The sequence below is a fragment of the Chelmon rostratus genome, chromosome 5, assembly GCF_017976325.1.
Source record: "Chelmon rostratus isolate fCheRos1 chromosome 5, fCheRos1.pri, whole genome shotgun sequence".
NCBI lineage: Eukaryota > Metazoa > Chordata > Actinopteri > Chaetodontiformes > Chaetodontidae > Chelmon > Chelmon rostratus.
Genome location: NC_055662.1, coordinates 8433493 through 8577671, shown reverse-complemented (window position 1 = coordinate 8577671; position 144179 = coordinate 8433493). Strand labels below are relative to the sequence as shown.

At 41.6% G+C, this 144179-nt stretch overlaps 4 protein-coding genes across 4 annotated transcripts; all 4 read left to right on the top strand.

The window, feature by feature from the left end:
• Positions 1-15269: 15269 nt before the first annotated feature.
• prdm8b (PR domain containing 8b) lies at positions 15270-21371 on the top strand. The gene is made up of 4 exons (XM_041937758.1): positions 15270-15331; positions 18027-18251; positions 18912-19143; positions 19570-21371. The coding sequence occupies exons 2-4, from the start codon at positions 18033-18035 to the stop codon at positions 20829-20831; spliced, it is 1713 nt and encodes a 570-aa protein (XP_041793692.1). The 5' UTR covers positions 15270-15331; positions 18027-18032; the 3' UTR covers positions 20832-21371.
• Positions 21372-38067: 16696 nt separating this feature from the next.
• Positions 38068-50000, top strand: fgf5 (fibroblast growth factor 5). Its single transcript, XM_041936373.1, has 3 exons — positions 38068-38278; positions 41526-41629; positions 49626-50000. The coding sequence occupies exons 1-3, from the start codon at positions 38068-38070 to the stop codon at positions 49998-50000; spliced, it is 690 nt and encodes a 229-aa protein (XP_041792307.1).
• A 6530-nt stretch (positions 50001-56530) lies between these two features.
• cfap299 (cilia and flagella associated protein 299) lies at positions 56531-129289 on the top strand. The gene is made up of 6 exons (XM_041937945.1): positions 56531-56638; positions 59365-59507; positions 72746-72836; positions 113467-113609; positions 124930-125059; positions 129197-129289. The coding sequence occupies exons 1-6, from the start codon at positions 56531-56533 to the stop codon at positions 129287-129289; spliced, it is 708 nt and encodes a 235-aa protein (XP_041793879.1).
• Positions 129290-134372: 5083 nt separating this feature from the next.
• On the top strand, positions 134373-142270 carry bmp3 (bone morphogenetic protein 3). The gene is made up of 3 exons (XM_041936962.1): positions 134373-135032; positions 136335-137260; positions 139228-142270. Exons 1-3 carry the CDS (start codon positions 134756-134758, stop codon positions 139417-139419), a joined length of 1395 nt encoding a protein of 464 aa, XP_041792896.1. The 5' UTR covers positions 134373-134755; the 3' UTR covers positions 139420-142270.
• Positions 142271-144179: the final 1909 nt, after the last annotated feature.

Here is a 144179-nt window from a genome sequence, read left to right as displayed (position 1 = left end):
AAATATAGCAATAAAAACTGTTTTAATGTGTGATAAAAACACATTTTCACCATTTAGGCTTCAAGTAAAAGACAATCAAGACCATTTATGTCAAAGCTTTTACAGCTGCTTTTTTTATAGCTCTTTAAATTTGAAATATGTTAAAAATAATTTTTAGTGTTTGCTAATGCAGTGTAAGTAATCCCAATTTATCCAGCAGACAAGTAAGTCTTGAGGACATATGGGCTAAAACAACTGATCAAAACTCATAGTCTTTTAATTTGTCATCAGTCAGTTTCTAGGAACTTCTAGCAGCTTAAAAACAAGCATTTTTTCCAATTCACTTGAATTCCTGCAGGAGTTCCTGCTGGGACTGCAGCCAGAGCAGCAATGTGGCACAAATGTGTCACTTCGACCACAGCTGCATCTGTGCTGCACGTCTCTTTGGCCACGTGCATTTTCACTGGCGATTTTGCACTTGCTGCTCATGAGCTTCCACGATGGCGGTCCTCCTCACTCACAGGCCTCCTTCATGTCACTGTCAAAACAGCTCCTAAGCTCTCGGAAACATCGCTTTTTGAATCCACCCTTTGAAAATCTCTCACCGGACAGGTTACAAAAAACCATCCCACCCTGAACAACTGTCTTCAAATCTGCACGGGTTTCCAGTTTTAGTTTTAATTCAGTCTTTTAGTCTCTCGGCCCTGACTTCTCATTCTCTTTGCTGTGTGTTTTTGTCTCTTTGAGATGAAACTTTGATGCACTTATGAAACGCAGAGCTCTCCCTGTGCAGGGAGTCTGAGAGGGGCCACACACACAGCTCGAATGCCCTCCACCCAGCAGCTGCGTCCCACTGTTTTTGCTTTAAAGGAACCCTCCACGCCTCCACACACACGCACACACACACACACACACACACACCCTGCTCTGCTCGCTGCCGGCGTCCGCCTGCCGACGCCCGTTGGGGCCCGGCTGTGTGTTTGCCGCTGCTGGCTTTGATTCGCTGTTTTGTGCGCCGCTCCTGCAGTCGTCCCGGGCCACTGCAGGTTTGGAGGGGTGGAGATGGGGGTGTGTTGGGAGGTTGGTGTTGGTGGTGCTGACAGCCCCTCCTCAAGGCATTCCACATCATTTGTCATCTTCATCTCACATGTTTTTCTTTTCTTTTGCTCTCTGCTACATCAAAACAGCCCCCGACCCTCCTCTCCCAAAAATGTTTCAAACGGAGGTTTAACATTAAAATTGGTGACATGAGCTTCACTCACACAGGACTGCTGTGATGTGGAGACCTCATGCAATCCATGCAGTATCCTACAAACTCTGTGTTCAACAACGCATGTGCACAGAGTAACGACAAGAGGTAACAAAAGTAAAGATTTTAGAAATGATTACTTAATGCTTTCTGGTTTGGATTTTTAGGGTTGTTTCCACTGCTGCCTCCAATTATAACTACAGGGGGAAGACAGAAATCCATAGAAGAAGTACAAAATAACATAAGATTTAAATTCTTAACACAGAGGTACGTCTGTATGTAAAACAGTGCTGGGGCCACAAATAAAATATTTTAGCACACTCTTCGAGAAGTTTAATTTCTAGTAATTCTTAAATTGTGATGCGTTAACCTTTGTTTCAGTCTAACAACCTCTGATAATTATTTAATTGTCTGAATATTTTAGAATTGATCATGTCATATTATGTACAAAACAAAAGAAAATACAGTAGGACTCACTTTCCACTTCTTCCAAATCAAAGCTCAAACAATCTGTTTTTCTCTGAATGTGCCAACCTCAAAGGCCAGAGGATGAATAACACTTCTCAACCTAAAGATCTTCTATCACTTTAATATCAGAATTCTCTGAATTTCATTTCAACTTTCTGATTTTGCTCTCAGAAAAGATTGCCACCGTCAGTGTCACTGGACGCTTGAGGAAAAAATTTGTGAAAGTCACTATATTCACGTGTAATAATAATTAACTTACAGCAACTTTTTCCTACGTTATTATGGATTTAAGCTCACATCACATCTGACAAGGCTCAAATTAGTGATTTATTAACTACAAGGTTATGTGAGACAAAGCCAAGTGGAGCATTTGAAGAGTTTGGAGGACATTGCCCTGCCCTGACAGAGGCAGACGAGCAGCTCTCTGCCTGAAGTGTGTTTTTGTTTGTTGGGTTGTGTATGGGAGGATGCCCTGAGGGCAGAGGAACCTGGAACATTAAGCCTTGCCATGGCGGCTCAGCGCAGCTCTGAGCCTTGAGCTGCTCTGGCAGTTTGCCTGGGGTGGAGGTGGCAGCGGGGGTGGCACAGGTTTGGAAAAAGGCCCCTCAGCTCGCTCCTCCTTCACTCTTCTGGGACACACAAGTGCCCTGCATGTCCGAGTCGGTGGAAATGTTGTTGTCGCATCATTTTTGGAATCACGGATGCCACAGGAGGGAAGGTTGGCCTATGTGGCCTTTGTTTGACCGTGTTCATCCGGAACAGAGAGCAGCAAGTATTAAAACATTTGGAAGAGGGATACAAATGACCAGGTCGTGTTGAGTGGCTGGCCGGTCTTCATGATGCGGACAGAAAATGTGTCTCCGTCCCTTTGAAAATGGCCCAAAATAATCACCGCTGAGGCAGACGCCAGGTTGTTCCCCGCTCCTGGGAAATGAGCTGAAAAGCAACAAACAAACAGGATTTAGATGACAGAAAGTCATCAAAAGGGAGCTAGATCAGTGCTGTGTTTGCGTGCTTCATGGTCAGTGCAAACTGGAGCTGTATGAGAGAACTGTTTGATTAGCGAAACAGCAGAGATAACGAGAAAGAAGCCTTCGCTGGCCAAATCGTTTTTAAAGCTTCTGTGAATTTGTGTCAAGCTTCCCATCCGCCTCACTTTGAAAGAATCGTCATTTTGTTTGAGGAGGAGAGGCAGATCAGGGGATACTGATGTACGGCTTTATTATTTCCAGCTTCGTTTTTTTCAGCTCAGCTCAGCTTTAATGAAGTTGAGCCATTGTTCGGTCGAGTGTTGGAGCATTGGCTGTTGCACCTTCACAGTGAACGGGTGCCAACGTTAGTCATGTACAATAACTCTATGAGTATAGGCACAGCAGTCTAAGGCTAGTGGGTTCATCCCTTACTCCTTCTCACACAGGGTTGAAGATTTAAGTCTACACCCACTTACTATGTGGACCCCACTTCAGTCTCACCTTGTGAATAAGTTGAGCTGGGACCAGACAATTAGCTCCCCAAAACAGCTTTTTCTTCTGACAGTAAAGGGTCTTGCTACAGCTTTGAGGGCTGTGTCTACACTCAGAGAATCTGGAGTTACGATACATAACTAATGTTCTATTTCATATCTCTTTGCCCTCTAAAGCTACGAAGCAGGATGTGGTCCAAGCTCCGCTGGGTCTGTCCAGCACCCACGAGCACAAACACACCCACGCCACAAGAAATCAGTCACCAGTCCATACCTCGCCAATGTGTCAGAGCGCGATAGCACATCGCAGCACATCATATGCATACAGATGGCAGGAGAGAGACAGTACAATACCTGATATTCACCTTGAGAGAATGAAACTGGAAAACAACATAAAACCTACTGCTGTGAGAAGCGGAGACGACAGCATAGAGCAGAGCAGGAGGGAAAACGGCTCTCCATGCACCGAGAGGCACAAGGAGGAGAGCACAGTTAAAGCCCCCCAGATAACAATCAGTCTGACAAAACAATACAGAGTGCGTCATGGAACAGGGAGACATCCACAAATAGAAACAAATTAGAGAGCACTGGCAGTTAATAGATCATTAGAATTACAATAAGTTTTCTTTCCAATTGAACATCTTAAAATGTGAGTGGAAAGTATTGTCCTTGAAACTGCATTTATAACATTTTTTTCATTGATTCAAACAAAGCTTAATCATGTCATGTGATATGCCAGCCCACATTAAGAACAAATATTACTGAGGCCACTATGGAAACTTGCAGATATCCAGGGATTCACGTTACAGATGTGACTGCTAACCATACCCGGTCCAGCCATATGCTGGGTTTCAACCTTAAAGCAAACCACTCTGTATGTTTTCAGAGTATACGTAGATAATGTAGAAACGATTCTCCCTCGATGGATTCAAGAATCCGGCCCGAGTGTGAAAACTGTGACGGACCCAAGACCATTTTTCTGGACCCCACCCAGGTGTGAGAGCAGCTTTCACACTTGAACAATTGTACCAAATTCTCAGGGCGAGCAGCCTCGGCTTCAGTCAGCCCAAGTGTGAAAACGCCCTTGGAGCCATCACACCTATACACTTTACTTCTTGGAAGAGTTGGCTTTGTTACATATGTGTATTTGATCCATTTAGGTTCTTACAAGCGCTGGAGAACAAAATCATTTAGAGACCAGTGAGAAGTTCCTCAAGTTTAAATGGTTCAATCATTGGCTGACACTGACCAACAGCTTTCTAGCTCATGTCTCTTTCTTATCCGCAAGCATGGAGATGTCGGACGTCTTGTGTTGCAGCTTGGTTTGGAACATGAGTTACAACAAAAACGTGTATTATTGCAAAAACCTTTGCAGGCTAGATAGCTAATTAGATAGCTAATTAGGAGGCTTTAGTTCATTAAACACCTGAAAAACGTACCTGCAAATGTCCAGATTTGATCATCGTGTCAGTGCTAACCAAATTTGATCTGTCCCTGACCAAAGGAACAAGGCTTTAAGCTTAGCTCCCGAGCTGTGGTTCTGGGCCCCCAAAACCTCAGTTTTCTGATGACAGTACTTGCACAACTTACTCACTCAAAAACAAACTTTGCAGATGCTACAACTTGTGCTCAGGCTCCATCTGCATCAGGGACGAGGCAGAGAAGCCTGCTTAAATGGAGTGCAGGCGCCATTTAAAGCAGCAGGAAGGACGTTGAATCGCTACCAGCTACAGTAGCAGGGGGATGCTGTGGTGACCCTTCATCTTTTTTACACCTTATAAACATGAGAGGAACCTTTAGCCTCTACACGCATGGAGAAACGTGTGTTTACTCTGGGTTGTTTACAATGCTGTTGGTGCAAGAGATATTTTAGTGGTCACATGAAGCCATTCATTTGAAGTTGGCAACCGCAGCATTTGCTGTTTTGCACCAAATGGAAATGGACTGGATACCACACCAATCCAGCCCACAAGTATCAATATTAGGACTGAGGGTGGATATATCTTGGAATGTGCCAAAAAAAATGCCCCAATGTTTAATTTTCAGTGTTCTCCAGATGTGGCAAAATGCAAGAAGAAACATGCACAAGTGAACCTGAGTTCCTGACGTACTTCCTCAGTTTATTTCCTGTGGTACCTACGACTGTTTATTCGAAAAGGGGCAATTGTGGCTCGCCGCCCCTGGTGGCTCAGCTGTCAATCAAGCACATACCAGCCCGCCCACTCAGAGGCTTGGAGGCCAATGGATGGGAGCGGCATTGTTCACACTCGAGCAAACAAACTGAACAGAGGTAGAATGTTAGTTGGTCTGAACGCAGCTTTAGTGTCTCTTTGTCTCTCTCTTTCTTCTTCTCCTCTGTCTCGTCCTTCCTCTCTCTATCGCTTTCTCTTTGTAGTTAGAGCACCAGAAGCTGTGGAGAGAAGAGTCCAAGCCAGCCAACAAAGCTATTGAAGCATTCCTCCCCCCTCCCTCACCCTCTTTCTCTCCATCCCTCCCTCTCTGTCTCTCTCTCTCTCCCTCTGTTCAGGCCTTGCTGTGTTTTTGGCAGTTACTACTGACCATCATGAACATCATTGCCAATTTTTGTGAAAACTGGCACATATGGCAGCTGAAGTGCCATATGCCATACAGAATATTTTTTGGCCGTTTCCCCCATTTGTATAATCGCTGGATCCGGTATAAAAGTGGCTCATTATTAATTCATTCCTTCCCAGTTTTTTTTTTTCCCCTTTTCAGTTCCCCTCTGTGTTTTTTCTCTTTTTTCCTAATTTCCCTTCATTTTTTTCCAGATCCATTTGATGTCTATGAGGACAGGAACGACAAGTTAATTTAACGTGCAGTGTGCGGATTAAAGGGTTTGGTTAATTCAAAGCTAAATGTGGGGATTACTGCCAGTGCGGAAGTCCATCTCCATGCATTAATCTTGTTTGCATTCAGCACTACTATAGCACAAATTACGTTTTAAATGCTTTACATCAGAAATAAATTGGTTTATCCCAACAACAAACTCAAGTCTTGTGACATTTGATGGCTGGAAAGAAAGTAATTTTAGATACTTTCCTTGATGTTATTTACTCTGCTTTACGCTGCTGCTTTAAGTATTCTTCTATATTTTTATATCAGCAACACAGACCAAAACCAACAAAATGCTAGTACTTTGTGATTTCTCTACCCCAGTCTGTGGCTCTCCCCTCGAAGAATACTGAAAAGGCAAGTCTGTGAAAACAGCTTTTAAATATAGTTTCATTTTTAAAAAAAGCTCCTTAATTGTCTGAACTACCTGGGCACTGTAGTTTTTAGGAAACATTATTCAAAGAGGACTAAAGAGTGCATTTCTTGGGAATTTTTTTTAGCGCCGGATTAATACAATGGTTCTCTGGTGAGTGTGTGTGTGTTCATGCAACATTGTGGCTCAATAAGGTGTTTTTAATCGCGCAATGGAGGAATAAGTGTGTCAGACGGTGGATGCACACAGTATTTGAGAATAACGTTCAGTGTTGGTCTTTCCATGGGATTTGTTGATAAAAAACATCATCTCCACATATATCATCGACCTCATGCTTTAAAATGATCCTTTGTCGAATCAACTCGCGTCTGTCAGTCAACGCACCTTCTGGGCTTTACTTAACCGCCCAGCTCTTCTGGCGTACTCCACATGCGCCAAAAGAACGAAAAGCAAAACAAACATCACTTCCTGTGTGACAGAGGATGATTTAAGCAGCTTATTTAGGAGCTATCTTGAACTGGCTGAAGGTTGAGTCACTTTTGTGTTATATCACTGAGTGAGTGAGCAACAAGACCGACGTGCATTCATATAAACTTGTGATTAAATGAGACAAAACCTCTTTTTACCGCTGCCTGCACTTCCTCCTCTGTCTCACATGAACAGCTCTCACATTCTTCTTCCACTATCTCGGAATTGTCTCCCTGTGTGTGTGTGTGTGTGCGTGTGTGTCTTTCTTTGACACTCACACACAAACATCCCACACTTCCTCCTTGCTTTTGCCTCAGAGTCGCTGCCTGTCTCTTCCCTCTCCTCTTCTGCCCTCCATTGGAAAGAGACTGGAAGGTCTACGCTGACTCCCACATTCACAGTCTCAGCGTTGCCGCTCGTCCATCATCGCGTCAGCCTTTCCTCTCTAACTCCTCTTCATCACATCTGGACTGTGTCTTACAACACCTCCACTCTGGGTCCTCTTGTTCCTTCATCTAAACAATGATGATGTCACTAATAGATGGTCAGGAGATACAGGGGCTGGGTCGAGAATCACTCCCTGCATCACTCCTTCACCACTTACTGGAACAAACAGTCAGCTGTTTGCAGTGCGATCCCAATCTTTTCTTTATGACACGTTGAAATTTAGTGACTCCTCATCATCATTGCTTCTGAGCTGCGAGCAGGACAACCACAGTGATATTTCCCTCTCAGGGTGACTGTCAGTTGAATCATTTTAGAGGCAAATAAAAGCAGAAACCCGACAGTATTTAACAAAGAGGCAAAAAACAAAAAGAACACAAGTTTGTGCAGACATCCTGTTTTGTAAATCATCGTGCAATCTGTCAAATTCACCCTCTGGTCTTTGTATGGGAACCACTATAAGCAGCATTTAATTGAGATTTTGGCATCACTCACTTTCACACAGTGTAAATCATCTGAATTTGATTTTATTTATGAATGTAGAAAACACATTCTCTTACTTATTTCCACTAATATCCGACACGGTCACCAGATGTTCACGGACAGACACCAAACGTGACACAAAATTGAACAGCAACACCTTTAAAACTCAAATTACATCAGCACAAACTAGACCAAAGAATGAATATCTGGATCAAATCAGCTAAAAGCAAAAAAAAAAAAAAAAAAAAAAAAAAAAAAAAAAAAGGCTTAATTTAAATTTCATTAATAGCTGTCAGGGGCTAAATTGTGAAAACCCCTCTTGTTTTTGACAAGTTGATATTTAATTGCAGGCTGTTCCACAACATGGCACTAGTATATATATATATATAGTTTCCACATTATTCATTTGAGGCTCTTCACATGAACTTTCCAGCCCTGGTGTTACAGCCATGCTGAGTATGAACCAGTTATCTGTGCACACAACTATTCAAGAGTGTGCAGGCTATGGATATTGAGCTGTGCAGACAGGAGTCTCACACTTGTTTAATTCATCAAAGGCAAAGCATGACATCAGCAAAAAGAATATGACAGGCTGTATGGAGAATTTCTGAGGACACTTTAGTGTGTACAATTACAGTAGGTGGCAAATAAGCAGGGATTTCTCACACAGACTGGGAATGAATTTTCACTGTGATGATTTTTTTTCATTTCCTTTGGTAAGTAAATTACAAGTCGACAGTGACCATTGTAAAAAGATTTATAAAAGACTGAACCCAGGAAACTGATCTGAAAATCATTTGACATCTTCCACATTTCCCACACAGCCCCAGATACAGAGCAGCAGTCCATAAAAAATAAGACAAATACATTAATGCTGAAGGTCGTCCAGTTTTTATGTCCGAGTGCATAAACAAACACCTCCTTTGTACTCCAGACCACACCTTACACCCTCCGACTGCAACCACACATAGAGGGTAATTGTAACAACAAACACTCAACACAGATATCAAACTGAGCTTTCATTTAAAGTGAAGTGGAACAAGTGGCAGGCCTATGTTACAGGAGTGTCCCTGACTGAAGACAGTATGTTCATAACAATATCAAACAACTGACGATATCAGCAACGCCTGAATTTCATTTATTTCTACTTTACTAAAAGGCCTCCTTCTCTGAAATGTTCTGCTTAACATGCTTACAAGTGCGCTGGTTTACAGTGGGAGCTGTGAGGCACAGCTGCAGACTTTCACTCACTCACCTGGGTGTTACTGCCTTGCTAAAAGGCACCTCAGCAATAGCAGGTCAGGAAGATATTTGGCTTTGTAACCAGCAACAATTCCAGGTGGAAAAGAAAGTGATACAAGTAATTTGGCTCTTTTAAATAGGGTCCATTTTATTAAATTTGTGTGTGCGGCTTTACAGTATGTGTGTGTGTGTGTGTGTGTGTGGTGTGTATGGGTGTATTGGACCATTGAAAAAAGCATATTCCATCCCACGTATCAAAGTGGAGGTAGATTTATTAAACAGCTTTGTGGGAAACAATAACTGTCAACATGTCCGCAGCTGAGGACTCTGATGTCTGGGCGAATAACCGTGTTCTTCCTGTGATGTGTTTACCCGTCGAAGATCAATGCATCAGTCTCCCGAGCTGCTTCCCCCCCCCTCCTTTTTTTTCTGAAGCACAAAACACTCCTAATATTTGATGAGCCGCGGTGACAGTACGTCCGGGACGCGGCGCTGCCAGTGTCTGTCTGCTGAAATCCATTTGGAAAAGCTTTTGTTGTCATTCTCGTGATACGCCGAATGAAAGGGAGGGGAATTAACTTATCATTACCGCAGAATTTTGCATCACAAGGGGAAGATTAAAGATAAAGTTTAGTTTAGAAGTTGCTCTGCTTTTTGTGAGGAAATATTCCAGAACGCCTGTTGATCCATGATAAAAATATGATCCTGTCAGAAACTCTCTCTATAATTGATGGCGAGGCATTTACAAGCACAAGATTGTTCCCGCAAGATGTTGCACGATGACGGTGAATTAATCATGGCGTGGGCATCGACCTACGGTTCTCATGCAGTATTTACTCGACAGGTAATTTGGCCTGATAGGAACTTCAGTTGGTTAATGCAGGAAAAGGTCACCAACTGTTCATAATGTCAGTGTTCATTTTTTTGAAGCTTCGTGCTAATTGTCCTGGTTGCTCTTCCCTTTGCTCATGCACACAGTCAGTCATTTTCAGTCGAACCGGATGCTCAGAGCACTTTTCTCATGTTGATGGATGAGATATGACAAAAGCTTTGTCGATCTCATCCACAGTTGTCCCCATTTCTGTCGCCTTTGTTGAATAATTTTTTTTTTTTGGCTCTGACACATGATGGTGTCCACATTTTTGGACTGGGCCGACAGCCTTCAATAAGAACAGCAGACTTGTTGAAGAATTCAGAGCGATTTATAGGTTTGCAACCAGGCTACACAGTCATAGGCGCCCATCACTATCGCCAGACAAGATATGACAATTTACATTTGATGATGTTTTTTTATGTGGAATTCTGATGTATTTTGAATTCTCACTTTCTACAACAGTGCACTGAAGATAACAGAAAGGAAATGGTTATGGCCAGACAAACCACTGTGTGGTTAAGGGAAACTAAAACGCCTGGTTAAGGTTAGAGGAAATTGTGGTTACAGTTTTTAAAAACACGGGCGCAGCAGGAAGAAAACGAACAAGTTTTTAAGAAATGGTGAATGTCAATTAGTTTGCAGCGGGTTGCATGAAAGCATACATGCCACTTATTGATGTATCACCCAGCATCGGCACTTTTTTGCCTGGCTACGCAACTCTGTATCAAAGCAACCACATTCTCATTCGTGGTCAAGTTAGCAAAAATAAATATGCAACGTGCAGATAAACTTTCAAAATAAAGCTTGCTGAGAAACGTTTCAGGTGACGGTTGCACTTTGGTGAGGTTTAGGCCCCAAAACTACTTGGACAGGTTCATGGTTTGGGTTGAAATACGTATGTTAGTTCCGTAAGTTTACTACGTTACATACATGCGTGATGTCAAGTAATTTAAGAAAATCAACACTGACTTTGGGTTTCATGTGGGACATGAACCGCAGTCTCCTGGGTGAAAATCCTGTGTTTGATCCACCCATCCACCCCTATCGCCTCCATATGTTGACCCTCTCTCTCTTTGTACTGTGTTCTTCCTTTACTCCCGTCATTATCGCCCCCTGCTGGTACTGCTCCTTCACATACAGGTGCACTTCTCACGCTTAGGCGAAGCAAAGTGTGAGACTGACACACTGTCCTCTAGTGGATCAGCATCTGTTGCACGCTTTGGCGTGATGTTGGGCTGCACTGCATAAAGGAAACTCTACTTCCTGCAGTGGCACTGAACGCTAGCCATGCATGTAAATCGTGAAGGACAGCGTCATCTAATACAAACAGAGGTTAATTCTCAGGAATACTGGGCTGGTATATCTGTGTTGATCTCAACCATACTCGTCACCATTTTTTTTGGCGATTTTTCTGTTGTTATTTTGTGGCGCTAGCATTGGACGATGATGCTCACACTCGTGGCCCTGCCTTTGAGCGTCGTATTGGCTTGGTTCTTTTTCCAGCGAGAAAAACAGCACGTCGGACCTGTTTGAGCTGATGAAACAGTTGGAGGCGTGGACAGTGACTCAGAGGTTCACTCGAGCAGGCTCGAGCATGTACGTCATCAGCATGCTAACATTCAAAAGGCAATGCTAACAGTTAAATGGCATGCAAAATGCTAGTACGCCACAGTAATAGAAATGCTAGCAGGTTAACATGCTAATGTTTTTACTAAATGTTAGGCTGCTAAAATGCTAAAAATCACATAAATATCCACCTAAAAATGATAAGTAATTCTTAACCTGGCAGCATTCAAATGCTAACAGCTAGCATGCTAGCATTAGAATGCCTAAAAACTTTGTGTGTGTTTTTTTTTGTCTCTGAACAGCTCTCAGTCCCTCTCTTGTGTTGTTTCCCATCTTTATCTCAACAAATTCAACCCCTCAGTAGTGAAATGTGGGAGCACTGACTTCATTGTCTCTGCCTGGAATGGACCCAGAATGTGACCGTGGACTGAAGGGAGGGGGGGCTCAGGAGACAAAACTGCTGTCAAACGATCCAGATGATTCACAGACGCGCCGCTCGCTCAACTGCAAATTTCTGTCCTTAAATACACACACATGCACAAACTCTCCCAGCAACATCACACACACACACAGACTCCCTCTCTGTGAACACACTCTCTCTCACACACACACACACGCTCTCATCTATTCCCTCATTTCCTTCCGTGAGAGATATTTTAACTTGTTTGTTGAAACAGCTTTTATTCTCTTGTCTTCTTTCTCGAGATTTCAGCGCAGAAACTAAACTTAGATATAAAATCTGAACACATCCGATAATCACATCCGTTGATCAGAATGATTAGAAAAACCAACCATCTCGCACAATAGAGCAGCGATCAAATGGGATGCCCGGGAGTTGACTTAACTATAATTCACAATAATCCCCCTGAATGAAAAATGTATTTCTACTGCACACTGTTGTGAAATGAAATTAGGCTTCTACAATTATTTCAATAAGTAATCAAGAAAATGCTTTGAAATGTGGAAAACTGAAAAAAAAACAACAACAAGGACTCAAGTGTCAGTGTCGCTTGTATTATTTTATAGTACAACATCTCATCACTTCCTTGATTTTGCACGGTCTTCTCCACACGTGCACACTTTTCAACGCTGAAAATGATTTCGCTGAACTGGATGAAAATCCTAAACATGCAACTGTCTCCGATGTTCCACGAACACACAGCTCGAGGCCAGAACGCGGCGTCTCTCAGCAAGCTGTGACAATATTTTACCATTCGTGGGTTTGTATTGTGAGTGTGTTAGTGTGAATTCGTTCCTTCTCCACAAATTGTTTTGTACCGATCATTCGGTCCGTGACAGGATGCTTCAGCCTCTCTTACTTCACCTCAGATTCGCCTGTAACACGCAGCGATCTCAGGGCAGCTGCAACATGTACTTTTCCTCTTTTTTTTCTATTTTTTTGTGAAAGCAGTGTGGGAGGTTGAGGATCTCTGTCTGGGGATGGAGTTTCACAATAAAGGAAACACAAAAGCAGCAGACAAGCCAAAAAAAAAAAAAATGGAGACAATGGCAAAACAAGAACAGCCTTGACAGAATCAGCCTTTTTGGAAATATAATATACACATTATTGTAGATATTTGACCTTAATTCAGGAGGAGTTGATTTGTTTGATGGCCTGTGAGCATCCCAGCCACTTTCACCTCACGTTTCCTGCCGCTGCATCGTTTTAGGACTTCTAATGAGTTCGAGTTGGGTGTCAGCTGCTGCTGAGTGGCTTACAGCCACGATAAAGAAGATCAGCAGTGTCGTTTGAATGGCAGCACGTTGGCCCACAGCACTTCCCTTTCTTTCATTTCTTCCCCACTGAGGCGCTGATAGCGGGTCACTGAGCGCATCCCTGTTTTACTGTTGCTGTTCTGGAGCTGACAGTGACCTTTGACCTCCCTAGTCTTGCATTACATCACAACTCTTGTATCAGATTTACCGTCATCTTTTGAAACCGTGTTCCTCCTGTACCTCCTGCAAAAAAAAAAAAAAGAAAAATAGATAAAGAAGTCCTCTAGAGCTCCTCTAGTTGTGCCTGTTGGTGTTTTTTCTCGAAAAAAACTAAAGTGTCTCTTTGTGCCACTGAATTGCAGAATTTGACAGAAATAGTACTGATGACTGTTGAATAGTACTTTGAGCAAAAATCATGCAATACACTTAACACATTATATTCATTTGGATGAAGAGTCATGTTGACGAGGGGTGTTTAGTCGAAAATGATAATTGATAAATGTTATTTGGAAGTCATTTATTCTGTGTTTTGGTTTTCAGTTCACTTGTCAAAACAGAATTTTACACTTTTCAGAAATAAAAAGCTCGATCTGCCCGAATACATTAATGGTAAGAAACTTTAAGCCATGTGAGATAGAGGACACAACACTGATGGTCTCACTGATTTTTATGTCTCATATAAAAAGGCCTGACAATTATTTGCCTGTTTAAAAAATGGGTGTACAAGACATGCACAACTTTCGATTTTAGAAGTCTTTTATTTTTACTTGATTCAAGTCTCAGTATTGTACATTAGGGGGCTGAAAGTGTTCTCATTCCTGTTTAATTTTTGTGAATATTTGCTAACATCTCGTCATTGTTAGCCTTCAGTCTTAAAATCAGTTGCAATGTACAAAACCAGTACATGAATGTTAGAAATGTGAAGCTCAGCATACATGTAATTAAGCTTAAAGCTAAATAAATGAACTACAGCGTATTTTAACTACATCTCAGTGTGCAGAAGTGCCTCCTTGCAAAGACAAAAGTAATTTAAAAAGAAAAAAAAAAAACTCCCAACATCAGTCTTGCACCTGACCTGAAGCTTTTCTCTCCTTTCCATCAAAAATATCAACCGCTCACTCAATGCAAATTATACACTGGCGCCCCCTAAATGAGCCTGAACACAGTACAGACAGGCGGCGGCGGTCCGCCGTGAGGCTCCCCGGCATGCAGAGCCGCTCTGGCCGCGTCTACGGCCGCCTGGCGCGGCGGAGGGAGCTCCCGGCGCCCCGCTGCTGCACGCCCCGGATGTCCAAGTCCAAGAAGTACTTCAGATGCGGGTTAAAGCCACTGAGGAGTCAAGTTAATTAGGAGGCCTACATGTAAATACATCCTGAGTGTCACCCCCAATTTTTTTATTTTTTTATTTTTTTTTGGGGGGGGGGGGCTAAAGTGAATCATTATGACAAACGTAATAATAATAATAATAATAATAATAATAATAATAATAATAATAATAATAATAATAATAATAATTTGAAAAATGTTGTGTTTTGACTATTACCCAGCTGAAATTACACATAAAATGTCGAGTTTTTTCTCCAGCGTCTGACTCTTTAAATGCCACTTTCTTCTAATACAACCACCAACTATTGTGATTAGAATTACAATAATAATGGGAGGGGGGCAGGGGTGGTGGTGGGCTCTTTATCCCTCTCCCCGTCCATAAATCGCATCAAATGACAGTCGGCCAGTGAAGAGTTAAAGGGAGGAGACGGAGAGTGACACGCCTCATTGGGTAGATTATGTGCCGCAAACAAAAAGTGTGTGTCGGTGTGCCAGTCAGCCAGAGCATCGGGCCCCATCTGCACGCCTCTCTCTCTCTCTCTGTCTCCCTTTATCCGTGCGCCTCTCTCTACCCCGCCCGGTCGCTTCCAGTGTCGACGAGTATCTGCAGCACTGTCACTTTCACCACACCGGGGGGGGGACATGTACTGACACTACGGACCAGACCGGGAGCGCATCACCATCTCCATCACCTCCATCGCCGCGTCAGCGCATCCCCCTGCTTGTTTTCGGGGCTTTTTTTTTCTTCCGGGGGTGCAAACGGGTTTTGATTCGCAGCATCGCACGCAGTCCGCTTGTGGATTATTGTTCCTCCTCATCGACGGAAAGGTAGGTGTGTGAAACGCGAGGCTGTGTGTGGTTTTGGATAGTTTTTATAGGAGGAGATGGGGGACGATTTCTGGGTTTGGTGTTGCGCGGCACACGCAGCCGCACGTCCTGCAGGCGCTGAAAGCGGCGCAGAAAGAAAGAAAAACAAACCCAAAACGCAGATGTGCCGCGGACAAAACCCGCAATTCAGTCACAGCGCTGATATAGGACAGTTTTCAGCCTGGCACGGCTTTAGCAGATGGGCTAAACACCCCCCTACCACATCTCTTCTCACCCCTTACCCCACCCGCAGTGGGTTTGAATGGGAGGGTGGCTGCTTTCCTCCAGTTTCTGGATGTGCAAACATTCCGCTCTTTATCTCTTTTCTCTTATCTGAGCCTGTCCAGTGATTCATACCATTCACAACATTTTGCGATTTTCTTCCCTGCGAGTCGCCTGTTTTTGCTCCTCTAAAACATAAAGAGCTTCTTTATGGCACCGGAAAGAAATCCTTTCTGCTCGCAGCGCAGCGTTAAGAGCCACTTTGGAAAGGCACCGTGCGCAAAATGTTCCACAGAGACCATTTCTGCTGCTATTGAGCCTCTTAGAAAGGGGTGAAAAGCTGCAAATCAGCGGGATTTGAAAACTACTTTTATCATAAAGTATCCGGCCCATTTAGCCCGTTTTTCTCCTTTTAATTGCTCAGACCAGAGAGGAAAATCAAAGCCAGAAGCAAAACCAGAGGAGAGCCTTGCTTTTTCTGCGCGTGGAGCCACAAAACCACAGCCGATACTGGTGACGGACAGACGGCAGCTCATCCTTCCCCTTACTCATCACAGTTATGAGTGCAATAGTTCAGATCAGCCTATTTATTTCTGAAGGGGATCCGTTAGGTGCGCAAATTCCGGCCGCTTCCCGATTTTGCGCAGCAAGAAGCAAACTTTTGGCTCAACTGTGGATTTTTATTTTATTTCATTTATTTTTCTGATTAATCGGTCGCTTGATGTTGCACAAGCTGTGTCACGATGGAAGTTGTCTGACTGATTCATGGTGATGTTATAAACTGTTGATAGGAGAGTTAACCGTCAAAATAAATCGCGCAGTGGCTAAAATAGTGCACAATATCTGTGCCATAGGCCCCAAAAAACAACAAATGTTTATGAATTATTATTTTACCATGTGCAGCGTCCAAAATATTTGATGCAACTAACAGTACAGACTGGAATTTGAGTATTTCAGTAAGTAAGCAATTCAGGAATCACTTTTGAAGGAACAGGCCTACTTTTTCGGGATTGGCGGAGCGCTTTCTGACGGCACTGAAAGCCTTTTGAAATTATTATTATTATTTTATTTTTCATGTTATTGGAGGGTACAGTGAGCCGAATTTACGCCTGAACTAGTGTGTATCAGGTGCAGGTTTCCGCGCAGTGTTTGCGCTGTATTTAACGGCGGAGGGGGGGAGAGGAGGGAGTGGAAGAGCCACAGCCGTCTAAACACACACATTCAGAGGTTAGAAAAGGGAGAAAAGAAATAATTAACTGGTCGTGCTGCTTTAATTACAGTCTCAGAGGGGAACGTGGTGGATTATGGTAATGAGGCGGCATACGCTGCCGCTTGTAGAAAGGAGAGAAAGGTTGGCTGACATGAAATCACTGACTTTGACAGTCCACTTGAAACCCATTGGACATGCTCCCTCCATTGGACATGCACGGACCTCTCTCAGAGAGCTTTCTCAATTCTTTCTTTTATCATGAGGAATGAATATCCTGTAGTGACGATTTTAGACAAATAAACATGTGACAATAAACCCGGACAATCAGAGGAATATTTCATTTTTAAAAATTTAATTAAGAAAATATATTTTTAAGTACTATGGGTAACATCGCTCCCGAGGACCACACAGAGTCACTTTAGGAATATTGTAAAAAAAAAATATTATACCTTTTTTTTCGTTTTGAATGCCGCCAATCAAAACAAATCCAGCTGAATGGCAGTGGGAGCCCACAGAGGCCTACTAATGCCAATATTAATAATAATGTTAATACTAACGCTAATACTCATTATAATAATTGAGAGTCTCAATCAACAGTTTATCTAAAATAATTTAAATAATGGTTTTAATAAATATGCATACTAATAATAATAATAATAACAATAATAATAGTAATAATAATAATAATAACAATAATAATAATAATAACAATAACAATAATAATAATAATAAATAGTAATTATTCCATCAGGGTTTTTACTATTGTTATTATTGTTATTATTATGTTTGTTATCATTATGTTTCTATAATTGACAACACTGGGAAAACCATATAATCAAGATGCTGAAGGTGATGCCGTCATGAACTTATTACGGGGTTTGAATTAATTAGAAATGCTGGCCAAAAAGAAAAAAGAAAAAAAGAAATGGGCCCCAAATGACGCCCCTGACAGCTGGTTCAGCCAGTCTGTCTAGGAAGAGATTTATTTCCCATCAGCAGGGACAGCGGAGGGTAAAGCCACTGAACAACCACTTCGGGCAGGCTTTTATTTTCCGCCGAGAAGAATTCAGAGGAAATAAACAATAGTGACAAACGGCCCACATGAATTATCCTGATGTCGCACCGTTGCTGTTTTGGGTGTTTTTCTTGTGACGCGGCTGCTGGTGGCTTGCATTCACTTCCCAGCAGAAGCCTCACGCCTCTTGCCTTCCCCTGTCTCCGCAGTGTGAAATGGAGGAGTCCAGCTCTCAGAAGTTGGTGTGGGATGGGGACGCCAAAGCGGTCCAGCAGTGTCTCACGGACATTTTTACGAGCGTCTACACGACGTGCGACATCCCGGAAAACGCCATCTTCGGCCCCTGCGTGCTGAGCCACACGTCGCTCTACGACAGCATCGCCTTCATCGCGCTGAAATCCACCGACAAGCGCACAGCTCCGTACATCTTCAGGGTGAGTAGGTCCTTATTCCTCTTTTATTTCTTCACACAGCCCCTTGCTTTTCTGTTTTTTAATTAGCCCACACATTTTTTCATTTAAATTTACAGATTTGTCCAGTTAGCATCTCAATGGGCCTGTCAGAGCTCCTTTCATTTATGCTGTTTCTGCTCCAAACGCAGCAAATATATCATTACAGATTTAGGCCTTTGTACCATTTTGCACATAACTGGAGCAAGAAGCTTGAATTTGCAGCAATACTACAACAAGGCCATGTTAAGTAGATCTTTTCAGTGTTAATCAAATATAAAAGCCACTAACTCCTGTTAACTGGTACAACATCCCACCTACACAAGTCATTTAATACTTTATTGAGTCGTGAAAAAAAATAAGAATTTTCTTTTTTTATTTCTGCAAGAAGGGAAGAATCTGCCAATGCATTTAAGATTTTTTTAATTAAAAAATAGTTTCTTCATATTAGCAAATTGTGTCATACGGCCTTGTTTCAAGATGTGGATTTGTATAGAAATAAATATTTGGTATGAAGGGGTTGAGTGATTTTCTGTGCTTTTAATTGCAGTAATATATTTTTTTTCATCTTAAGGAATGAAGTAAGATTTTGAGGCTTAATATTTGCCTGACAATGAGTGTGATGGGTATGTATGTTGTGTACAGGTGGACACGTCGGCGGCCAACAGCACCTCAGAGGGCTTGATGTGGCTGCGGCTCGTTCAGTCCGCCCGCGACAAAGAGGAGCAGAACCTGGAGGCCTACGTGAAGAACGGCCAGCTCTTCTACCGCTCGCTCCGCCGGATCGAGAAGGACGAGGAGCTGCTGGTCTGGTACGGCAAAGACCTCATCGACCTGCTGCTGCTCAGCTCCAGCAGAGCTCCTGCAAAGAGCAAAGGTGAGTCGGCTGAAATCACATCCTCGCTCCAACGTAAACTGTGTTGTAGTCCATGCTGAGCGCCTGTTTCAACCACCAAAATAATGACAATGTCATTTGTTCGCTTTATTTGGCTTCACAATCACGCACATTTTAGCTCTTCATCTTCTCTGAACATGCGTTCTCACTTTGGAATTGTTTTCATCATTTGTACATTTGGAATTTAATCTCTGGCATTGTTGCACAGGTATAATGGTCAGTGCTCCAAGGACAAATATGCACAGTTTTTGGCAACTTTTATAATGTCTGAATTGTAATTGTACAAATTTAGTGTAAAATAAAGTGCAAAGTTAATAGTTCATCCATTATTATAAGACGCTGCAGCAGGACAGCTTTAGGATAGACTCTTTTTCACAGAACTAATTTCCGTCTCTCTCCTCCTCACAGGTTCGTCCCACCACTCATGTCCAGACTGCAGTCAGCGGTTCCAGTTTGAGTTTCCGTTCTTGGCTCATCTCCGGTTCCGTTGCACCAAAAGACTGCAGAGCATCACAGGATCCGACGAGGAAACCAGCAAAGAGAGCAGCACCGAGCGACCAAACACAACCCCGACCAGGACCAGTCCAAAGCTGGGCCGCTCCGAGGGCTTCAGCAGCCCTCAGGACGGCAACAAACCCTCCACAGACTTTCACAACCTGGCCAGGGATCTGGAGAACAACCGCACCAGCCCGCCAAGCGACAAGGAGGCTGAGATCTGCAGCGAGAGCTCGGGGAAGAGGAAGTTCTCAGAAATAGAGGACAGGGAGTGCCGAGGGCCCAGCCTTCCACAGTCCAAGTCTAAAGACGAGCTTGCGACGTCTGCACAGAACTACAGAGGAGTGTACGGACTGGAGGAGAACCACAGGTCCTTCTCCCCGCCGAGTTCCACACACCTTTCTGAGGGCAAGCGCAGCGCCTTCACCGAGGTCAAGAAGTCACCCCAGAACCTCAAACACCACAGCGGCAACAAAAACCTCCAGAGCTCCAACTCTGAAAACAAAGATGGTGGTCGTCCCAGCAGCAATCCATCAGAGAAGCACCTCAACATCAGGCAGGTGCTGTCGGAGACCCAGCCGCCCCAAACCTCCCCCATGGGCAGCGCTTTCACCTCTGTTAGCCAGCAGGGTGGCGGCAGCGGTGGAGAGAGGAAGAGCGCCTTTAGCCAGCCGTCTCGCTCCTCCTTCTCCCAGATCTCACCGCTGGTGATGCCGCCCAAGCTGCTGGACTGCCACCCAGCGGTGGGCGACACCATCTCCTCCAGCAGACTCTACCAGGCCGACCACCTCGCCGCCAAGCTACAGGGAGCAGAGCTGGGTGCCAACTGCCCTGTGCCGGGCGGCATGGCCAAGCAGAACCCCTTTGTCTATGCCACCGCCTTCTGGCCCAAGAACTCTGGGCCTATTCAGCTTCAGATGCCCTCGGCGCTCACCCTCCTGCCACCCTCCTTCACCTCCCTGTGCCTGCCGGCCCAGAACTGGTGCGCCAAGTGTAACGCCTCCTTCCGCATGACCTCGGACTTGGTTTACCACATGCGATCCCACCACAAAAAGGAGTACACCATGGAGCCTCTGGTGAAGCGGCGGCGTGAAGAGAAACTCAAGTGCCCCATTTGCAACGAGTCCTTCCGGGAGCGGCATCACCTGTCACGTCATATGACCTCCCATAACTGACTTTTACAGACTAAGAAGGGAGGGACTTTTTTTTAACAAGGAGGGACTGTGACCCTGCCTGAATTTAAGCAGTCTGACTGGAGATAGGCCACTTCAAAATACACGAACACCCCTTGCACTTGTTTTCACTTTGGACTCTTCTAATTCCTTTTCGGTCTGTTTACTTTTGCTCCCCTGTACAAAATGTCATGTTTTGGGTGTATGCAAATGCGTTTCGACTTCGAAATGAATCTATTTATGAAGCACTTAAAAGTTTGAGAATAAGGGAAGATTTAAATATGTCTAAATGTACAGTAAGTTGTATTTTATATCATATAAATGCAAATATAGAGAAGAAATACAAATGTAGTCACACGTCATGGTTTACAACGCAGCAAGTTTTTTCATGTCTATGATGAATATGGACACAAATTGGGGATATTATGTCAGACTATATTTCAGAGTGCATGTAATATTAAATACTATTGATTTAAGATGCAGTCTATACATTACGATGTAAATAATTTGTTTTATTTGAAATACAAAGTGTAATATTTTGTGTCAGTGGGGAATAGTTTCAGTGTTTCTTCCTTTTGCGGAAATTTACTACTTGATAGTTTATCTAATCATGTTGAATGCATTGACAATAAAATAGCTTTATTTTCAACTGTGGCCTTCCTGGATTTCTTTTCAAAAACTGCAACAGAAATATGATTTCTTGATGCCTGAGACGATTGGTTTTCATTCTGCATTTACAGAACAAGATCAACAGTATATTTTTATTTTATATAAAATGTGTATGAAGTCCGAATATCTGATTTTTTTACAACTAAATTTGTATTTGATTTTTTCACGCTAAACAAATTCCATTGAATATAAAGCCAACCAATGAATTTTAATAAAAATACAATCACCATATCGTATATACAGTCCAGATAAAAGCAAATATGATTAAAAAAAATAGAATTTGTGGTTAATATGGTTTGCTGTTATGTTAATTTCCTTTTGAGAATAAAAGCATGAGAACCGGCTGTCGCGCCTATAATTATCATTATTATCATCATCATTACTGGCATACTATTAAACGTGGACATGAATCCCTATGCTAGTGCTGAACTTTCCGTTACAGTATTAAGACGGAAAATGACATTTCATTCCTGCAGATGTGACGTTTCATCCAGTGTCGTGTTGAAAACACACACTGTCGGCTGATCAGAGAGAGGAGGTGATGTGATGCAGAATAAAACAGCAACAGCACGTCTGCAGCTCGCATTCATTTCTCATTAATACTCTGCATTCATTTCGCTTTGTAACGATGCATTTAGTTTGTGTGAAAGCACAGCGCTCATTAAATCAAAAGACCAAAGGCTGCACGCGCAGCTCTGACTTTCTCAGGAATCAGCTGATAGTTTAGCTCTTCCGGTTTTTAACACACAAACACTTCACAGACTCCTCTGTGCTGTGGTGAGGACGGCGAGCTGACCAGTATGAAGCTGTGATAATTATTCATATCTGTAGCCGACCAGCCGCGCGTGACCCCGGTCTGAAAAGCTTTCAGGTGAAATCCTGACAGACAGTGAAACGCTTTCCAATTTAAAAGCTTCATTTCTATAAACAACACGGACTAATAAAAGTGTGGGAATGTCTGCTGATCAATAATAATCGTTTACTGCTGTTAATATCACCGAATGAAAACAAAAAAGAATCTGGAAAACATTTCAGGACATCGCTGAAATGAAACGTGGAAAATAGTTCAACAGCGCCATCAAGTGGTCGACATGTAAACTGAAGGAGGAGAGATCAGTGTTACAGCAGGTGGGAGAGATTTTACAGTTCAAAACAATATCGTTTCATGCACAAAGGCAGCAGTGTACAGAAGATAAAATCAAAATTCAGGAGTATGTTTTTATATGAACTACTTATTGATCAGAATTGGCATATGACTAAATAAAAATGTGTTTTATTCTGTAAAGAAAAGCATCAGAGTGCTGATAATCATTTCTGCAGTTCTGCCACAGAAACTAGATCTGAGTGAATCAGAGTTCATTCTCTCGCCATGTTAAACCTTTCATTCTGAAAAATGCACGCCCTGATTCAGTATTTTAAACAAGAAGCTGTATGAAACATCACATTTGCAGCAATGGCAATGTTATTTATATATGAATGTACACATTTTAATTTAATAAAATGTTGCTGTTCATATTGTTGTCAGAATCATCACGAGGCTAATAGTCTTGATTATGATGAACTGAATTTTAACTCATCTTTAAGTGCCACAGACGCAGAAACATAAATATTGAAATATTTATAAATCAAGAGAAATACTGGCTTGAATATGATGTGGGACTCAAATCCATTAAAAGCAACCAAGAGGTCAAAGGTCACAGCTGTACTTTCTTAGCTGATTTCAGTTGACAAGTCTTTGAAAGTTCATTTAAAGCTCAATTTTCAATTAATTTTTGATGGTGATACACCTTGATATTAGTTTGACGAAATCCTAAAAGTTCCATGGATGAAACAAAGGAATCATTTCCTTCCTTTTCCTGCTTCCTCCAAAATGCCGAAAAGCTGTTTTGGACATGTACAACAATAAGTTACTGGTAGTTTGAGAACTTCATGGCTTGGAGGACATGAAACCCACCCTTAATCCAAAAGAAAAGCGAAAAGTAAGGAAAAGAAAAAGAAGAGCATAAAAACCTCAAGTCAACCATAACGGTCATCCAATCAGCAAGCTTAAAACTGTGTTGATGGCTCCACTAATAAAATCAGCTTGAAGCAGTTCACTTCAGATGCAGGGACAGTTTTGGGTGAACTCAGCAGCTGATATGGCAGCATGTTCGCAGTAACCTGCAGCTCTGATTTGCCTCTCAGATGGATTCTTCCCCTTCGTATTGACAGCTGAGGCTCTTGGGTATTGTAGTATTTAAAGCCAGCATCATACCAAGCAGCAACAGAAAAAGACATGTTTCCTCAGAGACAGAAGTTGAAATAATTAAAACTGACGGCCACAACATAAACCTACAGGAGACCTTTGTGGTATTTCTACCACGAGAAATAAAATATGAGCATTTTGGAATTAGGGTGAGCTGATCCCTTCAATCTGATGTGTGTCACACAGGGCGGGAGAAAACCCCCAACAGGAGCACAGAGAGCGGCGTGAGGTGGAAGTGAGACGTGCTAGCAGCAGATAAAAGCCACATAAAGAGGTTGAGGTTGAGAGGAGCGGATGCGGCGCTCACATGATGATAAATCACAGCACTGGCCTGCACGTCACACCCCATCTCGCACCAACACACACCTCCCGTGTCAGCAATCCGATCAGGTCAATCTCACCACAGAGGCATGTGATCGACGAGACACACACACACACACACACACACACACACACACATGCACGCTCCAGTGATATTTAGTGCCCTCATGCTGTGCTGCTTGTGTCATCGTCCCTTTTGTGCCTCAACTCAGCCCCCCCCCCCTCGCCACATTTGTCACTACATCACTCAGCGCGCAGCGGCGTGGGACAAGTTTATATCTCTGCTAAGCTGGCACTTCCATTTGGCCCCCTGCCCCGGTCACACCACGTTTTTACATTTCAGGCATTTAGCTGATGCAACTGAAGCGAGCAGGTAGAGAGACCTCAGCTGGGTTCAGTGTCTTTCCGAACTACACTCAGGATGCAGGTCGCTGGATTCCAACAGGTGACCTTTTATGGTTACGGTACAGGCTCAAAAATTGCAACACCAAGTCTGATACCTGAACTGTGTCCAGAATACACACTATATGCTATTAATATACACCGGTAGTATGAGTAAGTATACACGAGGCAGGGAATGATACGAGACGTGTGCCACAGAACATCAATCAAACTGGTTGTGAAGCTGCTACTGATGTAAGATTTAGAAAAAGCAAAGAGAGAGAAGGGGAGACATCTTATTAGTGGCCATGCTTCCAGTTCTGAGCACTTCCTCCATGTCCTGTTTGCATGGTTTCAGTTAAATGTTAACTTTTTCTGCATGAAACCCAGACCCTGCTCTTTCCCTAAGCTTAACCGCACAACCATCAAACGTCTGATAACGCTGCAGTCACTGCAGGAGGACGTTGCATTGCAGGGCTGGATGGTGTGGCGAAAAACAAAAGAAACAATTTGTCTGTGAACATTTCAATGATGCGTTCAGGGTCAACATTCTGTGGCTTCCCTCATTAAGGTCGTAGAAAGCATAATCTGACCAGCATGGCGCTCCCATCAAAACAAATGCGACGTGGTTGGAAATCGTTGCCAGGAGACAGCGTAGCTACACATCACCACCTTCACAGCAAACCTGATATCTGCAAGTGTCACTCTCCATCAAGGTCAAGGTAACCTTTATCAATCCAGATAGCGAAATTCAAGGTGCAGAAGCACACAAAGGAGTCAAGAAACCAACAGTCGCTGCGTTTCCATTACAGTTGTTCGTAAAATAAAAGCGATATTTCTGAAATTTCGGCAAAGTTTTCAAATGCTACTTGCAGGTGTTTCCATTGAACAGTGTTTTCCGAACCAGCCGAAGTTCTCTTAAATTCTTGGACATCCCGCGAGATTTAATTTTGAGGAAGATGGCCGAAAGTGTTATGCATCTGCTGACCTCGGTGACGTGTAAATGCGAAAAAAGTGTTTCCACTACACTTTTGCTATACACTTTTATATCGACACGTCTGAAAAACCACCTCATGAGAGAGTAAAAATGTTTATAAAATATTTGAGAGGATTTTCGAAATATAGGTGTTTCCATTACCAGTTTTTTATTGCTATATTTAGGATTTGCGCATTTCTAGGGGCAATGGAAACGCAGCTAGTGTCGGGGTCCACTGCAGCACTGCAAACCCTAAAGGTTAGCATGTTTTCACCAAAGCACCAAGTGCAATTAGCAGGAAAGACAATCATGCCTTCAGACGGCTTCTCAGCAGTCGCAGAGTAACAGGAGCTTTTGACCTTGTCCCTGAAGCATCTTCTTCTCGCAGCGAGCTCCAAACAGAGCTGCCCTGTGCACACAGCGGGTTCAGACGGCCAGCTAACGAGGCCGTGAAAGAAAAGCGCGGATCAAAAGTATCAATTTCACACAGCGAGGGCGCGCCGGCCTGCAGGCCGCGATCTGTTTTTAAGTCATAATCCAGGGTTTGCGCGAGCCAGCTCCCCCTGCTGCTGTCTGATTAGGATATCGCTGTCACGTCATTATTTTCCCGGGGGGCTAAATATACACGGACAGCATCGTCCTCTGTGCACTTGCACTATTTCTGACCCACAATGCACTCAATCTACAGGTCCGCTGACAGGGACAAATTTACACATCATGTCCACTCTGAGATGATCCCTGTGCGTCCACATGCCTGTGACCGAGTGCCTCTCCCTCTGGGACTCTACCTGTCTGCAGGGCACGTCTGAGTCTTGGATTCTTCACATTGTGGAGATGGCGAAGACTCCGGAGTTTCGATATTTAGGTTACACCTGTTTCCCGGCTTCAAACCCCTCTCTGCCTTCTGCGGAGGAGCGTGGACGCAGAATGGATGCGGCACAGTTCACTGAAAACTTTACAGAGAGGATGAATGCGTGCGGCTCAGCTTGTTAACCGCGTGATTCTCGTGTGATCCTGGAGTCCTTTGGTCGTTTTTTCTCCATCTGTCTTTTCACTCTCATCATTCTTGTTTCAGTATCAATCGCACTGGCGTCGTTCAACTTTGGTTGCCAAACTCACTCGAGCGTTTCGCTGCCTCTATTTTTTTCTTCTGGGGTGTGACATTTTCACGAGCCACTCCAAGGGTATATATAGGCCTGTGCTCGGTTGCCAGTTTATTAGGTACAGCTAGCTACAGCTTAAACAGTCAATAAATTCTACCATTATGAGCGTTAAATGTTCAATTTTGTTGACCTCATTTAAATTGCAAGGGCAGACTAAACATAAGAAGCACCTGTCAGTACATCGCAGCACAGTTCAGCAGCACCACAGACCACCACCTCCAAAAGCACCGGGAAGTTAAATCAGCACTTCAAATATGAGTTCATTACACTTGCAAGCATTTTATGTATTTTTACCCCCTTTTTGAATGATTTGTGCACTTTTATACAATTAAAGTATTACAAAGCTATTTATTTTATAAAATAATCAATGATTAAGTTGACACTAACAATACATATTACATATATGTATATATCTATACATATAATACATAAGGACTGCAGCAACAAATTGAACAAAAACTACTTAACAGATGTTAATTTATTTATTTAGTCAAACATGAGCCAGCTACGTCAGGCTGAAGGCTTTTCATTAATCCTTTGTAAGGATGAGTATGCCGTAACTGCACATTTTAACATGTTGAAGGAAAATCTAAATGAATCATAACTGTTGGTGTAAACTTTCAGCCACAGATATCTTGATATTTTTATCAGGCTGCAATTAAGTTGCATTATTTGCAGCATTTTAAAGAAAAAATCTTTAAAAAAAAGTTTTTAATTCAGCTCATAAGTTTATACAGTGCCTGGAACTTTGTTAGTGCTTTAGTTATTTGTACTGTATACAGCACATTCAATCTGACAAATTAACAATCCAACATACATTTTTCTAATTTTATACTTAAATTTCCATGCAGCGCTTTGAATGCTTTTTGTAAAGGAAACATTTTTGCACATGGTGACTATCTCAGTTTTGATCAGTGCTCTTCCTGTATTTACAGCTGTTTGACGTCCATGATGTAGTGAGTGTGTTTCATGCAGCCGGAGCTGATGACTCTGAATATGGTCGGATTACTTTGTTACACATTCCGCTGCTGCTTTGAAGTACATCTCCATAACAGCCATGGCATACAGTTTTCTTGGAGGCCGGGTAGGCATGCTGCCCTCACCCCCGACTTTTGCAGCCCCCCCTCACCCACCCCACTTCTTCATGTCATGAAAGTCAACCCAACTTTGTCAGTCACAGTAATGACCGGAGCGCAAGGCAGGGCTCAGGTTGAGAGTTGGCCCGTCGTGTGCCCGTGTTTCCGGACCCACAGCTAAAACAGCAGAGGACATCTTATTTACAACCAGCAGCCGTCCACTTTAAGCACACGCACACACTTACGACCATCTCCTCAGAGGCGGCAGAGGAAATGCATGCAAAACTAGGCAGAACTTAGCTTTTTTTTTCACTGCTGAGAGCTCATTTCAAATCTGTTTTAATCAGCTCCTGGTTAGAGAGCCAGAGGACAGGCAGCGGTGGAAGGAACATTCAGATCATTTCCTGAAGGGAAAGCAGCAGCACAAGTCCGACCTTCAGAAACATCATCAGCAAAAAACACACTTTACTGCATGAAATAAAGGAATCACAGGTGTAACAGTGGCCACACACTTAGCTCATAAAAGCGTTTCATCAAAGACTTTTTGGTAACATTGTCACAATGTCGTTCATTTGGTGCTTCACCAGATGTCATTACTGAGATGTTTAAAGTAACATTCTGTATAAAATGGAGTGAAACAACTCCAAACAACTCAAAATCCATCAAAAGCTATCAAATGCAATGGAGTGAAAGGAATAATATGCTTAATGAAGTGGAAGTAGACAAAGAAAACCTACGTCAAATTGTGCTTTAAAGGTTCTATGAGGACACTCACTGTCACTAGATGTCGCACTAGAGCACCAACATCAAACAAACGTGCACGCTGGCTACAGCCTCCACCAGACTCCATTTACAAAATCAGCAATTTTACTTTGCCGATCATTGTAAAACACATTTCATTCAAACTTGACAGAAAGAAAATTAAACCTCACCAAAACCGTCTTGGTTTGTCTTTTTCACCGTTTCAACAATCACCAACTCTGGTTTGGCTAAAATAAACCTTTAATTCACTGAGTTAAATGTGTAAATATTCTGGGGCTTTGCTGAGTGTTACGTGGGGAGGACCAGAGCCGCTGCTGGCCAGCAGACAGCTACTGAGCGCCGGGCAGCTCCGGAGGAGAGAGTCGGAACTTCTGGAGGAGTAAACACCCTGAGTCACCGTTGACCGGCGGGAGGTGAGCTCTGAGTTCATTATTGAAACTTTTGGGATTATAGTGTGGATTTATCTTCACTCTCGCTTGTCAACCTGTCTGCAGCAGCAAGCCGCGGCGGTGCAGCCTCCAGAAGACACACCGGAGGAACATGACAGGAAGGACCCGGGTCTCTGGTGAGTGCTGAGTTCAGTCAGAGGCTGAACTGGACACAAAACACAGACACAGACACACCCTTGCTGCATTACTTGTTAGCTTACATGTACAGTAAGGCACTGGGGCCGGTTCAGAAGAGTAAACACATATGATGGTTAAACTCTCTCAAGTACCATGAAGTTAAAATTCATATGATAGTCTCAGACTGTCAAGCCTTTGTGTGTGTGTGTGTGTGTTACAAACATGCTTGGGAACTCGAGTGTGTGAGCAGGCCCAGTGAAAGGTCCAAATGAAGACGTATGATGGTGCAGGGGTGGGCCAGATGCAGAGGTGGATAATGGATTAGTGAAGATCAGTGTTGTTCAGTCCGGCTGTTTCCTGTGAGGAAAAACAGACCAGATTTATCTTCTGTCCTCCATCCCATGGCCACCCAAGGACCACTTAAAGGAAAAAGATCTAAGTCTGATGTGTAAATATCTTCAGAAGGGATTTTCTGAAAGGGAAAGAAAAATGGATGTCCCACTATGAGTCGACCAGCACAGAACAAAGAGAAGAGTCGTTGTAAACCTGTGACCTGCAGATCTGCTCCAAATGTTTCAGAAGAAATTACCATGAATGTCTTGCAGAAGTCCCTTTGTTTTCTTGAATCCTCGTAGAGCTCCTGTTGCACTTTGGCTCTGGTTTGGAAAAGTAATTCCTCTCAAAACATTTTTTTAGGCATCGGGAACGGTCTGGAAACTGGCTGGCTCAGAGACGCTGCAGACTTGTGTGATGATACACCAATTTGTTTCTAGCTGCCCGCTCGGTTGCAACAACAGATTTTGTTGTACTTGCGAAACAATCTCAGGAAGTGCTGAAAAAAAAAAAGCATGCACGAACATCAGCTCTCTCACTAAATGCAGCCCTTTTCAGGATGTCTGCGTCTTATGTCCTGAAAACCTGTTGGCCACAAAGAATCGGTCTTCAGCATGGCTGACGACTTTGCCTCGCCTGTAGTGAGGTTTTAAAAAGCCAAAAGGTGACACTCATTCACTCTGAGTAGATTTGAAAGGTTGCTGCAAAGAAGAGGGAAAAGACATCAAAACTTCCACAGAAACAAACTGCAATTCTGGCAAAAATAATCTGTCTACTGTGAAAAGCAGGTTGTGTGTGAATCTATCTAAAGTGACTCCAAGGTGAGCATGTGTGTGTGTGTGTGTGTGTGTGCAAGCAGTCTTTGAGTTCATACTCAACATATAAAGTTTAGGTGGTTCCTTCTGTAAATCTAAAAGGCAGGAGCAGCAGAGCACAATGTTAGTCTATATAATCTATTTAGTCTTTTATTCTGAAGGCAGTGCAGGATATGAGCTGTGACAGCAGAGACGCCACAATAACGACATGAGACAGTGTGCCAAACGACAAATAGCACTTCTGTGGCTCAAACATTTCCACATTAAAGGGTTAAGACTGAGACCTAATGTCATTAAAGCACAGGTAAAACATTTCTGATGCGCTCTAAAATATAGCCATGTTTTCAGATTCCAGTCACATGGACACATAAATGTTCTCAAGGCGAGGATGTTTGCTCATCACATCACTCGAAGTTGCAGGTTTTCTGATATTCCAGCAACATGTTCAAACATCTTTAATGATACTTTATTGAATTTTAAGGTCTGCTGGTACTTAATTAATTGCCACCGTGACCTTTGATTAAAAATTAACCAAACATGTTTTTTTTAAATCATGATGTTTCAGGTATTTCAAATATTCTCTAGCACTAATGTCACAAATTCCAGGAGAACCACACAAACACGCTGTCAGGCACAAGCTGCAGCTCCGTTCCTTTCTGCTGGATGAGCTCCAAGTTTAGGATTGCGATCAGCTGCTCTCAGCTGTTTTCACTGGGAGCTGAAGACCTCCAATAAAGCCTCCACGGGGGACATTTCATCACCTGAAATCCAACCGGCACACTCCTCCGCCTCAGCCTCGGGAATTGGACCCGAGCTCTGCAGGAACCGGAACCTGGTCTGGGACAAATACTGCTGCTGTGTTCATTCATGCACCTCGACCCTTTGCTATGTGAGTGCATAGAATACTGTTCTGAACACATTTGGAGTCACTGTTTTCTATTCTTGGTCTGCATGGAAGCTGCAGGGCTGGCTTCAGTAAGGCAGACTCATTCTAATGGTTCTGGACACAGAGACTCAGAGGCAGAGCAGTTGAAAACAATTGTTTACTTGGAAAGTTCAAAGTTGAATCCAACATCAGGTAATCAGTGACAGCAAACGAAGCAGGCACGCAGCAGGCGAGCAAAACCGGGAACAGACTGTGGTCAGGAACAAGAGCTGGCCCGCTAAGAACATTAGATGATCTGACTATTGGCCAGGGAACAGAGCTGGTGTATATACAAGGGAGTCAATAAGGGAATGTGGAACAGGTGTGCTCGTGGGTGAGAGCGTCAGGTGACTGGGATTGTTGGGAACACAGTGAGGACAGGACAGGTGTGGAACAACAGGTAAAAAACAGGAAATAGAGCAAAAGTGTGCAAAACTATTGATATGATGTCTGTGTTGCAGAAAGCCAGTTTTTATGTCGCACAGGGCTTAGTTAATCGAATGGATAATCAATCAAATTGCAGATTTCCTTGCTGTAGGATTCATAAAGGAGTGTCTTATCTTGACAAACTGTTTTGGCAACAGTCAAAGAAGAGGAAGAGTAAAACTAGAGGCCTGAGCAGAGGCTGCTCAGGTGCACGGAGGTGAACTCTGTCAGACTGTTTTTTTTCACACAGCTACTTCTATGTGTTCAAAGTGCAGGCCTTTGTCCAGCAGGGCCCCCCATTAGCCTGTTGGCACCGTGTCTCAGCCCTTCACATACAAGCATTGAACTGCTTTGTATGAAACATGCAGATGAACCTGCTCTCATGGGATGGCGTATATACGGCGTCCCGCGTTTAAGGACATTTCACGTGTCATGTCTCCACATTTCAAGCTTTTATTAGCAACGTGTTATTTAACACTGTCCACATTTTATTTCAGAAGCTTTGTACGTGCACGAAAGGACAAAGTCACGTGATCTTCATCAGGTGACCTTTGTATTCATGGTAAGGTAATAGTCGCAGTTTGGTCAGTGGTTAGGTTTAGGCACCAAAACTACTCGTGTAACAAATACATTATGCAGGTTAACTTATGAAAGGAAGATAAAAGAAGAACAAACTGACTTCTGGCTTCACAAGACATTTTTTTTCATGATGACATTAAAATAATAATAATACTAATGTCTTAAGACACTGGCATGTTATTCATACATCATTTGGTGATACCAGGATGTACAGATGCCTTCAAATGCTCTAAATTGTGTTTTAGGTTTGTTGATTTTCCTGCTGTTAAATGAGTACTTGCTCCTAAAAAGGTTTGCAAATTCACCTGATTCACTTTTTCTTTATTCTTAAAAAAATTTAGACATACAGTTTTTCTCCTGACAGCAGCAGTTATCAACAAATTCCTGTCCTTTTCTTCTTGATACACACACACACACACACACACACACACACACACACACACACACACACACTCTGGCCTCATAGCCTTGTTTTTATTTTTCTCTTTGTTGTCAGTGAAGCCTCTCCACATGAACTCATGGTGACTCACAAACAGTCATGGTCTGGGCACATTTTCCTTCAGGGGGCTCCATACACAGCAACGCTTATTAACAGTAGACCAGACCCCCAGCACACACACACACACACACACACCCTCCCCTCCTCTCTGTGCTGACAGGTGGTGTGTCTGTAACAAGTAACAAGTCTCTAAACAGGTGTTGCTTTGTGGCTCCGCCAGCAAGCCGAAAAAAACCCACAACAAACAAGCAGCAGCATCTCCGTCCTGCTAATTACTGTGTGAGCGCTATGTTGATCGCTTTGGTCTGAAGTTTATTCTGAACGCCCGGCTACTGAGGCCAGGCTTTGCAGTTCAAATGCACGTCTCACATCCCCCCTGCGACTCTCCTCTCTGCCAAACTTTGTCCTCTCATCTCTCCGTCTTTCAGGACGGGCCTTGAACGTCGAAAGCAGGAAGGTTCAGGGAAAGCGGGATCTGTCGGAACTCAAAGAGGTCGTCCGCGGAGAGGGAACAACATGGCCGCTGGTAGACGTCGGACGCTGCAGACGGCACGTCGGCCATGCTCCGCAGGGGCCGCTGATGGTGGGAAGCGCTGACGGGGACGTCCCACGGTGTGTTTGTGGATTCAGCGACACTTTTGACGTAACCCCCTTTAAAGTCAATACAGTGTGCTGGCAGTAATTTGTTTGTGTGTGCAGATGAAAATGACCTCTTCACACTGCAGGGCATGTGTTCGTTCTTGTTCAAAGCTTTAGTATAAACACTGTAAATCATATATGAAGAGGGCTGATGAACGTGAAGGGAACTTGGCTGACCCCTTCAGCCGCAGCAGAGGACTCAGCGTAGCCACCACAGAAAAGCCTGACGAACCATCTTAAAATATTGGGTGGCCAAAGAATCTGTACACACAAACTAAGTGTGCTCGAGTAATTCGACTCCCACGAAAGGGCTCCGAGAGCAAAATAATATACAACGATCTGAGGCACAGCTCATTAATTCTGACCCGTACATGCAGGACAAGCAAATGCTCAAAGTAATTCATTCGTCCACATCAGTGCAAATATGAAAGTGGAAAACCTGCACAGTGTTAACGATGAACTTCAGGGGACTCTCACTTTCCTCAAGATGTCTCTGCCATTTACGACCTCGCCACTGCCCCGTGATCACAGCAAGGCCCAACTCACTGTTCCCTCAGCTTTCTGAAGGCAAATAGTACATATAAAGCTGTTGACACCCATTGTTTTGTTCTGGGTTTTGCCACCAGAGATTTGGAGTAGAGAAGCCTCTGAAACGTATTGTAATATGCGTTTGCAGCCACTGAACACCTGGGATCTGAGTATCAGGTACCAGCTCGGTATCCCAGGAATATCATCCACGATGACATATTCCCAGCAGCACAACCAACAAGTCCTTCATCAACATTTTAGATCATCATCATCGTCATTTGTTTGTTTCATCAGGTCACAGGCTCTGGTTAAGGTTTAGTTGGGCACAAATATGACTTTGCTGGGTTGAGGTTAGGACCATTTGCCATCGTGGTTACAGTAATAAACTGTGTTTGTGGTTAAGTTGACTATCGGCAGGGAATGACCAACAAACAGTTTTGTCCTGTGTTGAACTCACATTTTCTTTATTGTTGTGCATCTGTGTTATAATAATGTCACTTGTACTTGAATGTAAAGGTGTTGTTTTATTGGCCTGAACAGGGTCAGACAGGTTTCACTGCAGGCTCTCACAGCATGACACCTGATGACTGATACCTGACCATAATCAAAGCACAGGTTCAGTGTGTCAGGGCGGAAAAACACTGTCCCTTTAAAGTAAAAAGGTTCTGGTTTGCATCCCACTCCTTCTTCTCTGATGCTCCTTCTGGATGTTTCAGCTCCTCTGCATTTCTGTACCAGCCACCTTGTGACTCGTTCTTTCAGTCAAAGCTCATGACTGTAGCTGAGGGATTCAAATGTAGATCATCCGGTAAAAAAAAAAACACTTGTTCTCTTTCGATCGCATTGATCTTACTTTCCATCTTACCAGCACTCATCAACATGGCCGCTACGTACCTGAACACCTCCTTTTGGGCATCTTCTCCTCTGTTTAAATGGACACGTCCTGTTCAGTGAAACCTGATCACTGTTTTCTCTTCTGACCAATATTTCCATTCAAACTTTGATCCAGAGCATATTCTCATAAGCTCAAATGAGATCTGTACCTTTTATTACTCTTTATTTTTAAGAAAAGCGTCGTAGGATTAAACATATAGCTCAAAGGACTTTTTCTACAATGATGAATATGCAGACTATTCCAGCACCGCTGGACATCAGAGCCGTATTGTCATTACATCGATGATTGAGGCCTTGGTCGGTGCCCTCAACCCTCAGATTGATCACCATCTCTGGGCTCAGACGGGTCAGGGCCGCAGCAGAACCTGCTGTCTGCTGTTTGCTTAGACTAAAAAGCTGCTAAAAGCTGGGATCAATCGGGCGGGGGAATCAATCAGGATCATCCGTGTTTATACGACTGGGGAGGATTACCTCACTGTTACTGGAATGGCCTCACAGGAATGACTGGCCATTAGAACAGTGGGACTAAACACTGGCCCGCTGTTTACATAAAAGGTAATGTGGGCCCGGCCTCGGCTCTGTGCGCCAGAGACAATTAGGCCCCTATGCAGGCCGTAATCCACCGCCGGGCGCGAGGTAATCAAATTCAAACATAGCCGGGCCCCCCGAAAACAATGAGGGAGGGGATTACAATGAATGCATGTGAAGACAGAAAATTAATAAGCTTAACACTGAACACGTGCTACAGTGACCAACATTCAAGGTGCACAGCCTCAGATGGATGTTTTTTAAATGAGCCGTGTTTTAGCTGTTTTAGTTGATGAAGGAGTTTAACTGAATTGAAATTCTATTTTGTGTGCTTTTTTATTTTTAGATCTCCTGATTAAGCAGCTTTACCGGCCAGTGCAATTTATTTGTTGTGCAAATGATGATCAGCTGACTTTACTAAAGCAGCTCCCTTCAACAAAGATCTTAAGAGCCCCAGCAGAGTGTGATGGCTTGTTAAAGATTAGCTTCTGCCTTACAGAGAAATAAACAAAACAAATGTTGAAGGAGAAATTCATCTTTCTCAACATCTGAACCAGTGCTAGCGTTCCTCCTGCCCGCACTGGCCATGAAGAGACTTTATTTGTTCCAAAGGCTGATCTTTGTTTGGCAAAGTCCTCTCTTTGCGCGTAGGGTTCGGTGTGGTTTAAAGGAAATGTGTGTCCGACATGTTTCGGACCATCTCTAAAGGAAAAAGTGTTTACACCTGCTCCGAATGGCCACGCTCAAGGGCGGATGAGCGTGAGCTGTCATGAAGAGGGGCGACAAGCGATGAATGAATCAAAACAGGGAGAAAATGGCCCCCTTTCAGACAGTCTCTGCTCAGAGAAATTCATGGTGTTGAACTCAGATGCACACATGAAAAGTGACGGGATCATGTGTGAAGAATGAAAAGGAAGCATGAGAGAGAAGTTCTGAGAGAAATTCTGCCTGCTTCCTCAGCTCTGCACACCGGGCCAGTGGCCGTGGAAAATGGGCTCGATTGTTAAATTATCTGTTTTGGAAAACTGCAAAACTTGCCAGATGCAGAACTTACATGAACTTACTGTATGTTTGAAACTTTGAGAAAGCGTCTGGAAACTGGACAGAGCTCTGGTGTAAAATTGCAGGCACCACTTCCTGCCACAGTACAATCATATAAACGTCGGTTTTAAGACAATATTATGCCTTAATTCACCTGTACTTCCATTTTTAACATTTTCTAGATGGCTCATTTAGTCAGCAGACAAAAGCAAAGGTGTTAATAATAACACTGACAATGTCTCTGTTCTATTCAAGCGTCCCATTAAGCTGTATGACCGAGAGCCACAATACCAGGACTCTGACACCACTGCAGCTAAATGGAATTCAGCTATTATTAATTTTATTATTTACACCTGTGCTTTTCCTTCTGTCACATGTCAACATGTCTTTCGTTTATAAAAAGCCTTTCACGTGAAATGCTGAAGTTTAGGGTGTTCAAAGGGTTTTGACCTGCAGGCCTCCATTTATTTCTCTGCAGGTTGTGGTTTGATGTCCTGTTAATTCCCTCACTAACAGCCACTAAGACCATCAGGAACAGCAGGTGCTGATGGGATGATCTATGGATGAACAGTTTTGTGTCTTGCTCAAAGGCACGTCAGAAAGAATCTAACCTGTGACCTTCCACCAGCTTGCTGCTAGAAGAAAGAATCTCCACAAATGACCCCTTTGCTTCTTCCTTCACATGTAACCAGGAAAGTCAGTCAGTTTTTATTTTTAGACGCTTTCTGCATTTGTGTGATTTGCGTGTTCAGCATCATAACTGAGACGAAGTGGATGCTTCACGTACAGAGCAGGAATCTGTGGAGGTGACTGGATTCGTCGCGTTATCTGCCATCTAAACACTGACTTTAAAGGACATTTTGGTGTTACTGGTTGCTAGTACAGGTGAAATTCTAATCTGGGGCATTCAGTGTTTTGCTCAAGGGCACTTTCACAGGTCACATAGCTGCTGCAGGGACACCCAGAGCAGAAACTGCCAACCTGAGTACTTATTTAAATGCTTTTGAGAGGATATAACTCTTGGGTTAGCGGGGTCTTATAAGAGAAAGGACAATTCTAATTAAATCAATTAAATTGCAAAGAAAAAGAATTGGGGAGGGAAGGAAGAATTGTGTTTTTAAATGATGCATTCTTCCTCCTGTCAATTTATTTTTGTGGAATACTCCACAATCTGATAATGACAGTGTCTCCTCTGCCACTGTGCACTGCTCAGAATACATTAGGCAGCCTGACGGACGCGTCTCCTGTCACCATGTGGACGTATCAGATGATAAGGTGGACTAAAGCCTATAAATACGGCTGAAGGAGTCTCCCGGTGAGCCAGCGTTACCACTCTGCGGCACCACCTGATGATCTCCTCCTGAGTGAACCTCACCGTCCTCCCTCCTGCGTTCAAACGCTTCGTTATTTCGGTCCAGCTCCTCTTAAAAGGGAAAAGGCGCCGTCATGAGAGCCACTCTCCATGCCTTTTCATGAATGATTTCATCGCGTCCTCGTTCTACTGAAACGATGTCTCCCTGTGCGTAAAATGCCGCGCTTAGTGCGTCCTGGCGCGGACGATTCCTTGGAAAATGTGCGGTGTCAGTCGCGCTGCCTTCACGCCCCGCTGCTGTGGATCGGTGCTGAGCAGGAGTGGCATCTCGGCGACAAAATCTGGATGAAAGAGCGTCCTTTAGAGCTCAGGCATGCATCGAGTAGTGAGATCATTGGCGTTATAAATATCCCCGTGCCAGCAGAACAACTCCAGCTACTGCAGCCGGGGTAATGCCCAGGAGCGCTGCACGCGTGTGTGCGCACGGTTTCTGGTGCCCAGACCTCAGGAGCGACACCAAAATGCTAGAAGTGGCCTAGCGAGTGTCTCCTTTTTGGAAGAATGAATGTTCCTCTTTACCTTCTCACCGTCGCTCACTTGATTTGCGCCGCCGCCGGAGCACAGCACGTCTCTTTGGAGCGCCAACTTCTGGAGGAGGAGATCAGGTCGGGACGCAGGACTTGCAGGCTCTACTGTAGGGTTGGCATCGGCTTCCATCTCCAGATTCATCCCGACGGCAGAGTCAACGGCAGCCATGAGCCCAACCAGCTGAGTAAGTCATTCCCTCCGGTTCCACGGTGCACGGAGCAGCCGAACTACTAAATTATAAACGTCTGACGCGCAGATGAATCCAGTGCGCCCCGCTGAGAGTGCGCACTCGGACCTACATCCCTGCCTGTGCTCTTATTGATCCCCCTCAGTTTGCTGTTGTTTCTAATTTAAATGCCATCCCTGGAAGTTAGAACAATAATGATTTACACAGGAAGAGTGTAAGGACCGCGCTCCTAAACTTAGGCTGCCTGACCCTGTGAAATATCTGCGCAGCGGCCATCTGGTTGACGAGCCTTGTTTGTGTCTCTCCGGGATGTTGGCAGGTAGACTATTTGTGGAAGTAACAGGTGCAACATTGAGACACCAGGATGTGTTGCATTGCCAATCAGCGCGATTGTCATCACAACAGCGTTACTCCACACACTGCAAAAAATATCCTCCTTAAAATTTAGACCATCGTCATTATTGTCTTGTTGACTCTCCAACCTGCAAAACGAGTTTAAATATGCTTTGGTTCTCATGCGAGTTCAATAATTTAACTGTAATGAAATGCGTCACAAATAATCTTAAGTTGATAGACAAGCATAATGTTGTGCTTCGTGGAAATACCCTTTCAGTCTTTACTTTGCAGTGCAGGCGGCTGTAATGAACAAGGATAGAGTGACCAGATTGGTTTGATGTATTTCTCCAGGGTCCAATAATTTAAGAGGCAGAGCCCTAACGAGGCTGATGCCAGTATCAATAATCAAAAAAAGAAAAAGTCAGCTGACATTCATTTTTGTACATAAACACACAGCAGAAACAAACATTTTTTTTAATTGTGACCCGAGACGTCTGTGGTAAGATTTGTTGGCCAACTTATCAGATCACATCCTGTAAAAAGAGGAAAAAATCCAAATATAACTTGTGAATAAGAGACTGAAAATAATCAGTGGAGCGAGATCATCTCCTGTTGAAACAAATCCAAAGACAACTGACAATGTTTTAGAATAAAGAAGATGACAAACCTGAAGGCTTCATGTTTAAACTGAAAATGATTTCTCTCCATTTGAAAACATGGCCTCTTCACTCAGATAAAAAAAAAAAACAGACATCAACACCCCAAACCAGACTCAGCTGCTTCACCAACACAGATACTGTTCAGCACACAGCAGCTTTTCAGCTGCATTCAGAACAGGGCAAATCCAGACAGTGAGCCTGAGCTTTGACTGGAAACCGCAGTTTTCAGATGTTGTCCTGTGTGTGAATCCTGCCCTGCGCCGTCTAGGCCAGAAGACTGAAGTCATAAATCAGATTTTCAGTTTTTACTGCACTACCAGATCCCCCGTCGCTCATCCGCTGACGAAACAGCCAAAGCTGACCATGAAAGTGCACTTGTGCCTCCATTTCATGGTCCCCTTTAGAAGAGTTGTCAGGTTACATGGATTTCAACAGGACAGCCATGTGGATCTGAATCCTGCATGACAGCGCTGGAGACGAGCAGGAGACGGGGCGTCTTGCATTTGTAGCGTGAAGATTCTTTTGCCATCACACTGCTTTCATGCAGAGTTCCTCAGGTAGTAGTTAATACACTGACAATATTAATTTGGGATGACACTTCTGTTTAAGTTTCCTGTCGTGTGGCCTCTCATTCATTCTGGGATACCTGACTGATATTGGTGCTGTACAGCAGTCAAAGGGATATATTGGTTTGACAATATTGTGTCAATATCAGCATTTTATTAAATGTTAGCGAACTCTGTCTTGTGTGGCCATGGCCAGTTCTTCCTTTGAACCAGTGTGTTGTTATCCTGCATGGAGCAACAACTAACTGACTGACTTTTATCAGTCTGATTTTCAGTTGACAGCTTCAATGTCCGACAATCCCCCAAATGTTATTTCAAAAGAACCCACATTGGCACAAGTCGCTGTTCTGCATGTCTGCATAACTCCCGGGTGAGTCAGAGTGCCAGTGCAGAGCATTACATTACAAGAATTATGCTAATAGATTTTTTAAAAAAGTAGGCTTTGGAAGAAAAGTTCTGATGTTCAGATTATATTTTCGTCAACGTAAAAGCCAGAATGTTTATGCTAATTGACCCAGCGAAATGTGAGTGAGCTGCAGTTTCTGCAGGAATTATTCAGGTCCGGCAGCTGCGTTCAGGTTGTGGAAGAATGTGGTTTTGGTTAAATGTTAAGGATAAAAAGGACAACCCTGATTTCAAAAAAAGTTGAGACACTGTGTGAAATGCAGCAGCGGCTTTATGAAGTGTTTCTGAGCCCATGTAGTAACATCCTTCATACAATCATGTGTTTACAAAGTGTTGAACCTCGCTCCATCCTCGCTTGTGCACGACTGAGCCTTTCCAGGATGCTCCTTTCATACCCAATCATGATACTATCACCTGTTACCAATCAACCTGTTTACCTGTGGAATGATCCAAACAGGTGTTTTTGGAGCGTTCCACATCTTTCTCAGTCTTTAGTTGCTCCTGTCCCAACATGTTCGAAATGTGGTGCTGCATCAAATTCAGAATAAGCAGATATTTACAAAAATCGATGAAGCTGATCAGGTCAAACATTAAATATGTTGTCTTTGTACTGTTTTCAGTTGATTATATGTCAAAAAGGACTAGCAAGTTATTGCATTCTGTTTTATTTATGTTTCTCACAGTGTCCAAAAACCACAGTTTATCTTTTCTCCACCGCTTTTGGCCACTGAACAGCCTTTCTGAAGCATCTGGGGTTTAGGGGCCTTGCTAAAGAGCACGCTGGCGGTAGTTACTGAAGGAGGGCGATTCATTTGTTATTCTTGTACACAAACACCAACGAGCCAGTCTGTGGTTCAGCCTGGTGACCCACAGGGGTGACCCTGCCTCCCTGAACTCTCTGTGAATGTTAGCCCCACAGGCAGTGTCGAGTTAACCACTGACAAATTTGTGCTTGCAGACGTTAACAGCCTGCAGTGCATGTAAAGGTATTTGTGCCGAATGCAGCAACATGTAATTTAGATGTACTACCTTGTTACTTATAGATCGCAGCCAATTTGCCTGACATTTTTTGTTATTAAAATTCATTGTGGTTGGCAGAAAAGGGAGAATGAACATACTGTGAGATCAAGATAAAGCCAAAGGTGCAGCTGAATTGACAGCAGAGCCACTCTTTCATCCAGACTGTAGAGGAGCTGCAACTTATAGAAAATGACCAGAGGAGTAAAAATACACTTACGTCACCCATCAGTCATCAGAGCGTGTTGTTTGTCCACCCAGGTGTCCTGGAGCTCTTTGCGGTTTCTCAGGGGGTCATCGGCATCAAAGGGGTCTACAGTAACAGATTCCTGGCCATGAATAAAAGAGGAAGGCTCCACGCCACCGTAAGTATCCCCGCTCTCCTCTGTGTGTCGGCCTGCGCTCTCAGCATGTACGCACTTACTCTCACAGTTAACTGAGTGCTGGAGATTTGTTTAAAGCTGCTCTAATTGATTGCTTAGCCATCTGTGGGGTGAAGAAGTCCTCAAAAAAATCTATTGAACACATATCCTGACACAGGTCCTCCTAAAGCTGCTATTGCTAACAATTTAGCAACCAGTTCCCTATTCCACATCAGCTTTCCACTGGAGTCGTGTTTGTGTCCTCACGATCACGTAAACTTAATATTCTACTCAAACGTCTGAGAAAATATCTTTCTCTTTAGCTGCTGAACACCCCATCTGCTAGCAGTGGTGGAAAGTAGCTAATACTGTACTTAAGTCCAATGTTGTGGTACTTGTACTTTAATTGTATTTCCATAATCTGCTCATTCATACTCAACAAGAAATGATAGAAATATTAGGCAAATACTTTTTACTCCTCTACATTTATCTAACTTAAGTTACTAGTTGCTCTGCTGATTATGATTAGAAATGCAAAATATAATAAAGATATAAATAATGATGTGTTATTGGAGGATAAGGTTAGAACTAATTGATCCCCAGGGAGATACTGAAAGATATCCAGCAGTATATGAAGTAATTAAAATTAGATCCACCTTTGCCAGCTGCGACAAAAAAAAGTGATGAGCACATTAATGCATCACTAATTCTAATCCAACAACATAATATACATTAATCTGCAATGGACCGTTCCGCATCAGGTGGTAAATTGGAAAACATTTACAGACACATTTATTGTCAGCATAAAGAATACAGATTATCTACTAATCTCTGAATTGTCTTTTTCCTGTTGTGTGGGGGAATGAACGTACAAACGGCCATGATGGCAGGCTCTCCTGCACGGTCTCCCCATGACGGCAGTCATGGCGTTGCACCTGGTTGTGCATATGAGAGGCGGCAATGGTCGCTGACAGAAGTTCAGATCGTGTCTAAGTCTTGGAAAGTTCCGAAAGTTCTTCTCCTGCCGTCCAGTGCTCACGTCAGCGAGTTGTGGGAGGAGGAGACGATCCGAGAAGCACTTTGTTTGAAGGATGCTGACAACATTATTAGCTTTTCAGAGCTCCCAGCAGCATCTCATGGTCAGATTATTTTGTCATACATGCTGTTCCCAAAGATCAAGAATGAATTCCCCTGCTCAAAGTTTATTATTGTTTACTTGTTTTTTGCTTTGGCGAAACACTGAATCTGCATCTCATTTGCTGCCGACGTGATGCCAGTCTCTGCTGCGGCTCAACTCCTTTTGAACTCATGAAATGGGTGTATGTCTCCATCAAAACCTTGCGTAGTGCATCTATATTTGTTTTATTTATTAGTTTGCGTAGCTCTGCATCTGTGCCGCATAACAGAATCCCCAAATCTGACATCAGCATGTCATGGCATACTGCTGTAATCTTTAGCCACAGTTTCGAAGACTTTCAAATCCCCCCAAACACACAGTAAGCCCAAATCTGCCAACAGCAGCTTGGCCTCGCTGCCGTAAGCGGGCCCCGCCGGCCAGCCGGACGCGCTGACGAGTCATCTGCGGGAGCCTTGCCAGGCATATAGATAGAAGCGGCTCCCTATTAGCATGTGTTAATGGGAAGAGCAGATTAAGTCCTGTCTGGGACGGCTGATAATATACAGAGGAGCGAGCCACAAAGTGAAGATCAATATGTCGAGTAAACAATCAGCCAGGCAGGCAGCCACCGGAGAGCCGGAGAGGCTGTGAGCTGCCGTGGGTGTGAATGCTGAATGCTGCGATTTATGCCCCCTCAGCTCCCGGTATTGTTTCACGAAACCGTCAGCGGGGAAGGATGTGCCGTCTCGCCTCCAAGTGCATTCTCAGCCACAGCTTGCTTGACATCTACTAATGCGGCTGTGAGCCGTCCGGCCGCAGATGCATATTCAGTTATATACGCGCACAGCAAAATTACAAACTTTCTCAGGGTCAAAGCACATCCCAAACAAAATTTAAATATCAAACTGGGCAGGATAATAGGAGAAAATCATGCAGCAAAGCAAAGCCGCGCTCTGCAGGGTACTGCCTCCAACTAAAACCTGATCATGGTTTTTGTTCTGCTGGAAGTTTGGGGTTTGCTTTCTTGTGGTCCAACATGTGCGCAATCCGGTCTCATCTGCCCCTGCGTCTCCTGTTCCGGACTGTCAAAATGTCACAAATAAAACTCCAACTTCCCACATCCGCTCCTTTTGCACTGACTCAAAGGTTGATCATTTGTTGTTTGTGGCTGCGTTTGTTGCGTCTGGACACAGTCAGGCTGAAGGTGATGCCTTTAGAGCTGTGTGCAGGTTCCAGCATGAAGGGGCAGGAGGGATCCAGGAAGTGGCGTTAAGACGAGCCCCTTAGTCAAGGACAGACGCTACATTTATTGAAAAGCCTCCAGTAGCAGAACTCATTATTTATCCTCATGATCACAGAGCAGGTTTAGTTACAGACACCTCCACAGGAGCTGCCTGGCTCAAGGGCATGTCAGCATGGCAGAGTCTTGCCCGCAGCTGAAGGGCAGTCAGCTTTGTTTTCAGTATTGAATTATCAGCGACACTTTCTTATGCAACCCACAATTTATTACAATTGTTTGGTTTGGGTTTGCTGTGAATCTCAGTGTCAGAGTTGCTTTAAGGGTGGGGATAATCTCATTGTCTTGAAATGACTCAGTGGGTTGGGCCTAAACGACTGTTTTTCTGGCTGAGTAACATCAGACTCCTCCCAAAAATAGGAGATAGAAGAAAAAGCCTTCATTCGTTTAACGAAAAACCACTCCACTCATGTAAGTTGTCTCATTGTCTCGTGGTCTCATCACAATTTATTGTCTGACAACTAATGACCCCATTACAGTTAAATCTGCCATGGATACTCATGGTCCTTAGATGTGAAACAATACTTCCTTACACTTTACACTGGTGGACAGCTTTAAGTACAGGGGCGAATGCACCCAAGATGTATTGAGAAGCCGTTGAGATCTGATGGCTCAGACCAGGACTCAGGAGGCCATCTGGGCCACGTGTGGCCACATTCTTTTAGCTGTGTGTTTGCAAATGTGTGAGTGAGTGAGTTCTGTTTCCAAGTGGTCACTCGAGACACGTGGAGACGCGTAACGCCAGGTGTGAACTGACATGCTGTACCTAGAACTGTCCACTGGTGATCGGATCACCCAACATGCATGTTGAAGCCAGGTGTAAACAGGGCCTCAGACCTTTGCTCTAGTACCACCATCAGATCAATATTTCCAACACTTCAACACTTTAGCCTAGAGTATGACAAGTTAATTGAAATATAAATACCAAAGAATGAATTAATATTGATAGTTGATACTCGGTTTCTCCACAGGATGCATCATAATGTGATGGTGACCTGCTGACTTTTTCCCTCTGCTGCCACAATAAGGTCAAAAGTTCCACTTGTAACCAAAAATCTAACTCTTATGGGCTGGAAGTTACTGAGCACATTCATGGTCCCCACAGGATGAACAGCATCCCTTTTCCACTAGCAGTACCTACAGGACGAATTCCTCGTGATTTGCCGTATTACTGTAAATGCAAGTATAACAGAATTGTCAGCATGATGAGTGTGAAAGTTAATTTCTTACCTTGGCCCTAAGTAGTTTAAAAATTCAAACTGCTACAACAAAGTCCACTGGGTCCACTTGCTTACTAGATCTTGGTGGAACTTTACTCCACATCTCATGGCTGTCGGATGAAGTTTTCTCCATGACAACTACGCAGGTTGAAAGCTCGACATAAAGTTTGCAAGTTGGCTCTGAGTTAAAGGTCCAGTGTGTGTTAGTGTAGAGGCTGCAGATCGCAACCAGCTGAGTACACCTCACCTCACCCCTCCCTTTCCAAGCAAACCGACCTACGGTGGCCGTGAAACCTGTGTTTGGTTTGTCCGTCCTGGGCTACTGTAGAAACATGGTGGTGCAGAGGACCTGCTCCCTCTGTAGCTATAACAGCTCCGTCTAAGGTAACAAAAACACAACAATTCTTATTTTCAAGGGATTATACACTAATGAAAACATACTAATAAATATTAAATTCCATTTCTGTCATATTCTGCCAATAGGTCCTCCTAAATGTTACACACTGGACCTTTAAATATTCTTGTATGAAAAATGTCACTATGGTGTTTGTGCCATATAACACTTGGCAGCCTCTAGAAACTGACAGCAGGCATATAGACCTTTCTTATTTATTATTTAACTTGCACTTTTATATGCAGTAAAATTCAATTTTGATATTTTAATCAGAGTTTCTCTTTTTTGCAGTACAGCCCTGCTACTTACTGTAGGTACTTTGCACTCTGAGAGACTGGCTCTCTGGCACCAGCCTTCCAGTTGGGGCTTATTTTTGCCTCCGGAGCTGCTCTGCCTCAGAGAAATATTTGTATAACTAAAACTCCAATCTGTGGCTACAGCTGCACTGTGCTATTTAACCGCCTTGATGATTTGGGGCGGATGTAAACCTCGAGGGGTGGGGGGGGGGTGGGGGGGCACAGACAGGCTCAGGCCTTGTGTCGGGGTGTCAGGTGACACCATCAACCTTATCTTGTTGCATCGTCTGTCATATTCAATATTTAGATGTTTTCACAGTGGCAATTTATTGGCTGAATAACGGGCGAGGAGACAGATGCACATTGCTCTGCACGACCTACTCAGCAAGACACCACAAACATAATCTTTTGAAAGGTGAAAGGGTCACCTGCATTTGTTGAACAAACAGTAAGAGAGCGGGGGAGAGAGAGAAGTGACACAGGGATTATACGGCTGCAGAAAATGCTGATAAAGCACTCAGGATTTTATTGGTGAAACCATCTGGATGAACTCATATTTTTTATTTCTGTCATTTGTTTGAGATATGTCCCATTTTCATCAATGATGCATTTATACTGAGGACGCTTTTTTTAAAATCAGATCATTATGTGTTGCACTTTCCCAACCACTTCATTACAAGCCCAGTTCCTTTAGTTATAGTAAAGCTATAATAAAGCTTTAGTGTGATCCATTTACTGTTGACACTTTTGGTTTTGAGCAGCATATCTCAACAAATATTTTATGGATTGCCATTAAAAGTGGTTCAGACATGCATGGTCTCCAGAGGATGAGTCCTACTGACTTTGATGATTGCATCCTAATTACAATGTAATCATCCCCTCACTTTTCCTCTAGTGCAACCAGCAGGTTGACATGTTGTGGTTTTAAGTGAAATAGCTCCCTGAGAATTTGGAAAATCATTCATTCACACTTTTCAATATGCTGTAGCTAAAAAGTCTGTTGAGTGTTTTTCAGCAGTTAGTTACAGACACATTACCTATCAGTGCATCAGAGTGGAGTAAGGGAGTGTGTTTCTAGCTCAGTTTGTGGTCTCTGATTGTAGTTGAACTGGAATTAATGAAATACTCTATCCATCAGTCTGTAGTAGTGGTAAGAATGAAAAGGGCACATTTGTGGAGAAATTTAGTTTGGGCAGAGGAAAAAAAGCTAGTCATCAGTAACTTTCCACCTCCGCTCTCGATACAGCTAACCCCTGAGGATCATGGGAAAGGTCCCTTTAAAAGAGTGTGACCAATCCAGCAGGGCGGGAGCCAGGTTAAACAGCTGTACAAGCATTATGATTTTAACAATAAGATCTCTGGAATCTGACTGCAGCCATTAAATCCTATGAAACACAGCAGGGGCCAAAGCTCCTTCCTGGTATGCATGCGCATGTATGTGTGTATACATGCCTGTGTGTGTGTGTGTCTACATCCATATATGCTCCAATGGATTTGTTTCTAAATGTGTAATTCCCTGACTGGCACCAGAGCTGGTATGTCGCTGAAATGCAGTGTTCTGTTAAATCATTGCAATCCACCCATAGCAGTGACTGCGGAGGTCGGTAAAGTTTTCTGATCATTTTTAAAAACAACAGCCAAAAGGAACAGTCGGTCACTTTGAATAACTTAAGGGTTTGTGCCGTTCTGCTGCGGCCGCGGCGCGCTCTCTTGTGACTGGCATGTTTACCAAACGCTGTAATGGCATCATTTTCTGCTATGCTTCACTCTTCAGCAAAGCAGAACAGTTTGTTTTATTTCAGAATGGCAGGAGGTTATACAAGGAAGTCGTACTGCAGCAGGAAAGCAGGCATCCCTTGGTACATGTCAGAGTTTCCCACCCGAGATATTTTTAGGCACAAAATGGGAACATTCAATGAATATCTGCATCTGCGTGTCTGAAATGCGGTGCAGCAGAAGTTAATACTGCATGCCGGTGTCGTCTTTGCATTTTTACTCAGCACACGTACATTGTCCCGAACATTTTAGTCGAGTACGTTTGGTTTGGTACACTATTTACTTCAGTTGGGCAGGTTTGGTTGAACCTCTGACCCAATAATTTCAGTCTAATATGGTCTAATTACAGTTGATTGTTGATTGCTTGTGGAACATAAATTTAGAAGTTACACCCGGAAAGCTTTTGGCATTATTTTGGTGATTTTCTGCAGGCCAACCTATGATGGTCATATTGGACCAGCAGTGGGGTGCATGGGGAGATTATTATCAATGATTATCATATTATTACTGCCGATTCATGTATAATTAGCATTTTAATCCACCTCTGCTGGCCAGCCCACATAGCTAACATGTAGGTAGCATCATCAGCATTACCCATAGAAAATAGAAGCCACATCTGAAGCAGCCTCACAGTACAGTACAGTAAGGCAGAAACCATGTTGATACATCAAACATGCTAATTTCTTTTTATAGCATAGTCTAAGTGATGCAACCTTTTCCTGAGATACCAGATTGATCGCACTGATCATGATTAGAAAAACACCAGCCCGCATGTCTTCCGTTAGAAGTTCTTCTTGGGTGAAGTTAATGCACAGGCCACGATGACTTTTTCACCAGTGCAAAGCAGGCTGTGCTGCTGTCAGTCAAAAGCATCTCTGTGATAAGGAAAGTCATTTAGATGACTTTGAAACCCACCCCCAAGATGAAAGCAAAAATCTTCTGTTTCCTCCGAGCAGCTACACCCAATCAGATCACAATCAGATGATATTATGTTGAACAGCAGTGGGGCTATGCGGTGTGCAATTACAGCTGGAGATGATAGAGTGTTTTCTCACTCTGAATTTGGTTGTAATTATGGTTTTACAAAAATGATCCGGCTCTGCGTGATTAGGAACCGGGAAATTTTTGGATGTTTTTCCCTTTGGTCATTATATACAGTAATCGGTCTAACGTCAGCCGCCCTTAACGTTCTCATTTTGTTGCTATTGTGTGAGAAAACAGTATTCGGCCGTTCTGCATAATTTTCAAGACAATTTAATTCAAATGGTTTTTGAAACACTGTTAGATGGTGAAACAAAGCTGTCCCTGATGTAGACGTGCTGTGACACACTGCAAATTTAACAAGAGATTTCAGCACACAGACTCTGACTCGTGCAGCTGTACACTATCCAGTCACCTGTATTTTACATCTCACAGGGAGGACAATTTATCTAGAAGATCACAGAAAGTTTCTGTAGCAGCATGTGGGTATGAGCATGTGTATGTCTTTGTGTCAGATCAGTATTAACAAGGCACCAGCAGGGAGGTCAGCTCCCAGATGCCTGTTGGTGGGAACTTTCTTGTAATGTAATAGGAGCCATTTCTTTTTCTTTCCGTGACTTAAAGACAATTATGTTAGCAGCAGCTAACAAGAGAAACATGGGGTTAGGTTACATGGTAGCATGCAAACAGAGTTCCCACATGTTCCTGAGCCTTGTTTAGATGTGGACAGAGCCAATATCATGAGTTCAGAAAAGGAACATGTGGAACAATTTACAAATTTAGCAGTTTTAAAGGTTTGTTAGTTAGAAATTAATCACAAATAGTCTCACTGATCTAAACCAGTGAGCTCCAAATTCGATGCGATTAAAGCCACGAGGTAACACCTGTTAATGCCTGACATTTTCCCTTGTTTTGTAGGAGTGGTTCACAGACGACTGTAAGTTCAGGGAACGTTTCCAGGAGAACAGCTACAACACTTACGCCTCACTAATCCACAGGAACCACAGGACTGATCGCGAGTGGTTCGTGGCCCTCAACAAGAGGGGGAAAGCTAAAATGGGCTCCAGCCCGCGGGTCAAATCCCAGCACGTCTCCACTCACTTCTTGCCCAGGGTCAGCCTGCACGACAGGAGCGAGCGAGGCTTCACCATCACAGACAGGAGCAAAGAGAGGAGGAAAGCCCCGCCACCGCCGCCGCCGCCCAAACCTGCTGCGGCGAAGGCCAACGTCCATGCAGGAACAGCGCCGAGACGTACGCAAGTCAAGTACTGGCCCAAGTACCGGTTTGGATAGATGTCAGAGGGTTTGACTCCATCTGGGGAACACAAGGTTCGGACATTGGACGTATATATAAGTGATGGACGAGCTCGAAAACTGACAATGGTCATTGATCACATTCAAAGCATTCCGGGTATCTATGAAGCGTGTAAAAACCCTCAGAGGGCTGCCAGGTACGACTGCTGAGCTTTCTTTGCTGAAGCTGTGATCATAGTTGGGAGTTGTCCTTCCACTCGAGTTGATGATGCTCTGTCCTGCTTAATGTTATCCTTTGTGCACACGGTGAACTTCAGCAGTGCCCCAGCTTGAAAAATGTCTTGTAAAATCAGATGTTGTCTGAGCTGAAATCTTACGCTTTCTGCGTATTCTTGAAATGATGACTTTATTAGTTGGTAAGGGACCGTACAAAAATTATCAAGAGGTAAGTGCAGACTGAATTTCATGGGATAGCAGGGGAGGGTCTTTAAGTTTTTTCTCACCCCAGATTTATATTTAATTTCTGTAATTCCTTATGCTGATGGCCAACAGTGTCTCTGACCTCAGTTTTACAATATGTCAGTAGATATATTATGAGGAGGGTTTTTCTGTCTCAAGGAGAGGGTTCAAAAGAGATACAATTTTTATACAGTCCCTTAAGTGATGCAATTATGAACCAAAGTAGAATTGTATGATTTTGACAGATTTTGTAAAGTGACAGATGACAAAATATATGACAGTCAAACAAAACATTGGTTATGGATTGTAGCTTTAGTCCCTGAGAAATAATTATATTACAAATATATATGCTCTCCCTGATGGTTAAATGATGAATTTGTGTCTGAAGTATATTTTCTAGCCAGTTTTGAGACATGAAATGCTGTCTCAAGCCTGGCTTGGAAAGTGCTTCAGACATTTCTTCTCCCTAAATATCCACACCGACCAACTTTTCCCCCTTCCTAACACCAGATTTGCGATAATCAACATGAAAACGTAGATTGGATCTCTGGAGATTACTCCCCTCCTCCTGGACAGCTGTGAGGGATCAAGGAGAAAACTGTCCATCAAAACTATCATTTTAGCGACCGGCTGTCCCCCCAAAAAATCCAGAGTCATGACCTCGAGGCATTCCACCCAGGAGGAGCCTGCGCCGCCACCGCGGGGATAAAGATGCCGAGAAAGAGCGGTCACTTGTTTTGGGGAAGGTTGGGGCTTTAGGTGTATCGGATGGCAGACAGCCGTGGAATGGCCCTTCAGGAACAAACAGACATCTCTGGGGACAAAGGCAGGGTTTGGCTGTAAAGTACGCAGCTTAGCCTCCCCAAGACCCTGAACTACAAATCAAATGCTGTCTTTAATTTAGTTGAGTTTGGGGTACATTTCGAAAGAGCATTCAAAGAAACCCTAACGGACAATCTGCCAAACTACTCTGATCACATTCCTCTGTGAGAACCTGTGCATTAACCTACGGGAGTACATACTGTCACATGTGACATGTGTTTTAACAGTTGAGATGGAAACCTCAGAAATCTAAAGAGCCTGTTACAACAAAGTGTAAAACATGTATCTACACCCTTTTTTATTTGCATTGCAGTCGTAAAAATTGTGACTTAAAAAGGTTGTGTAGGCTAATGGATGTGTTTTCTCACATCTTCACACAGCATTATACTGCTTTTATTCCGCAGTCTGACTCAAAAAGATGCACATATGTGTTTAAGATTGATGCAAGGTTGACAAAAAGTTCTGCTCCCAGGAGTTCTGCTTCCTGCCCCGAACCCGGTGAATGGCAATAAAGTTTTGGTTTTTGTGTCACGTTTAGGTCATATTGTTGGGTAAAGCGACATGCTTGGACTGGATTCAGTCCGGGTCATTTTCAAAAGGAATTTATTACAATGAGTCTGTCTCTCTCTGTATGACTCTGCTAATAATCTGCTCTGCTGCGAGTAGATATGCAATGCCCATTAGTAAGAGGGAGGCGAGAGTGTATCCACTGCACTGCATTAGCCTGGCAAGCTACAGTAACAGGCTGTGCCGAACTCTATTTACTGCACAAACATCCATCAAGACTGCATTACAATCTAGATGTGTGTATCCTTATTATTAAAACATTGTTGATCTGTATCTTGAACTACATCTGCCAAAAAAAAACACACAAAACTGACAATCGTGGGACTAAAGTACCAGTTTATCAGACACAAGGGAAATTTTAAAAAATCTACCAATCTTGCAAGATTAAAAATTCCTTTACAGAATTTCTAGATCTGCACCAAAAATTAATCCATTGTTCCTACAACAATTTGTTTAGCACACTTTTTGAATCAAACTTTGGTAAGAGTTGTTGAGATGCCCTGCAATTTAACAAACAAACAGGTTGGAAACGAAACCTTGTTGATGAAAATTCCAACACGAGACCACCATCATAGAGGGGAAGAGTAATATAAGTAAAAATAAGCAAAATGCCTCTGCAGTAAGGTTAATACACAGGTTAACACAGAGGAATCTATACTGTGGCCAAGTGTTAGCCAGTGTTTTTGTTTTTGTTGGGCAAAGTGAAAGCTCTGTGCTCTGGGGCCCTGATGGACTGTAGATATCTTGATGCTGTTTGTTTTTTAATGATCCTCTGTGTTGCCATCATGTGTCGTCCTCATACACATCCCAAAGAAATATTTTTTGTACCAGAATTGTTTTTTTTTATAAAAACATATGTATGAAAAAGAGTTTTTATGTAATATGACTATTAAAAAGCAAATATACCAGTGGTTATTCATGTGTGCTGTGCTGTTTATAACATTAGGGAAAATGCAGTTACATGATGCCAAATGTGCTTACTTGATTATTCAGAGAGATTCTGCTATCGGAGTATTTATATGCTGGATGAGTTTTAAGAGTCCACCTTCTTTAAATGGCTGATTAAATGTACTGCAGCTTGTAAGAGTTTCAATTAGACGTTTGTGCTAAAATATACAAGTGTGTCATTGAAATCCCATAAAGAGACTTTGGTCACAGAAAGAGTCCAGGATCATAGTGGCTGACTAATGTAAGACAGGTGTGTGTGTGTGTGTGCTGACAGGACTGTGTTGGCTGAGGTTCTCAAAATCCTCTGAGGTCATGACAGTTTTTACTTTAGTCTAAAACAGGCCTGCGAGCTGATTACTGACCAACATTCTCCATCTTCTTTTACATACTGTATGGTTGTGAGTGGGATTCCTCCACCCCTGCCTCTAATGATTCAGTATTTAGCTTTGTTAATATTTTGTGTCACTATATCACAAAGAGAGATTTTTTTTGTTTTATCCTGCTCTCTTAAAAGAGGAGGTCAGAGGTCAGGACCCGCACCGGGCCTCTGCTGCATCAATTTTTGCGTTGTCTTTTAGTTTTATTTGCCAACTTTATATGGAAGTGAAGACATAATCGCTCCTCTAATTGTGTTTCATCATGGCTGTGTTTACCACCTCTCTCTTTTTTAAATAAATGGTGCAAAACATGATTCATGAGGTAAATCAGACAGTACTGGATACATAAATTATGTCACACAGTGTCTATGAGAGTACTCCAGGTGCTCATCACACGCACATACTGTCAGTGCAATACTATAAACTAAGCACATTTAAATTGGATGAACATGGTGAGCATATTTGGTGCATTACATCTGTTTAGACAAATGTATATGGCCTAAACAACTTCAGCTTCATAAACAGTTGAAAAGCCGTGTGAACAGCTGTGGAACAAGTAAGAAGTTGTTTTTGTTTTTTTAATTGTATTTGAATTGATCCAGGCCTGGTTGACTGAGGAATCAATGCTTATTTTTGGCACAATCATGGCTTCACAGTTCCACATTTACCATCTGTTGTGTGCTTGCTCAAGAACACCATGACGATAAAAGATAAAAACAGATAACAGAAAACAGATTAATTTTTTCTAATTAATCTTGACCGATTGGATTGCCTCAGGACTACATGTTAGTGTAACCAATCCTAAAAAAGAATTATTGATTGGCTTATGGCAAGCCCAATCAACAAGGGGGGAGCACCACAGCAACCCTTCACTTGAACCCGGAGAGAAGCAATCAAACCTGAGAGGTTGTACATCTTAAGATAACCCCTTCCATTACATGTGACCTCCTGGGGAACCTGCATTAACTCAGTTACTTCTTCCACTCATCTCTTTATACTCACAATATGTAAAGTATACTATATCCAAATCTAAGTCTAACCCAAGAGTATATATATTTGCATACAGTGTGAAACAGAATCAAGCTGAGTGAATGTTTTATCCACTGCTCCCCCTGCTCACTGACTGCTATGCTCCACCCACAGGGGCGACATAGAAGCTAATTAGATGAGGTATTAAATTTTGCTGCAGTATGAGAGGCAGATTAACATGACATTTGAGGTATTTAGCTGGAATTCTTATCCAGACTGATGAACTGTGGAAAAACAGGATCAGAAGCCTGTGTTCGAAGGTAGCCAATAACATTCCAGTCATCTCAGAGGAATAACATACACTCTATTTGTTATGTATATTACAAATATCCTGTACTCAAAGAATTTTGTGTGAGCTGAGCACAAACTTTGAAAGACAGATAACATGTTGAGGACAAGGTTCGTACCCAGGTCACAAAGAAGTAGACTTTAGTGCATTACGAATATCATTTAAGTACAGAAAAGTCATTACAAGCGCACTTTTAATGTTTGGAATGAGAAGACAAGCAGGAAGCAGACATGTCTCCTGGTGAGGAGTGTGCTTTTCTTGTTTTATTATGGTCATAACACCTTTGAAATGATCATCTTCGACGAGCTAAGACCAAAAAAGAGTCGACGGCTTGCTAACATTAGCCATTAAGCTACTGGACACAAGACCAAATATGGATGTCCTGCCAAACGCCTGAGTGTACTGAATTGAGCAAGGGTCCGCATAATCGCTGACGAATTCAGCTTTTCTTTTGCAATGGGAGCAATACGCTATTTCCTCCTTCGGATGTTGCCCAGTCTCTCTTCAAAATGTGTGGACAAAGGTATTTGCTGTCCTCTGGCTACATCATGAAAAGACCTGCTACAGAGTTTAGATTTGCTCAAATCTTCAAGGATCAAAGTTCACTCTTGACTTTGGAGACAACAGTTGAGGTAAAAAAACTCACTTATACTGACGCACTGTGTTAAAATGCTGAATTGTGCCAAAAGTGGTCTGATCATTTCGAAAACACAGCTGAACTTCGACTGTAAGTACTGTATATTTGTACCTTTTCTAAACATTCATCAGAAAATCAGGTAACATGAGTGAGAGGAGGGAAGAGAGAAAGAGTAATCACCATGGAAAAGATTGTTCAACACAGAATAAGAACAACAGTTTGCCGTTTATAATTCATACCGGTGTTAAATAATGAAGCAGGTCTTTATATCTAGATAAGGAAACGCTTGGTGACCTGAGAGACGAGATGCTTGCGTGACTGTCTTTATTTAAAGTTGATCTTGAAGGAGCAGGTTCCCTCGTTAACCAACTTACATCTTTGCTCCTCTGCCCGCCAGCCTGGCCTGCCATCTGCCTCCGCTTCCTTTTGTCTTATTTGTCTGTCTGCGAATGCTCACGTTGCCCATAAGCTACTTGGCGGCTGCACGAGAGCACATTCATTACAGCGTTTTCAATCATTACCTCACTTTCCGTGGACGTCATTGCAGAGCCATTAAAAGTCATGCTAAATGAGAAAATTTAAACATAATGATAATAAAACACGATAATGACGGCCAAGAGTCACAGTATTTCTGTAAATGGAGCCGAGAACATTCACACTGAACGTTTTATTCTGTATTTTACAGTCGGTAAAGGTCCCGGCTGTGTAGATTTGCCAGGATGTAGGGACTGACATCATGGGACTGCCAACTTTAGGTCCAATATGAAGTGTAAATTGAGTTCAGTGTAGTTCATCATGCATGCATACGGTACAGACATACAGTATTACAGAGGACCTGCAGTACTTTTTACACATGTGATACAGGGATTACTTATTTTTTATTTAAATGAGTTGAAGTCAATGATTTACCAAGTTTATGCTCTTAAAGAAGAGCCACTGTAATGACTCTGCGCAAACATGTTTGTATTAAATTGTTACAGCAGTGGTTCCCAACCTGGGAGATCACAAACCCGAGGGGTCACAAGATGATTGATGAGACATGAAAGAGACAAGAAAACATATGATAGGTGTGATGTGTCACAGGCCTTGAAAGCTCTGCCTCTGGAGCCCCTCTTTGTTTTTGGGGTTAAAGCTGTTTAACCAGTTTTGCTGCCAAACCATTTGCTTCTTTTGAATTTCACCTTAAAGTCTGTAAAAAAAACATTCTGTATGAATTATTTCTGAATCTATTCGTGATAGTGAATGAACAACAGTTCTTTACCATGTGTAGTAGTGTTTCGTTTTTTTTTATTCCCATGTGAATGTAAAGAACCTCTGCTATTGCTCGAATTGGGGGGCGTGGCCGTGTTGACTTCCGCTTCCTGTGAAGTGGCGGGAAACTGTATGAGTGACAGGTACGGCGGTTTCTATGGCAGCGCATTACGACACAGAGCGCAGGAAGATGGAGTACAGCACCGCCGGTCGTTTCCACGACTCTTTAACACAGTTTAAAGTTTACGAAGATTATCTGGACTCTAAAGTCACGCCAATGGATTTATTTTGCTTAAAAGTGAGTCACTCTGGTACAAACTATTGACGTTAGCCCTCCATGTCGTCCTTGCTATCTGTCCCTACGTAACCCTTCTGTTCTGTTTCGTACACCACGTATATCAGAACCGCATTCACTAAACTGCCACTTAAAGATTATCTTGATCAACCTGCAACCGTACACGTTATTTAAACATAATTATCGACTTGTCAAAATCACCACGACCCCTTGTTAAATTCGGCAGGTACGGCAATCTTCCAACCAGTTCTCACTGATCGTACAACATCAATTCGTTCAGATTGTTTGTTTTCTAGGCAGCAGCAGCTGAACTTTTATTTTTCTTCGTTGACTTTTTTATGAACGGAGTTGCCGTTTACTAAGGGAAGTACTTCCCGTATTGAACATTGTATCCTCGTTGTTTATTGGGGTTTTTATGAAGTATGCCTGTCTTTCCAGTAATGGTTTAACTAAATTTTGAATGGGACCTGGCCTGTGGTTGTCTATATTCGAAACGACGCATTTATCGGCTACTCTTTCTGTCTTAAATGTGTCTATTTTAAAGTACACAACTTTGTTATTCGTTTTCTGGACAGTTTCTATCAACACGCATTAACATTTGCTGCATTAAAGATGTGTGTATGGAGCCGCACACATCGCCATGGCGATGTCATGTTGGTGTAGTGTATGCGGTCACACGCTAGGTGGCAGTCACACACAGGTGTGGTGATAGTCCTTTGGTCTTACCAAGAAGCTTCTTAGTGAATCCTTGGTCCAATGTTGGTTTAGGTGATCCCGTTGTTTTGCAAAATTTGCGTTCACGACAAGTTTTAGGCCCACTTTGACCAAATGGTCTCCCTCCTAACCACAGTTATTCTAGCGTGACCATTAGGATTCCAAATGTATGGTACCATAAAACAATGGGACTACAACTCCTGATAACACCTTAAAATGATTTAGATTGTCTAGTTCCAAGGATTCAGAAGTCTTAAGTATCTCTTTTGCAAATGCTGTTGTACCTGAAATGTGTTCACCATTATGATCAAAACATATTGAGAGCACTGGCTTATTATGAAGGGGTGATTTGTAGCATCCATCCATCCATCTCTTCATGTCAACAGAGGAATTACTCGTTTTTATATGAGCTTTCTTGTTGATATTTTCAGGGTTTTGCTCTCAGATATATTCTATCCGGTATACAAATAAGCTTGAATTTGACTTGCTCATCAGAAGTAGCCAATTGTGCTTTCGCCCAGCAGATGGCACACTTGCTAATGATATAAGTTTCTGCTGTGGTGGCCACTTTGTTTGAACACCTGTGTCCACACAGAGAATAGAGCAACTCATATCTTGCCTGATAATCAGCTGCAGTCAGTCATAATCAAACTCAGTCACCTCTGTGTTGTGACACAACACAGTCACCACAGGTCATCTAACCTGTGCACTCATGCTGATAAGGCCCAAGTTCTGATAAAGCAGCTAATTATAAACCTATTTTTCCTGTATGATGTTAGTTAGGGCTTGTCACAAACTATGACTGTAAACTCAGAAAAGTGGCTAACAAGGTTTTATTACAAAGTCAGTATTTCAGCTAGGATAGATGTAGAGTATTAGTCCAGGTCCTGGTGTTGACTATAAGCAGCAGCTCGCTCAAATAGACATGTTCAATGAGCCTTGAACACAAAGACAATGATTTTCAGGCCAATTTTAGTACCGGCAAATGTCTGAGACTCATTTCTGGTGAGCCACATCAAAGTTGAAGGAAAATATAACTTTTCCTCTCGGGTGCGGACGTAGGCCCGGCTGCTGGGATTTTGGGTAGGAGGACATGTGGCCGAAGCTTTGATCTGACAAGCCACAGGATTTGACAGCAAGATTTGGTTTTTAGATGATGACTTTATGGCTTGGCTTTAATGATGGTGGGTCTGCGAATGGTGATTGGAATAATGTAGCTAGCAATCCCTGCACAAGCACTGACACATGTGCACTCGCTCTCTCTCTCTCTCTCTCTCACACACACACACACACACACAATTAGAAAATAAATAGACCTGTGCACGTAGGCATGACATCACACTAAACCCCCAAAATGAAACTACATCTGAAGCTTGTGATGTTGCAGAGCAGGGTATCATGTCCATATTTTGTGGAAGGGAATGAAATAACAATTTTAAACTAAAGGCCAGCATGCGGAGTAAATCCAAATCTTCCTGGCTGACAGAATTTCAAATTTCATTTGTCAGTACGAAGTGGTTATTGCTGAACTGGACCCAAATCCAGGATGTTGCAGAAACTGGATATATGCTTCGTATGAAATACTCACCGATTCATCGGTTAGTGGACAGACAGAAAAGTAATTGTTTAATACGTTCGTCAAGCGAAAATGCCAAATCTCTTGTTCCATCTTCTAATATATGAGGATATGCTGCTGTTCTGTTTTCTATCATACTATATTGAATGTCTTTAGGTTTTGAACTGTTTGGCAGCCAAAACAAGCAAAAAGACATCACATTGAGCTCAGGGAAATTGAGATAGGCATTTTTCACAACTGCTGACATTTAATAATAGTAAAAACAGTAGTTGCACTCCTAAAGGGCTCTCCAAGAGGAGCAGTGAGAAAATAAATCACAGCACTCACAGCTTGCCATGCCAAAATTCAAGACTGACAACATCTGACAATCTTCAGCCCTTGTCAGGCCTTGTCCCCTCTCTCTTCGACTGACTCCTCTCCTTTCCTTTGCTCTTTGCAGAACAGGGAGTTGGCCCGTAAGCTGGTGGAGCACGGCCTCAAGGGCACGGTCCTGAGCAGGGAGGAATTTGAGGAGAAGAAAGCAGCTGCACACTCTGCAGAGGCTGCGAGGAGCAACACGTTCTACAACAGGACCCGGTCAATGTGAGTTAAATTCTCACCACCAGCCCACCATGCTCACTGAGATGTCCTCCGCGTGACTAACACGGGAGACAAATTCACACCAGCCACCAGCCAAATGCTAGAATGTCAGGAGGCTGTGTTATATTCTGGAAATTAAATTTAGCTGTTTGAACGTCTGAATGTGGTTAGTGGATTTGGGGATCAATCAGTCAGTGTGGTTCAGAGAAGAAAAGTTACTCTCCCAGTGTCTGCCTCTATATGTTAGTGTTCTGTGGTTCATTGTATTGACTTTTCATTCAGCATGAAAGAATAATATTTTAAATAAGTGATCCTCATTCTTCTCCCTTGTGGCGGGGGCTGGGAGGTCCCTGTGCATTAGTTTGTGTACTTGTGCTGTGATGCCTCAGCCACTTACAGTTCTTAACCAGATCCTGTATCTCTGGCCATATGTATGTCAAAGGATATGACAAAAAATGTGGCCTGGACCTAAATTTTGCAGTTTTTTAATTGAACTTTTCATATAGTTGATGTTTTTTTTCTGGACTGTGGATGTGTTTTGTGTGATTTCAGACACTGGCGTGCTTTGATCCCCTGTCAAACTGTTATTGAGCAAAACACTGGCTAGCAGCTTCCAGACTGCCGTTGTAGTCCTGACCTCTGACCTCCCTGTGTAAGAGAGGCAAGAGAAACCTGCCCTGTGGAGTCTGATTAAGTATAGGATTATTGTTATTATTGTAATGCTGTACAGAAAATAGCACTATGTAGTCACACTGGACGGAAACCGTGTTCAGTGCTAAAACTGCAGCATGTTTTTCTGAAGTGGCTGAGACGGTGTGTTGCTTCAGGTGCTGGTGAAGTCATCACAAAGATCATTTTATCCCCCGTTTAAACGATTGTGGGGTAAACAGTAGAATTATGCCATTCCTGTTATCACGTACTGTATTCTACCAGGACTGCATTGTGATTGTACTACCTTGTGTTTTTATTTTCCGGGCCCCTCTGTGTCAGGATCCTACCTCCTGCAGTGGTCTCGTTAAAATGAATGAAAGTGTGATGCGATACATGCGATTGCATACAAAGTCAAAGGAGAGATGCAATTAGATGCAAGTTCAGATGTCCAGTCTATGAAATGTTAAAAGATAGTGATAAAACCAGTCCATTCCTAATTTCTAAGATTCCACTGTGCCTTCGATTTGCTTCCGACTAGCTGACTAAAGATTTTCAATATTTTAACATAGAACAAAGAAAACAGTACATTTTCACATTTGAGATGCTGGAGCTCCAGATTATTTGCCATTCTTCCTTGAAAATTAAGTGAATTAATTAATCATTGACTAATTGCTGTTATAATCCCACAATAGCTAAAATTTGACCGTCAGCACCCTTGTGACAACACAGTGAAGCAGCTCACCGAGTGTGTTTTTGAGACGGGGTTTCTGTCCTCCTGCGGTGAGCGGCAGCAGCAGTATCAAGAGGAAAATGAAAAATGCTTTCTTGGCTGAGGGTCTGCTCTGCTAATGAAAGCATGACAGCTCATAAAATCTGAATCTTTCATAGCTGTATCCGGTGCGGTAGTGGTTTGAGCATCTTATATAATCCTTTAGAATTGCATTTTTCAAAGAGACAGGGTAAATGGGAGTAATTCATCAAATTAAATGAACAAGGCTTTCATTTGAAAAAGGGCTGCCCATCTGTCTAAATTCAAATAAAAGTGGTTAATATAAACAAGCTGGATGACAAAACTACAAACTGGAGTCCTCTATAAACTGCCCCTCCTGAGGAAAGTGATCACAGTGATGTTGTTCTCATTCTTGATAAAGCCATGTGGTTGTGGTATCTCCTTTGATGACAAGCCAGAACAGACTCCAAATAAGACTGTTCACCACGCACACACACACACACACACACACACACACACACACGCACACGCACAATCACACACTCAGGGTTTTGGACGTATCCAAACATTTACCTGCTAGGTGTTGAATTTGATTGAATCGTCAGATGCTTATCCAAACGTGCAGATGTCTCGCTGTTGTCCGCCCCCCCTCGCCAAACGTCTGTGAACATCAGTGACACTGGTGAAATGGGAGCCTCCACACCTGCAGTTACAGTGATATTAGGCCACAAAGCCTTTCATCTTGTCCCAACAGGACCCAGGGAAATGTTGTACGGGAACATTGGGATGTTGTATACACAGCGGTCTGTTCCTTCTCCAAGAACTACATCCATGTAGGGACTGCTTCAAAGGCTGTGATCCTCAGATGTGTTTGTATGGAGTGCAGGATCACAAACTCCACGTTGACAACATCCAGTCAAATTGATTTTAAATGAATACTCCACGGAAAATCAAACTAAAAGTTCATAAAAACACGCCTTTATAACACTGTCTTTGTCTTGTAGACAACATTTTACAAAAGTTCTGTTGTTAAATGATAGAATAAAGTAGTTTCTATAGAAGTTTTGATGTGTTTTGATATCTCCAATGGAATTTAATCTAAATGTGTTCCTCACTAGAAAAGTGAATTAGATCATTAGTGATTAATCAGTTTCAGTTCTTCTCTCAGAGACACCTTTCAAGCCTACAGTAAATTTATATTTGACGTTCAAAAATACATATTCAGATGAGTATTCCTTTAAAATTTTGCCACAACCATTACAAAGCCACATTTGGCTGTAGGACGTAGTGCAAAACCTCTAACTTTGTCTTAACCAGGCACATGTGTTTAATAAGTGTCAACAGCACAAGTTTAATAAGGGAGCGCATTTGTTTCCCTTTTGCCTTTTTAAATTCAATTTGACAGGAACCGTGTACAAGAAAGCATTACCTTGAAAAGATGTTTTGTGCCAGGTTGAAAACACCGGTTGCTTTCCATCTGCCCAGGCCATCTGAATGATTTTTGTTTTGGACATTAAAACACCTGTTGGAGAAACTAAAGACAGACTGAATGAAAAATGTGGTTCAAGTTCAAAATAGTCTCACAATAGCCCCTCCTGGCTCACTCCGCTGCGTGATTGCCATTATCAGTTATACAGTACCTTGTTTTCCGTCATCGCTCTGCAGTAGACAGATGAAAATGGTCTGTTAATAATCAGACATTGTTGGGAGAGACATCACTCGTGGCAGTTTCACCGTCTGTTATTCTGAGCTGGCCCGACCACTGCAAGTGGTTTTTGAGGTAATTAACCAGCAGGGTTATGTTATTTTAAAAGGAAAACACTTAATTGAATATGATCCAAGTCTAGGTAAATGATAGCTTATAACAAATTAATGTATAAAATCATTTGGAATAACCGTTAAATAATCATCTGAAACATCTGCTGCCTTTGAGATTTTCTCACACTTTTGTCAGTCATTATGTGAAGTGTGGGTAAAGAATTTTAGTACATTTCACCTGCTGTTTGGATTATTTGCCCACTGCCAACAACCTGTGGGTGACTATAAGCCAACATATTTTTTTATATAATTAATAGCTTTCATTGCTTTCCCACGCTGGACATCTTGCAAAAGACCTTGACAAGACAGAAAAAATAAAAATGCACAGCATTTGCAGACTTTTTCCATCAAAAGTGGCAGGTTTGAGCTGTGCCCCCCCCCCTCTGTGTCTGAATGCAGATTGCTCTTTCCTCTGTGGTTTCATGATTGGACTTCCACCAAAAAAACTGACCCCCTGACCTCCTGTTATGGTCACATTGTGAAAACACCAGGCCCAGGATGCAATGAACCACCTGCAAAGTGGCCGAGCACAATGAGTACAGTGTTGTGAAAAGCGAGTGTGGCCACAAACACTGGCAGCTGTACGGCAAACAAACTAACTGTAGTTGTTCTTTGGCTAGCAAAGAACAAAATCTGGCCAAATGGGGAAAAAAAAGTGATGTTAGGAATAACCATCCGTTTGGATTTGCATTTATTTGTGCCTCTTTTCAACAAACGGTAATCTTTGTTTCAAAAACATGGACTTCCCTACAGACATTTGCACCTGCATACTCACCCTCTCATGGCACTGGGTATCCATGCTGTTTTGAGAACGCCTTTTTCCTTCCCTGTAGGCTTTAACCTATGTCTCCAAAGGCATGCCTTTTTTCACTGCTCTGTCACTGCTCTGTGTTTTTTTCCCCCTTCCTTTCTCTTCTTTTCAACCTCCCTGTGCTCTCTTGGAGACCTTTAGTGCCTGCAGGTGTATAAATAGAGCTGTTTTCAATTAAGGGCTAACCTCGCCTGTAGCGTGCATCTGATCAATGAATGCCCCTGCACCTGTGGTAATAAAATACCAAGGGAGTGGAGATAGTGCTGTGAATGCTAATCAGATGTTGCCCTGTTGTTGCCCTGTCTCATTTTTAAGGACACCACGCTCCTCCTGACAGCTTGGCTGTGAAAGGGGGGGGGGGCTTTGCCAGAACATCACAAAAAGACCAAACAAAAACCGGTGCTCTCATCGGACATAAGTGAAATTCAATATGTGATTGAAAAAGGAAACTTGGATGAATGGGATGCTTAGTCAGTTGTGTGGTTGTTTGGTTAGGGGAAAGTCGAGTGGTTAGTCAGAATCAGCACCTGGTTGCAAAAGAACACGGTTGGGTCCAGTAGCAAAGTTTGTCTGACAAAACTCAAGTTTTAGTTAGTTTAGATTATCCATCTTTGATTTTAGACATCAGAATAACTTTTATTACTTAAAATGTTAAAGGTTGAGTTTAAATTGATCTGAAAGCCAGAAATCTGACTAGTTTTTTTGATACTGCATTCAGATTTGCTAAGATGCTATCAAACACAAGCCCAACAAAAGAAAATGAGCATCGTGCGTTTATTCCTGTGTTCCAGCGGTGAGTTAACAGTTTAGGCTTGTAGACTAGAGTCATATCAGCACCTCAGGATTTTAGCAGAACATGAATGTCTTGTTCTTTTATTAGATATTCCAAACCACGTGAACTCCTCAACCTACCAGATGTTGGAGATTGTTTTCTGTTTAATGCAAACAAAACTTCTAATATGGATATGTTAGACGTTTTGATGGTCTTTTGTTTTATCTCAGATAAGAATGACAGCTGATATAAAGTCAGAGACAAACAAGAGGAGCAGGGGAGCACTGCTGAGCAGACGTGAGGCCTCAGTTTCCTCTCTGCTCCGGCTCTGGCTCGGGCCCAGAAGTCCATGTCAGCATATGTCCTGACCTCGCGTGCTCACGGCAGCCCTGCGAGGTTTCCATCAGGCTCCCCGCGAACTCCCCACCGTCCCAACCACAGCCATGCTCATTGTCCATTGTACTGCAGCGTTTTTACAGTCGGCCTCAAGAATTCTCCGCTCCCTAACTCTCTACTCTATATTAAAAGTGAGCTATCACTTGCCGTGCCAAGTAAAACCAGTGCCACGAACACGCACAGTGAATACATTTCACTGCGGATCCAGCCTCCAGATGCTTAGCAAAAATAAGATTGTGGATGTGACTGACATGAGAAGCCTCACGAAGCTGATCCCAGGCTCATTTTTAGCCAGCCAAACCCCCGCCGCTCTCCACGACTGCTACTCTGGTGAGGGCCCTCGGGCGACGAGGTTTTGCAGTCTCTATTACATGTGCTGTCAAGCCAATTGCCTTCCTTGGACTTTGTGATTTTGAATGGGTGTGTAACTTTGGAGCTCTCCCCTGCAAGCTCTGTCCAGAGACACACATCCTGCCAGGCTTAAGCTCGCCACCACATCCCACCACACAGCACATAGATCAACATACACACCAGTTTAGGAGCAGCTGGTGCAGCAGATAATAAAGAACAAGCTGTCGTTTGGCCTGCACGTTTCCACATTTTAGAAGTCATTCCATATTTCATATTAATGGCTTGATTAATGAAACGTCTGCCCTCACTCACTGGTCATATGGGAGACACCTAAAAACATATGACTTATTTTGACAAAATAATCCTGACTCAAGGCCTACTCACCAGCTGTGTCTGGAGCTCTCAACCACAACTCAATCACAGTAAATTTTCTTTAGATGTGGCCTGGTGGATGTGATAGCATTTTGATGCAGTGTGTTCTCTGGGCATTTACACCTTGCACTAACACTCATTTATCCTTCAAAGAGATAAGATATCCACACACATGTTGCATGTTAGGAGGGTTGGATTGGATTCAAGTCAAACTGGAGTTGTTACCTTCGAATCTGCTGATCCAAACCCTAATCCTTTGTTACTCATGCATTCAAGTAAAACACAGATTTCCAAAGCTAGTTGCTAGAACAGGTATCAAGAACTGGTTTATGTGAAAGGGCTGCAAAATTTTAAGAGTTAAAGTTAGTTAAGTTTTTCACTCCTAAAGGACATGCAACATTCTAGCTAATGTTTCAGAAGTCAGACTTTTGGCTTTGAACATATTAATTATTTCACCTGATGTTAAATGAATGTTATTAATATTTTATCCAGCTTTGCACAGCGTAAAAATTTCTCATGAGAAGTAATCAGTTTGTCTGTCCTCTCACTTTGTATACCCCCCACCAAAACTGAGAATGTGATTTCAGAGTGGTTTGAGTTTTTTTACATTTTGTTTGAGCCCACCACTGACCAAACCTGGATACAGGACCATCTCCTTTTTATATATCAGGAAAATGAGCATTGTGTTTCAATGTGGCCTGCCATCAAGTTACCCTTGGAATTAACAAGTGACGTTTATCATTTCAACCATGAAAGCAACAGCTAGCACCTCCTAAAAATGAGAAGCTGCCACCTGAATGTTTTGTGCACGATGCTTAGGATTGGCTTGGGACGTCCGTAAATGCATTTTTTATTGAAATACAGAGTGACAGTTACAGTGAATGTCAATGGTGTTGCACATGCAGAGTGAAAGCAACCAGGAACAAGTACAAACTTTCGATTGGCCAATAGTGTCATGACCCTCTTCTGCAGCACGTCCACCAGAAGAACATGCTGAACTTTGTTTGTTATAACTTACTCTAGATCCCACTTTTCTTACAATATTGAGCATAAGCTGGGACCCAAATGATATATACTGTACACTCAGGAATGTATTGTATATAATATTGATTCTGGCCAACATGTCATCTTTAGATCCAACTGGTCCTACAGTAATTTCCTCTTCTTGAGTTGCTATAGACCTAGTGACTGCAACAACCTCTGTAACATTGACTTACTGGGAATTTCTTTCATTTTCACATCTCCCATCTTGCCCTCTTGGACTCTGAGTCTCTGATGTTTGATCAAAAGTGATAGAAACCACTTTGCTTTTACTAACACCAGTACACTGCAGCTGAGTGCTCCTGATGAAGGGGAGGAAGTGGTTTCCACATCATATAGCTCTTCTCATCAGGCTAACAGGCCAAGCTGTCATCTTCCCCTTTGTACTTCTATGTGCTGTAGATGGAGGACCCCTATGCTGGAGTTAGTGGCCTGCAAGGCTCTCCCTGAGGCAAGATCTGTAGGGCAAGGTCTCTAAAATGTTGTTTAACTATTGCCACCTTGTTTTAACTGAGTTTGGAGTGTAACTATTACTATATTTACATATATACAGTACACATAGTTATGGTCAAGAAAGTTGAGTTCCAACTCCTGAGTAGTTCCAGTAGAATAAAACCAGAAATATGAGAGACATGTCAGAATTTCATTGCTAAGGACATTCCTCACTAATCAGCATACTTTTAAATGATATCATATGTGTTGCTTTGTATTACAATGTAAGCTAATAAACTGATGAGGAAGAGCCCACTCTGTTAACATGTGCAAGACAGATAGACATTCAGGGACAAGGGCTTGTTCTCCAATTTTAGGACTTATATTGGAGTAGATTTTCCTTTCCAAAAAGTTTCTTGTAGCTCTATCCAAATCAACACACCGGATTTCACTTATGAACATGAACCATACTTTCTTTCTCTCTCTGTTTGGACTACAGTATCCGTCACTGAATATAGAAGAGTTGTACTGCATGTTCCCCAAACGGAATACATCTAATTTTGCTTCAGTAAGAACTCAGTATAAAAAAAGATGACAGTGACTCCCTTTGATCCACATTCAAAGCATGCACTGCTCAGGCAGGCAGTGCACAATGTGCAACCACCCCAACCCCCGAAAGCCAAGGTGGCCACAATATACAAAGAAAGCTCAGGTAGAATATCATGTGTAGCACATGTGTAACTGATACATTCAGCTCATTGTAATCAGAGGTGACAGAGGATTTTAGAAAAAGCCCAAAATAAAGTAAATTGTCATGCTGTGTGGAATTTCCCTTGACGTCCACCAGCCCAAAATAATATTTTCCATAAGATTCATTTTCCAAAGCACTCTGAGGAAAAATATTCTGGTACAGTATGTGTTGTTTCTTAAGAAATCACTGTATTATTGAAAGTTCCCATCTGCCATACTGCCGAAAGCTGCACGCTAATGAAAGCTTCAATCTGTTAACCTGTCTCGACAATAAAAGAAACAATTTCAAAGCGCGACATCTGTTAACCGTCATGAAATGAAAATCTCTCGGAAAACACTATTTGTCCAGTTGCTGAATATTTATTTGCAAAACAAAAGCCACAAATTAAGAAGGAATGCCCCCCCCCCCATTCCTCAAAGAACTTCTTAATGACACTCTGGGAATTACTCGCTGTTGCAATTTTTTTGCATGTGTGAAAGAGGGCACAACCTGGTAAAGATCAAATCTGGGGCTAAGGGTAGTGCGCTTAACTATTCTGAATTTCTTAACCATTGCATGCAGAAAGTTTAGTTCCTCCTTTCAGCTGTGCAGTCAGATAATGAAATTGTCTTTGAGTCCAGCAAAGAGATGAATCGTTGTTGCAGGTCTGTGACACTTGATACAACATTCAAGCATGACATATTCAGGCGACTGTGACTGCTCAGGAGGTAGAGCGGTGAATCGGTGTGTGTGAGTACGTTAATGAGCAGGTGGCCTAGCTAGCATGTGTGTGAATGGGTGAAAGCAGGCTCCTGTTGTAAAGCACTTTGAGTGGTCAGCAGTCTAGAAAAGCGCTATACAGTCCATTTGAAGCACAAACCAGAAGGAACATGCAGACAAAGTTTTATGCAGCCATGCCATTTTGGGAAATTTACAGCTACTAAATAGCAAAAGTACAGTATGTAATATTTTGTATCTTTTACTACAAAAGCATCAAAAGGTTAGGTCACAACCTTGGTCAGATTAGGTATCAAAAATAGGTTTTGAACTCTGACCACTTCCAAATTTCCAAGAAATGGGCAGTCGTCAAGAAACTTGCATTTTTGTTCTGGCTGTCAGTTCCTGAAAGCGAACTTTGAACTTGCAACATTGCTGTTTTTTCAAAATAAAGTTGCCTGTGGTTTGATGTGCAATGATAACAAAACAGGTTTCTTTCTGTTCTGACTGAAGCACTGGCTCATGGAGTAATCAATTTAGCTTGTTAATTACATGGCAGAAACTGTAAGACCTTTGCTTATTTTTATACTCCTAAATCAATAAGAGTCATCAATGCTAAAAGATGTTATCAATACAAAACATGAAATTCAGAACATGCCGGATAGGGTCAGATAAAGATGTACTGAGATACTGAGAATGAACAGTTTAAAACATCAGTTCAGGAGGTCCGGGATGAAGGCCCCTGGCTTTAGGTTTGGCTGAGTACATTTCACTGTCATGCTTTGTTTATGCATGTGTAAACACACTTGGAGGATAGTTGCTGTACAGTAACAGCTGTTCACCTCCAACCGAGGCGGACAAAGCGCTACAACTCTCGTTTACGACTCAGTGAACAGACAACCAAGAAGCACATTGGTTGATTTTTATTCAGTTTTTGGTTGTGTGACATTTTCGTGCCATAGTTATGTAATTTGTGAAGTAATTTGTGAGACTGACTGGAAAACACAGCGATGACAAGGGCTGTCACAACTCTTACTGACTTGACTTGACTGGAAGAGTAGTCACTATTGGTACCTAGTGTAACAGGGTGTTGGCTCTGCGCATCTTTTTGTGACATTGATTTCACGATTTCACAAGAATGCTCTTGCTTTAGGCTTTAGGGTTGCAATATTTTTTTTTGAAGTGATCTATTTTGCATAAAATGTTTGTGCCTCACCACTGGTTAGTTTTCAAAAGCTACTTCGTCAGTTTTCATGAGAAAAAATTGTTTGTCAGCATCTTCCAAAGCAAAACAATATGTACAATATACTTCCAAAAATTGACTAGTTAGTATTTTCTGATATGCAATTTATAATTAAGGGTTGATTTATTGCAAGAAATGATCATATTTGAAAAGGCCAACATTAGCTGGAGACTGGACGTGAATTGTAGCCTTGTAGATTTGTGTGCCCATCCACGCTAACCTCCTCCGTAAGGCCACGTTCAGACCGACTTGAGCAGTAAAGTCCAGCAGTAAAGAAAGTGAAGCAAGGCTAGGTGTCCAACAGAGCTTCTAAATTTAGATTTATGTTTTTTTGTAGTTTTTCCCTTTTTAAACTGGCACAAATAGTTTTTTATATCTGTTGGACAGACCTCTTAGGCAGATGTTTTTGTTTTTTATTTCTATAAGCCAGATGATGACTGTTCACATCCCTTCCTCACTTCGTTTCTGCTAATTCCAGGATCCACCTGCCTTGACCACAATCCAAAAACAAGACACTTAAAACACATGGCTAGATCATAGTTAGCGTAATACCCAGTCATTAGCCTCTAATAACCATCATTTAACAGTGAAAGTCTTGTTATCCCTCCTAAATGAGGCTTGATAAGAAATTTGTTAATTGACGGGAAACTCAAACTTGCAGCGGTCCATGTGTTTTGCTGAAGTATTATTCGCTCTCCGTGACTGTGTGTGTTGCTTTAGCTACTGGATGGGGTAACCCCAGTCACTTGCCTCCTCAACACCTGTGTTTACTTTGGGGCCTCAGCCCCCATGACCCAGCAGCAATCCTTCACTCACTCAGAAGATGGAGTGAGGTTCCAGCCTCCAAATATGTGCTGTCTGTGCACTTTTACCACTGTGTGATTCCTCTAAGACTTTCGTTATGGGGCATGGGCCAAACTACTAGTATAAATTACAATCCCTTTCCAAATTCTAGTAAATTTAAACATTCAGATCCTGTTCTCTTTTACTGTAATGTTAAGCTAGGCTAAGAGCAGAGATTGGCTTTGGCATTTGTCTGTGCTTGTTGTGGCTTTTTTAAGTGCTTTGGGGATGGAAAGTGGATTTGAGGAGCCATTAATGTAGAATATAACTGAACTTGTCTTCTCTTTGGACGGTGAAGCAGACAGAACTGGATTCAGCAGTTTTGAATATTCCGCAACATAAAGATGAAAGAAGCAGATTTATAACTAGGGGATTGCTGGTTCGAACTCACAGGTGTTTGCAGGGAGGTTTGGGATTTTTACTTCCTCTCACAACCTCTGTGAAGGGCTAAACATTCAACCTCAATGCTATTTTGGTACAGAGCAAGTGTGGCCATAGCAGCAAGTAAATGGTAAATGGACTGCTTTTATATAGCGCTTTGCTAGCCTACCAACCACTCAAAGCACTTTACAACACATGTCAACATTCGTCCATTCACACACACATTCATACACTGCTGGCAGAGGCTTCCAAGCAAGGTGCCAACCTGTTCATCAGGAGCTACTTTCTATCCAAAGCACCCCAAAATGACACTATTTGCACCCATTCACACACAGTCACACACCGATGGCACAGCCGTCGGGTGTCATTTGGGGTTTTGTGTCTTGCCCGAGAACACTTTGACATGCAGACTAATAAGTGGGCGACCTGCTGTACCTCCTTAGCCACAGCTGACACTAAAAACTGTCATTCCATATGTGAGCAGATTCATTATCTTGTTTAACTTTTTTTGATCAGATATTTCCTGATTCAGTTCATAATCTTGCACAGCTTTCTTGTACAGAATTTCCTCTTCTTTTGCTAAATGGAAAAGGGGTTTTTGTAGAACATGTTTCTGAAAGTAAGGTATCAAAGTGAGTATTGTTTTGTTACTGCTCCTGAAACTGAAAAGGAATAGTAGCAATGCTAACACAGAAGAATTGCAAGTGACACCCAGCACTACTTCTGTGATTTGATAGTCAAAGGGTTCTTAAGCAAGACACTTAATGCTCATCAGTGCCCGTTTTAAACCAGTAGATCAATTGGTCCCACGCCGGTAGTGTTAAAAAAGGGCTTGCATGATATAACTGCAAATATGCCAGTGCTTCATTACATTAAATAAATGTGCAAGGACAAAAGAAAGCGTCAATTCATGAACATAGCAACAAATGTAAAAGAATATTCAAAGCAGATCATCATTTCAGATGTCTGAAGTCAGAGGTGTTCTATGTATTATCCACTGTGCTGTAACTTTGATGAATGGCCTTTTGCCATCGTCTTTCTTTTTCTGCATTCTAAACCACAACTGAGAGGTTACCAATGACCTGTTTACTGCCTTCAGGATGTTAACTCAGTGTGGATCTGATGAATGTTTTGCACAGTCAATTCTGGATGCATGCCAGAGTTCTGTTGCTCGTACTGCAGTGTTAACTGTTCAAATATTAGTGCCAATGTTGTTTCAGGTGTGGTTACATTAGTGTGCGCCAAAACCATGTTTCCATGGGAACAGGCCAGCCAAAGTGTAGAAAGCTGCCACAGCGTCATATAAAGTCATTAAACTCTGATATGATTAATATTGCTCTGCATCCTGAAATTAGCGAAGGCAGCTGTGACATTCTGACATTCTTCATGATTTCGTTCAGAGTAAAAACATGGACTTATCAACAATTCATGATAATTTCTCTTAAAAAATGGTTTTTGGGAGTGTCATGGGAGCTTAGCAGCTTTGTTGAAGCCTTGTGTACTGGCACACTAAATGTCTACCTCATGACTTTAACTGCATGTCATACACACTTTCTATTTGATTTTGGATATTGTTAATTAGTTCAGGAATTAATTAAATAGTACTTGAATATTTGATTAATCACACCGTAATTAAGCCCTCATTGTATTGTGCAGGCAAACAGGCTTGCAAACAGCCATAGAGACATGGAAAGGTATCTGGTACAATGTCTCTCTTCTATAATGTCAAAGTAGAAAAAAAAAAGCCCCAACATTTTACTCAGTCCATTTCAGCAAAGAATGTCAGTAATATTAGTTAATTGTCAATGTTTGAGCAAAGATGGGCCTAAGTACCCTGAAGCTACAGTATGTCCAAGGCTGAAAAGCTTCCATAAAGAACCTTTAAGGCTTCATGTGACTTTTTTTTCAGGTTAAGAGAAACATTTCAAACCGTTTGAGTGTTGTCTTTTCCAGGACACTGGCAAGTGCAGGAAAAGAACTCAAAGATAACTTCCTGAAAGCCCTGGCAGAGCGAGAGGAGGCCAACCGCAGTGGGAAAATGACTGTGAGTACATTATTACAGCACTCCAATTGCTACGTAATGGGATTCCCCTCAAATATTTCTGCAATTCCATTAGGATGGGAACAAAATCCATACTGTGTCAAGTTGACTGGAAATGCCCCCCCTGACCCTCCCCAAATGCAATGAGAGCCAGTTGCCCACCCCTCTCTCATCCAGGAAACTGCAGCTACCTTGTCCTAGGTGCACTTTTCAGATTGAACCACCAAGACCATTTCTACACGGGACTCGTGAGGAGCTGAAGGGTTTATTACCAATCTGAGGAGTATTTATCACTCAATATTCCCATTGTCTCTCCTTACTTAACCTGACTTAACTCTGAATTTTCACAACCTAAACTGTTTGATAATTCTTGGTATTAATATCAGCCTTATTTTCAAAACAGCTAGAAAATTAAGCAGTAATAGATATTGAGTACTAGCACTTACTCGTACACTCATTATTCTTTATAAAATCAATGACATAAGACATAAATAGATAAATAAGACATATCTCATCACCTGCAAGAGGTGTAAGGGTCAGAGGTATTGTCAGTATAATGGCAGGCATAAGTGGGGGCCTTGGTGAACTCATGCTACAAAAAGGGATGTGAAACACCACCTTATGGGTGAGGAAAGAGTTGTACGTTGGTGCTGCTAGTAGCACAGTACCAACCAGGTATATTGCGGCTCATGTATATGCACAGAATCCTCCAGAGTTGGCAAGCAGATGTTGAGAGATAAGGACTCCCTTGCCCATCTATCTGGCAGAGATCACTGAGGTTATCTAAAAGCTTTGCAGTGTTAAGGTGGCAGGGATGTATTAGATTTGGCTTGAAATGCTGAAGGCTCTGGATTGTATTGGGCTGTCTCAGTTACCACACCATTTTAATGTTGCCTAGAACACGGGGGTCTGCCCATCGACTGTTTACATTTCCTCTGTGGACTAGGAGAAGTCTTATGACAATGTATGAGTTTCTCTGGGAGGTACTCTGGGGAAACTAGAGTGCCAAGGCAGTTACCACTCACTGTCCGGCCCTTGTTTATCTACAGTGAGAGCCGTGTCCATATTGTCCGCAAATGGGCAGTTGCAGTTGGGTCTCATCACTGATTCGGTTCATGATTTTCATGGACAGAATCTCCAGGTGCAGCTGATGAGTAGAGACAGCCTGGTTGGCTTTATCAGACCGTGACCTCCAGCACACACTGGGGCAGCTTGCAACAGAGTGTGAAGCAGTTGGAATGAAAGTCCACACCTCCTTAAATCTGAGGTACTCTGCCAGAAAGTGGTCACAAAATGCCTCCTTTGGTTTGAGAGAGATTTGCTGTCCCAAGTGAAGGAGTTCAATTATCTTGGATGATTGAAGTGATGGCGTAGCTTCGCCTTTGCACTCAATTCTCAATTTGCCAGTTTGTCTATGCTCTAACCATCAACTATAGTAATGACCGAAACAATTAGATTACGAATACAAACGGCCAAAATCCGATTCTTCACAAGATGAACCGAGACTGAGAGCCGATGCTCCTTCACTGAGGTGGTTTGGACATGTGATCAGGGCATTCTGGACTTGTCCACCTTGCTTACACATCTGTCTTGTCAAAGTCAAGCCTCCAGTGAGGTGTTCTCGATTCATGGACAAAGCCTGCATGCTTAATTAAACTGATCTGAGAGATTTTAACCTCTGACCATGAAGCTGTCTATTTTTCCCACAAATGTGAAGAACACCCTTCTCTGGCACTACTTGCAGTATTTGATGGATGGAACATGTACCATTTGACAGATTTAAGCACATGTAGCATTGTTCTTCAGGGAGTATTAGAGTTGATTGACTTCAAATCATTCACTTATGACATGCTGGCATACAAAAAAAGGAATTTTGTTTGACCTCCATTTACCTGCCCCTGTGGGCTTTGCGATTATGAGATCACATGAAGTGCATGCAGTGGAGTGGAGGCGGTAACACCAGAAGTTTTCCCACTGGATGTTCTCTGTGTAAACAGTACCATGCAAAAGCCCCCCTCTTCTTTCGTTCAGCCCTTCATAATTTCAGCCATTTAAGAGATATAACTACAGCTTTTTCCTTTCAAAGAAACCTCCAGTGAAAAATTAAGTGATTTGAAATGTCTCTTCCTGTATACAGAAAGGAGAGCCAGAACAAAAACAAGCTAAATATCATGTTGTGTATTCCCAACATTGTTTTGCTGACATTATATTTTCCCACCTCTTCTTATTTTTCATCTCTTAAGAGCTTCCTTTGCTGAAAAATCAGATCGGGAAGATGTTTATTTTCCTTTGAGCCCTGCTCTGTTTAAAATTGAACCCACATTTGTGCGCTTAATACCTCTGGTCTTTGAAACTGTTTAAGTAACAGGTAATCACAGTTTGACAGGGCTTGACCTCATTGGTATATTTACATTTGACAGATGTATTCCAGACATCATTTGCACATGTGTGGGCATATAATAGAAAGTGTTGTACCTTCTTTTATACATGCTTTAAATCCATATTGCACTGTATGCATATTTTAAAATATTTTAATTGTAAATTTCTGACATGTATTGATCCATGTGGTATTCATACATATGTTAGACCTGCTGTATTTTCATACTGACATCTGCTAAAAATTGCTAACAGTTATGCAGTATGAAGAAGTTGAGTTTGGTTTGGATTTCCTCCCTCTGCTTTCTATTGCAACTAAAACCCCCTTCATCAAAGTGTCAAATTACCCACGTTAATCTTTGATAAGGTTCAATAATAAGACCACCCAGCATCGTAAGGTATCTTTCATGCTGATCACTGTGGGCTTTCTTAGGGCCTTTTGAAACACATGACTCAAGGTCCTCTCTGCCGCGCTCCTCAAACCAGAGGATCATTCCCACTAACACTTTCCAGGAATTCGTATCTGCTGCATTCTAAAGCAAAGCAGTCCTTACAGTCCTACACGTTTTTTTCATTTTGTTTGTTTGCACATTATTTTTATTTTGACATTTAAGTCATTCTATCGTGGATACTTGAACAGACCCACCAACTTTGTAAAAATGTATCAGCCAGTCTTCCTTCATGGTCGAATGTACATGATAAGTAGGTTTTAAACTCATCTGAAGTCTAAATGAAACATAAATGGGCAAATTTGTTTGATTTGACTTTACATTTTCACACTGTCTTCATTGTAAACTCAGCCAGTGTTTGCTGACACTGTCTCAAGTATCACCTGCTTAATTTATCATAAAGGCTTTCATCATTGTTGTGAAGGACTGTTAGGACACAGAAAATCATCAATTCCAGGCGCACAATGGACGAGGAAAAGAAAATGCTTAAAGCTGAGTTATTGGCTCTCCTTTAAATGGATGACATTTTCATTGTCATCTTCCGTCTCATTCATCAGAGGGGTCACTCTTTTGTCCTCCTTTCATGTCATGCTCAGCCTTTCAAGTCAGGTTGAAATTACACCTGTCAGTTAATACACTTGTCAGGTTATTCTGTCTCTTCCGTCCTGGCCCACATGGCATTACAAAAGATTGATAGCAGACATGACTCTTGACGAACAGAGCTCATCTTCCCTTTGTGCACAGTCCCTGCCCCCCTCCTGGTTCCCCCTGTTTAGGACAGAGGCAAAGGAATTGTAGGAAGTGAAGCCTATTTTGCATTCAAAATAGTGACTTTGATGCATTTCTCTACTTCTAGTTTTCTCATAAGCACTCAGTTTTGGTCTGTAGAAGGAGCCCTCCACTATCTCTCTGATCAACTGAACTTGTAAAGCTTTCAGTGCCCTGCCTTCATTGTGCTTTTAGCTCCCCGGCCCTGTTGCGAAAGCTGCTTCACTGCCAAAAGTCACACACAAACAAAAGCTGCACCTGGGCAGCTTTGGCTTTATTTGCACTGGGTAAGAAGTTAAGTTTTTTATCAAAACCAGGTCACACCTGCACAGGATGCCTGAGGGTGTCCATTGTTGAGAGGCTCACATCTGAAACTGAAGGTGTGTTGCCACCACCCACCCTGCTCCCTGTTTGTTTTCAGTTGTTTGTTGAGAGGCTCTGATGGTATCATTGGGAAATTGCAACATATCAAAGTTATGTTGAACTAATGAACGGGCACAGACAAAAGCAGTTATACATGACGCAGTGAGCCCATTTTACTGGCACTTGTTGGGTTCTTTAGCCAAGAGTGATAGACACACACAGATCATGCCTATGGCATTAATTAAATATATAAAAGAGAATGGAAAAGGTATCTGCACTTAGATTGCAATACAGACAGTGTCAGATTATCATGGGATATCTGGGTGCCAAATTTTATTTTTCTTCAAGTGAGTGCAGTAGTTCACGAGAAAATAGCAGAAATGTCTACATTTGACCTGTCTGGCAATGTCAAGCTACAGTTTTAAAAGTTCTTGCATCCTCACTTGCAACCAAATCTGCACTACTTAGCCTACTAACCCCCCACCAAGTTTCATTTGAGTGTGACTGTCATTTAAATGAACATTACTGCTGAACAATTTTAATTTAGTTTGCTAAGTTTTTTTTTTGCATATAAATTAATCTGCCCAGTTAATGCATCATGTTGTTAAGTGCTGCTACTATGACATCATAATGTGACATGGCTTTATATTTTACTGATCTGCGTCATTGCAGAGAATTTGGACACATGGACGTTGGTTGCCACATGTAGCAATGCATTGCAATTGACCATTTAACTTGTAACGCTTTTAAATATATTATTTAAAAATGTGTCCTGTCAACCAAACCACATTCCTTTAACTAATGTTAATTTAAACACAAGATACTTGTGCTCAAAAAGAGGATTCATTATCAGTGAAGAACCTTGGAGCTCTAATCTGCCTCTATACCTGCCAAAGAGCAGTGATTCCTAACACGTCTCTGGGGGTCATCAGGTGGAAACCTCCCCTCAACGGTGTTTCGCCTACTTAGTCCCACTACACCTCCAGGAGGCTAGGCAGTGAACTCCGGCGTCCCAGAGTCACCCCCCCTAGTGCCAGTTCACACTGCTCCTACACAATCCAAACAGCACTGCCACGTTCAACTGACCCAGGCCTGTTTAGGAGATGCTCCAGGTAGTGGCCAGTACCGATGCTACCATTTCTTCCACCATTACACTCACAGTATGAGATGAATGTGAACAACACTTTGTGGTTCAAGGAGCTCTACGAAGAAATTTCTTGGCAGACATAATGATTGATGATGATAATATATTTATCAAACGTTGTTAAATCACTTTTATTTCGTTACAAATGCTTTTTTGAATGACTTAAGAACACAATGAACCCTGAAAGTAAATATTCACTGCCCTCAAGAGGCTAATAAATATGTTTCTTATGTTATCATTAAAGCCATCACTCACTCAGTTACAAGAGGGAACTTCATTAACACAATGCACCTTGCAAAGTGCCTTGCCATAATGACTGAATGAGTATGTTTGCTCTCAGCTCATTCCCAAGCAGCAGGGCACTCACAGAAGTCAGTTTGTTGTGTCAGTAATAAAGAGCAAACCGAGGGCAGTCGAATTCAATCTGTCGAACTTTGTGAGCAGGAAAAAATAATAAAACATCACTTCTCCCAAGACACACGAAACAGTTGTCTCAGAAAGCACTCATTCATGTGTCATAATGATGTGAGAAACTGAACAATTGCTTGAAACAATGAAAGTGTACTGTATTTGAAGAACTATTGAAAGTCAAAACAACAACAACAATCACAAAAAAAGCTACTAAGCTGCCCAGTTACTAATGTAAGCTTGTGCACAATATTTTCTCAGAACGAGTACGTTCATCAAGTTGAATGAAGGTGTGAACAAGGTGATATATTTTACTTTGCGCCAGTTTGGAATTCCTTCACTAAAATCGTGGCTTTAACACCCAGGTATGGTTGTATACTCTGCATTCTGTGCATTGTTCCTGGAGCATTTATTTTTACTATACTAATTTGCTCTGCTTGCTTTTCTCTGCTGCATGTGGGGGGTTTATTTTAAGATATGACACCTGATATGCTGCAGAAAATGCTAGGAGCTAGATTGTGAAACGTATAACGTATAACCTATTCCAGTTGATGAATTACTTTATTTTTTTTAAATAATGGAGATCTAAGACCTTTTGCAAAATAAACTGGTCTTGACTTTTGTTTTCCAGTTACAAATACAAATAAGGTCACAAAAATATCGGAAAACTTAACACTTCTCATGGATTCTACATAATTTAGACTGAAGAAGAGTATTGTTTCTTGTGTTCTCTGCAAAGCTCACTGTTTAAGCATCAAATTCAGTTTGTTTGCAATTTTTTCTCTCTGCATTACACATATGTATGCTATTTCAAATATATTGTACAATCGCATCTAGGCTTATGTTTAGTGGTTTTGATTGGTGACAGCCAATAGCTAACCTGGCCAAGAATAATATGTATTTGATGCTATAATATAATGTTGATGACTGATGAGTAGTTTACCAAGAGACAATAGTAGACCAATGTGGACAAATTTCAACTTTTAACTTATATTTTATTCTGGAACTGCTGACACTACTCAACCTACTGTCATTTAGTCCAATACGAATACTTTTTTTTTCAATTAAGACACTGAACAAAGCTCTCTATTAATTGATTTTTTTCCTCTTTAATTTTACTCTTTTGTTCGACTAATTTGTCTGTTAAGAAATGATTTTCACTCTCCCACCCTTTCAGTTGTGGAATTTAGCTGGTTGGCCTGTGCTGCGTGTCTCATGCCCAGAGGGGACATCCTGCATAAAGGAAGTGTTTGTCTTTGGTCTGTGGACCCAGTGAGTTCTGTATTGATAAGCTCCTGTCGCTATAGATAATAAGGTGGTCAGTCATGCAGCCCAGAGATCAAGTATAGCATTGAAATTAAAGAGGAATTCCCAGCCCTATTGCATTACAAGCTGTGTGTGTGTCCCTGCTGCCCAGTCCCTTTGTCCTTGTCATGGGCAGTAAAAATAACAATGGCAAGTTTGATTTCAAAGCAGCAGGACCAAGGTGGACAGCCTTTAGAAAGGAAAGAGTCCTGCAGGGCTATCATATGACCTTGACTTGAATGGTGTCACAGAGTTGTGGAGAGGTGGGGATAAGGCCCCAACAGTTTGCAACCATCTATCAAGTGGACAAAAAGGACTTTTTGTCTGAAGAGGCATTGTGATATTTGAGAATCACCTAATCAGCATCTATTTTCTTTTTTAGTTTTAAGAGTTGATTTCTCCTTATACAGACACAGAAAAAAAACCCTGCATGATTATAGCCTAAAGTTCATAAAATCAGCTCTGTTGTTCTATTGTTTTGGCTCTTGATTCATGTGAGTCATGTGGCCCCTTTTTTTCTGAGCTTTTAAATGTCATACTTTCTCACAGTTGCACATCTTGAGGAAAACCATAACCTTTAATTGTGAAATATTACTTTTGGCTGATTACAAGATGTAGATTTCATGGCTAGTGTCTTAGTCTATAAAAAGAAAATGGATAGCCAAAGCCTTATGTGTTATGTTAGTCCACACAGCCAACATGGCAGCTGTGCCCTGTCTCTCAATGCACCATATCTGCCACTGAGGGATTTGGAAAGGAATGAGGAAAAGAAAGATTAAACCGCCCTCATGTTCTATACAATTATCTTTTGGAGCCCTTAATACATGGCAAAAGATAATAATAGAATGAGATTAATCTGAATTATATATCTTATTATTTGAACCATTGAGACAGGGTTTCCTCTGTGAGATGCTGTTGGTATCAATAGCAGAGCTTTGACATGCAGTATTTTCTCAAATGAAAGCATGATTAGTTGGAGTTGAAGTTACCAAAGCAGTGAGAACATGCCGTGGGCCATTTGGAAGCCGTTTCAGGGCGGATTAAAGGTTTGTTTACCCATGAAATCAAACGTCACACAGACATATCCCAGAATGCAAGTGGCACTGCTCACCTCACTGTTTTGCCACTGAAAGCCTGGACGAGCCCCACTGTAATGATTTCTCCTGCACCCCTCCCTCCTGTGAACAGCTGCTATTGTCCAGAGACATTGCCCCAAAAATGTGGCCCCTGGACCGTTTTCAGAGCAAATGAAAATGGATACACTTAATCTAATCTCTCAGGATTTTTTTTTTTTTTAAACACAGTGCATTTAGTGGATTTTTCAAATACATTGGGAGCACATTTGAGCCACCAGTGGACCGCCAAACCATCAAAACATTCATCTTGATTTGCCACTGGGAAGATGGGGAATCGCATAGAGCCGTCTACTTGGTATCAAAGGAAGTCTTGCATTAAGTAGAGGCCATCTGGGAGTCTGGATAAACTACAATTGCTCTTCGTCACCAGTCTGTACGAGCTCTCATTTGGACACAGTTGAAGATTTATTGTGAAATAGATTATTGAGTGGATTACTTTATTTTCTTTTGGCATTAAGGCAGCCTTTTGTGCTTTATCTTGGATTAATATCTCTTAAATCACAGGCAACAAAGACTGTAGATACACAGAAACCCAACATCCTTGCAGACCTTTTCCACTGCGTCATCTTAACATCCTATAACCTGGGGCTTCCCATAACCTTTTGAAGAAACATATTAACTAACTTTCTAGTTTATTTTACAAGCTGTGACTTTTTGGATATACATCATTATAAAAACAAACTTTTGACTTATTTTTATGTGGTGTTTGGTGTGCGATTGATGTAAGCAGCTTTGAGTCAGACAGCAGTGTACGAAGTGGCACAGATACTGATATTATTTGAGTGCCTTTGTTGCAAACTGTCTGTCATGCAAGGAAGTTATTTTAACAGTGCATCCTATTTGATAGAAGTTCACAAATCTACAACCAAAGAGGGAATCTTGATGCAGAACTTGTTAAGAAAAAAAGACATGAAAGTTGCCAAACCATGGGACGCTGCAGCAGCTTTTTAGAAGGTCAGAACAATTTGAAACCATTGGGAGGGAAGATTGATACTAAGCCATTTCAGTCAAAGTAGACAGGGCTTAAGTCTAAGTAGGACTGATAATAAAACAGGTTTAGTCATTTTAAAAACTTGAAGGTGGCAGCAGGCCTATAATATGTTCAGTTTGCTGTGACTGTTTTCCTTTGACATGTCAAGGTCACAGGCCTCTCCCTGTCTGAGATACTAATATCGCAAGGTTGGAATCATTCATTGCTGTAAGTAATCATTTTTTACAGCCATATTATCTTTTGCATTCCTTTCATTTGCACTTTTCATGGTCTCATGAACCTTAGCATGTTTTTCCTCTAACTCCCATCCATGTATTAGGAAGACACAGGGGGCTTGTGCTAGTTGTATGTTGGGGAGGATTGAACATCTGTGTTAAATACAACCTAAAGGTTTCTGGCTTGTCCCTGGAGGAATGTGCACCTGCCATATGAAGGCGGTGTTTTTTTAGACTCCTTAGGCTTAAAATCAACACTTTGTGTAGCAGGTCCTATAATAAACCTGCTCTACTGGGAAATGTTCTCAAGAAAATAGCTTTTAATCAACAGTAATGGACAAAAACATTCAAAAAACATCGTGCATCAAAACGGATGCCCTCAGACTATAACATATTCCTCAAATTCATTTACAGCCCCACATTCCAAAATAACAAGAGATATTGTTTCAGTGATGCAGCCAGTACATTTTAGTCATACATTGCTGCCTTTGTTTACATTTCTTCTGCGTCCAGTCTTTCTTCCATCATCCTTTTTTCCTCCAAAACAGTGATTAGACTGTTCAGTTTGTGTCTGGACCTATCTTCTTTCTGGCCTCCTGTCGGGGAGGGAAGCCAATGGTTACTCACAGTCTGAACTCTGAGGCTTCAGGTGCAGTGTGTGTGAGACTTATCTGTAAAGTAATTTGTAACTACTGTTTATTTATTTTAAAGAAGAGGATATAGATAATATAACTGATCTAACGGAGGAGGGAGAGCACAAATCATCAACTGAGTCCTCGTTGGGGTAAATTTAAATGTAAACTATTCAAATAATGCAGGAAAGGTCTGTTTTACCACCAAATTTTAAAGATGATGATTCCACGACGTGATGTGCAGTGTCTGTTGGCTCCTGTTCAGGATCAGCTCGATCAAACTGGCCTTCCACGCTCCTGAAGTAGATCTTGAAGCCATTCTGCAGCTCCAGTTCTCAGCCTGTGAAAAGCTCTCTGTTGTTTCCTTTTGCCTCAATGGTGAAAAACTCAGCCTCTGTGTGCAAACTCCTTCACACTTCACACTATGCACTATGTGTATATTCTTTAAGCACTACTAAGGTTCACTAGGTAATCATTTTGGCTAACAAGGTAGCCCCATGAGCGATGAAGGAATCCATTTATGGTCAAAACATTGATACCCAATCTGGGAATTCAGCTAATGCTTATCCGCTCTTAGCAACATATGGAGCACATTCTTCAGAATCTTCTTTGTTTTATCACTACACACTGGACTGCTCTGGCTGTGTATTATTCCACCTGAGTAAATACTGGACAGCATCTCTCCTACTTAGAGCAGTGCACATGTCTTCCAGAGGCGTCCAGGCTTCAGCCCATGTGCCTTCTCACCTTGTCGTCAGCCCAGTAACAGTCTCATCCCTCCCTCCCATCTAAGAGCAAGTCCAGGAGTTTGTGTTTTTGATTTGTATCCTGAGAGACCAGCTGCTGTTGATGGACACTTTCTCATCAGGTCAATGTCAGTGTGTCTCTTTCTTTCCTGCGTGCAGTCTCACTGAAATGCCTAAGATTTGAGCTCATGGTTTAACTTTCAAGCTTCAGATATCTAGACAGGCCAAATTCTCGGCATATTTTCATGTCATTGTAATGCATATTAACACATGTATGAGGTTCTTGCCAGAGAGACATGTGGATGGTTTGAGTCTATTATCAAATACAGCGGATTTGGATTTGGGGCTACCTGCTATTAAACAAAATATATAAAATTTTGGGGCCTGTTTTCATTAAGTTAACTTATTCATGTACAACACAGTGCCACTAGAAAGTTTGTGAGTCCTTTAGAACTTTCTGTATTTCTGCATAAATGTGATCTAAAAATGTGATCAGATTGTCATTCAAGTTCTAAAACCTTAATCCTTAAAGAGGACCAGTTAAACGAACAATACAAAAAATGTATACTTATTTACTTATTAATTTAGTCAAATTATGCAACATTAAAATCTCTGTTGGAAGAGGTTTGTGAACCTCTGGGATTACCAGTTCATGTAAAGGGGCAATTGTAGTCAGATGTTTCTATCAATGAGATGGCAATCAGGTGTGAGCCTAGCACTCTCTGGCCTGTTGAAAGAATATTAACTTGGGTCTTTACTATTAAAGTTTGGCCTTCACCACACAGGTGGAAGTGCGCCATAATTCAATCAAGGAGATTTCTGTGGAGCACAGACAAAAAGTTGTTGATGGTCACCAGGCTGGAGACTGGTTACAAATCCTAAGAAAGAATGTCGTCTTTGCCAATCCGCTGTCAGGCAAATAGTGTACATTACAAAATTCAACACCATTGTTAAGCAGCCAAGGAGTGGTCGTCCAAAAAAAATCACTCCAAGAGCAAGGCATGTCATAGTCCAGGAGGTCACAATGAACCCCAGGGTACCATGTGAGGATCTACAGGCTTCTCTTACATTGGCTGATGTCAATGTTCAGGACAGACACTGAAGAAGAATAGTGCGTATGGCAGGACAGCAAAGAGAATGCCACTGCTGTCCAAGAAGAACACTGCTGCCCATCTAAAGTTTGTTAAAGACCACATGGCTTCACCAGAGGGCTATTGGAAGAATCTTTTGTAGACAGATCAGTCTAAAATAGAACATTTTGGTTTGAATTAGAAGCATTGTGTTTGGTGAAAATCAAAGACTGCATTCCAGCATAAGAACCTAATCCCAGCTGTGAGGCACCGTGGTGGCAGTGTCATGGTTTGGGGCTGCTTTGCTGCCTTGGAAACTGAGTGGCTTGCAATCATTGACAACTATGAATTTTAGATTGTACCAGCAATTTCTACAGGACAATGTCAGAGCATGCATTTATAAACTGAAGCTCATCAAAAGATAGGTCATGCAGCATGACCCTAAACATACAAGTCAGTCTACCATTGATGGTTGAAGCAGAAAAAAAAGACATTTTGGAATGGCCGAGCTTAATCCAATAGAAATGTTATGAAATGACCTGAAAAGAGCAGTTCATGCAAGGAAGCCCACCAACATCACTGAGGTAAAGCAATTTTGTAAGGAGGAATGAGCTAAAATTCCTCCAAACTGATTTGTGTCAACAGTCATAGAAAATGTTTTGGTTGAAGTTATTGCTGCTTAAGGGGGACACCAGGTACTAAATGCAAAGGTTCACATACTTTTTCCAACAAAGATAATGTTGCATAATTCATCTCAATAAAAATGAAAAAAAAAAAAAACACAATATTTTTGTGGTATTTGTTTTACTTTGTCCTCTTCATATATTTTTAGGACTTAGATGAGGATCTGATCACATTAGAGATCACGTTTCTGCAGAAACAAAAACTCTGAAGGGTTCACAAACTTTCTTAGCACCACTGTATGTCGTCAAAGTACTGTACCTATGAAATACACTCAAATCCTTCAGAGCATAAGGAATTAGGGACAGAAGTGCCAATATGGGGTCTTAAAAAGCAAAAAGCACAAAAATACTAAAACCAGTATTGCTAAATTACAGCATTACTAAATAGTAAAACCAGCACCACAGATTAATTACACAGGGCCTTACCCAAAAACGTGGTAAAACTAGAAAAAATAAACAGTAATAGCGTGAAGCTCATGTAAAATGAATCAAAACCTTTGTATTATGTTGAGAATTTATCTGACACTCCTATATATCACATATAGGTGTTGAAACAGATTTTGCTTTAATGAGCTTTGTTGGAAGGCAAACAAGAGTGAAAATGTGCCCGCCCATATTTGTCAGAAAAGCAATATGTAACTTATTTATCTTATGTCAGATAGTGAGCTCTGAAGACCTGTTTGTGGTGTATTTTGAATGCTTCAGTATAGCTATATATGACTTAAGAGTTGGGTAGTCTCACACTGAGGTGCAATTTTCCTTAAAAACATTATAGCATTTTAGGAATGTTCCTTTTTGCCCAGGTGATTCATGTTACATTTGTGGGCAACAACATTGTGCATTTTCTGATCCATTTTGTTGCCTTTCTTTCAGTCCAGGTTAGTCCAGGTCCACCAGAATGACCTGGTTGGTTATTTTTAAATGGCATTTATTAAGAAACTCGTCTCTCTCTTTTTGACCGTGACATTTTTTTTTACTTTCTACCGTGTCATATGTTTAAAGCAGATATGCAGTGTCAAAGGAGAAGAGGAAGCGAGGTGAGGTGTTGGCAATGCCTTGGAAACAAAAAAGCCTAACTCCTAAACTGATGTCTAATATCTCTCCACTTTGCTCTCACATTATTTTGGTTAGCTGTGTCAATAGCACATGGCCAGATGCTTTTACATTTTGTTTACATGTTGTTCTAAACATCTGAGAAAGATCCTTCCTGGGAAGAATCTTCAAACAGGAAGTGCTACATTTTCTGGCTCCAGTAACTGGTTTGGTTGGAATAAATAGGGGAATAACTTGGACATTTGCAGCTGTGCTTAGGCTGAACAAATGAACATCTGCCTAAAGAAATCCACACTTATCATCAGAAAACCCGAGAGAGAATATATCAAACCGCTGCTCGTCTTTGATTTTGAAATCACTTTTAAGTCCAACACAGAAGCCGCTGGTCTCACAAATCACCAAATAATACTGTTTACTCCTGGAGCTTACTACAGCACATTTTTTGTCTCCACTCCAAATCACACACACATGCCCAAGCTAACATTTACCCACAGTTACCACAGTGGCTGGCCAGAACTCACCTGCTGCTTTAACTATTTTCTTTAGTTACCTACCAAAGTGGCTGGTACAGAAGATAAACCTCTAAACCACAGCCAGAATTGCCCAGTATTTAGCTGAAGGCTGGTATTTACCTTCTATCCTTCCCTCTTGGTCTTTTTCTGTTGTGTGCCCTTACAGCACTTCCAGCTCCACTTTATTTATCAGATACGTATTTCCAGCCACCATCTGGCTCAGCTGATATCACAGTGGTGGCCTAGTCATAATATGGATACCCCTCTCATTTATCTTATCCCCTGTGACAACAAAACAAAACACAATCTACTCATCTTGTCTTAGCAGAAAACAGTATGATATCAGCTAGCAGAGACCAGGAAAAGGGTGAAATAGATAAACATGTTTGCACTACCAGACATGTAGCATGGCTCTTATTGTTAGAGTTGTCTTAAATCACAAGCCCCCTTTATAGTTATTTCAGAGCCACAGAAAGCAGAGATCAAACAAAATCACAGTCTCTATTATTCTTTTCCTCTTGCAGAGCTGAACTGAAGTGCATTTCATGGTTTGAAAAACACAGTAAAAACACTGTGAATTCCTTGTGCTGCAGTGTGACAGCCGGCGATTGCAGGAGTCTCATGGCAAGCCCAAAGGGGGAGCTTCTCAGCAGAGCTGCAGGCCAACTAAAACAGAATCATGTTTGAACACCTATTTCCACTGGGAAGGGGGGAGGGGGAGCTCTGCAAGCTTTAATCAGGATCTTAAAACAGGCAGGCCTTTGATAAAGACCCCGCTCTGTACATTTATCTTATTCCTCTGAAGGCTCTGCTGGCTTATGTCGTCCACTTTGATCCTACTTTTTGAAGCACGGTGTCGGACATATCTCTGCTGCCAATGACACACTGGTCAAGTTGTGATGTACGAAAAAAAAAAAAAAACAGAACCCTGACCCCACCTTCCCCTCCTCACCACTACATCCAAATGCATGAGTGTGTGTGGTATGTTGTACCTCCCACGTTTTTTTTTCCTCCTGTATGGAAACAGTGCCATTAATTTTCTGAGCGCTGTCATAAACATCACCTCCTGGTTAAAGGGGAGCTGTGACAGCGTGCTGCCCCACAATGTGCGAGGGCAACAATATTTGACTTGGACGTGTTCCTGGTGATGAGGCCAAACCCTGCAGCAGGCCTCTTGGCAGATGTCATGCCTGAGTGCTTTGGAATAATGCTGATAGGAGCTGAGCTGGACTGGACTATACCCATGACAGGCTGGGCTTTAATCTGTGCATCAGCATTCACCAGGCAGTGGCACAACACCTCTTCTGCATGGACTTAACTTATCATGCAGTTAAATTTCCATCAATAATCAGACTGATTTATTTAAAACAATGGCAATCAAAACTACACTAAGCTGCTGAAAGCTTACAGTTGCTGCACTGAAGATTCAGTGTCAGATAAAAAAAACCTTTTGAGTGCTGGAAATGATGCTTTAGTGACATCAGAAGCGGTTTGTTTGGAATAAACACAAGAACTGGCGACTTAGCTTGAGCAGCTAAAGCCACAATGACTGCACAGCTGAAAAAAGAGCCATGTGTACACAGAGAATTAAAGTTTATTATTCCAAATCCTAGGTAAAATACAACACAATGCTGCCCACACCTATCCGATTACAAGGTGATCTTTGCTGATGTGAAAGCACCACAGCAATGAGTGGCAATCTGGAATGAATTTACTATTTTTCGTCAGTCATCACCCTTCCCAATGAATATGGATTTAAGAAATCCCAATTGTCCCAGTTCACAGTTCTTGAAAAGTATCAGAGCCAAACAATGCAGTTGAAGACTTTGAGGAAGTGCAGCCAGGAAGACAATGGGAATATTGAGAATTCCTCTGCGTCATTAGGGAAGACCAGGATTAGCAGAGACTTCCTGTTTGCGACTAGCTCGGGGCCAGACCAGCCTGTGATGTTGGCATTAAAGTGAGACGATAACCTTTTGAAAGGATACCTTAAACAGGCCAGCCACAGGGGACATGTTTTCTTTCCCATGACACATTGAGCTGCCACTTAACCCACATAGAGCAAGTTCAGCCCACCGCCTTTTCCTCCCCCCTCAGGGCCAACTGACGGATCATAAAATGATACTAAAGAAAGAGCTTGCAAAGAGAAATTTACGATAATGGTTTGTAAAATAACTTTCAAATTACAAGGAGGGGAGGGTCTCTGTTTTGTGTCACAGTGAGGTGGTCACTACAGTACAGCCATCTTTTAAGTTACACAGGTGTTAGTGTCAGTGTCTATGTTTTTTTTCTTTCAACCAACAGGCATACATATTATTCGAATATTCTATTCAACAGTTAAATAATTCCTGATCAGTGGCTGCAGAAACTACCTGCCTGGCACCAAACAGAGACACCAAACTGAGACAAAGTTCTCCTGAGCGCATCTCCATCAGCAGCTGGTGGAGACCAAACCAGAACATTTTACAGTTGAACTTGTCTGTGCTTTTTGGGGGTCAGCTATCTAAGTGTTTTTCTTTTTCTCTTTCTTTAAAAAAATCAAATCAAATTTAATTGATGTAAACTTTGCAGTTTACACTTCTCAATAACAAAGAGCTCAAATGAGCCTTTTTCAGAACCTACTGTACCTTTTAGGGACAAACAGACATATTTGCTACAAATTTATACCTTCAAATGTAGAATTGGATACATGAAAGGTTACATCTGGTCTCACAAGTGTTTGAAATTGATGGTACATCTGTGAACAATGTACTCTTAAGTACTCCACTTATGCCACAGTAGCTAAAAATGCACTCCCTGTCTGAAACACATTTTCTAATACATTAAATACATTGGAGCTGCAGTAACTGCATGAAGTTAAATCTTAAGAAAATGTGGGAATTATGGTGAATTATGGGAAAACAAATTGTGTGAAACTACCTTTGTAAAACTTGATAATCAAAAAAATGTGGATATTATGCTGTGAAACTACCCCTCCATTTAACTTGAAACATATTTGTGAACATTTTGACCCTGTTTTAAAGCTTCAGCTGTTAGGCATCATGTTTAGATCTACAGCTTTCACCTCGGTGTTTACCATTCATAGTATAAACAAGTCATCTGAATTTCTAAACACTGATTGGTTCTGAGTTCTGAGAGCCTGACAATATTACGGAAATGTTTTCGCTGGAACGTAAGCCTGTGTTAAGAGTGAGTTCATCCAGGCATTTAACGTTTTAACCTTCGCCCAGAGTAAACACAACTAACAACCACTTCTCTAAATAAACACAGACCCTTACATAAAAAGGTGCTGAGGAATAACTGCAGCAGTAGCCTAAAGGTTAGCGGTGCAATTGTGACCACGAGATCAGCAGTTTTAAACCCTGCAAAAGGCTGAAAAAGACAACTATGTGGGGGAAGTCTATGGCCAATGCTCAAGGGCACCTTTTAATTAGTACCAAGGTGCCCTTGAGCAAGGTGTTTAACCCCAGTGCTCTGATGAATCCCCCTTTCCAGTGGTACAATACTGCTCTGTCTTAAGCAGCTATCACTGGCTGGCTGCAGATGACTATGATTTCAAAAATGAATGTAATTGAATGGAGAAGATGCAGTCAATAGTTTTGTACATTTTTTGTCCAATTTTTCTTCTAAAAGCACCATTAGTCACACATAAAATACTCGTACTTTATATTGGTGTTTCCCATTTATTTTCGTGTCAGTTTACTTTATGAGTCGGAGGATTTTGCCCAAAAACAATTTTTCGTATTTTGTTGCATACACAGAGATATTAAACACAAAATACATCCATAAGTCTTAGTAGAAAATAACTGTCAACATGTTTCACCACTTTAAATGTTAGAATGTTGTGTATGAAAGCAAATAATAGCCACAAAGATGGGAAAAAATAAATTATTCGCACTTTGAAAGCTGTATTCAGGTTGCTCAAATTCAGTAAGCTCAATTCAAATCTAACCACACTGGAAATAAGTTTCGAAGTTGTACAGCTTAAAATGGATTCTGTAGTTTGGGGGCATCCTATAAACAGAATCCAAGCTAGTTATCCAGTAAATTTTTCTGGTTAGATGCATCACTGCATCTCACTCTGACTTTTGGAAGTAACATATAGTAACACAAAAAATAGATAAATTAATAAATTCTAGATTTGGGCTAAACCCGATTTGGTTTGCTGTCCAAACAAATTCCATGTATTAGAACACTCAATACACTGGATATGCATATTGTAGTAAAAGTATTTGATCAAATTATGGCTAAAAATATCTTCATTTTTCCCTAGCATGAAGCAAGGAGTTAACTGGAAGTAAAAAAAATATGACAGTGAATGCTTTGGAAATCATCCAGTGTTGAATATTGATGTAAAAAAGGCATAAAAAACTCTGAATATATATGTTTAGTGTTGGAATTGTGGCGTGATGTTTGGGTGATTGTATGTCTATTGAGCACAAGTAAAAAGAAACTGAGTTATTGCCTCTCTGATTGTTACTCACAGTCCTGTGAACAGTTCACTCTTCTTGACCACCAAACAGGAGGCTGCTGCCTCATTGAGATGGTTGGCATTCTTGGTACTTTCTCTGACATGTTTGGTCTGTAACGAACAGGCTTTGAAAGCTTCTGTCAACGGCAGAAATGCCTAATAACGTAGAAAGAGTTTGTCTCAGGTCAAAAGAATTAACCTCGAGTTGTGTGCGTGGCTAAACTTGGATAAGAGTCAGACAAGGAGCATGATAGTCAGGTCTTTCAAGATTTATTTTGGTTCCCTCCCACTCTTAAAAACACACTTCAGTTAATTTTGCACGGCCTGCTTGGTATGTGTAAGATTTCCTCCTCTTCCCACCACACACCCTCATTGTTCCCCACATAAGGACACTCAGCATACTTTCAGATTAGCTGAAACTGAGGCTTTGGGATACTGTGGCTTCACTAGCAGGACACGTTTGCCTTGTTCCCTTCTTGATGTTACTCTGTGGCTTAATGTTGTTTTAAAGGGACAGACCACTGACGTGCCTTTGCGATTTGTCAGATGTATTAACTTATGTCTAGGTACACGTTGCATTATGTATGGTTTAATATATATGCTGAATTTTGATTCAAGAAATTCATCCTGTGAAACAAGAAACTGGCAAATAAAACAAACGAAGTGCTTTACAACACTTCACCTCAAAAGAATGTTAGAAAGTAAAAAATCACAGGTCCTTACATCCAAACAACAAAGGAAGTTGTTTGTCAGTTCCCTCCAAAACCGACGAAAACTCTGTGTGACTTTTCAAAAAATGACTCATGAGTGTTCTCTGATCTGCCACCTCTGTGGTTAAGGTTTAATTAAGTTTACAGAACTAAAACCATTTTTCAAGGTTAGAAAAAGGTTGTGGTCATGGTTAACAAAAACAGCGCTAACTGTTAGTTGGAGACATGGCACTAAATGTAATCTGTGCTGAAGTCACACACTTTGTACCCCGAGCCATCCATCCCAACTTTCTTTCTAACACTACATGCAGGCACTTGTGGCTGAAACTGGTGTGTTTTATATGTACAACCATCACAAATTTCACTTGGATTTCAAAAACAACACATTGTTTTGTTTCGGTAGTGTCAATAATTAGCTAGCTCTGTTGCTGCAATGCTACACCAAATACAAAAATTGGACAAGGTTTCTACAAGCAGCAATGTAAGTCAAAGCAGCTGAGCATTGTGATGCTAGGCTGCAGACCACTACCATTTTTTTGTGTGTGGAAGTATGACTCATACTGTGTTAAAAAGGTAAACAGAAGTTAAAACAAATTGGAATATCGAATTGCATTACATATTGAATGGGAACCCACCTGTTGTGATAGTGTCTAATCGGGAGCTAAGCATATTGTCCTAACCCTACTGTGTGAAAAAAATTAATCTTAGAGAAAAATGGTAGCATTGGTTGTTTGTTCAAATGAATAGAATGACTTAAATTCAGTCTACGTAAGAAGGCCCTCTAGTGGCCATGTGCTTATGGCGCTCACAAGCAAAGATGGACGGAGGATAACATTGCTCTAGAACCACAAAACCTCTTGGCCAGGAGGTGGATGGATTGGTCAACAACATGATGTGGAAAACCACTATTCGCATTGAGTTTCCTACCAGTGTTGGTTTCTTTTAACCATGACAGGGCTCTTTCCCTATCCTTTAACCAAGACGTTCATCTTTAAACCACGGTCATGGTTCCCTAACCATTTACTAAGTACTTTTGGTAACCCAAACAATGATATTTCTCTAGCCTTAACCATTTTTTTTTCTCAACCTAACCACACCCTAACCACAGAGATGGCAGATGAGGAAAAGGTCACATAAATAATTTTTTGCAATTTGCATGGTTTTGATCAGAAAACGCTGATGTGGGTTATTTGGAGAGTCATCAAAAACAGTGTATTTTACCATTTAGTTTGGCGGACCTGGCAGCTGCACTTGAACCATTTGGTCTTTCCTTTGAATCCTCTGTACATCTGCCATGCTGATATATATAATCTGAACATCCTTAAACAATTACAGCACTTGAGAGTACTATGTATGCAGCACAGTCAAACTGTATAGAGGTCTAAACTTTGAAGTACAGTATTCCAGCTCTTTATAGGCATATCTCTTATATTACCACATGCAGTTTTCTAAACATAGTTTTCTTTATCCTGAAGCCTATCTGCATCTTCAAAGGCCTAATCATAACCTTCTTCTGCTGTGTTTATTTCTGTCCACTCAACCTTTAATTACCTAACGGAATATCAATCTCTTGCCGGTCTTTCATTTCTTAGTGTTTGACCACCTAAATAATTATCTGCATTTAGCCACCAATAAAATCTTACCACATTTTTTAGAAGTATCATGGATGTAGATATAATTGAGAGACTGAGCTTTCTCCACCATCCCTCTGACAGAAAGTGGTTATATCGGAGCATATTAATGTCTGAACCAAGGATGGTCATACTGTCACCTCATTTACTTCTTCAAATAGTTTGTCTAAAAAGAAACAAGACTTAATTACAAGGCATGTCTGCAAATCTCCCTATTTGAAGTTCACAAATGTCGCTGTATGTGAGCCATAAGAAAGCTGACCCAGTCCCTTAAGTGTTGCTACACAGTGAATTACCTCGTGCATTGCTCTCATAGTCAACTTAATAATGCTCTGCAGGAATCTGCCTTTAACAAACACTTCCAATATTGACTCCATGAACAAAGGAAATTGAATTTAGTGCAAACATTTTCCTTAAGCTCTGCCCAGCCCATGCCCCAGCAATCATTTGTCTGTCTTAAGAACTGATTGTGTTATGTACACTTTCCCTTTCAAAGCCTTACACCTGTGGCTTTGTCTGCCTGGGAATGTGTCCACAAATATAAGGCTCTGATAACGCTGCACCTGTTTAGTAAGTTATTTTAAGCAGGGTAAACAGCAATCACAGAACAACTCATCATTATGCTGTGAGCAGGGCTATTACACCGATCATGTGTGTGTTAGTTTCAGTTCATAAGCATCTAATTCTTTATACAGCTGTGAAAGCTCTGTTTGATGTTGGACCAGGCAAGGTTTTTATATTTATGAGCGCAGTGGTGAAAAGCCGTCTTATGGCTTACAAAACAGACAAAAACTATACTGATCTTTTATAAAGAGGGGCAGAGAGCAAAGTTCAGACATTTTGGTCTCAATCAACCTTCCTCTGTGCATTTTTCTATGAAAGTACACCTGTGTAATCATCTTAAATCATAGCTCAACAGTCCCGTTCCTACTAACTGAGATGCAATAGATTCAGCCTGTTTCCTAAATGTGCATCTGGTGGTGAATGTCTACACTCCAACAGCAAAGCGATAAATTAGAATTTTTGAGAAAAGTAAAAAACATCATGGACTGGTCTGTCCCGAGAAGGTAAGACTTAACAGTATAAGATCTTGTACTTTTCTTCTCCCTTTAGCACCCTTTGAACTCGAGATGTATGAGTGAGATGTGTGTTTGCTAATGGCACAATTCTGTCTGGGAGGTATTTGCTCTAACTTTGCATCCTCCATGTTTCTGCCATAACAAGCCAAAGAATCAGAGCAGTACATACCCAGCCTGACCCAGCACCATTAAATCTTGTCCAAGCCCGACCTACCCCAATTAATTCCAAGATGAACCTAGCCCAGCCTAATCCATTCAGACCAAAGCCCGACAATGAACTAAATATTTTTTCTCTGAAACCACATCCAAAGCCCAAAGTCAAGATTTTAACTGTCGTACACACTTTGGTACACTGTTCCCATTCTCGCTGCTTTTAGTGAAGTTAGCCCATCTATTATAAAGCATTAAGTAACAAGTGAACCCACTGTTTCTGTCATAACACATGACAGAAACAGTGGGTGACAAAGTCAGTGGACAATTCTCTGTGGGTTCATCGCAACGAGCAACCCCTTTCACATATAAGTAGTCATGTGATCCACCATAAATGTAAAAATATTGAATGTAGCAGCTTTAATGTCAAGTAGTACATTTTATTTTCCAGGCCCAAAATCCAACCTGACTGTGCAGAATGCATGCAGTAATGTGTTGCAGACGTCTGAAAGGGATAGCTGTAAAGTCAAACTAGCTTGACTCACAGTCAATTTCATATGAACTTCAGTGAAGAGCAGAAGTGCTGACCAATGATCTTTAAAGCGTCATTTGTATTATAAAGGCCCTATTCCAGTCCCAAAGCATATCATTTGCACATTTGGCGTTCAGCTGACATTTAGAGCCTGTTCCAGTGAATGAAAGGGTTTGGCTTCAATTTAATTTGATGGACATATGGGCCATTGCAGGGATCACGCCTGTGACCTTTTTAGTTACAAGGTGGTTGCTGTAACCATGAGGCCACCCTGCTGCCTTTAGCACGCCGGTGGTTCCTGGCTTGACTCTGTTATATTCTTAAATGTTAACAGACTTAATACAGTGGAACTCCATCATGTCACATGCAGTGAGTGGTAAGAAAAGCTGGCTCTCATTAGCTCCTGGACTGGAATCAATACTGTGTGTGTATGTACTGTACATGAATGTGTGTGTCTTGTACACATGCAAAGGCACATTCAGTTGTGTGTGTGTGTGTGTGTGTGTGTACACATGCATGCGTGTGTGTGTGTGTGTGTGTGTGTGCGCTTGTGGTCCATGTGAGATCAACGTTCAGGGACTTCCCCTCTGTTTGGAGCTAATCCCTGGCTGCACTGCCCAGATTAATGTGCAGTGGGAGCAAGAGCTGACAATTAGAAAAGTGCTTGTTCACTTCAAACCCTCAAAGAGAGGCCTGCTGTGACAGACACACACCACAAATGTTAACATTTCAAAAACGGGGATCCTGGATACGGAAAATGTTGAAATGTCTCGGAAGACGTTTTGTAATAATGCATGGCACACATGCTTTGAGCAGGAAGTTAATTGTTTTATGTCTGCAAATTACGTTTTGGTCGACTTGCAAAGATCAGACTAATCTCCAAACATTTTAGGAGGAAACTGCGCCCCACCCAGTGACTTTGAAGTCTGTTTTTTGTCAAAGGATTGACAGTTTAGGCTAAAACATGAAAAGTGGGAACAAGGAGTAAGTAGAGTTCATGGAAGGAGAATGTGTGTGCTGGAGCAAAGACTCTAATTCATCTCAAGTGGATTCATCATCTTTCCAAAGTCACACAGTTTTTTGTTAGATCCATGTGGTCAGTGCACAGGGGCTGTAACCTTTGCACACATTGCTACTGATTGCTTACAATTTTGGTGATCTAATAGTTAGACAATAAACCAATTCATTTTGGAAAAGGCCTAAAATGCTTGATTTTTTTTAAGCATAATGTAATAAGAATTTTGTTTTATTTTGCAGTGCAGTTCTGACGTATTATTTTAATGTACAAATACTGTAAGGTTATAAAGCATACAGTGCATGCAGTACAGCATATACACTACCTTGTTGTATACTGTATATATCACATTTTTAATAACACACTTGTACAAGGACCTCAGATCCACATCTACATCTAAATTATCTGCTTCAACATGCAAATTTAGTTTTTTCCACCTTTCTATGCTACATCCAAAGAACAAAAGGAAATTTCACTACTTCTGTCAGTTTCACGTTACAGGCTTTTTCGTTAAAAGAACAAGCCTTTTAAACGTATACCTGCAATTAATTACTTGTGAGGTTATAAAATTTAGAGTACAAGTAAATGAGAGTGTGTGGCATTCTGCTAAGTGAGAGTTTTTTGATCATACACAGTTGTCAAGAAGACTTAATGAAGTGCGAACACTTTATTTAAATGTTCACACGTTATAAAATTAGAAGCAAATAATGGCAAAGCTCAAACATCAGAGCTGTTATGTTCTAATGATATTAATCTTGTTTAGCATTGTGAGACTTAAAAACCTGTAGCACAAAATCCGTTTAACATACAACTGTATTGAAGTCTTTTGCACTTTTCCCTTTTTCTCCCAGTTTGGAAAGTCAAGTCATTGTTGCTGCTGATTCTCTCTCTCGACCTGGAGAAAGTGTTGACAGTCATGTGTTCCCTGAAAACCATACGCTGAGTTTATTTTTCTTGCTTCTGATAATAGATTTTTCCCATAAAATCGTAGCCTCACACGTGATTCTGAATTAAAGCACGGTGTTTGGATTGTGGTAAACGGTATCAAGATGAAGCTTTCTAAGCATTTACTATGTGGCTTCCTGTATCAGAGGATGCAAGATGTTGAGGAAATGACTCTGAGATTCAGTCATTTTTACAGCTTTATGTGGTTGGTCATGGACTTAAGTAATGTGGCCTTTTTGACATCCTGCACCGGCCGCATTCAGACAAGAGGGCATGAAGTCTGGCAGAAATAAACACACTGCACTTAGATGATAAAGCCTTATGCCTGTACTAATCCTTGGGTATTTCTTTTTTTACTTATTTCACACTTAACAATGGTAGATATGTTGTTTTATTTATCTTGTTTACATTACCCAAATATCTCACTAAAATAAAGTTAAGACCAATTTGAAAGACATTACAGTCTTTGAAGCACCTTGTTGTTTACTCCAAAGCTAAACCATTGTTCTCTCCTTTTAGCTATCAGGCAGTCCCAGGAACAACCAACCACATCAGTGTTGAATTAGATTCACAATATTTCCAGGAATGGCTACATAATACCATCCAACCCACGTACAGACCACATGCCCAAAAAGTAGGGGTGCTGTGTGAAACATATATATAATGTAATATAATTTGACATATAATCAATTGAAACAGCACAAAGATTTTATATTTAATGTTTGACCTCATCAGCTTTATTGATTTTTGTAAATATCTGCTTATTCTGAGTTTGATGCAGCAACATGTTTCAAACACATGGAGACAGGAGCAACTAAAGACTGGGACAAAACACCTGTTTGGATCATTCCACAGGTAAACAGGTTGATTGGTAACAGGTGATAGTATCATGATTGGGTATGAAAGGAAAGGGAAAGGCTCAGTCGTTCACAAGCGAGGATGGAGCGAGGTTCACCACTTTGTGAACATGATTGGATAAAGGATGTTACTACATGGGCTCAGGAACACTTTGTTAAACTGTTGGTGGTGAACACAGTTTATTTGCCAGTGCTTGTATTCTGTTTTTATTAAAGTTTTACACAGTGTCCCAACTTTTTGAGAATTTGGGTTGTACTTCTACTCAGTACATGCAGCACAGAGAGGCTGTCCTACACCACAGTTGTGTCCACACAGACATGTAGTCAGTAAAAAACGTGGGAAATAAAGACACTAACCCTCTTTCTCTCACTTCATCTGACAAAACTCAACCAAACTTTGTCCAAGACAAAGAGGGAAGGAAAATAATAATGTCTCAGGGGCTTTCTGGTGAGTGTGTTTTCACAGAGGTAATTCAGAGGACAACTCCCTCTCAACATCCTTGTTTTTTTTTTTTCTCTCCACTGCCTTCTGATTTCCACACCTGAGCTGAAGTGAAGGTTTACACCTGTGTTGGCTTCCAAGCAAATCAAAGTACAGATATTGAATATTTCTCATATAAACCCCCGTTTGACAACCTTTTTTCACACCCCCTCTTAATGACGTAAGAGGCTGCAAACTGTAACCTCCTGTACTGACAGGATCAGACAAACTGGCAAACTTGGCAAGGCATCTGCGAGGTTTCAGTGCAACACATCAAAGAAACATGCGTGTTTGTTTTACATTAGTGAGGTCTTTGCTTTTAATTTGTGAAGCTGGAGTGGATTTGAGTTACAGAGGAGTTGCAGGACCGGGAAAGGGATATTGGACAGGTGTAACATCTGTGCCGTTCTCGGAAATGTAATTATGGTGTATTTGAAACTGTCAATGATTGGATCACTAATGCAATTAAATCCTTAACCCATTACACACTGCATGTGGTGAAGTGCTGTTTGACTGGGTTAACTGAGGTTTTACTTTCTCAAACCTTTGCATTAACTTTAACCCTATCTCAGTGTTTAAATCTTTCTGTTGGTCTGGTATGATGAAACAAATTCATTTTTTACGCTTTCCTCACAGAAGCATCTAACATATTATTATTATTATTACTTATTATCTCTCTGATGCAGCAGACTAGCTACTGTTGTACTAGATTAAAAATAACATGGAAGACTGTAGTTTCAGGTTTAGTACATCAGCTGCTTTTTCTCCACTTCACAGGAATTTGTTATTACTCCTAGCCTTGAAGACCACTGATTTTTTCAAGTGTGTGCCTTGACTGTGTTTGAGAATGTATGCTACAAAACAGAACGGTTCTAGTTTTGGTACTGGCGTCTGTTGTATCATGACAGTTACTGACAATTGATTTAAAATCTTGTGAGCTGGTGTCGGTGCAATATTCGCAATGAGAAGAGTTAAGTTCTGTAAGCTGTAGATCGTGAGTCATCCCTGTGGAAGGTGCTGGTTGCTCTTTAAATTCCAGCAAGTGTCGGAGTGAAAGATTGTTATGTGTTTACTACTGCCGGATCATCGTCATGTGGTTACTGTAGCCAACGTCTGTGCCTAAAGTTGTAACTTTGTGAGCCCGTGGGCACTGCTGTATCTGTTGAGCTACAGATGCAGCTGACCAGTGTAACATGTATTTGCCTCCACTCAAAAATCTGTTAAAACATCCGCCTCAAATAACAGGAAGGGAGTGCTCTCAAAAATAAAGTTGTTTGTGGCAGCCTTGTTCGTGCCCACTAAGGGTACTGTGTAATTTTTGCATAGCTGCACTGTGGGTAACTCCGTACAATAATTTGAACCACATTATAATGATTTGTCTCCAAGGTGATAGTGACAAGTTTTCAGACCCACCAAGATGAATTTGTTTCTGTTTCCAGTCGAATGACTTGCAGGATGTTTGTGATGTGCAGTTCAACATCAGACGTTGTCGTCATCTCTGTGTTAAATCAGCTATACAGATGCAGCCATTGAAGCATCATTTCGAATGTATACTGTAGCTGTGACCCAATTACTACATGCTAATTCAAACCTGTAGGTAGTGTTCCCACTGAAAAAGTAACAAATGAAGTATTCTCAGGTCCACATGCATGCTAAATGCATTTGATTTTTGACACTGGTGTCCCTCAGTGCATTGCACAAAGAAAATGGGAAGCTAATCACAGCTGCGAAGATTTACAAGTAACAGATAATACAGCTCCAGGAACTCCTTGAATAATAATGGAAATAATAATTTTATAAGTTTAATTAATTTTAAAAAGTACATTCAAGGGCAAAAAAAAATGACAATCTAGGAAGCGTGGCATCCTTATACAGCACAGAAGTCATAGGAAGGAGGTTGGGGGGAATGACGACGTATAGAAGGACTGGGCTCAAAACTGGTGTTCACATCCCGTGTATAGGGTGATTGTTTAAGGTTAGAAAGCTCATGGATTTGGTAAATGTTTTACGAGCTACTACCAATGCAAGATACAGTAGATGCAGGACAAATTCAAAACCCTTTAACTGCTCTTTCCATTGTACATAGATGTTAAAAAGCTAGACCTGTGTTGAAACTGATTTTTCCAGAGAACCCAGTAAAGTGATGATTGACAGTCTTAACTTTATTGTTCATTTTGTAGCCTATCAGTTTCAATGAAAACAATCTTGTTCTTCCACAGTGTTGAATCAGTTGTCACAGATGATATGGTGTCTACCACAGATGGTTACCTTGTTTGCATGCCCTCTTTTCAAACAGATGTATGAGAAATAAAATCCTTAACACAGCTACGGTTACCTCAAGGTCTCGCCTTTGTTCCCCCAAGAAAACACGGTAGCTTACATTCTGAGCAGCTCCCCACTGAAAAACAAAGACAAGAAAACCTCAAGACTTTTATGTCTGGCATTCACGAACAAATTCTCAGGCGCTCAGATCTTAATAAATGCTTGCTTTACAAAGCACACAAGCTGTTACCAGTTTCATGCACCTGCACAAGCAGATCTCTGTGTGTAAGCACTTTAGTGTTTAGTTACGTGTTCATCTTTTGTACTTTGAAAGACGCATACTGCTCATTTCAGTCAAGAAAATACATGACATGCTCACAGCTCCACTTGTCCCATCATACGTCTGAATAAGAAAAGAGAAGAAGAGATCATTTAGAATACATAACAATAGATAGAGAACATGGTTTGAGAATTGACTGCATATGAAGGGTTCACAACATTTAGCATTTCTGCTACAAAGGGTATAATTGGATATACACTGTTTATTCAGATTGGATTCTTAATTTTCCTGGTCTAGAGTTAACCTATTTGCCAACAGTGATTAAGGTGAAGGAATTACAGTAGAGGTACTGATGTTGGTGCAGGACTTTGTCGCCATTGTTGTTGAGTTAAGTTCTACTTTCTCTGGATGTGTTTGAGAAGATTTTGTACTTTGTGCTTAAGATGTAATTTCCATCTTCCTTGAAGATTCTTCTGCCAATGACAACGGCCAATGCCAGGCATTAATTTGGACATCTCTGGTGTCTCAACGAGACCATTAGTCGTTACTCATTTATGTTAGAGGTGATAATGTGGGACTGTCCCACATAATGGGGGTATTTCAAACTGACTTGCAGGGCTGTCAACAGACTTGCTGGGGCCCAGGGGCAAGAGACCATCATAGCACCCCCCCACCCCCCCCCCCCACCCCCCCCCCCCCCACCGGCTTGTCATGACAACATACACAGTACTTCTTTTTACGCTTTGCAAGCAATGACAGTGTCAATTTTCAGATTATTTAATTTGAGATGGACAGTTAACAGACAGTAATGTGATGCGACACAGTATAAACAAACCATTTCCATCTATTGTCCCATGTAGGCTACAATACAATACAACTGAGAGTGCTATGCCTGCCTGCTAAACAACAAAACAGTATAACTATATATCCTATGCCTGCCCCCTCCACATCCCTGGGTAGTAGGTAGTTTTTTATTATTTTCATTTTGCTGAAGGCTCGCTCTCCTCCAGCTACAGTCACTGGCAAATCCAGCCACCGGACCCGAGTCTGTTCACCGTCGGGACAACATACCCGGTTGCCCCCCCCGTCAACGGGCTTGCTGACTTGGAAAGGAAGAAGATCGCACAGCAACAAGGTCACAAATCCAAGATGATTCATAGAATCAAAAAAAGATTTATTTTTAATGTTGATTAATATTGGCAGCAAAGATTAAAGTTTCATGTAATGATGAAATTAAATGCAGTATTGACATTCAGAAACTCTGCCTAGTCAAACACATGGGCTATAACATCCAGTAAGCAGTGGTGCTGCAACTTAAGATGATGTAAAGTCAGCCTACACTAATGTTATTCTTCATGTCTTATTGTAGGTTTGGGCCTTCCATCTGGACTGTAAAGCCATCAAATCCACTGTACCATATAGTCATTGCAGAAACAAATTGTAGTCCCACATATTTTCAGTATGTAATTCTTTAAGTAAGCAGAGGTTTTGCTCAGTATTTTGACATCCAGATTTACCCTGAAGTGGCAACTTGTGGGCTGGAGAAAGTTCATTTTGGTGTTTTTGTTTTTTCAATATGCTAGTAGATTCTGCACCATAATGCACTAATGTGTCATAGAGGCAGGACACATCTATCTGACACGTGCTATATTGAGTGCTAGAAAACCTCAGAAGAGTTTCTATATCTTCATCTTTGAATATCGTTTTTAACACACAAGTAAATCTTGGTGACATGTGCAAAGAGCCCATACATGTGGACATCTGCTGCAACAGGCCAGCCCTCAGACTTGCACATTGACATAAAAGAGTTGGTCTCTAAACAGGACAGGAAATGCAACAGAAAGGATTAAAGTGCCCACAAAGTTAATGACACCATAATCCCAGTTTTTCATCTTTTTTAGACAAGCTTTCGTAAACTCACCAGTGGACAAGCAACTCTGTTGCACTGCTTTCACATATATTTTAGGCTAAACTTGTGTTCTTCTTCCCACTGGTAATTTAAAAGCCAGTGGAATGTGGAAAATGATTGTAGGAGTGGAGGGGAGGGAAAAGATATGCCTTGCTTGGTCACTTTGGTGTCTGAAATCCGTAGCTGAGATGGCGTTTGACTGATTTGTGTTTTGACCACATGTGCCAGACCCGCCTGCTATTCTGAACCTGTAATTCCTCACTGAATTCAGGCATGCGACTAATTTACTGTAGGGGCAGGATTTTTTTTTTCTCTTCCAGGCAGCAGAAACTTTACCCCTTTTCTGTTACAGGGCTCTGCACCAAGCGCTGTAAGTGATGCCACCTGTCAGGCTGACAGCTTATTCTCCATATGGGGAAGGCCTTTATCAGCTGCAGTTGTGAAGACTAGGAAAATGTCTGCCACCTGCCAAGGATTTTAAAGCTTTAACTCTCTTCTTTAACAGGTTGCATACTTAAAAGTAATTCCATTATTTGCTGAGCAGTGAGTTTTGGACATTGTAAGTTAGTTGTTGTGGTAGGAAAAGCAGGCAGAAAAACAAAGAAAAAAAGTCCAGAAAAAGTGTCTTTTTAAAAGATTTACTTGTTCCCGGTGTGTTGAACTGCACAGCAGATGGTCCGCCAATGCAAATCTTGCAAAAGCACCCTGCTGGCTCTGTCGTCATGAGTCTGCCTTTTCCCTCTGCTTTTCTGTCTTCTAGTTTTGAGTTTTGGGTAATGCTTTACTTTAGTTGACTGAAAAAGTAGAATTACAAATTGTGCAACGGACTATTTGACTTATGTTTAAACTCCTTGTGACAAAAATCAACATTAAAATTGGTTGTGCAAAGATTGAGTTCCTGTTAAGCTACTTGTAGTGTTGGGTTTAGGAAGCCGGTCCAGGTTCTGTTTTCCCATGTTCACATCACTGTTTTATGCAGCAGCAGGAAGCTGCTTTGGCACCTACTACAGTAAGAGCATAGTGTGACTATGTTACTCTTTCCCAGTGAGCTCTACAGTTTAATATGCACGTCCAACATCTCTTCCAAAGACAACCATTACTTCCAGATCAGAAACCGTGCTTCTGCTTTTTCTGTCAAACTACTATGTTTTCATGCAGCCATGTCTACTCTACAGTACGTCGGCCTGTTGCTGCAATGCGTCGTTCGTGAGGACAATGAAAATTCTCCAAACAAAACACAATTCACACTCCAGCCGACATGAGCCGATGCAGCCGGAGAAAAACAGCAAAGCTGCATCGTGGGCCAAACTAAGGAGGTTTTAATAGAATTTCTAAAACACCAATTGCGAAAAGCAGGATAGCATTTTCTGATTCCAAGTGCCCTGTAATTTGAAGTGTGTGGGTTCAAGCCACTTATTTTGTGGTGATGGCTTTACTGGTGAGTTCTCCAAAAAGACAGAGGCCAACGTAGCCGAGGGTTGAGCTAGCTTCTTGCCTTCCTTACTGATTGACCGAGCCGCTTCCCCTTTGGTATCTGGCCACAGTTGTTCTGCCCTCATGGCTAACCTCACTGGGCGTAGCTGTCCACCATTGGGTGTTTAGAAAGCCCAATAGGAGGACACCTGCTTCTGGATTTATTTATTCCGTCTCTTGCACAAACACCCATGCAGTCTGTTTATGGATGCAGATGGTGAGCACTTGGGGTAAACAAATGCACAAATCTGCCTTTTTGCTGCACTGACATCGGAACAACAACTAAACATCCCCAGTATCTTTAGCCATGCATCAACCAAAATTTAGAAATTTAGCCAAACATACTATAACATATATACTGTATGTTGCATAACTACCTAATCTGGGCTTTATGCTTCATTTCCTCTAAGCACTATTTGACATTCTGTCCTTTACACACTTCAACTTCCCTGTGGTTCTGAGGACATAAAATGACAAAAGAATGAACAACAACAAAAAGAAAAACCCTCGAACAATGCACATGCACTAACCCACTCTTCATTTTATACAGTATTTGCAAAACCACACACCACTCATACATACTGTCACTACCTGGTCTCAAGGAATTAAGGAAACAGCATAAATTTGTCATTAAATTAACTTGTTGTAATAATCTACTAGATAATTAAACAACAAATTCAACCATGTGAGAAGGAATAAACAGAGGTGAGTAATCTAACAGAAGAAGAAAATCCTCTATGCAATCATGCATTGCGTAGAATAGAGGAAAAAGTCTTTTTTGCACCGTTTTGTGTGGCCTGGCCAGCCTTTGTGCAGGGCTTTAAGAGAATACAGATATAACATTAAACCACAGTGGAGGGCAAGAAGTCCTTTTGAACAGTTAACTTGTGCATTTTTGTATCCGGTGCCAAGACATCTGTCTAGTGACACACCCTGTAATTATAAACGAAAGGAAAAGAAATGTCTTTTGATTATTTCCATCCTTATTGCATGCACACACAATAAGGCCTGTTATGACAACTACACCAAAAGCTTTAGAAATGATTTTCTTTGACATGATATTGAGGTATCTCACTAACATGATGGCACAGCGACAGAAATGACAAAGTTTCAAACACTGTGTTTGCATTGTAAACACTCAAATATTTGAAGTCGTAGTGACCACTGAATCTGTGGGGCAAAGCTGAAATGTGTTCGTCTCTTTCCAGGATGGAAACAATCAAAGTCCCTGGTCTTTATTTATTTTTGCAGATATAGACTTGTTTTAAAATTAAACTTGGATTTAGGCTTTTTAGTGGATGGAAAAGCAGCAGCATGTGCCAGGAGAGAGTGTGGGGAAGCCTGGGAAGGGTGGCTGCAGTCTATCAGCAGCCCATGTGGAGGGTTGTGATGAAAGGGTACGTTAGAGGGTGCTCAAACAGATTATGGTGACTCACAGCACTGTACAAACAACTTACAACCCTGCTCTTTTATTTAAAAGGCACACTCCAACATATTTTACAAAGAGTGATTGCATTCAGTAGGTGTGTCTGTGTGTGCGATCTGTGTAGCCCAATGCTTCATGTGTATCAAAAAAGCCCTGATATGAACGGAATTCAACTGCTGTTTCCCAGAATACCTGCACTGTGAGCCTTTTTAACATTTTGTACATTGTTCAACAGTGTTTGACTTTTTGGAAGTGCTGGTTGTAATTAAAGACTGTTGACAAATATATGTTTAAGGTAATTTAGAGAAGGTGTCTCCATTGCATAGTTTGTCCACCAGACACCAAAAAGTTTCAGTTTTTATGTGAAACAAAATCGGTTAATGTCCCAGCATTGATTTTTTTAAACCTTTACCTATCAGGATTGACTGTGACAGTCCAGTGTCAGGCGATGGTTACAGTACTATATTTTTAAATGTATTTTGTTTTTAATGTTTTTTTTTTTGAGATCACACTAAAACATCTACAAAGGTGTAAGTGCAGATATTTTTAAAATCCTCCAGGATGTGTGACAATATAAATTTACTGCATGTTATGATGTTATAAATTTTAGGACATTTCAATTTAAAAACTCTTAATAGATAAAATAAAATAATAGTTTTTGGCTAATCCAAATCAAGGTGCTATATCCATTTTTAAGTGATTATCAAACAAACCATGAGATTAGCTGTCAGTGCCGCAATCATTGTATAGATGTTTTAAAGCAATGACAAGTAAAATCTTTCAGCACTACTCTGTGCTTTCTCATTGTGCTAGATACCTTCGTATGTGTGTTTTGAATGTGGATGACAACTTGTCCTTGAAACCTGGAGCCAAGACGTGCATTCCTTAACATCACTCATCTTTTTATTACTGTGTTGCCATGGATTTAACGTCGACAGTGGTCAACGATTTGTTGTGATTAAAGTGAAAGAACGGTAGAATTCTGAAAAATATGCATGCCTGGAACAATGGGAAAACAAGGGTCTGGATGCTTTTAATCTGTCGTGCTTTGTGATGTGATTGTTAGGAACATGATAAGTTGTCAGTGTCACATTCACATTGAAGTCAGAGCAGTTAGCACTGGCTATGCCGCTGCTGGGGCCTGATTTGCTGCCTACAAACTCTTCAGAAAGTCAGCTCTGACTCTGGATCGTATATCCTGCAGGATGTGTAATTCGGGTAGATCCCCACGGATGCAACACACCTCAGCACATATGGTTTCTAGCGTTGCATCTATTACACAAGCGGGCTGTGTGAAGTCACTTCCAACTCAAATAAGTAATGATCCTGGTCCTACTCCTGAACCCCTCCCCAGACTCTCTGGACAACACACACACATCAACACACACTGAGCATGTGTCAAAGGTGAACATGTTGTTAAAGGAAAAACTGAAGCTGTTAGGGAATCCTACATTAAAAACAGGGCCTAAGAATAACTTACCTAAATATTTGCCGTGTGACGAACAAAAAATCAGGACATTTTCGATATTCTAGAAAAAGAAACTTACATATGCTGGCAATATATATTTTATTGAAAACAGGTTACAAGTAGCTGAGATGATGCTTCACTGCTCATATAGAACAAGTGAAGAACAGGGTGTGTTACTCCTTACTTTGTTTTATAGAAAGATCATTTATAGAAACCTGTCCATCATTAAGTTCAGTGAAGAGCTCGTTTAACATAGAGAATGATAAATTATTGAGCAATGGTTGCTTGGATTACATCATTGGGATTGTTAGTGGCAGAAAGTAAAATTTGCTTTAATAAAATGCAGAGATTGTATTTATGCACACAAGAAATGTGTCTGAAAACATAGTCCTGGTTTCGCTCCTAAAGATGTGACATTGATGGGGAGAGAGAGAGATCCGTCCTGATTTATTTGCAGTCAGTGGATGTATTTTTCTTCATCGATCTAAGAGATATATAATTATGTACTGTTATCTATTGTACTTGACAGGTTTTGAATCATTGCCTTGTTTTGTCTCAGTCTTTGTCATTACTGCTGTTCAGTCTTATGGATGTCAGATGTTATGTGTCATCTGTTTTTTGTTTCTGTTTTTTTTTTTCTCTCATTGAAGTATTGCAAACACATCATGTGTATCCCAGGAGGAGCCACTACTGTTGTTGTGACAGTAGCAAATGAGGACCTGAATGAACAAACACACACAGACACACACACCGCACTTCTCAGGGGATATCCAGAAAGGGGACAAGGGTAAAGCCGGCCAGAAAAAGGGCTCCCACCTAGCAACATTCCTGTAGCGCAGGCCATGTTTTCCTTACCCCAACAAATTTACACAGTTGTTAGTGATGGCCCGGGATTCCTCCCGAAGCGCAGCCCACCAATAATAAACAGTATGGCAGCTGACACCGCAAGACACCTGCACAGCTCCCTGACACTGCAGGATTGTTCCCGGGGACTGGGGGGTTGGTGTGGGTAGAGGTGGGCTGGAGAATGGGGGGAGGAAGCAGGGAGGAAGGGGCCTTAGGGGCCAGCAGACAGGTTGGTGGTGTGTGTGTGTGTGTTTGGGGGGGGGTAGTTAAACTAGCAGCAGTCAGTGTTGTGAACAGGTTGGTCTCACTGACCTGGCGACAAACCTAACAACACACATACAAGTGTGTTAAATCCGCTTTGTGTAATTGAATGTGTACTGTGATCAGCTCAAGCCTTTTCACTTCGCTCTCTGTCTCTGTAAGTTATGACGGATGGGCTTATTCATTGATTTTATCTGATATATTGTTGTTGTATTGTGAGGGACCGCGTGTAGGTAACAATAGATAAAATACTCATCAAGGGGTTCAATGAGCCAGCTGACAAAATTAACCATCCAGTGTGATAAATGTGTTTGCGTCATTTATTGAGCAAAAATGCCAAATGTTTACTGGTTCCAGCTTTTACAACGTGAGGATCATTATGTCACTGTGGATTTAAACAGCTTTGGGTTTTTCATCAGGCAAAACAAGCAATTTAAAGATGTCACTTTGGGCTCTGGGGGAAAAAAAAGATTAATTGAGAGTAAAAGTGATAGTTGGAGCCGTACACATAATGACACTGAAAATACAGTACAAGACTTATAATGTTATGTAGAACATCCCATCATTTATACCTTATTAACAACAACAGATGTTAAGCACATTCAAATAAGGAAAAGGTTAGTTCAGTGCAGCCATCTTAATACAATATGCCAGTTTTGAAAGACATCACAGGGTGTGTCATACACACCACACAAACAATTACTGACAGTCACACACACACATTCAGACATACACTGCTCATGCCACAGGATGTCAGGTGGTCCAGCCATTGTGTCCCCACCTGTAGGACATTGTCAAAGCACAAAGGAGGGCCACAGTACGTGTCAGCCTGCTGTCAGCTTCTGTTTGACTTGAATTTGTAAATCCCTTCTCTCAGCCGTGGGGCTTTGAAAGATTAGCCAAAGGTCTGTGGAGTAATTCACATCTGTGTGGGTTTTAGTTATTGTCAAGAGGCAGGGGATCCCTCCACAGTTTTCACAGACCACAATAATTACGATTGTCAACACTGTTCAAGTTTCACAGTTTGTTTCGGAGCGCATAAACACGTTCACAGTGGATTTTTTGAGGGTGGGGTACCCACGAGGATTTGAGATGCTTTGTGGTGTTTATTAACTGTACAGATCATGGATTTAAAGGGAACTCCTGCTCTACTGTTCTGTACCGGTTTATGTAACCTTCATCTTAAGGTCACTGGTGTTTTCCTTCCATCCAGCTGAAATTTCAACTGTGAACACATGTGAAAAAAAAGAGTTTCAAAGAGGAGCAAACTGAATATTGAGTATCACAAATAGCCAGAATCTCTACCTGGGACCTGTGCAGCTCTCTGCTTCTCAGGCACTAACCAGACTGATGTTTGCCATAAAGCGGGGGCCTCTCACTCGCTGCCCTGTGAGGTCACAGCACCTGTTCTTGGTAATTGCTGGCAGGTGACGTAAGGCCTCCACTTGTTTTCCATGGTGTAAGGTGGAGGTCCCCCGGCTCTCTCCAACATAGAGGCTGGAAAGTCACGTTGGTTGCAGCAAATACGCAAGTCTGACTCGATTGTTCTCTCCCCCAGGTCCCTGAGAGTGAAATGAACTTTGTCTTACCTGTTAAAGGCGAGTTAGTAAATTAAAACAGAATCATGTACTTTTGTTTAGGCCCTTTCTGTTTGTCTTTACTGTATTACACATGTACTGTATAAGGCTTATCATTTTCATTTCATTTGTAACTACATGAGAAAGGACACATGTTGTAAAAGAGGTTTCACTCTGATGTTCTGCTGTTCTACAGATCAGAAAAGTCTTCTGAAACCTGAAAAGAAAAAAGGAGTTAGTGGCACGGCTGACGTAAATTTCCAGTTCAGTGCAACTTGAGTGTAACTTGTGTAGGTTTGGTGGTCTATAGTCACAGTGTAATAGGGTCGGGCAATGTGATGATTTATACCCTGACACGATCCTCCATCAGAGATTTCTCTTACCATTTATACTGTGGTAGCTATGCTCAGGACTGCTTCATGTCAACCATGAATTTTTATTATTACACATCAGTGTGTGAAGTGTTGAATTGTCACATATTTCATTTGTTGGATTTACGAAAAAAAAAAGGCTTTCCTGCTGTTATCTTAGATATTTTGCAATTGCAGGCAACTCACTGATCAGAATCATTCTTGTCCTATTGGACGTTTAGCAATGTCGCTGTATTCCCAGATCTCGGTCATTGCTTTTATGAGAAGACCCAAGTTTTAATAAATTAACATTCTTAGCATGTCACATACACTGCAGATGATCTTTATGAACAGACTTTTCTAAGACTAATATTCTACATAAATGGATACTGCTAAATACCCTGACTTATATAAAAGACAAAAGCTAAAGCATTTTATTCAGAAATATGAGCAGACTTTTTCTTTTTAAACTGTGTTCTCCCCTCTGTTTTAGTGACTCACACTTGCTACATATTGCTGCAAATATAATCTAATTTTCAGTGGACAACCTAGATGTTTAGATGCTGCGTTTTGTGACGAGAAGCATAACAAGCAGCCAATGAGGAGCCTGTTCTATATAAAGCCACTGAAGCCACTGTTTTATCCTGATATAACTGGCTCACAATTGCAAATGATAAAATTATAAAATCTAAAAAACAGCCAGGAACCAAAGACTGTATCAAAGTGAGATGTTGTATCCGTTTCACTGGGACATTGTGAAACAGGTACTGATTCATTTAGCAAACCGACCTCAGTGATTGGCGTATCCTCCATAGACGAATTTAACTATTTTTATCACCACTACCCAAATGTTACTCGCCTCCTTTGCCTTTGCCGGGTTCATCTGATGATGTCTTTTCAAGGCTGGCTGCAGGAGGACAGAAGCCAGTAGATAGGGTATCTGGCCCAGGCCTCCAGCCAGCTGTGAACCTGATAGCATCTGTTTTAAACGTTTCAGAGGCAGAGAGAAAGGAGCCCTCTTTTCTTCTGAGCTCTGGAGTGCTAGTTATCTCACGCCTTTTTAGTAAAGGGATCCACAGATGGCCCGTGTCCTGACAGTTATACAAATGTGATATCGCTAGCTGAGGTATTCCGCTTGGATCCACTTACTGTGTTACTGTAGGCCGACAAGTGGGACTCATTCATGCTCAGAGTAAACAAGACTAGTCAGACACAAAAAGAGTCCTCCTTTTCTCAAGATGAGGCAGAAAAGAAAGAAAGAAAGAAAAGCTTTTTATCTTTGGCAGACAAAACAACCTCCTCACACCTGAGTGTGTCCTCTGTTTGGGGTTCTTCCCAGCCATTGTCATCATGTGTTATCTAAACCATCAAATCGACATGAAAAGATTTCATGTTCCGCTGTTACCTGAGGGGAGTTGGACAACTTGCCTTTCATTTGCTTCATCTGAGTCCGATGACAAAATCATTTGTCATCCTTTTTTTCTTTATGAAGATTATCTGGTCTGGTTTGAGCTCACTTCAAAGACCTGGAAACTTCCTTTAGATTCATGTGTTTTGTTTGTGTCAGAGAATCCAAGCCTTTCTTGTTCTTACTCATTGAGTTCTAATCAGAAATCAGTGTTTGGGTTATAGAGAGCCAAGTTGTCACCCTCAGGAAACGAGGGAGAGAGAGATGTAACTAAGGTTTCTGGCCTGTTTCAAACAGGGGATGTTGCAGTTCATGGCCGCCGTCTTTAACCCCAAAGCTGATGTTTGGCTGTATTTTAAGCTTTTTTTTTCCAGTAAATCAAATTGAATAATAAAAATTTTTTTGCAGCTTTCAGGGAGAGTAGATTATCCTGGCTCTTGGGTCAGAGTGTCAATAGTCTAATGTCTCGCTATCGGGCCTGATCATATGGCACATCACATGCAGCATCATTGCAGCATTAAAACATTACATTTAAAATAGTTTCAAGTCTGAGCTGTCAAGTGTTGGAAAAATGACATGTATTGCTATTTTAATACGGTGTGTTAACTGGTGGAGCGTCATGCTGCTACCAGTGTTGGTGTTCTGTCTCTGTTTGGGTCTAACTAGCCTGGGTTTTACTTTAGACCAGCCTGACTGCCTGCTGCCTCCTTTTGGAATGGATTTCTTTAAAAAAAAAAAGCATTCGAGACCATTTGAGATCTGGTTCAAAGACCTCAACAACAAGGCAGTAGTGTTCATGTGTTTTTTCATGTGATTGTTGGAGCTACAACTTTGAGGTAGATTGGTCTGTCAAACTTGTGCTAATTAAAACAAACCCAAAATATCAAGCTTAATAAACTAAAAAGTCAATACGTCTTACTTTTTCTTCTGAATTGCAACAGGGTTAGCTCGCTGAACGCACTCTGTCTCCAAGCAGCAGCTCTCGCTCATTCTTCTGAGGCAAACCATTAAATTAGCAAAATAAAATGACCCCAACCCCAACAGCTGTGTTGTCATGCTATAATGTAGGTAATTTGAATGTAGTCGTTCTGTGTACATTTATGCTGAAACTGTCAAAGGGATTCCCTAAAAATAAGATGCAACTTAACGCTTTTCTAAATCCTTTGTATATGGAAGGTCGTCACACTTTTTGAAGGCCTGTTTAGGCCCCCTTTTTGGTCTTTACTCGGCTTTTCTCTCTTAGCTATTCACACAACTTACAGCATTAAGGACTCAACATTTCATGTCATTTCAAGCTACATTCTTGCCTGGACTGTAGGTGTGTTGGAACGGAACTGAGACTCTCGTTACTGTAAGTCGAAGGATTCAGCTCGAGTCCCACGCACTTATCTGAGCAGGATACTCTGTAGACGGCCCACCTCGGTGAGCTCGGGCCATCGCAAGACAACATTAGTCAGAGTTTCTGATTTGGACCTAATTCAAAGTATAACATGAGCCGTTGTCTGTCAAAGTGGGAGGATTTGTAACAGATCCCCTATATCTGTCCACCTTTAACAAGTGACATTGGCCTTTGTGGCTTTTACTCGGGAGAGGCTTGATGGCCATGATTATTTACACAGAGGGTTTACTTCTTTTTCTCTCTTTTTTACAGTCGGTCATTTTCATAAGGGATCATAATACTCTTGGACAGGAAGTATCTGGCTATATAGACTACGCCCACAGACTCAAGACCCAAGATTTTGAACCATATTTCAGCGGAAAGAAGAGGCTCATGCCAGGACGCTCGGATTTATGGTAAGTCTCCTTCCATTGTAGCATGTCCACATTGGTTGGCGAGGCCTTGACTCGAGTGGGATTTGACGAGGTTTGAAGGGTAAGGAAATCTTATTATCCAGGATTAAAGACTCAGGTTGACGTGAGAGACCAATATAGGCTTGGAAGGAGCTGTGCAAAGGGCCAGCATAGTTAGTATGTACAGCACCAGCCCTTGTGGCCTCAGCATAGATGTGGAATAAGCACACACTTCTAAAGAAAAGCTGAGTAGAGCTGCCAAAGTGCAGAACCTGTCTGAACAAGACAGACATGATTAGAGTCAGGATTAAAGTGGGCTTAAACCATGAGATTGTGATCTTCTTTCAGTGTGCAGTAAATTTGTCATCACATATAAATGTAATGGGAGCCCATGGGAGGCCTCAAAAGTATAGAGATTACTTAAAATACACTGATAGATAAATAGATCAACTAACTGATGTGCTTTTCTGTTTTCTTCTTGCTGATTTGAAGTGGAGCTCTTTTCATAATTAATTGTGTTTCATATAATTTTAAATCTTTGGGTTTTTGATTGTTGGTTGAACAAATTAAGCACTTTTACCTGAGCTTGAGGAAACTTAAATTAAACCATGATGAAAGTAGTTGTTAGTTGTAGCACTAGTCAGGTGTCTCCTCGTGTTTCTATGCAGAGTTAGTGTGGCAGTTGTTGGGTGGTTTATTTGAAAGACCCCAGTGTTAATTAATTCTGATGTAGCATTCATACCTAATGTTGAGGGAAATATGCCAAGGGAAATATATGGGTCTTTAGTTTCTAAATGCTCCATATGTTCAACAGCTAGTTGCTAACTTTGGCTTCCATTGGTGCTTGGCAGGTAGTGTGCAGTGTTGGAAACAAGGTTGATAAGTGATGATTGCGCACAACGGCATTCACCAGTGCCAGTTGCACAGTTCCAGGCCAAACCACAAGTGAACTGCTGACCTCACAGGCGTAAGCTAAAGTCTAGTCTGTATCCCTGAGTCAGGCAGGTAACATCTTTATAATTTGTTGTCTATCAGGAGAGCTGTGTACATAGAGAGCTGTCAGCAAATTACCGGAGCCAAAACCATTCCCACATTCCACATGCTCGTGCATAGTAACATATTACCAACATTTCAGATACGTGCGAGAAATTTCTTGAGGACAAATTCGACTAGACAAGGGGGGAATGAGTGTGCACTACATGGTTATTTTCAGAGTTCAGCCAGGTGACATGCACCCTGCATAACCTCATTGACACTGGGCAGAACATTTTCTCTAATGTCCTAATGTGCGCAGATTCTAAATTTTTGCTTAACTCCATGAACTGGATCTTATTTTCTCAGTTTTGACCACCATTCTTGTTGGCTCGAGCTTTTTCTCTCCAGCTCAAATCAGGGCCAAATCAAGAGTCACACTTTACAACAGACCATTACAATCAAAGAGATTGTAAACAAATCTGCAGTTTGACCATATTGTCTTAGTATTTGGATGTGAAAATGATAAAGAACATACCTGATATGACCATTATCATTTTTCATGTCATTGTAAAACTACTTGCCAGTGCAACTACAGTAGGTACAGTAGCTCACGAGAAGCTCTGAAAACCATGTGGATATTCCAGTGCAGAGTTGGCACAGTAATTTCTAACTTTCACCTTTGTTTTCACATCTAAATAAGCGTAGATAACATGGTTAAACTGGCGGTTTATGTACAGACTGTTAGGCCAAAAATAGAAAGGTAAGACTGAAGTTGTAAAAACAACAAAAACAGAATTTTCCTTCTTTTCCTTGATTTGACAAAAACACTTAGCTCAAGGTCCAGTTCCAGAGCTTTTTGATTGTTTTTACTAAAGGTTTATTCAGACAGAGCAACTTTGCGCCAAACTTAGCTATAGCTTGTTAGCTGCATACGTGCGCACCAACCAGTGCGTCTGGAGTGTGTTTACAATCTGCTCAAACTCAAATTCCAGCTCTTCGTTATTTCCCTTCATTCTCTTCCTCTTAGCTCTGCACGTTCATTAGTTGGGTTCATAAAGCCCTGACAATATGCGAGTCAGTCATTTGAAAGTATCACAGAGATCCCCAGCTTTGTAAAAAAAAATATCCTTGTTGATATTAAAAGTGTGATACATTATGGTTTGTAGAAAAGTGCTTTTGCTACAGCAGTCAAAGTACAACAAGAATGAGAGTCTGTGTTGTATTTTTGGAAGTGGTTTTCCCTTTCTTTGAAAGCAAAGTGTCAAACATGCGAAGCTTTGTTGTTTTATTTATCCATTTCGCACCACGTGTTGTGACACACAGCCCCGCTCGTGGCCTTGAACTCGGCCTCCTCTCTGGCGAGTGGAAGCCCTAACAAGCTGTAGGTGTGAGTCATTGGGCGAGCATTCCTGGAGGTACAGCCTACTCCCTAATGATGCTTTTATGAGGCTTCCCCCCTACACGGGTCTCCCTGCCCTCCCTCCATGTGACATCTGACTTCACACTCCTGCTCTTGTTCTCTTTTTTTCACCCACTAAAACTCTACATCATCAGATTAACACATCTCTCTGTCTTCATTTTCAACTTTTCTAACCTTGCGTTCCACGCTTCGCTGCCTCTCCCTCTCTCTCCCCTCCTATGTCATCCTCCACCCCCTGCCCCCCCCCTTTTTTTCATCTCTGTCGGGAACAATAACACCCAGTGTGGTTGCCGCTAAGAGGGAGCAGATGCTGGAGCTGCTGCCCACTCAGTGCACTAAACCTCCCACCGCAGGACTCTGAATCCTGTCCCTCCTCCTCCTCCACAGCCACAAAGAACACAGAGCAGCGACACCAGCGCCAGCTCTGGCCTCCACCTCCCACCTCCAGCAAGGAAGGGTGGATAGGTTCACGTACACACAGTCTGCAATGTCTCGAGGAAAAAAAAAAAAAGAGCAGTGGCAGAGTGTCTCCCTGGAGCAAAGCAGAAGAATTTCAAAGACTAGAAGAAGAGAAAATAGTTGGATGTGATTAAAGAAAAAAAAATAGTGTAAAATGTAAAGCATGTCTGTGCTCCAGCAGTATGCTGCTCAAACAGATCATTACTTTCCAGTTTTGTGTAATCAATGTGATAGCCCTTTACCACACACACAAACAGGATGCTAAAGACTAAATGCATCAAACTTTTCTCGTTTGACATTTACCTTTTTGAACACACAGGTCTTCCTTCCATCATTTCTTATGTCAACCTTAATTTCCAGCTTGAAATATGTGTAATTATGGAAGCAAGACCATATGATAATGCAGTTTGTTTTGATTTTACAGCAGCTGGGAAAACAGGAACCACAGTTTGCGGCCGTGAGACTGTTAGTTTTGACTTTTGTTCTTGATGTCATTTAGTCACATTAGAAAACTAAAAAAATCGCTCATAGAGATGTTGAATCGGGTTGAATCTTTCTCTACGTTTTTGTACATTTTGAAGCACTTGTTTAATTCTTCTGTCCTTCACAGTACATTCTCGGTCACCTTCGGGATGTTGCCGCTTGCACTGACTCCATAGGAACACCAAGGAGCAGAAATCAGTTGAATGCTGGGCTTGATTTATTTTAGCAGGCACACTGGGTGGGTGGGTCATATAAACATCATTTGTAAAGGCATATGTTGTAAGCCTCTGACCTCCTGGGAAACCTGGTTAAAGTAAATCAAGCACAGCATTTTCCTTGTTGCATCTGTAGAAAGTTTACATCTAAGAAGCAGTTAATAACACAAAACTACAACAATAGCGCTAGTATTGGCAGTTATATTAATAAAACCACACTTTTCTTGGCAAACTTTGTAAATACTGAAATTAAGTGAAACTTATGAATGACCGTAGCTTTATTAGATTATATAATTGCCTCTGAGAGACAGTAACTTTTAAGAAACACTGTGAGACTAGTCTGTTTTAGTTCCTGTAACTTCAGGGCAAAATCTCTGTGCCTTTATATAAATTGAACTGAAATGTGCCACTGATACTGTACAGGTAGGGTAAAAAAAACTGTTTAAAATATACAATGTTACGCATTGAAAGGCTAAATCTTCATTACGTTTTTGTCTCCATTACTTTTTACTGCGAGCTTCCAACGCACACACACACACGCACATAAATAGACACACACTGAAGTCCTGACCCTCATCTAATTATCCCACAGATCTGCAGCTCCATGCGCGCAGCTTCCTGCCACTCCAGATGTGCCTACAGCATCTCTGATGTCTATTTAATGTTCCCCAGCAAAGTGACCATCTGTTTATGCACTCTGGCTGTTCCCCTCCTTCCTCTCTCTATCTCTCTCCCTCGTCATCCCCGTGTTTGGTAAAGACTTTTAAGAGGCTGGGCAACATCTGACATATATCGTCCTAACTGATTCTTTTCCTCTTTAAATTGTTACAGTGTGTTAAGGCACTGTTCACCAAGTCGATTTTTTCTTTAATATCCTCTTGACTACAAAATAGGAACACATTGATTTTCATCTGAAGCAGCAACGCTGTACCTTCATTTTTGTATGAATCTTTCTAATTCAAAAAACCTGTTGAAATGTTGCATCATATAAAACTTTCCTGCACACTCGCTCTACCCTGCGTGCATTTGGCGACAGACTGAAAGATTGAACTTGAAGGATCTGCTCGGTTGAATCACAGCGCATGCCTCCTCCGAAGCCAAAACCATATTGCCTCCGCGCTCAGCCTCTGCAATGCACCTGTGTGTCTGGCTTCATTTTCTGCTGTAAAAATATTTGCACTGCTGTCCTATTTTATTAACTTTTAATACAAAAGAGAAACTGTTCCAGCTCCGAGGGTGATTTGGCGGCCCGGCTTGAAGCATTGTGTCCGAGCTCTAACGGGGGGCGGCGGGATATTCTACCGCAGTAGAGTTTGCCAACTCGATAAATATTTGCTGGTAAGCCGGAACATTCCATGTCTCATGTGTTGATCTTCACACATGGTGCACACATACTTCATTGGCTGGATCCTCAGGGTTAAATCCAATCCGACTGTTTGTTCTCAGTGCTGATAATGTTTGGACTGTGTTTGATAGATTAACTCCGTGTTCCACCAGCAGTATGATCATCGGAGACCTCCTGCCAAATTTGATGGGCTTTTCTGTCCATGTAAAATGACACAAACTCTTATCAGTGACCATAAATCTTTTTCGTCAAGGTGTTATCAGACCAGACTGATAAGCTGTCATTAGTGAGCATTCTTTGAATATGAGTGAAGATTTTGGACCGGTCGCCTGTATTTTTCTAAGGCCCTTTTTACAAACAGAGGTTGACCCCTAACCTCTCTCAGTCAAGGCGCTATTAGCCTCTTGAGCTCCAGTCAAATGGAATACGGGATAACACCCAGTTGTGTCACCGTTTTATGTAATGGCTCTGGCCTGTATGTGTGTGTGTGTGTGTGTGTGTGTGTGTGTGTGCGCACTTGCGGGTGTGGATGTGTGTCTTAACATATGCAAAATGGTTTAAAATTGATATGAGCATAAGGCGTAACGTGCTGAAAATAAGCAGGTCATGCGTGTATATTGTAGGATTGCTTGCACAGAAATAAAAACTTGGATTGGCCTAAATGAATAATAATACACAATATGCAGTGCAACTCTGATGCAGTGTGAACGTCCACATTATGAATTATTGTTTGTACCCATTGTCACCAACAGATATCTTGTTTATAAAGTAGAACATCTAGCCAAGCAGATTTTCACCTCAATTTTATTTCAGTGTTTGCAGCAAATGCTAACAAGGTCCTCTTGTAAGGCTGCAACTTGCCATTATTCTTGTCGCTATGTCTTGTTTTTGTCCACCAGACAATCTATCATCCAGAGGTATTCAGTTTACAGTGATTTGATATAAAGACACAACAAATCCTCACATTTAAGAAGCTGGAACCACTGAAAGTTTCAGTATTTTTGCTGGCTTAAACAGTTAAATGATTAATTGATTCATTTCGTCCTCTTTATTTAACAACAAAAGAGAAAACAACATAAACATAAGAACAACATTGTACCGCACTGCACCGTTGTGTGCAGTTTTCATAACCCATAAAAGCAGGTAAATGTCACTTACATATTAATATTCACAATAAACATGAATAAATTCCCAGATGAACTAAAAATAATGAGAAAGTCAATTAAAGCTGTGTGTATGTGGGTGGTTAGATACGGGTTTGTTAATGGGGTTGTCATCTGTGATTTGTTGTTAAATCAGATCCATGACACCCCCAGAAGGCTTAACAGTAAATTCAACCCATTACACTCAGCCTCTCAACACTGAAGAGGCCTTTTGTGATTTATCCTGGAAAGATTAACTTCAGAAACAGTTACTGGACTTCTATTCTTCAGCCACGATAGAAAAACCTGCTGAACGAATACACATGCTAGGTATTTGCTCTTTTATGATATATATCATCCAGCGCAGAGAGTCCAGCTCCTTTGAGCCCTATAATGAGACTGTTGACATTACCCTGGAAAATGACCGCCTGGAGATAACAATAGAGCTAAGCACGGTAACTATGGAAAGTGAAAGGACACAGTGCACGTGTCAAACAGCCATGGTAAATGCATAGGGAACCAGGAACCGGTGCTGGGAGCACCGTCATTGTTTCCACCAAATCCAGGTTCTCACACTTTTACTGGTCCATGTGTCTGGGTGTGGTGCCATCCAGCTGCTGGAGCTTTCTTTGTGACCAAATGTGCACCGACCGTGCAGTCAGTTGCCTTGGTGACAGTTCATATGGGACAGTGGGGGAGGTGGGTCCTATAAACATATCCAAGTAACGTACGAACGTAGTTCTCGGCATTGCTTCAAAAATACTTTTTTCACACATTCGTCAGTCTTTTTCATGTTCGGTGTTAAAATATCTCACATCTGTCCCATTTCTCTAGCAAAAGTAAGCGGTTCACCGTGGAATAAAAGTGGTTGACCAAAAAAATGTTAATTGTTGTATGGCATTTCGGTATAAATAGTCACTGAAACACTGTCAGATCTAATTTACAAGGAGAAGAAGTATGCATATGTCTGAGAGCAAGTCTCGGACAATATAATTTTCCTCTGAGTTTTAAGGAAAAAACCTCAATTTGTATTTCATAATTGGGGCATTGCAGCAGTCTATTCTGAACCTGCTTTACTCAGCTCTGCTGGCAACTTGAAAAAAAAAAAATGCCAGACCTCTCGTCCTATCATACCTTATAATTTTATGCATCAGTGTATTTCCCCAAACATTTTGGACTTTTCAGAGGCATCCAGTGCATGTGTTTCCTGGCATCAGATGGTTCACAGATATCTGAGACATCAGCTGGTAGCCAGTGTCACATGTTCAACACAGTTCATGTTTTTCTCTATCACAATGTCATGACATTGTGATAGAGATTTTGAACCATAGAACTGATTTTAAGTCAGTTTTAATCATTTGTAAGTATGTTTGCGCACCTCTTTGTGCGCAAACATACACGTTTGTTTCACTCTGATGCATTTGTCAATATTGTTTGGTTCTTTCAGGCTGATGTGAAAGCTGTTAAACAAACTTTGGTGCATACAAAACAGGCCACAAGTCAACTCAAAGTCAGTCTAAGCCATTTAGCCATCATTAGAGATAAGTCCAAGTGGAGTCAATCAAGACCAGTACGGGATAAGTTTCAGCTATATCAAAAAAGTCCAAGTCAGGTCCCAAGTTAAAGTCCACTCAGACAAGTTTAAGTCTAAATTTAATTGTCAAGTTTAAGTCAATTGTGACAAGTTTAAATCAAGTCTGTCATAGAGGGTCTCAAGTTGAAGTAATTTGAGACAAGTCCAAACATGTCCAAAGTCAAATTTGATCAAGACAAGTCCAAGCCTAGTTATAAGTCAGTCATTAAAGACAAATCCAGGGCAAGTAGCAAGTTAAAGTCTTTCAAGACAAGTTCAAATCACGTCTTCAGTCAAAATCAATCATAAGTCCCAGTTCTGTCAGAATAAGTAAGAAGTGTCTCAGGTGCTTGATAGCAAGTCCAAGTCTAGTCTTTGTTAGCAAATTACCAGTTAACATACAGTTAACATACAGTATGCCTTTCAGTTCTGAATGCTAAGGTCAATTGCTGAAGACCTTTGTAAACTATACTTGTAATAATTTTCAGATTTGTATTTCTTCTATTTTTATTTGTTTAGAATCACATTTTAATGTTGTGGTTGGATTTCTTAAAGCCTCTGTTTAGTACTTTGGTCAGCGTTTGTTAGTTGTCTGAAATATGGTCCACTAATAGACTGAACTGCTTTCCCAGGATTTGAATCTGGGTCTCTGAGTCAAGCCTCTAGAGGTTAACAAGGAGATCGATCCTTTCCCCGTACTCTGAATAACTGTTATTGGGAATATAACAAATGTCCAGTTCAGGGAACCCATGTTGCCAGGATACCAGCAGTAAAGTCAGTCGCTCTCATTATTGGCTGGAATACCTGGACCTTTTCATAGCTATTCAAAACCAGACCATTCTGCAAAAATATGTATTTACATTTCCCAAAATTGCATGGTGGGGGTCTGTGGGTTTTGGAAAGGCCACAGGGGTAAGTTTTTATATTGCTTGTACTATATGCTTGCTTGTAATTTGTAGCAAGCATGCTTGATATGTTGCAGTCAGAAAATATTTTTATGGCTCAAATGCAAATGGGTATTTGCAAACAGGTTTTATGTGCCACTAGAGATTATCTCTGAAACAGATCCCGCAGAAAACATCTTGACACCAGCCAAACAGCCAAACTCTTTCGCAGAGGTCTCACAATATAAACATTTTGAGATGTATTTTACATAGTGTGGGTCATTAATACTTTATACCAGCTGTTCATTATGCATTGGCTCCAGTAAAGCATCACAGCAAGTGAAATATAACCTGCAGCATGCTGGCACCTCTCCATTATGTTATGCTCCCATATTTACAACTTGCTGCTGCAGTTTCAACCCCATCAACCCCCCACCCCCCAACGTACCTCTTCCCAGATTTACACTGAGCCTCCTCCCTGAGGTCCAACTTTGTTTTTGGACCACAGTCTGCTGCTTTCGAACAGTTGAGGCCCGCTAAAGTGACGTTCGGCGCCTCAGAGTGTGACATGTGCGGTTGTGTTACTTGTGATGTGAACAGCTAATGATGAGAACTGCTGAAAATGGTCACGACTGCCAGGAGAGCACAGCTTTATGACACTTTATTACTTATCACTTGGTATAACAGGAATGAAAGCTGTTGCTGCAGTTGTGTTATTGAGACTTTTGTTGGCTTTAGTATGTTAAAAAAAAACTTGGGCCCTTCTTCTAAGAACTTTTCTTGAATTGAAATTTTCAGTCGGGATAAAGTTTCATACATGTCCTGCTGTGATGAAAATAAAAATAATAATAGTAACAATTTTCACAACAGTTGTTATAATGCTTCACAGTAAAATAATACCAATAAAATAACATTCCAGAACAGTAAAATGGCAATAACTATTTGGACAGTATGTAACGTAGTAAAGAGAAAGTGGCTTGATTCATGAACATGTTTCAGAATGAATCTGATGAATTAAAAACAGATTGGGGCAGTAAAGCTCAATCTGGCCTCAGTTAATGTTTGGATTTTGATTGATTGATTTTTTTTATGCACCAAATTTAAACCAATTTTGCAACTTGTGTTTTTGGTTTTCTCATTTCCATGCCTGGCTCCTCTCTGCTGAAAGGCTGTGCCGAATCCAAACTTAACATGGGAACAATGCAGTATTCAACACTACCTTAATGAGATGTTTTCAACTCCCAGCCCGCGTCGTATTTCACATCAACAAGGAGACAGAAGATCTGCCAGGTCTGTGGCAGCGAATGTCAAGCTGGATGTTTTTCTTTTCTTCAGCTGACACGCTGCCTCCAGCAAACTGCTCCAGCGGCCTGTAGTTGATCAGCGATTTGACAGGTGTAAACATCTGTTTAATGTATCACATGTTAATGAATCACAATCCTCACATCCTAAATGCATTCATTTAACCTGAGGGGACAAACCTTTTTGTCCCTTTGACTCTGTCACAAAGTTGCACACCTTTGCTCTGCTGTATCAAAAATGAAAGAAAACCTAAAAGCAGAGCCGGATCTAATCGGATGTTGTAAATGAATCGGCCATTTATTTTGGAATTCAACCCTTTCTTTGGTTTCAGTTGCTTATTAGCCACAGCTTTACTTTAATGCCTGGCTTGGCGAACTGCAACACAGTGCCTTCACAACCAAATTGGAAACAGACCTTTACCTTGTGTGTCTCTAACAAAATCTACTTTCCTCTGCAGGTTGCTTTCTTCTCTGCAAAGTTCTTTTATAACCTGCTGTTGAGTATTGATAGGATAACAACGGCTTAGTAATGCTCTCCAATACATGAACTTTTCTTTCCTCCACGAAACATGCAAAGTCATGACCTCAATATAATGCTTATGTGATGTTTTAAAGTCTCCTGCTGTGTGAGCCTGTAAAGGAAGAACAAAGCAGAATGCCAAATGTTCAGGTAGTGAACACCACTACCACTGAGCATCAGTCTTTCCTTCCTTAAAATATATTAAAAAGTCAGGCAATAGATATGTTATTAGATTTTTTATCTTTTTTTATCGTAAGCAGAGAAATTACATTCAGAACATGTCCTGTGTGCAGACATTTGGAGCTGAAACACATTGCTGACCAGGTGTCAACATGCTCGACCACTTTGATTTGCACTCCTGCTTGCAGCTGGAAAGCGGAGCCATGTCCCCTCTTTACCTTCTGTGCTGTGCTGCAGCGATGTGTCTAGCCAGTCACAGCGCAACCTAAAACAAAACTCTTGATGCTTTTGAAATTTAAGTGAACCTCAGCGACTGCATTTTGACTTGCTATGTACATTTGCAGCCACAAATGTCTGCAAGTTGTCGTTGTCTATTTCATTCATCCTACATCCATACTGTAAATATGAGGCCCAGTTCAGACAGTGAAACCCAGGCATAATGAATGCATTTGGTGCATCTCAACAGAGGACAAGAGGATAGACACAACGTAAGCAAGCAGCAATACAGATTCTGGTTCACACAGCGTCTAATTTAAAGCTGACTATTTAAACTATTTTTATTTTACAAGTAAAATATAGAGTGATGTCACAGCAGTCGCCCACCCTGCCTGTATGTTATGGGTTTCACCCTTCCATTGAAATACATGCAGTTCAATTGTGTTTCTCTTAAGCAATATGTCTGTGTGGGCCCAAAAAAGCAACAACAGACCAAATGGCTGGCAGTTGCACAGCTAGTGCAACTGCTTAGTGACTGAAAAGACCTAAAAGCTTCAAAAATGGCTTCACCTCAGTCATCTAACAAGTGTTGTTACCTTTTTTTCTGCAGCTACTACAACTGGAAGACACAGGTGTCCACATCAAGCTCGAGCCCTAACTTTGAGGTGATATATGACAACCCCAACGGCCTTCTCTTTAAGAACAAGAGGGACAAAAAGATCCTGAACGTGGACCCCTTGGTAGGTTTTGTTGTTGTTGTTGTTGTCCTGCTTTGTTTTTAAGCCCCAGGGAGACAAATGGTAGTGCTAATTAGATCAGTTCACCTGTTCCATGGCAGTAAAAATGTCCCAGGAAAGCAACAAGCCTATAGGGCAAACAACTCTTTCCAAATCCTTTTTGCTACACCAAGGACTTCTTTAAAAACTAATTAAGTTGTCCTTGTGGCTGAGGAAGCTAAGTTGCCATGCGCCACAACATCCTGTTTGTTTAATATGGTCTGGGACCTTCTGCTGCATTCCATTCCCTTACTTTCACCCAGTGTCTCTGGTTTTAACCATGAAATGTAAAAATGTAGAAACTTTTAGAGTAGTTAGTTTCACCTCTGTGCCAGCTTTACTAATTGCCTAGTTTTTGGCGAGTCTTAATTAACCACATATCAGACGGGGCCTTTCAGAGGGACTGCACTATAAGAGAAGCAGCTGGAGAGACTGAGAGAGAGAGAAAGAAATCAGTGGGAGGGAGAGATATTTGCTTTCCACCTGCACAAAGAATGGAGGATCAAGGGGTCGAGACAGGTGCTTCCTCCACACTCACAGTCCGACAGGGGCCCTGGAAGAATAACGACTGACAGGCTGTGTTTTTTTCTCTCCAGTTTTCCTCTTTGCTGGGGGGTAGGGAAGTAGTTGGTGGGGCTGAACTATTTTGAAATTGCAGACAGAGCTGTGGGGACTGCGTTTTTGAGGCCAAGTGCCAAAATGGCAGCACAGTGTTCTAGCTGCGGTCGAGCACCGCCCCGACCAGGCTGTCTATTAAAAACACAAGAGAAGGCATAGGAAGCCAGACACAGCAAACCACCCGTGTGCCCAGAGCCCAGCTCAGCTCAGCCCAGATTGGCTCGGCACGGAGAAGCACTGGACCGTCCGGCTTTTAACCCACCGTGAGCTCACTAGCTGCTCATGTGGCCGCGGATTCGCAGCGGAACCGTTCCAAAATCAAGGCTCACATCAAGTCATTCTGGGTGGTTTGTTTGTTTTTGTGCCTTTGTCATACCGTGACCACTTTTTCTGTCCGTGCCAAAAAGTGGGTTGGGGGATGGAGGGTTTGTCATATTTCAATTACGACAACGGCTTGACTCAATCTTACTAAAACAGTGTATTCTTGTTTAAGATGGCGCGTTAATGACACATTTTGGTTGCCATAAAAATAGATGCTTATCATTTAGTTCACCCAGCATTTCCCATTTTCTCTTAATGTGTCATCTTTTCATTGGTCTATTTTTATTTACGCTCTTGTGAACTCACAAAAGACGACCGCCTGACTTGTGTGTTTGAGGTAAAAGTGTAAATTGAATGTAATGGTTGGCTTTGGATCCACTCCCACTAGAAGCTTTTGACACACTTAGCCTTAAGTAAATGTTCCCAGCTGGTAGTGCCGTCACATCTTAGTGGTGGGGCCATGTGAGTTCTGACAAGTAACTGAAAACATCTTTGAAAATGAACAATTACAGTCACTTTCAAACTATGCTGCACATGGCCTTTCAATAAACCTGTTATTCCAAAGAGATGTGCTCTGAATATCTGTGGTGTCTCTTTTGAACCTACATTGAGAGATGTGTTTTATATTAACATTGACTCTAATGATTCTTTGTAATGGGACAGGTGTCGCTCGTAGTTCCAAACCCACTGAGAATTAACATTAACTCTGAAACTGTGCAGCTTTTAGCTTCATCTAGCTCATTGTTTGTGGTTGAGTCTCGTGACTTTTACTAACCCCTGTGTGAAACCATCGGCAGCTGGTTTCAGTAAACGAGCTCAGATAAACACATCGTGCGCTACCTGCATTGAATGGCAGACAGAAAAAGTTAACAACCAGCTTGTTTAGAAAGTCAGATATCTAGCAGCTTGTTGCCAAATGTGGAATTATGCTTCTCTGAAGATACACGTTAACATCTCTGCAAACCTATGTAGACAAAGGCGTTATAGGTAATGACAGGTTGCACAGATTTGGAGAGCATGTACACGCTTCCCAAGCCTCAACAGTACTTTGTGCAGAACTGTGCATCAAGCAAGCTGATTGGTTGGTTCAGTGCCTGTCAGGAGGCAGTTTCAAAACATCTCCCAGCTTTAAGTAGAGTATTTGCTAACATGTTAAACAATCTGAAAAACCCGTTGTATACTAAGAATGTAATTGCTTTTACGACTCTCTGCACCCTGGTGGTCCAAATCATTTTAATGACACTTTAAAATCCTCAACAAGGTGAGCTCAGACTGAAAATGAGGCAATTTGTGTAGTTAAAGGAAGTGCACATGTACAGTTGAGGACAAAATTATTAGCCCCCCTATGAAATCTTAAGTTTCTTCAAGATTTTCCCAAGTGCTTTTAACCAGAGCAACATGTTTTTAACATAGCATTTTTAGACATCCTACTTTTATTTTGGATGCTTACATTATTTTATTTTGCACACAGAAATGAAAACATTCCACAAAACACAAAAACTACCAGGGTCAAAATTATTAGCCCCCCAAATTCTAACAGTCAGTTGTGTATCCTTTTTGCTGGATAACTGCCTGCAGTTGTTTGTTGTAGTTTTCAACAAGTCTCTGACACTTCTTTTGAGGAGTCCCAGCCTGTTCTTCTTTGGCAAATCTCTCAAGTTCCTCCAGATTTGATGGTCTTCTGGCATGGACATTTTTCTTAAGGTCACCCCACATATTTTCAGTTGGATTTAAGTCATTGCTTTGGCAGGCCATTCGATTACATTCACCTTGGTCTTCTGGAGATAGTTCTTCACCAAGAGACATGTATGTTTAGGATCGTTGTCATGTTGGAACTCATACCCAGTTTTACTGCTGACTGCTTAAGGTTTTCTTTCAAAATCTCCACATAATAATACTCCCACCACCGTTTTTCACTATAGGGACGGTGTTCTTTGGGTTAAATGCCTGTCCCTTTTTTCTCCAAACGTACGTCTCATCAGACCATAAGACACGCTTCCAGTAAGAATAATCTTTCTCCAGGTTGTCCCGAGCATACTTAAGTCTGGCCTGAAGGTGGCTTTTCCTCAAAAGTGGAGTTTTTCTTGGTCTGCAACCCATTCAGTCCATTCCTGTGCAGAGCTCTAGTGATGGTCTTCTTAGAGACTATGATTCCTGATGTGGCCGAGTCATTCACCAGTGTCTTGGCACTTGTTTTGGGGTCTTTAGACACATCTCTCACTAGTTTTCTTTCCAGTGTCTTTGAAATTGTTTGCTTCCTACCTCTGCCAGGCTTGTTCTGCACCGTGTGGCTGTCTTTGAATTTCTGGATTATACCTCTCACTCCAGTTCTTGACACTTGGAAACGCTTGGATAGCTTTGTATATCCTTTTCCTGTTTTGTGTGCATCAGTAATTCTTCTTCTTCAAACTGATTTCCTTCGTTTCAGCATGGTGCTTTCTCAACTGACAGCTCAATGACCCAAACTGAGGCTTTTATACCATGTTTTAACTTAATTGTTGAGTGAAATCACCTATTTCACCTGATCACCTTGAAGCACATCACCTGTGGAGTTGAAGCACATCACTGCACAAAAGTGGCTTGTGCGATGACTTAATAAATGGTCATTTCTTAAAGGGGGATAATAATTATGTCCCTGGTCACTTTAGCTTTTTCTTAAATAATTATGTTTTGGTGTGCAAATATAAATATGTTGTGCCTTCTAATGAAAAATAGTATGTTCAGAAATGTTCTGTTAAAATTTCCTTTTTCTGTTAAAAAAGTACTTGGGAAAATCTTGAAGAAACTTAAGATTTCATAGGGGGGCTAATAATTTTGTCCTCAACTGTACATGAAGTCAATGGAAAGGCAAAAGTGGTGCAAAAGAGAAAATGTCAGGAGCAAAAAACTGTCACACAGCCACCCTCAAGCACACTTCAGTGAATTAACACAAAGAATTATATTTTATATATATATATACATACACACACACTTATATATATACATATATGTATACATACGTATACAGTGTGTGTGTGTGTGTGTGTGTGTGTATACACATATATATGTACACTTATATGTATGTATATGTAGATACACACACACACACACACATGCTCTATAGACTGCAGATAACTGTCCATACATCCCTCCTAACTGCTCTAAATCTGTGCTGGTTTCCAGTCTGGTCCTGGCGAGGACTCCAGCAGGACATTCCTACAGTCGGACTTCTACATCCATGTCGTCATCTACGACCACAACATCAGGACAGTCTAAGCTTCAGAGGCTGCTGCCGACACATTCGTACACATGGCGCATATTGGAGAGCAATGGAAGCCTCTAATTTGACTGAGTTGCTTTAGTTGCACCATCATTTACAAACTGTTCCCCTCATATCAGGCATGCCATCTGGGTGGAGGTGCCGCAGTGAAAAAATGGCTTTAAACTGAGGAGTCCCAGAGGAAGAAGACCACAGTGTGACAGCAGATTTGTTGCAAATAAACTTCTGTTTGTGTAAAATCCTGTGTGTTACTTCAGATTTTGTCATATTCTCCTCCTCTGAAGCTTTTATTTTAGTTTTTTGCCCTTCAATTCCATATTCTTCTTAGTGAAGAACAAGACCCGGTTTGGTTCAGTTTGTTTGCCATTTCCCGAGCAGCAGCCTTAGTTAGGGACAGGAACCTGCTCGGGGACCCCGGGCTCGTCCCATCGTTTGACCTGCCATGTTTTGGGCTGTTTGTCTAAACAAATTAAAGGCGTAAGAGCTTTGAAAGATGATGGGGGTTGCTTTTATGTCCTCCCCCAGGCTGCGGTAGCTCCAATTGGACTGGAAGAATGGGTAATGGGCTTAAAGCATTCCGCATGTTCCCAGATGCAAGGCACACTTTACAGGACATCAAAGTGCTCTATCATTTACATATTATTCATTCACTATGACATTTTTAATGGAAGACAACTCTTCAAATAACCTGCTTTAGGAATTATTCAGGAAGTACAGAAGACTTTAAGCAACTTGCTTCCTTTTAATTTCAGGATTTACTTTTTTAAATGTATTTATTGAAACACATGGTAGGAATCATTCACCCCACAAGTAACATTTTCTGTCTATAAGCTAACGATTACAGGCTCTTTGTTATTTGTTCAGAAATTGTTGTCTGTAGACTCTGCAGACACACACTTGGGGTGGGGGTGGGGGGCACTTTTTCCATTTAATCACAAGGGAACATCCTGCACATGTGCCCTGTTTAGGCATTTTTGTACACTTCTAAGCACAGAGTACTCTTGTTTATACACATCAACTTTTTCTTTTATTCAATTTTCTTAATGCGCTTTCCCCCATTCTTGTAATTTCTCCCCAAAACACTGTTGAATGAGCATGCAGGTAAACAAATATAGGTTATATTATGACAAACAAAATCACCTTTCACTGGAAAAAAAAAAAAATCTTTCAACAAATAGTTTGACATTTTTGGGAAATGTGCTGATTTGCTTTCTGAGAAAGAGACTTTGCTCATGTCTAAATGGTGAATATGGAGTTACAGCCAGTTAGCTAAGCTTAGCTTAGCTTAGCTTAAAGACTGGAAAGGGGGTGAACAGCCAACCGCCTCAAAAGGTAGCAAAATTTTCCCACCAGCACCTCTAACGCTCACTGACTAACATGGTATATCTTGTCTGTTTAGTCTAATCTTCAGCCAAAGTTGTAGTTTTGTGTGTGGGACTACTTCTTAGTCATTTCTTGCTGATTTTTTTGCCAGCCAGGCTAGCTGTTCCCCCTGCTTCCAGTCCCCACAAGAGAGTGGTTAGCGATCTTTTTTTTTTTTTTTTTTTGTCTAACTCTTTGCAAGAGAGCAAAAAAGCGTATTTCCCAACATGTTGAACAACTCCTTTAAAATAACATAGCGGCAGCCACACTTAACGTGCCTTTGTGCTCATTTCCCCTGCATCCGTTCAGCTGAAATTTATTTCTGAAAGTTACGAGGTTTAAACAAATTAGTTCATTCTGACACAAACCTCTAATGTCACTCAGCCGCCCTGATACCAGAGCAGCCTTCCGCTGGCTGCATCTGTTTGTCTGTTTCGACTGAATTGGACCCTGTTTGCCTCATTGAAACAATATGTGTGGTGACATGGGGATGTGGGTTCTGGTTCTGTAAAAACAGGAGTTTGGGGGATGGGGGTCTGGTTTTGGGTTTTCTTTGTCAGTGGGTTCTGGTTGTTGTTTTTTAAGAGGATGCAAGTTCTGGGCCTGTTTCTAGGGTGATGATGAAACAAAGTCCTGAGGGGTTACAAAAACAATGTGACTGACTGGGTGGGAAGGGCCTTTTTAATTTTCTTTTGTCCTTTTTTTCCAACTGTGTTTTTGTTGGTGTATGTCTTTATAGATAGTTTTTTGAATGTCTATTTTGAGCTGTTTGTGTTTAACATCTCTGAAAAAACAGTTTTTCCGTTGCTGTTGTCTCAACAAAGGGAACTGGACTAACAAGGATGAGAAGCGCCTTCAGATTTTGGCAGAAGGATTGTGTCAAGAATGTCATTTCCTCTTTGACCTCTTTCTAAAAGGCCAGATTTAACCTCGGGGCGAGGGCTGCATGAACTGTCCACCTGACTATCTCACTACCTGCCGTGCTTTGGTTTTGAATGGGCTCAAACTGGCCGGGTGGCAAACACTTCACCCTCATCTACAGCTGTTTAGGTTTACAGGCCACAGCTCATTGATGTGGCACGCTGATGGCGATGGAACAGCCCCACTCTGCTCGCCCTCCCTGAAAGTGGCATCGGTCGTTCGGAGCACCAACCAATCAAAACAGCAGATGCGCATGTGAAAAACAGGCTAATTTAAAATGTCGCCGGGTTGACAAACAAGTATGGCTCATGAAATGCACAGGCTACTTTTTATGTGCCTTACCTCTGTGGAAGACCGAACCCCTTAAAAAAAAACAAGTTGCTGGAGCTCACCCAGACAGATCATGTGTCTGTAAATAGTAATGATTTCACAGTAAAGTCTAATTTAAATGGTTATATCCCTCTTCATTTCTTTTATTGGGCTTTTAAGCTGTTGGGGTTTTAACTGAAGCGTGGTTTTATTAGTTTGAGGCCTGACTTGCCCCTAATATACACAACATGAGGTAAAGAGGTGGATTCAGACTAAACTGGGCCTTGGATATAGCAGAAGCATTCTATTTAGCCTCCTCTATGTAACAAGCTCAGTTTCACCTTAATTGGATGTCTCTTCATGTGGTTTTGCCTCTTTTTTTGACACTGTTGCATTTTTATGTGTTTGACATTTCATTACCAGCAACATTTGAGCCTGATATAGGTGCAAACAAAACCGCCAAGTTCTTCTACCCCACCTAAGAAAAGCAAAGCCAACCCTAATTTGAGGCAAACAAGTATGTGTATGGTGAAAATGACATACATAAAGTTACAGCGTCGACCAGTTGAGCATTTTAGGTTGCAGCTTTTGATGACTGCAGTCGTGACGTTTTTGCTGTTCACGTATGGATGATGAAATGGTCCAGGGAACCTGTTAGCAGGTGTAACAGGCACATGCATGCACGTCCACCTGTGAGGGCTAGTAACAATGACACTGTCCAGACGACACATTAGACGTGTTCCCATCAAGGTGTTTTTATGCATATTTTGAAATATTGCATTCGAAAAGCTTGATGGAAAAAACTTTGTACGCTCACTTGAGGTGGTTTTTGTCTTTTTCAAAAAAAAAATGTTAATGCACTAAATGGGAGATGGAAACACCTCTGCCAAATAAGTTCTGCCATAGCAAACTTAACACCGCTACAAAACCCGAAGAAGACACTGTCATTGTCTTCCTGGATGTTCCCGTAACGCTCCTCATCTCCAGACAGCATGAAACATGGCCAATACCAGCTGACATGAAAGAACAGTTACAACGTACCCAAACAAAACAAACTCCTGCAGGCCTCTCCAGTTTTCTGTAAGGTGGCTAAGGCGGCTTGACGAAACCAACCAGGTCTATTCGCTCTAAACCAGTTTATGAAAACACTCCTAATTTGCAATTTCTTTGTTTTTTTCCTTTTTTGCAACACTTCAAATATTCACTCAAAGCACGAGCACCTCAGAATGTTAAGTAGGTCTACAGTGTGTCCTAAAACAGTAATCAGGTGCCTGGACAGTACACTGAAAGCTTTCTGTCGTCATCCCTGCATTTTGGTAGCAGTAATACAGCTGTTTCCACATGTGTAAACCTCTCCATCCTGTGCACTGTAACAAATGTAACTCAGTGATCTTTATATTGAGTCACGTCTTCACTGTTTTTCTTTCAATAAGTCTTTTACATACACACACATTAGGGCCAAGCCGTTCCGTTTCCTTACTCAATTTGAAAACATTGGGAATATTATAATATTATAAAAGGCATGTTTTAACTTGTTTTATGTCATTTATCTTTTTATTTCTGTCATGTCTGTTTTGTGGGCTACATGTGTGCAACTGTGCATTGATTGATTGATTGATTGATTATTCTGGGTTGATCCAGTCAGGTCCTTGCTGCCTGCTGACTTCAGCCTGCTTTCTGTTGTTTATATATCTGGTCCCTACGGCCCATCTCCCCCCAGTCGAAAGGGTTAAACCCGTTCAGTGTGTTGACTGCTATGAAGGACATGGCATGCTAATATTATTGCCATCAGATGTCCAAGGGCGGGGAAATGCCCTAATCATTTCCTCACGAGTGCCCCTGAAAGAGAAGCCCAGTGGCGGGGGGTGGAGGGCGGCTGGATGGGGTGTTCAAACCCCGCCTGGATGGGCTGTTTTGGGGGACGTTGGGGGGGTGGGCACAGTACAGCATCCGGATCGGACCGTGATGGTACAGGATGTGTGTGCTTAACTCCATTGAACTAAACTAAATAGGGGAGAGAGCCTTTAATGCCGACAGTAAGCCGCTTCATTCAGCAGCGCGGCCCAGACGCACAGCTCTGCGGAGTAGAAATTACGCACGGAGGGACTGTTCTCTGGCAGCAGTTTAGATATTGAAATCAGTTCAATAAATCGGCGGAATGTCCTTCAACAAAATATTTTTTAGAAATCCGTCTCGAATCAACTGACAAAACAGCCTCCTCCAGCTCTTGATAACATGAGATAATTTGTCCCCAGGCTGAATGTGCGTAAAAGTATCTTGAACAGGAAACCCTCTCTCTCTCTCTCTCCCTCTCTCTCTCTCTCTCTCTCTCTCTCTCTCTCTCTCTCTCTCTCTCTCTCTCTCTCTCTCAGTGTGTGTGTGTGTGTGTGTGTATGTGTATGTGTGTGCGCGCGAGGAATACCCAGCTGGTCCCACAAGCCCTATAATACCAAGCACAACATGCTTTACCTTCAATGAAAGCTGAGACGGAGGGACGGTTGACTGCTGGTCCTGAAATCAGCTCAGAGCCCGGATACAAAAACCAGGAGCGTCGCTGTTTTAGCAGCTTAGTTCTCCCGCATCTGCTGTGCGCTGGAACTTTATCATTTACTGACTGTAAATTTGACTGTTTAGACCTGCAACTTATTAGAAGCAGAGAGACCACTTGGATAACGCGCCTATTTGTTCTGCCCACCTCCCTGCCTTACTGTGACTGGTGTCAAAGGTGATGGTATCATTTTCTAACACAGGACTCCTCTCCAGGTGATGGTATGTCTTTCTGGAGATAGGGACCACTTTCGGAAACGTGCTAGGTTTTCTTCAACTAGGCCTGCTATTTTTTCTGCTGCTACCTTCGCTTTGGCTCAAGCATGGCTCTCTACTCTCGGTTTGTGGTCGTGCTGCTTTACGGATGGAGTTATCTGTGCGTTGGATACTGCGCGATGCTGAAAACGGACAGTTTCCCCGAGAGACGAAAGGTGGATTTTACGCATTCGTTGGATAAAAAGCACCCTGCGAAAGACGACCAGGATCTGCTTTTACAGGATACAATGACGGAACACATGCAGATGCTTTACGCCAAGTACAACCGAGCTGGATTTCCCTTCAAGGACGGCAACACTGTCCGCAGTTTCAAAGCGCACTGGGGTAGGTGTCCAAAGTTTTACGCATGTTAACAGCGCTGAGTTCTGCCGGTCTAGAGTAGGCATGCATGTGCGTCTTGTGGTTTGAACTTCGATAAAACTAAACTTGAGTCCCCTGCCTAGCTCAGCTGGAATTATTCTTCACGTGCACCGAGCTGTGTAACCACAGAATGCGTAATTTAGGATTCAGTAAATAAAATAAAATAAAATGCATACACAAATACACACAGGATTCAATCGAAAAAGATGTTTATAAACTTATACAAAAAATAAATAAACTTATTATATAAACTGAAGACTCGCGAAAATTCCTGCATTTCACATGCTGGGTTACTGAGCTGAAACTGAAATACACCTGTTGATCCAGTCATGGAAATGTCATCAACCTGTTGCCCCTTCCCTCCGCCAGCAACAGAGATTCTGCATCAGATCTCTGCATGCAGCTCAAAATGGTTTGCCGACACAATTGTTTTCACACCTTGAGATTTTCGTGTCAGATAGTCCAGATAGATTCTCCCTCGAGCCAGCACCTGGCAGCTGCCCAGCCTGGCGGCACGACCGGAGACTTTTCAATGCAGCGAGCTTCTGCATTTAAGGCGCATTTTTTAAGTGTTTTCTCCAGGAGCTTTTATTGCAACTTTTATCTTATTAAGCTCAGATCTGCTTGCAGACTGCGCTGTTTTATTATCACTTGGATGTGGGCACCATTGAAGACGACCAGTTTCCACTTTGAGTCAAAATTTGTTAGATTATACTGCCTCCTATCGTCTGGTGGCTGTATGGCATGGCATATAAAGGGTTAGTTCACCCAAATTACAAATGCATCTTCTCAACTCCTCAATGGTATCTAGTCTTGCTCCTCTGGTCTTGCAGATTGTTTTGGTTTTGAACCCTGTCCTGGTTCAACCCTGAACCCTGTCCTGGTTCAAAACCTCATTGACTGAAACCTCAAGGTTTCAGTCAAACTGCTATCTTTAATGAAAGAGGGCCTTCTCAAACTGTTAAAGGTGTTCTGTGAATTATCCAGATTAATAAAGAAATTCTGGAAAGAGACATGATTTTTTTTTTTTTTTTTTATGTAATTTTTGAAAGCTTTTAGAACCACAAACCATGTACCGTTGTATTGGGGTGGAAGAAGAAAACTAAGAGACAGATATTTCATGACCAGGCCAAATGAAACATTAGATCAGGAAAACGTGTATGTTATCATTTTTAGAATGTATTTAATTAATACAGGAATGGTTGGTTTTTTGAAATCCTGCTTTGTGCTGCATTGTGGAAATAATATCACTCATTATATACACAGGTACAATAAACAAGAAGCAGCTGCAGATTTTCAACCTCACCTCTCTTACCAAGTCAGAGGACGTTCTGTCAGCCACTCTTCATTATTACATCGGAGACCTTCAGAACAGCACCCAGGGCTGCTCCAGGTCCAAAAGCTGTGGCCGCCATGGCCCCCGGAGACACAGCCACATCCACATGGTCATCTGGAGTTTCGCCTCCGTGGATAACAAGATGAGGACTCTGGGACACTTTCGGATCAATGTGTCCACTCTCTACAGGGACTTCATATCTTGGCAATGGAAGGACATAACTCGTGTGGTCAACCAGGCCAAAAACCATGACGAGCTGCTCATTGGGATTGATGTTGCTTCACAGGGGCCCCAGCCGTGGAAGAAGCTCTTGTCAGACCGCTCACCCTACATCCTGGTCTACGCCAACGACTCTGCCATTTCAGAACCGGAAAGCGTGGTAGCCACCCTCCAGAGACACCACCCGGTGGGAGGAGAAGGCTCCATGTCACACAGCTTCCAAAAACTGGGACTGCGTGAGCGAAACAGTACTGAGCAAGAACAGCCACAGCCCAGACACAAGCGCTCGGTGAACGTTCTGCTCCCCTTGCAAAACAATGAACTCCCGGGGCCCGAGTATCCGTACGAGACGACCGGGTGGGATGAGACGAGCCCATACGAACCTTTTGAAAACAAGCAGGCCCGTCGGCCACGCAAAAAGACGCGCAAGAATCAGCGGCACAAGATGCCCCTCCTGCAGTTCGATGAGCAGACGATTAAAAAGGCGCGAAAGAAGCAGTGGAACGAGCCCAGGAACTGCGCTAGGAGATACCTGAAAGTGGACTTTGCTGACATCGGTTGGAGTGAATGGATTATATCACCTAAGTCGTTTGACGCCTACTACTGTTCAGGGTCCTGCCAGTTCCCCATGCCAAAGGTGAGACTCTGGGTCTTGTAGTACATTTCTGCAGTGGTTCCCAACCTGAGGGTCAGTAACGGGAAAGCAGATAAACTGGATTATTTGATCTTTTCAGGCGTTTACATTTTACTTTAATACAACAGGAGAAAAAAAATACTCATAAGTTAATCTGGTCATGACCCACAGACATCTGCAACTTATGACAAGTGGTTCCAAGTAGACATTTCTTTGCTTTTGTGAACCAAACAGGTTGGGAACCAGTGCACCGCTGGGTTATATTTCCAACACTTCTTGTAACCAGCTATTGTTTCTTCTCTGCTGGTAGTTTTTTGCCAGCAGCTTGATTTGTTGTTTCTGTCACCAAGTATATTTATATAAATGTATATCTAGGTATTAGATGCTAGGGTTCAGCTACATATTAACCGATGCACACTACACACATGACATGACACCAGAAGCCAACATGCAGCACAGAAGACTACACGCATCAGTCTGTATGTTTAACATTCAAACACTGTGCTTTATTCAGGCCATATGGTGTTTATTATATAAATAAAACAAGCTATGTTGAGCCATCAGTACATCTATCCATTAAGCTTTCAGTCCATCATTTACTGTACTGCTCTGCAGTCTGGTCACTTAGATAACATTTACATCAGAAGTCCCTGAAACCTGTCTGTCGTGTATTATAGATGATAATCCTACAAGTTCTCCTTCCTGCTCTTATATTCTGCAGTATATCGCAGGAATTAAGATCTTTGAAGGTAGTGCATCAGAAATAAATTTAAATGTTTTTGAAAAAAGAAAGTCAGTGCAAAGTGAAGCCCTACTGCACTAAACATGCAGTAAAAATGGTAAAAACTACAGATGATGCAATCTTAATGGGCTTGTCGCAAAAGTGAAAAATTGCCCTTGAACAACTTCCTGGGAAGTAGGTGGTTGACCTTGACATCGAAAATCAGTAAAACTTTATAACCGTGCTCAAGGAAAATGAACGAGGACCTAGAAGGAAGAAAGTTTCTCCTCAGTTGCAGGCAACCTAACATGTGGAAGTGAGAAGTGAGAGAAACAAAGAAACTTGTGCTTCAGCTGGTGTTAAACATCAGCTCCCGAGTAGCTTGTGACCCTGGTGACAAGATAACATCACAGGTATTTTAAACATGGCCGGAATGCACAAGGTCCATCCACTTAATTCATTACCTCGGAGTCGCCGGCCTTTGTAGTCGGATGTAATTAGTCCCAGAAGTAGGGCCTAAGGCGTAAGCAGCCCCCTCCCTGTCCTGCAGGTTTGCTGCTCAGTCAGACAGGCTTGTGATCCTGTGATGTTGCTCCTCCTTTGTCAGGCTAAAGCTTTACAGGCTGTTAAAGGGCTGCTATTAAAAGCCGCTCTGCCTTGTCTATGATGGCGTGTGGGAAGAGCCCTGTCACTTATTGGATCCTGCTAGACATGAAGCAGTGATCAGGTGTGAGAACTGCGAGGGACAGAGCGAAGCATTGAAGCCCTTTAGGTTTTGATCTCAGTGCAGCTGAATGCACTGAACCATGTTCTGTGTGATGGAGAAGATGTCGTAAAAAAACTGTCAAAGGGGCTCTGTGGGACTCTCGTTGGAAACTTTTGTTATGTTATAATTTGGGTGTTATTTTCATAGATTTGTCCATCATTTTATTGGTTGTGATAAAACTGTTGTACTCAACAGCAACTATAATCGCCATTTTGGCAAAAAATGACACCATTTACTTTCTTTTTCTCTAATGTCCACTCATTGTCTGCCCCATCAGACTTGTTTTTAGTGACGGCACTTATCAACTTGAGTATTACTTGTTAGAAACCTTCCCTTTCAGTGCATCCAAAAAGAGAGTTCTGTAACAATCTGCAAAATCCCATTCTTCTACAAAGTGATCAGGAATGCATAACTGAATGCAATCAAAGGAAGACGTTTGCTCTTAAAGAATCCCTTTTAATCCTTTTTGTCCATTTGCTTTAGGCTCTGAAGCCCTCTAACCATGCCACCATCCAGAGCATAGTGCGGGCAGTGGGCGTCGTCCCGGGCATCCCCGAGCCGTGCTGTGTCCCCGAGAAGATGTCTTCCCTCAGCATCCTCTTCTTTGACGAGGACAAGAACGTGGTGCTTAAAGTCTACCCCAACATGACTGTAGATTCTTGCGCCTGTAGATAGTTTTTTTCCCCCCTTCAACGCCTGTTCACATAAAACTCATGTCATCCAGAAAAGAAAAAAAAAAAATCAACACATGCAGCCAGAACGACACCCTCTCCTCCTGTTTCTTTACTGATGCGCTCACTTCACATACAAACACCCATTGAAAGCAACTTACCTTTTGCACTGGAGGAGGGTACTTCCTGTTGTTCCAGGTGAAGAGGAGACTGGTCTGTTCATGGGGAGGAATGGATCACGTGAGTTATCCTCGTGGAAGATAACTGGGATGGAAAGTCAAATCTCCATGCTCCAGCGTCTCCGCCGGCACCACTGTTTTATCTTTCACTGTCAAGATATACAAATACCAACGAGGCACGAGAGAGACTAAAACTGAAGGAAAAATCACTTTTCAGGAAAAATGACCTCAGTTTGAACTGCTGCCTCTGAGGGGGGCCATTCTCATCTTCCTCTCCTTCATAGCTTGAAGTTGTCTTTGGTCATTACCACAAAGTCAGACTCGCACTTGCATGGTTTTTGTTACTATGTGTATGTATTTATGTCTGTACTATCACTGTGTTATTCACTATATGAGAAGTTATTGTATAATTATTGGCTTGGCTGCTATAGAGAGATATATTAGATTCCAAAGCCAGAATTATGATGTAGGCGGTACAATAGATAGCCGTACGTGTTTGTGTTAGTTCACTGCTCCATCATTGTACAGAACCCACATTTTAAGAGTTTATTTTATGCGGAGGAGTAAGCTACCTTTCATTTGTGGTCTTCATTAACATTTGGAATGAGGAGTTTTTGAGGACACCTATTATGCCAGTGCTTCGCCAAGAAAACGTTCAAGCTTTACAAATAAACTTCAGATGTAGTTTTGATAGATAAAGGGATAAAGCATATCAAAATGAGAAACTACTATGTTGAACAGGGGCTATCACCATGTTTTTACTGCAAGTGTAAAACCACAGGACTCACAAAGCCACTTGATGCTTGTGTGAAAACCTCGAAAGCTTTGTTGGACCCGATAAGTTCAGAAAGACTTGGCAGGCATCGAGGATTAATACTAGTGGTTTCTGTGAGCCTGATATCAGGCTGAACTCATTTGTTTTAAGCATCGTTAAAGTTCAGAACATGTTGCCATTACATAATGTGCAAAATGATGTATCGTATTTACAGCATAGAATGACATTAATCAGTATCAAGTCCATATACACGGCTGGTCTGGAATCAGTTTTGCTTTACATATCCTTAAGGCTCATAATTTTTGTTCTGTACCAGTTTTCATTGAAAATACCCTAATATTCTTGAAGGTTGATATTGGTTAAAAAATCTGACTTTCTCCTGGATGTTATGTTCTTAAACATTTAAAAGCTGTTGTGTTTCCAGCTCCAGAAAAAAAACTCTTCACTGTAGTTTACAGTAAAGGGGGTCTTCTGGTGGCAAGGACAGCTCATAAAGAAATAGAAACTAAAGATGAGAAAACAGAAATGAGCTATGCATAATGCACATTTTGTCCCTAATAGTAACTCTAAATTGTGCTGCCCGGATTTTAAAATCCAGTTTTCACTCAGATGTCTTCATCTGATTTCAATCAAATTCCCATTATTTCAAAATAAAAACAAAAATGATGAGCAATACATATAATATATTGAAAGATCAGGGAGAGCTGATCTGTTTTCCTGGCTCGCATAAGCCTTTAATGTTACTGTATGGAGTAGATTTCATATCAACCATAAGGGGTGTGTTATTTGATCACATGTACTTTGCATCAGGTCAGCATTGAACAACAGGCAGTTAACATGTCGAAACGTTGCTTTGGTTTGTCAGACTTCAGAAAACCACATATTTATTCAGAGCAAATAGACTGAAACATAGCAGCAAACCTTTTTTCTATAGACTTGTACATTGTTTTTGTATATAGCTCACAATATGTTGATGACATTCTGTTGTCTCTTTGAGATAGAAGTGCCTTTTGAATGGGTGGATTTCTGCTTTTCCAAAAGTTTGATTTGATTCATCGCCTGTTCAGAGGCGCTCAGTCATTCAGAGAACTGAGCTTAGTTTGCAATGAAGCTCAAGTCAAAGCAAGCAGCTGAAAATAGTTTTTTATGGTACAAAATAGTCTACAGTGAGTGAACATAGTGCATATTCTTTTGATAAGTATGATTGCCAGTGGAATTTATTCTAAAATGTTTTTCAAATAATTCACTATTTTGATATTTCAGAGACATTTATTTTGTGTCAATAGCTAAGGGCAGATTTTTTTAACTTTATATATTTTGTACTGACACTTTTTTCCAGTTTGTGCTTCCTCAGCTTGTGCCAATACAGATTTCAGCAATTCATGCTGTGGAACGGAGCGGCTTCCTCTGGTCGTGCCAGCACAACATTGCAGACATGACGACTGCTTCCGAGTCGTTTTTGGAGGCTGTGCTTTTTGCTGCATTTAAGAGTCAACCCGTTTCTGAACTTCACTAATGTCTTTAAGAGAGCAAGTATCAAATATACGGTGCAGTGTATCAGCAGTTTATCAGAGCTTACTCTACTTCACTGTTCAATCCTATCTTGTAAATGTTACGCTGTAGGTAAAAAAAAGAAATGCTTGTACAATAAGCTTCATAAAAATATATTTGTATATGGAAATGACCTTTAACATGCATCTATTTATTATCTGTATGTTGCATATCTTGTAGAGGTGTGGTCTGGGAAAAGGGGGATCAAAGCTCTGACATGTCGATGGTCTTTATATCTGTGATGGACAATTGTCGCTACTGATGTGAACTGAAGTGTGTTTAAAGGTCCCCCCCCTCAGAGCTCTGACCATCCTTGCGAAGCATTCAAAGAAATGAATAAACGTATGCAAGACTCAGATCTATCAAGGGTTTTTGGTTTGTAAACCTGAAGGTTTTGAAGGGTAGCGGCACAAAACAACACACGAACAAAGCAAAATACTCCAAATCAGATTTCTTTATACGCTCCCTTTGTACCAGTCTGCATTAAGACAAGATCAGTGCTTCTGAAATCAGTAGTAAAACTTCTATATTATAACTTTACATACAATGTAACTGTTGGTTTTAAAGCTTTTACTTATTGCCCCACAAATTAAAAATGGACATTTTCTAAACAGGTACAGTATATATTTTGTAGGAGGCAGTTCATAGGTAGATAATACGCTATGTGTGCTGTAACAGCCTAAATTGTGTGCATAAAATTACAGGATCTACTACACTACAAATGTTTTAACCCCAGCACCTAAAAATAGGCTAAAGACATTTGATATCTTTGAGAGCTAACAATGTTTAGTCAACATGAGGTCTAAATATATTTGGAGGCTTTGAGCAGCTTGGTTACATTTCTGTTTTTGTAAAACTTTATTTTGAGGTACAATTCAGTCATGACTCTTCACATGTTAAGCAGCAGGCCATTCTGGTGGCAGACATTTCCACTTGTCATTGCAGTAAAGCAAGTGTAATGACACTGATGATGGATGTTTTATTTAGGTGTCCAGTAAGCCAGCATGCTCAATAACAGGCCTGTGGCTACTCTGGTCGCAGACCTCTCGATCGCTTCCCAAAACTCTGATTTCTTCAGGGGTTCAAATAGGGCAGGAGTTTGCTCCTGGTGGCCTTTTCCCTGGTTGGAGAAGCAACCAGCCATTCGGAGCTTTGCAGGTAGACTTAAGACTATGGATGTCATCTTTTTTTTACAGCAAGCTAGGTAGCTACGTTCATGGAAAATAGCAAAAAAAAAAAAAAAAAAAAACACGACATGACAACCTGCACAGGTTGTTGTATGTCAACAAGGAGAACGAATGTGTTCAAGTCTTAAATTGGCATCTGTCTTACCTCACTCGTTTCTCTTTGGTTAGGACTAAACGCGGCCCAGTGCTAAACAGACACTGGCTAACACTCACTAACATGAACATGATGTCAGGATGAAGTGTCGGTTTAGGCTGATTGTCAGGCCGGATCCAGGCCTGGCGCTGAACTAAGTGACATGCAGCTATTATTCGTGGTATCACACACCACTGTGTTTGACAGTCCATAGTCAGAAAGGTCTGCGCACATCGGTAAGAAAGTACAGAAATAATAATAACCTATTGTGCCATAAAACATTTTTTTTAACTGATCAATCTAAAAATTGTTTGATTCAATTGCAAAATGTCAATTAAAAAAAAAACTGAAACGGAAATTATTCTGAAATATTGACAAACAGCTGTATCCTGAAATCAGTAGTCGTTATCTTAAGGCCACAGCTTCTCCAAGAATTTCAAGTGCTTTATCACACTGTACATACAGCACACACACATTCAGTCAGTGTATACATAATATATATATATGCAGTATTTACAAAAGGTATACATACATAAAGGAACAAGTAGCGAGGACTGTATAAACTGTGTATTTTTGTTACAGTATTACAGTATACACTATATACACTATATACATAGACACATGGTACACAATCGATCTACTGTAAACCTAAAAATGGAAAACACATATCTTTTTTCAGTCCTGAAACTCGTTTTAAAGTGAACCCCAGAGGTTTTCTGCTCAGTTTGTTCTCTCTGCTGGTCCTCCTCACATCATCAGTGCCTCAGACCGAGCAGAACGTCTTTTCTCCTTAGAACGCCGGGAACCGCAGAGTTGATTCAGCTTCAGAAAAGGTAAATATTTCTTCAGGTCGGGCAGCCTGCCAAAGGGACGTTCACACTCTGTAACTTCAGCGGAGAAGGTCTTCATGTCTTTGTGTGTGTCTAGTTTGGGCAGTGA

Excerpts from the sequence above, each read along its gene's own strand:
- prdm8b (XM_041937758.1), top strand. The coding sequence starts at position 18,033 with ATGGAGGAGTCCAGCTCTCAGAAGTTGGTGTGGGATGGGGACGCCAAA. Across the intron at positions 18,252-18,911 it reads CAGCTCCGTACATCTTCAGG|GTGGACACGTCGGCGGCCAA; the intron begins GTGAGTAGGTCC and ends TGTTGTGTACAG. Across the intron at positions 19,144-19,569 it reads AGCTCCTGCAAAGAGCAAAG|GTTCGTCCCACCACTCATGT; the intron begins GTGAGTCGGCTG and ends TCCTCCTCACAG.
- fgf5 (XM_041936373.1), top strand. The coding sequence starts at position 38,068 with ATGAATGTTCCTCTTTACCTTCTCACCGTCGCTCACTTGATTTGCGCC. Across the intron at positions 38,279-41,525 it reads CCATGAGCCCAACCAGCTGA|GTGTCCTGGAGCTCTTTGCG; the intron begins GTAAGTCATTCC and ends TTGTCCACCCAG. Across the intron at positions 41,630-49,625 it reads GAGGAAGGCTCCACGCCACC|GAGTGGTTCACAGACGACTG; the intron begins GTAAGTATCCCC and ends CTTGTTTTGTAG.
- cfap299 (XM_041937945.1), top strand. The coding sequence starts at position 56,531 with ATGGAGTACAGCACCGCCGGTCGTTTCCACGACTCTTTAACACAGTTT. Across the intron at positions 56,639-59,364 it reads TGGATTTATTTTGCTTAAAA|AACAGGGAGTTGGCCCGTAA; the intron begins GTGAGTCACTCT and ends TGCTCTTTGCAG. Across the intron at positions 72,837-113,466 it reads ACCGCAGTGGGAAAATGACT|TCGGTCATTTTCATAAGGGA; the intron begins GTGAGTACATTA and ends TCTTTTTTACAG.
- bmp3 (XM_041936962.1), top strand. The coding sequence starts at position 134,756 with ATGGCTCTCTACTCTCGGTTTGTGGTCGTGCTGCTTTACGGATGGAGT. Across the intron at positions 135,033-136,334 it reads CAGTTTCAAAGCGCACTGGG|GTACAATAAACAAGAAGCAG; the intron begins GTAGGTGTCCAA and ends TTATATACACAG. Across the intron at positions 137,261-139,227 it reads GCCAGTTCCCCATGCCAAAG|GCTCTGAAGCCCTCTAACCA; the intron begins GTGAGACTCTGG and ends CATTTGCTTTAG.